The sequence below is a fragment of the Lactuca serriola genome, chromosome 3 (assembly GCF_051521515.1).
Source record: "Lactuca serriola cultivar US96UC23 chromosome 3, Lser_US96UC23_V15, whole genome shotgun sequence".
NCBI lineage: Eukaryota > Viridiplantae > Streptophyta > Magnoliopsida > Asterales > Asteraceae > Lactuca > Lactuca serriola.
In genome coordinates, this window is record NC_136410.1 from 64,738,363 (window position 1) to 64,882,541 (window position 144,179).

Consider the following 144,179-nt stretch of genomic DNA (forward strand, 5'->3'; position numbering starts at 1 on the left):
CACTCAATCTAGTAGAAATATTTTTGAGATATAGTCAAATACGTTTTCATTCCAAAAAAACATATGTTTTTATTCTAAAAAATAGGTTTTCCAATTGAAAGTTTTTGAGTTTTAGCACTAAGCATCAAATTGAATTACAAACACAATAATAAGTATAAGCATTCAATAGTCAAGAAGAATCAACAATCTCAAATCCTTTAAAAAAAAAAAACAATTCTTATAGCATTTACATCAAGTATAAATGAATTATTGAAAGAATACATTTTTATTTTTCAATATTTTTTTTAAAGAGACGCTAATATTTTTGAAAGAATGTAACGGGTCATATTGTCTAGATAAAGAAACAATAAAAAAATATATTCAATTTTAACCACTTTTTAAAATATACATCACTTTTCAAAAGAATGCACTCCATTCTTGAAAAATACATTGTCACTTTTGATTTTTTTTTTCATTGGAAGTAATTCTTGAGACGCTGCACGAAGAATCTTCATTCTTAATCACATAGAAAGTCACTCGCTTTGAAAGGGATAAACATATATGGAACTTAAATTTTTGACAAAACTTCATAATCGGTCCCTATTATTTGCAAAATATCTTAATTTGACGTCATGGAAAACATCACGTTATTAGTCCTGTAGTTTGTGAAATTTCATGAATGGTCCCCCTACCGTTAAACCTAACTTTTCAGTTGTTACAAATTTTATGAATAAAAGAGTATTCTGTCAAGAATAAAAACGTATTTGATTATATCTCAAAAATATTCTTACTAGATTGAGTGTTTCTTGCAATATATATATATATATATATATATATATATATATATATATATATATATATATATATATACACACTAGTGTACCCGCGCAAAGCCGCGGGGCACATAAGTTCTTTCGGTGATATGTTTACTTTACAAAAAATGTTATGTTCCAAAAGAAAGTACATGTAAAAGATCATTTATCCTTTGTTTTAGAAAGGAACACCAAACACTTTTTTTCTATTTATCACTATATGTGTAGTTGCTTAATTGTTTGTTTTAAACTTATTAATGCCTTCAAAATTATTTTTTCAGGCGTGGTTTGCATACTGTTGTAGCTGAAAACCATCATTCTCAGGGTGATGGCGATGCAGTTGTTAATACCTAAGTTTTCTTTAGTAGATGTGTTTTATTAGGCTGAAATTTTAATGGTGTTGTCTTTCCTTGGATTGTTTAAAATAAGTTTGATGTTTTATGGTATTGATTTTATGGAAATTTAATATGCTTTATGACGATTTTGCAAAAGTGGTTGGAATGAAATGAGTTAGTCAATAAGCTTAGTTAGTAAATATTTAACTAAAAAACCTAATGTAATGTTAATAAAGTATCTAAAAGAAACATCAAAGTGTGATGATGCCATATTGAACTTTACTGACACATGTTATTTTGTTGGTTAATTTAGCCACTCATATGTATTCAACTCAATAAAAAGGGATGGCTATCATAGCAAGAAATCGTATTCTAATTTCATTGCATATATTATTTACATTAAGCAAATTTACAATAATCAAAGTAAGATGCTATATTTGTTTACATTACTTGTAATGATGCCATATATTAGACAGTTAAAATTTGCTAAATGTAAACAAATATAGCATCTTACTTTGATTAAGAAATTCTACAGAAGACCGGGTTATGATAGGGTGAGTGGAGGCTGAGGTAACAGCTGGAGTGGCGGCAAGAGGCTCTAGCAAGGTAGTGGGTGACAGTGAGGGACTTGTGTATCGACGGAGAGGACGTAAGGTGTTGATCAGCTGTAGAAGAGTTCTTATTCGAACAAAGGGAGCACAATGGAGTTGGTTCCAAATTGTGGCTTTGAGGAGCTGGTAATGAAAATGATAGTGGAGTTACAATTCGTTCTTGAAAAACTGTGAACAGTAACTTTCCTTGATCAACATGTGGAAAAACTCCTTTAAACAGGAAGGTATTTTCATCGATTGGAGGCGGGATCCAAACAACGATAGTCCTTGTAACGGGGGCTAGATCCGATGAAAATACAAGAATTGTTGCGAGGAGCTAAGTTGTTAGCCGAATAGTTGCGTAAATATGGAAAAGCCCGACAACCAAAAACCCTTAAAACATCATAATTTGGTGGTGAGTGAAACATCTCGAATGGGGACTTGTGTGCAAGAATTTTTGATGGAAGACGGTTGATAATGTAAGCGGCGGAGGTGAAGGCGTCAGCCGGTGCACTGGCATTGAAGAGCATTGTAAGGCCGGTTTCGATAATATGATAATGTTTTCTTTCAGCTCGCCGTTTTGTTGCGGAGTATGGGGCAAGATAAATAGTGGTGTGTGCCATTTTCCATAAAAAGATTACAAACACGATTGTTTCTAAATTCGGTTCCACCATCACTTTGAAAAGATTTGATTTTGAAAGAAAATTGAGTTTGAACAAAACCAGTAAAAACTTTGAATATATTATAAAAGTCAAATATCAACCGTAAGGGATAAAACTACATGAAATAAGAAACGTCATCCACAAAATGTAGTAATATAAGTATCCTTCTTTGGAAGGAACATGTGTTTGGGCCCCATAAATCAAAATGAACTAGATCAAGCACATGCAATGATCGTTTGTCATTCGGTAATCATTTGCTTTTGGAAAGCTGGCATGAGGAACAAACACCATATTTGGGCGATAGTGAAGTAAACGACAAACAATCGAAATTATTTAATAAATAAACTATATCAAAATTAGCATGACCTAATCTAGTGTGCCATAACTCGTAAGAAGAACATAACTTTGAAGTTCTTAAATTTGTAAGAAAAACTTGATGACCATGCTTAAGGACATAGAGACCATTCTCACATCTTCCCCTTGCTACTATTTTCTTTGTTGCATGGTTCTGAAAGGCAAAAAACATATTAAAAAATAAGACATCCACCGGAGAATCCTATGTCAATTTACTAATTGAAAGAAGACTATTGGTGAGATTAGGAACCATAAGAACATCTGATAACTTAAGATCTTTGGAAATCGAAGAGTTGCCAATATGAGAGATGTGAGAAGTATTACCATTTCCGAAACCACATGCTCGGCCTGCATAAGTAGAAGTCAAATCAAGATTAGCAGTGGATGAGGCCATATGAGAGGAGGCACCAGAATCAACAAACCAGTCTGAGGAATCGTTTGAGACATGACAATGTACACGAAATTCATGTGCTAAGTTGGCATTCTGAGTATGATCTTGACGGGCAAAAGAGGCTAATTCAGGATAGGGGCCAACATAATTCTTATTTGTTCGACAGAGTTGGCAGTGGGGAGGGCAGAGACAAAATTAATTTGGTTGTTTGGGACAAAGTTTTTGCCCCTAAAGAAGAGGGTGGTCCTGGCATCCATCGGTTCTCTTAAAGCTCTTAATATAGCTTTTCTAATTCAATGGATTTGGAGATTAAAAAACAACAAACACTTCTCTTTGGAATATTGTCATTGCAAGTATACTTAATTTACGTAGGAAATCATCTTCGTACCTAGTAGAAAAATCTCTCAATGGTGTGTGGAACAACATCTCTAAAGTGTTGACAGATTTACATGGTGTAGGGCTGGATCTTAACTCATTATTTTCCATTCAAGTGGGCTCTAAAAAGAAAACTAGAAAGGGGTGGGGGTGTTTGAGCCTGATTTCCTCATTATTTGTTCTGGAAAAAGGAGAGTTCAATGATGCGGGCTTTTATGGGATGAGCTATAAGCAAAAACCCAGTAGTTTAATGGAAGTCATGGAACTGCAACAATTTAATCAAGTGAGCAGCAGTTATAGTCCCTCTTCTCATCGTGATTCCTAGATGGCTAATTCGATGTTGATGTTATTAGGTGTGTAATTGATTCAAAGTTGATTTCTGGTCCTGGCTTTACCGATATATTGGATTAATTATGTTCGTATAAAAGTCTTATGATTCATTTGGAGGGCGAATCCCCACAGGAGAGGCTCTTAAAAACAAGGGAGTTAATATTGGTTCTTCCTGTTTTCCTATGTGCAAAGTTGAAAGTAAGACTGATGATCACATCTTAGTATCTTGCCCGTTTGCTAAAGAGGTCTTGATATGGATCTTTAAATGGTGTGACATTCCCCTTCCTCCATTCTCCAAGGTAAAAAAGCCTATCAACTTCGCCTGCACTTTGCTTTGTAGGGAAATTGTCTGAGAAAAGGGAATTATGGATTATATGGAAGAAAAGGTACAAGATGTCTTCTTCCCCTACTAAAATTATAGATGATATAATTGAGTTGGTGTAAATGGTTTAAACATAGGTGGAAAATGGAAATTGTAATTGGGTGACTTGGTCATGCTCTCCTTTTTCTTGTTTGTGATGTTGTAAATTGTTGGCTTATTGTTTTTCTCCTGCCTAGTGGTTTTTTGGGGAGAAAAATCCTCAAATGACCAAAAGGAAGGGGGTGTTTATAGCAAATATCAAAGCAAAAAACAAGATCTAACCAAACACACAATGGTTATTATTGAGAAAAACTAAAGCACAAAAAACTCAATTGGTTCACGCTTGATATCACAGCTCGATAACTTAGCATGTATATATATATATATATATATATATATATATATAATACAAGACATAACAACCTTGCATCTATTTAGGATCCTAGCATCTATCCTTATCACTATCTAATTTGTCAACTCACAAAACTAGATAACTCCTATTATACCTCATCGTATATAGGATAATTCAGAAATTTCCAACAATCACCTCCGCAATTTCTGAATCTGCATAGCAAGATCTTCAACTCCCAGTAGCCTCCTCATTTCTTCAAATTTAACTCTCATCGGTGCCTTTGTTAAAATGTTAGCTTTCTATTCATTACCACACACATGCTTAACCCGGATCTCCCTTTCTTCTACCCTCTCACGAATATAGTGATATCTGGATTTGATATGTTTGCTCCATTTGTGAAATACTGGATCCTTAATTAACACAATAGCTGACATATTGTCAATCTTAAGATCCACCTCCTTCTCACTTTTCCCAAACACTTCTTCTATCAAATCTTTTAACCAAACAGCTTGACAACTTGCTACTAAAGCAGCCATATACTCGGCTTCACATGAAGACAATGCCACCGTATCCTGTTTCTGTGAACACCAAGGAATAGGTGACTTTCCAAGATAGAAGACATTCCCCGTAGTGCTTCTTCCATCATCTTCATCCGCATTATGTATGCTGTCACTATATCCCATTAACTTTCCATGATTCCCATGTGGATAGACAATACCATACCTGACAGTTCCCTTCACATACCGTAGTATTTGTTTAACCGCTGCCATATGTGATACTTTCGGTGTTTGCATGTAACGACTAACAATTCCAACCGAGAATGCAAGATTGGGTCTAGTTTGTAATAGATATCTCAGTCTTCCCACCAAACTTCTATACTCAGTAGCATCAACCTCTTTTTCATCTTGTGCTTTTGAGAATTTTTTATTACAATCCATAGGAATCAATGTAGGATTGCAATTACTCATCCCTGCATCTTTTAGAACTTTCTTTGCATACGGTTCTTGAGTAACAATACAATTACACCCCTCATGCTTTAGTATACTTCAATACCCAAGTAATACCTAAGTATACCAAGGTCTGACATCTTGAACTTGGTTGACATTGTAGCTTTAAACCGCTTAATGATATCTACACTTGAACCCGTTACAATCAAGTCATCCACATAAACACCTACGACAATCAAATCATTACCGATCCTATGTCGATACACAACCTGTTCTTGCAGACAACGTTTAAATTTCATACCTTTTAGAATATCATCTAACTTAATATTCCATGTTCGAGGAGCCTATCTTAACCCATATAACGCTTTATCTAACTTGTAAACCATTCTTTCACACCCAACTTTAACAAATCCCTCAGGTTGTTCAACGTAGACATCTTCTTGAAGCTCACCATGAAGGAATGCCAATTTTACATCAAGATGGTGAATCTCCCATCCTTTTGATGCTGCTAGAGCTAACATGATCCTCACCGTTTCAATGTGAGCCACCGGTGCAAAGACTTCATTAAAATCAACTCCCTCTTGTTAAAAGTATCCTTTTGCGACTATCCTAGCCTTATATTTGCTTATTGCCCCACTAGCATCACGTTTGATTTTAAACACCCATTTTAGTCCTATCACAATCACAACCGACAATCTTTTAACGAGCCTCCATGTCTTATTTTTCACAATGGAATCAATTTCCTCCTCCATTGCTTTTACCCACATAGGGTTTTTCACCGCTTCCAAGAAGCTAGCTGGTTCGTCTTTATTCATTGATAAGAAAAGAAAATGATCTTCAATAAATAGATTGACAACATAGTCATCAAACCTTCTTGGTCGCTGAATCTGCCTTAACGAACGCCTTAGTTGTTCCTTATTGACCTCATCGTCAACCTGCAGCTCGTTATTGACCTCATCGTCAACTTGTGGCTCGTGAACGATATTATCAGGCTCTCCATGATTAGTATACTCTTCATGCCGATTCTCGTTTTGGTTTAAATTACCCATAACAGGCCATGCTCCAGTGTCTACGATCGTTTCCCATTGGACCCAAAACATTACAGGCATCAACTTGTCTTCAAGCCCACTATTCCAAGTCCAAGTGGCCTTCTCATCAAAGACGACATCTCGAGATACGATTATTTTTCTGGTAGATGGATCAAATAGTTTGTACGCCTTGTACCCCGGCTCCGACCCAAAGTAGACTAATTTCTTTGATCTATCATCCAGTTTTTTTAAGTTTGGACCCAATACTTTAGCATATGCTATACAACCAAAAACCCGAAGGTGTTCAATGTTGGGTTTTCGTCCAAAATATCTTTCGTAGGGTGTTGTATCAGACAAGGCCTTTGTGGTAATCTTGTTGATAATATATGATGCATGTCTCACAGCTTCACCCCAACAATAATTCGGTACCTGTGTTGCCTTCATCAAACTTCGTGTCATCTCAAGAAGGGTGCGATTTCTTCTCTCAACCACCCAGTTCTGCTGCGGTGTATATGGTTCTGTAAGGTGCCTCATCATACCATGGCTATCACATAGATTATTAAAATCTTGAGACGTAAACTCACCTCCACGATCTGTCCTTAGCGTTTTTACCGAATTACTCGTTTCCTTCTCAACTTTAAGCACAAATGTTTTAAAGAAAGACAATGCATCACTTTTTCCTTTTAATAAATAACTCCACATAAACCTCGAGAAGTCATCTATTATGACGAAAATATATCTATTTCCACCCATTGTGGGAGATGTTATAGGCCCACACAAGTCACCATGAATTAGTTCTAACGTTCGTTTTGCCCGAAACTGCGAATTCTCCGAAAAAGAACTTCGAGGGTGTTTTCCTACTAAGCAAGATTCATATACCTTGTTTGACCCGCTGACTTTAGGTAGACCATTTACCGTCTTCTTTTTTTGCCATCGATGTTAGCGTTCCAAAGTTTACGTGGCCAAGCCTTGCATTCCAAAGCCACTCAACGTCATCCAACCTCCCATGCAAACATACAAGTTTCCCAATAGCAATATGAGTCTTATACAAACGATTAACTGACCTCTTCACCTTGAACAGTAATGTGTTTGTATTATCATACAAGCATAAGTATTCACCCTTCATGCTAACTTCACAGCCACACTCCGTTGGCTGTCCTAGGCTGATAATGTTTGTCTTTAAATCGGGAATAAAGTACACATCAGTTAAAAGATTTTGCCTACCTTCACGACTTTCGAACAATACCGAACCTTTTCCGCAAATCTCAACATGTGAGTTATCACTAAATCGAACCCTACCTCCTATTCGAGTATTTATCTCACTGAAGTAAGACCGATTACCACTCATGTGATTGCTTGCTCCATTATTAAGGTACCAAACGTCATTGGAACCCGTTTGTGAATATCTTGATGGAATTACTGCAGCCTCATTTAACAACACAGTTTCGAACATGGTTTCTGCCATGAATACCGCCGGATCTTGCTCATCAACTTCACCGAGATTAACCTCCTGTTGCTTGACCTTATGTTCTGGACAACGATTAGTGAAGTGTCCGAATTTATCACACCGATAACATTGGACTTTTTAGTGATCTTTCGCTTTACCTTTTACTTTTTCAGTTTCACCACAGGCTAAATTCAGTGACAGGTTTTGGTGGTGAATTTTCCCGTTATTATTCCTACTTCCACGACTCTGTCCACCGCCTTTACTCTTCCTAAGATTGGACTCATTGTTCCGCGATGACGACACAACTTTGTTGAGTAGGAGTTTGCCTTGATCAATGGTTTGAGAGTCATCACGGGTCCTCTCTTCGTATGCCTTTAGCCTTCCAACGACATCTTCAAACCCAACTGGCCCAAGGTCTAAGATTTGCTCTATAGAAGCAACTATGTGGATGAATCTTCTTGGTAAGCTTGTTAGAAATTTTTTAACCATCTTCTTTTCATCAATCGTTTCCCCAAGAGAAGATGATTTAGACGCTATAGCTGAGAGTTGGCTCGCATATTCATCAATTGTAGCCGACTCCTTCATTTTAAGATTGTCAAACTCGGTAATTAGAGTTTGCAATCTAGCCTACTTCACCCTGTCTGCACCCAGGTTACGGGTTTTTATGGCATCCCAAATTTCTTTTGTCGTATCCAGCATTCCAACTTGCAAAATAAGTTCTTCAAGTATCGCCTGGAAGATCACGGCAATAGCGACGTTGTTCTTCTTTGGATCAATTTCAGTAGCAACGTTATCCTTCTTTGGATCATTCACTCCCGGATCTATGACATCCCACACCTGATGAACATTCAATATCACTTTCATGCGAATTTCCCACACAGTATAATTTGTTGCATTCAACATTGGTACTTGAAACGAGAAAGACGTTCCTTTGTCGCTTCCCCCTGGACCAGAAGACGATGGAGTATCTCCCTCCACCATGTCTTCTTTTCAACCAGGATCTGATACCAAATCAAAGCAAGAAACAAGATCTAACCAAACACACAATGATTATTATTGAGAAAAACTAAAGCACAAAAAACTCAATTGGTTCACGCTTGATATCACAGCTTGATAACTTAGCATGTATATATATAGAATACACAACATAACAACCTTGCATCTATTTAGGATCCTAGCATCAATCCTTATCACTATCTAATTTGTCAAGTCACAAAACTAGATAACTCCTATTATACCTCATCGTATATAGGATAATTCAGAAATTTATGTGACCCATGTAGAATAGAAAACCATGTTGTTCCCTATTTATGTGAAACTGGTGAAAATGAAAGAGTCAAAAATACTACTTGGGGGTCGAATGGTATACCTAAAAAATATTTAAACATATACCCAATAGTTATATTAAAGTTATTATGATCATATCCAATGAGGTCTTGTATCTTGAAATATTTTCATAATTGTATCATTACTAATACTTTCTAAACATTTTTTTTTAATATATTACACCAAACTATAGTATCATTTAAATATAATTCTTGATTCAGGCAATAAAGGATACAACACACACTTGTCAATTTGGCTATCATATTATACTACGAACAAAACCGTAAACAAGGTTTTGGCATGTTTAAAAAAAATACAAATGTTTTTTTATATAAGAAAATCTAATGTTATTATATGTATGTAATATTTTTGTTTTAATATATGTAAATAAAGTATTTTTGTATCAATATTATACTTATGTGAATTTTGAAAAACTATTAATTTGTAAGATCAAATTAAACAATACATTTCGAAAATAAATATATTCAAATCCATGTTTACCCAGGTGTATCTCCTATTGTTTAAGACTTTGGAGATATAAATATTGATTCTCGAATGTCTCACTGCAAGAAATGTTGGCATTAGCAGCGACGACTTTAGTGGCGACGCGGGGCAATAGAGGCGACATGTAATTAATGTGTTACATGTCACCGCTATTGCCCTGCGCCGCTGCTAAAGGGGTCGCCGCAAATGCCAACAAATAGTGATCCGCGTCAAATGAGCCCCATCCGTCCGATATGTTTTCAATCGAAGAGTCGTTGAGGAACGTGAAAACGCGCTGACTTTTCCCTCCAAGGTGTCGCCGTTATTGCCCTAATGTCGCCGCTAATACCTGGGCGTTGTCGCTATTTCCCGTCGCCGCTAAAGCCTGTTACGGATAACCCCCTTTCAGCTTCCTTTTCTATGTCGTTGAGTCGTTCGTTTTTGTTTTCCTTTTCTCTCGTTTCTTTGTTCCTTTTCTTTCTCACTGTGACGATGAAGACGAAAGTAGAAACCGACGACCATTCTGTAGCCGCTCCTGCTGCCACAAGACCGCCACACCTCCCCCCTAATCCTCCATTATCGGCGACCTAGACACTTCATACCGGCGCCCTACAGCTCAATTCCGAAATTTTGACATTGAAGGTCGAATTCCTCCCTATTTTCTATTTTTTTTTTTTGTTTTGGTGCTAATTTGGATGATAAATTGTTAGTATTCTTCAATTTTGTTGAGTGATTATCTTTGTATTTTGAGATATGAAGTGTTTATGCATTTTGTGGGATTGTATATGTTTTTTCAGATTTGTGGGAAGTGTTTATGCCTTTTGCATTTGTTTTTCTGATTTATGTCTATACCACATTGGCTTAAAAATGAAATTTGGCATGAAATTGAAATTGGATGTATATATACATTTGTTTGATTTTGTACTTAGATGTATACATTTGTATGAAATTGAAATTGGATGTATGCATTTGTTTGAAATTGGATGTATACATTTGTTTGAAATTGTATGCTTAATTGTATGAAATTGGAATATGCAAGTTGTATTGTATGTCCAAAATGAAATGAAAATTGGAATTGAATGTATTGTATAGATGTATGATTATGTGATATTTATGATTAATAGTTTGGCTTAATTAGGTTATTAATAACAACTTACTTCTAGTAATGTATTGTATATGGTTTCAAAGTGCTTAATTTTGTTAGTAACTTAATGCTGGTCATTACAACTTTAGCTTAATTAGGTTATTAATAGCAACGTACTTCTAGTAACTTTAATTTAACTATATAATAAAATTAAATTAATTTTAAAAAAATCAATAAAAAATAATAAATTAATTGTAAAATAAAATTAAATTAATTTTAAAATCAAGTTAATATTAATATTAAAATAAAATAAAATTAGTTTAAAAAATTAAACTAATAACAAAAAAGAAAATATTAAATTAATTAGAAAATCAAATTAATTTACCTTTAGAATCAAATTAAGTTACTTTTATAAAATCAAATTAAATTAATTATAAAACCAAATTAATAGCAATATACTTCTAGTGACTTAATGTTGTCACTTTCTCTTTGCTCCTCGGGTATATATATATATATATATATATATATATATATATATATATATATATATATATATATATATATATATATATATGCTTTTTGAATACTCTATCCATTTCTGATTATCTGTTCATGTGTTCCCGTGTTGAGATACTTTTTGAATCATCGACTTTATGAATACCCTACTTTATTTTTGTTTTTCGTAGAGTAAACCTTAAACACTAAATTATGTTTCAATTGCATCATGTCTATTGATAAAAGTCGGACTACTAATCCACATTGTCAATCTCCCGAGTTCCAGCTAGGACTCGACTCTTTTGTCAAGAGATCCATGCTACACCTAGATTGTAAAGGTGAAACCAGATGTCCGTGTGAGAAATGTGATAATCGTTACTTCACGGATCCGAAAGCAATGAGACGTCATGTTCTTATATATGGTTTCAGTCAGTCATACGAAACGTGGATATATCACGGTGAACCTTTAATCCCTTTAGTTGTAAATGTCGTATCGCCAAGTAATGAGATAGCTGATGTTATTGACGATGTTATGTGGGTAGAGAGAAAATGATACAAACCTCGATGAAGGAACCTCGAATACAGGGTATAGCGGTGTCGATGATGATTTTGGACATTTGTTAGAGGCAGTCGAAACCAAGTTATATCCTGGTTGTATGTTTTCTTTCCTTGATTTTTTAGCAAAGCTGATGGATATCAAGATTAACAACAAATGGACTGATAGTTCATTTGATCAACTCCTTGAGTTGTTGCATTCAACATTTCCACCAGACAACAAGGTTCCCCGTTCATATTATTTAGCAAAAAAGAAACTAAAGAAGTTAGGTTTGGGGTACGAGTCAATACGTGTGTGCAAAAACGATTGTTTTCTCTTCTGGAAGGAACACGGGTCATTGCAAGTTTGTTCCGTTTGTAAAGAGAGTCGGTGGATTGATAAAAACATCAAGGGTAAGAAAGTGGCTCATAAGGTGTTACGGTACTTTCCAGTGACCCTTACACTACGTTGTTTGTATTGTTCACGGTACACTTCCAAAAATATGATATGACATAGTATCGGGAGATCAGAAGATGGTGTGATGCGTCATCCCGTTGATGGAGAATCTTGGCAAAATTTTGATGTAGATTACCTTGAATTCTCGAGTGAACCTCGCAACATACGCCTAGGGCTGGCATCTGATGGCTTTAATCCATTTAGTAACATGTGTAATCCGCATAGTATGTGGCCGGTTGTACTCACCACATACAATCTGCCACCATGGCTTTGTATGAAAGAGTCATCATTCATGTTGGCCTTGTTGATTCCCGGTCATAAAGTGCCTGGAAAGGACATAGATGTTTTCCTTAGACCGTTAGTAGAAGGGCTTAAGTTTTTATGGCAATCATGCGTACGTATTAAGGACGCAGTGACAAACACATTCTTCACGGTGAAATAAACGACTTTCCAGATCGTAGTAGTTTATCGGGCTGGAGCGGACAAGGGTATAGAGCATGCCCGACTTGCAATGAAGACACTCCCTCGTACCGTGCAGTAAATAAAGTCGTTTATACCCGACCTGTTCTGCAGCATTGGAAGAGTGGTTTCGCTCATTGCCGCCACCAAATAATCATGAAGGAAATGATAAGGACGAGTAGCTACTTTAGGATTTTATGAAATGTTTTGTAATTTGGAAGAATACTTTAGGATTTTATGAAATGTTTTGTAATTTGGAAGAATACTTTAGGTGGTGGTATGGATTAATATTTTGGATTGTGGATTAATATTAATATTTTGGATTGGTTGTGTATGAATTAATATTTCTATAAAAATTTATCAGATTTTATAAATGTTATATTGTTTTTTTTTATAAATTTAATGTTAAATAAACAAAAAAAACAAAATTATTTTTGCGGAGACATTACAATATTAGCGGCGACAGACCAATAGCATTACCGGCGACTAAATGTGCATTAACAACGAAGCATTACCGGCGATTCATTTTCAGTGATGAGTCGTACCTTTTGCGGCGACACACGTCGCCACTATTGCCCACTTTTCTTGTAGTGTATATTGGCAAGTAACTTATAGTTGAGTTAGGTTTTCCAATTTAAACAAATAAGGGGCCAGCCCATTTATGTGAATTGTGATGCATATAAACCTATAAAGCCTATATAACGTCCTCGCACCATTGTACAAATTTCTCTGTGTATCAAGCTGGACGAGCATTCGTAAATCATGGGATCTTAATTAATAAAGCCCTTTTTATTGATTGCAGTCTAATTCACTATTCGTCTTCTCCGTTGTGTGATTTTTTATACTCTGTTTGATTTTCTTGGCTCGTTAAATTTGTGAGGATAAATATCTATATGGGATATGTCTATATGTGAAAATAGAATACTAAATTAGTATTGGTAATTAGGATCTTTAGTTACAAATAGAAAAAAACAACGAAAAAGATGTTAAGTTTATTGTGTGGTTAACTTATGATTTTGCATGTTGTAGGTAACATCTTTAAGAAATATATAGACGTGTACAGAGTATGTAAACAAATCAGTTAACTAAGGTCGGGATCAAATCAGAGTAAAAATAAGACTTATATCGATTTTAAACAAAATTTGATCAACATGTATCACTAAAGTACAAGTTCTGGATGAGAAATATATATCCATTTTGAATTTAATATTAGTAATGTAATATAGTTTTCTGTCTACAACAAAATTCAACTAGTGTTGTATGGGTTAACCGATGTAAGAAAACTTATTGATTTTACTTATTTATATAACATCCTACTTTCATTTGTTCCCATTATAGCATTATACTATGACAAATATACCAATTCTAATTATGTCATTCATATAAAAGTTGTTTATTTTATTTGTACATAATACGTTTAAATTTGGTGATTTGTTTATTATAGCATCCTACTTTCAAGTACATTGCTATTTTTTTCTAGAGTTTAACTTGATCATATTATTTGAAAAATATATTTACCAAATGAAACTTATTTATTAAAAATATTTAGATAACAAAAGGGCTTACACAATATTAAAAAAAAAAAAGACGTTTTTGAACATAAATGCTTAATCAATGAACATAAATCTATTTTTGTCATTTTCTACAATGGGAATAGTATCAAACTTAATCATTGTCTTTTTTCTACCATCAATATTATACCAAATTCTTCATAACTCATAAATAGTTATAAATCTATTTTTGTCAATCTTACAAAAACAAAGCAAATATTGAAATAAAGAATAGAACATTGCACAAAGAGTGACTTGAAATGTGGATGTAAATCTTATATGCTATTGCTGTAAAGTACATTGTTGTATTCAATAATTTTTGTAAAGTATGTTGTTATTTCTGGAAATTTTGGTTGTGTATATTTCAATATTTATCCTTTTAACAAATATCAACCTCGTACTTATCTTTTTAACCGATTTTATCAACTTACTAATCTTTTTAATTAAAGCAAAATTTTTAATATTTATTAGATTTTAAGCCACCATAGAGCAAAAATCACATTTCACATGGTTGAAATGAGACATGTAGGATGTAAGGAAACAATTGTACATATCCAACAATCATAGAGTAGTTATAGAGAAGTCGGTAGCCTAAATGACACAAGGATGCAAAGGTAATCCGTAAAACATTTGGATTTTTCCCATTAAATCCCAATACTCCTATTCCTCACTGATTTTTAAAGGTTTTAAAACATCTTTTTTTTTCTCCTTAACGTTTCACATTTTTCAAGAATAATAAGAACACCTCTTGGTTTTGCTGTAACACCATAAATTTCCAAACAAATTTTTCATTTTAAAATCATATAAATTTCATAACACATTTCACAAAATCTCATTTGTTTAGTTTACAAAACACATCTCCATAATTGATTGATTAATATTAATCCAGGATCCTCAAAACATAACTCCTTCTCTGGTGTGTACAATCGAGTCGGTGCCTTCCCGCGATCCTAACAAAAACCTGAAACATATAACACATAACACGGTAAGCACCAAACTTAGTGAGTTCCCCGAAATACCACACACATCTCATTAGCCTCTCATGGCTATACTCAGATAAGACCCTCCGGTCAATGTGTCTCAGTGGGACCCTCCAGTCCCACGGTTCGTTGGACCCTCTGGTCCGGTCTGTAAAGCTCCGCATAGCATAAATCACAAAGACATAATGCATAGCATACAACAATAAGCAGGATAACATAACACTCAATGTAAGCACGTAAGACCCTCTGGTCACATATAAGTACCACTCTAGGTAAAGTATAGTGAGAAGACTCACCTCGGATGAAGACAGCCCCTAAAAACGCTGCTGCTGCACACCGACCTCTAACTCTGAGCCAAAACCCACAATTAACCCAAATAGGAACTATGTCCAGACTCTCACTCATTAGGTCTAAATGAAGACCACTAACTAGCCCATTAATAGCCTAAAACCCATTTGGCCCACCAAGGCCCAATAATAAATGGGCTCACCCAAGGCCCACCCTCGAAACTAATGGCAAGCCCAACTCAAGGGCCCAAGCATGAATATATACATTCCTCTGGTCCAATACCCTATTGTAAGAAGCCCAAACTCCAGGCCCAACACTCAAGGCCCCAAAATGAGACTTAGCTCAAAAGTCTACAGTGAGGTTACGCAGGTCGTACCTCCCTTAGTACGCTCAGCATACTCACAATCCATATTGGCCATCGGGTACACTGGTCAGTACGCGGGGGGTACTAGAATTACGCTCAGCGTATGTCCAGGATTTTTATCTCCACTCCCTTGGTCTTAATCTGTTAACACCATAACTATTCTCTTAGATCTAGTCTCCATAAAGGCTCATACACAATAAAGCTTGTGACTTTAAGCCTTTGCATGGCAGATCAAGTCCCAAACACAAAAACTCTTACTCTATACTCCGAAAATCCTCATATCTTATGCATGAGGTGGTTCTAACGTCCAAGGCCTCATTTTTATGAGTCCTCTCCACTAGAACACTTAAAGGGACATATATTAGGCTCTGGAGTTCAACAACTCATAAAGCTTCAAGCTTTGGGACCAAAACCCCTAAAATGGACCCAAAACAAAAACTAGCACAACAATAAGCAAGTTTAAAACTTGATACCTCTGGAAGATGCACCAACAAGAGAAGAACATAGATCCAAAAGCTAGATGCTCAAGTTATTCTCTTTCAAATCTCCTTCTTTTTCAAAATCCAAACATAACAAGTCATCACCCCACTATATCTGTAACATCCTAAAAATTTAAGACCGGGTTCTTAAATTAATATGGATAAATAAATAATAGGTGAATTATTTAAATAAATAATCAAGGGATAATCATATTATTATTCGATATGAAGCTTGCAAAGTTAAAGGTTGAGATGCTAACATTTCAAAGTTAAGGGACCCAAAGTGTCAATTTAGAAAAGTATGTTTGACCAAGAGTTGACTCACCAAGGTTAAATAGATGAGGAATGTTACGAATGGGATGTTCAAGGACTCATTATGTCAACCTTTTAAGCAAATGTGAAAATAAATGAAGAAATGGTAAATTTGCCAAAAGATGTAAACTAGAAGGACCAAATATGACAAATCCGAAAATAAGAATGCTTCCTCCTCATTTCAGCCAAACAAGAATGATAGGAGGAGATGAGAGGAGATTGGATGGTGATTCAAGCTCAATAGAAACCCTAGGGGTCGATGTTAATCCTTCTTGGTTCATTTGGAGCAAGTTGTGAAGAAATCAAGTGGTTCAAGGTATAATTTCTCTTCCTTTTCACCTAGAATTCGGATTTGTGAAGTGGGTTTGACCCCAATGTCGAATTTATCTTATTATAAGGGTTAGGGTTTTGGTTTCTAACCTCCTTTGAGTTGTTTTGATGATCCCAATCTTAATCCAATCATCCTATTGATGGATTTGAGGATTTAGATGAAAACACTCATGAACCCTCGAAATTCAAAATGATGATTTCATGTTTATATGTTAGATTGGAATGGATTCAATGATCTAGATGAGGTTTGATGGCAATGAATCCAATTAGAATGATCAAACACATTTATGATGGGAGAGTTTTGCATAAACATGGGTTTTAGATGGTTATGTGAGAAATTATGATGAAAACCATGAAATTCTTGGAATGTGAGCATTTGATGAGTATATGATACTCATAATCATGAGTTGATACTACAATATGATTTGAATGCAAGAATATGAAGGATTGAGTGATCTATAGTTGAATTTATGGAATAATTGGCCATAAGGGTATTTTGGGAAATCTATTGGTAATTACATAATGAATCTCCTATAAGAAGTGAATGATATTCATGAACATGAATTGACACTCAAGAGATGATACTGAAACACAAACACGAGGGGATGCTAGTAAGGTTCTAGCTCAAGTGATTGTTTGGGCAAAAAAGGCAATTTAGGAAACATGGAATGGAATTGAGGATTCCATAGTTGGATTAAGTATTTGCAATGAGATTAATGATGTTTTATCTACTTGACAACACCCAATGATGTATTAAATGATTTGGGAATAAGTCATATTGGCTAAAGAGTGTTTTTGAGCAAACTGAGCTATTAACCCTTTCATTTGAGTATTTGTAAGCACAATAAACTTAACATATTGATTGAGGACTTAATGAATTAAGTTGACTGGTTTGACATGATAAAACATCCTCTAGTTGTGCTTAAAGACCTTTATATGTTCCAAATGGTTACCTAAAAGACCAAAACCATCTAAGCAAGTTTAAGACTCAAAAAGTGAGTTTTTGAGGGTGTTTGGGCTGCTACGGGACGCGACCCGCGTGGTCAGGCACGCGGCCCGCGCACAGACAGCAGATTGCCCGGCTAGATGGAACTTTAGTATTTTCCTCATAACTTTTGCATACAGACACGGATTTACATGCGGTTTTCGCCTACATTCATATTTTTACATAAGGAATAGTATGAAACAATTAAATTTAGTAATGGAAACTTTGAGGGGTATTTTGGTCATTTTAATGACTTGTGTCCATGTTATATAGGTGTTGAATGAGAGTGTTTCTATAAGGAAAGGAACTAGAAGAAGCTAGCTAGCCTACGTGTGATTGAGGTGAGTATGTGCTGGCATTTTTCCCACTTTGGGGTACATGGTAAAATGATTTTATGAAAACGAAATGCAATGGTTTGATAAATGAAATATTTTGAAACGAAAGTGTCAAATGTTTTTGGAAAGAGTATTTTGAAAGACTGCCTTAAAGGAAAGAATGATTTTGAAAGAAAGGAACGTTTTGGAAGATCGAATGTTTTAAAAATATGGTTGAAATGTTTTGAAATATAGATGCTTTACTTTTGAAATGATTTTATGATATTAATTTATGAAATTTGTAAAGCATGGAAAGTAATGAAAAGAAATGTAAAGTAATGAAAAGGAATGGAAAGTAATGAAAGAAATCGGAAAGTAATGAAATGAAAACTGTCCGGACCATGATACCTCGTAAAAGGCGTTGGAGGAATCTATCGGGATGGCGCCTTCCCTTCGCGAGATAGATGTCCTAATGGAAATGATGCCTTGGTGGATTGATTTGTTCTTTTCACCGTGGTCTAGACTTGGGAGTGGTTCCTTTATTGGACGTACACCCTAAGTATAAAAATGGCAACGGTTCAATGCTAGAATTAGCCCTTAATGCTAAAAGAAAATGAAATATGGAAACATGGCTTTTGAAATGAAATGATAAGATATGAAATGATATTTATGAAATGAGTTTTCCTTGAAATGTTTTGTGGTCTAAAACTATTCTTTGCAAAGATGAAATGTTTGGTAAAAATGTGTTAAATGTTTTGGGTCACAAACCCACGTAGCTCACGAGACATTATTATCTTACGTATCTCTTTTTAATGCCATGTATCTCAGGTTACCTTTAAGGAGAAATGATGATAGATGGAAGTTAGAAGTCAAGTGATAGAGTATGGAGTTGGACTTGTTAAGTTCATTGTTAATTATATTTATGTAATTCTTATTGGCTTGCTATGGTTGTATTGATGCTTAATGGTAACACCCATTGTTTTAAATTTGCTAATGTTTTTCTGGGACCGGTTTTTGTTAAATGTGGGTTAAGATCCGAATGTTTTTAAAACCATAGCATGAAAAAGTTTTGAAAAAAATTTGGGGTGTTACAATATCCACATGAGAAAGCCACCAAGATTCAAACTTTATGCTTTCTGGAACTAGATCAACCTGATTAGGGCTTGGATCCATAAGCTCCAAGCCAAGCAATGCTTCCTCAAGGAACTCCTTTTTCCACAATATGCACCAAAAACTCTAAATCACCAAAATTCTCAAGAATCACTCAAATGGAGGCTTGGCGTCGATTTCTAGGGTTTATACGGATGGAGGCTGAAGATATTAGGGTTAGGTTATGATACAAGGAGCTTAAATAGGGTCCAAGACCCTAAAATAGGGTTCGGGTCTGATTACCGTACGCCCAACGTACTCCGAAGAACATTCGTGACCAGCCGACCACCCCTGGTCAGTACGCCCAGCGTACTCCAAAGTACGCCCAACGTACTTCTTTTTCACTAGTACGCCAAGCGTACGCTTTGTGTACGCCCAACGTACTCGGCTAAGCCTGAAACCACAATACTTCTGAAGGCCATAATTTCTTCGTTATAAATTCGTTTCCGACGATCCTTATATCCACAAAAAGGTAAGGAGAAGCCCTAAACTTCTATCAACTTTATTCCTCCTGAAGCCCACTCAAAATCAGATCCAAAATTCATGAAAAGTCAAAACCAACGCTTTTAACAATACATTTGGGCTCTAAAGCACAAACCGAACTCTTTTATCACACAACCTACCTTACCCGCATCCCAAAAGGGCCTAAACATTTCTCTTTCAAAGCCTAAAAACCTTATCATACTCGGATTAAGGCCTATGGGCCTTAAATCATAAAACTATCCAGAACAGGATATTACACTTGCATTCTTTAGTGTTCAAGCTGTAACATCTTGTTTCGAATTGTTCCTAATTTGAATTAGTGATCAGAGGGTTGGGTGTTATCAGGCTTCGGAACCTCAATGGTTTGAGTTTGGACCTAATTGGAGTTAGATAATGTATCTTGGTTGCTCGGGTATTCGGTTGGAGTTTTTGGACCAAAGGATATTTCGGTAATTTATCAGCTCGGACTTTTATGGAAAGTGGATTTTAGTTCGGGATGTTGTAGGGTAGGCATGAATTGATATTTGTGTTGAGCATCTCAATAACTTTCTATAGATATATAGATGGTTGGGATCAGGGTTGTATCTAGTGAGTTATGGTCTTCGGAAGAATTAGGGTTTTGGGAAAAGCCCTAGTACGCGGGGCGTACCAAGGTGGTACGCATGGCGTACCGAAGAGAAAGGAACTACGTGAGGTGTAGCTAGGAACACGTAGTGTATATGCGAGACTAGATCGAGGTGTACGTCCTCCTACGCGGGGCGTACGAGAAGGTACGCTGGGAGTACGAGGGTTAGACTGAAAAACCTAAAATTTGGACTTGACACCTATTTAAACATCCTTAAGTCATTGGGATTAAACCCTAATCAGCCTCTACAACCTCATTTCGCCCCTTTACCTCATTTTTCCTTTGGGAGTGTGATTTTTGTAACATCTCGAGACCAGGTATATCTCAATAGCCCTTAATTTATTGTAGTTGTCAAGTTTAGCCCTTAATTGATAAAAAGTGGTAGCTGAGTACGCAGGGCGTACATATGTGTACGCTCAGTGTACTCATGTACGTGATTTGGACGCCGAAGCCACCTAGTACGATGGGCGTATCATAGGGTATGTTGTGTGTACTTGGCCTAGAATGGACACCTTAATTTGTGGTGTGTCCCTATTTAAGGAACATGATGGCTCCATTTTTAGTCACCATTTCCAGTCTTCAACTCCCCTCAAAACCCTAATTTCCGCTTTCTTAGCTTGAGTGGCCATTTGAAGCTTTTTGAATGATCTTTTTGGGATTCTTTGTGTGAAGAAGGAGCTTTGAAGAGAGTAGAGTTGGTGTCCAAGCTTTGTATCTAAGTTTCCCTGTGGTTGGTGCATCATTTGGAGGTATCAAGCTCAAAGCTTTCTCATTGTTTTGATTTGTGTATATTGTGGTTCATTTTAGGGTTTATGTCCCAAAGCTTGAAGCTTTATGAGTTTGTTGAACTCCAGAGCATAATATTTGTCCTTTTAAGTGTCTTTAGTTGAGTGGACTCATAAAAATGGGATCTTGTACATCAAGATCCCCCCATGCATGATATATGAGAACTTTTGTGAGTAAGGAGTGAGAGTTTATGAGTTTTAGACTTGCTTAGCCATGCTAAGGCTTAATGTCACAATCTTTATGGAGTATTAGCCTTTAGTGAGTCCAGATCTGAGATTATAGTTATGGTCTTAACGGATTAAGACTAGGAGAGTGGAAAAGAGTAAGTATGGGACGGACGTTGAGCATACTCCCAGATACGCGCAATGTAGCATCGAAGTTTCCCGATGCATGCATGGTGAAGTAGTACGCCCAGCGTAAAGGGTTGTACCCCCAACGTACGCGCTTGCTGTTGACTTTTAGGGTTTGGTCAAACTGTGGACTTTGGAGGCCATGGAAGGGTAAAATGGTCTTTTATCCTTCTGCGATTTAGTAGAGGGTTTAGCCTAACATCTTTGGGGGTTGTTTATTAATTAGAGTTAATTACACGATATGTTAGGCGGAGGCTAAATCGGTGGTTCGAGTACGAGACATACATGCTTTACTTACGAGGTGAGTCTTCTCACTATACTTACCTGAGTGGTAATACTATGTGACTGAAGGGTCTTATTTGAGTTATCGACCAGAGGGTCCTAGGTGCTTATATTGAATTATGTGATATTATGCATTTTGTCGTTGTGATATATGCTATATTATTCTGTGCTTTACTGAGTTAGGACCGGAGGGTCCAAACCGAGTTGTGAGACCGGAGGGTCTTCACTGAGATACAAGAATGGAGGGTCCAACCCGAGCTGTAAGACCGGAGGGTCTTCACTGAGACACATGACCGGAGGGTCCACACCGAGCCATGAGACCGGAGGGTCCATTCCGAGCTATAGCCATGAGAGGCTTATTATTTGTGTATGTGGTATTTTGGGGAACTCACTAAGCTTTGTGATTACCGTGTTGTGTGATATGTGTTTCAGGTACTTCTCAGGATCGCGGGAAGGCGCTAGCTTGATTGTACACACATGTTCGAGATTTTGTTTGAGGATTCTTGGATATTATCAGTCATTTTGTTAAATTGTGTTTTGACAACTGATACATTGTGGTTTTGAGAAATGTGATATTGAGTTTCATGTGATTTAAAAATGAAAATTTTGTTTTAAAAATTTACAGTGTTATAATTTTGGAGCATAAAAGTGTGTTGGTGGCCATTTTTGAGCTTATTCAAGAAGAAGGAGTTAGTGAGCAAGCTTGGTGTGACATTGGGCTTCAAGAACCTGCATGTAGTACATCTTTAGGAACTTCTGGAGGTATAAATTTATAACCTTGTCATCTTATTCACTAGATTGAGTTAGGGTTTTTTATATTGTCCCATTTTGAGTTCATAAGTCACCTCTTGGGAGTTGAGCAACTCCAAAGCTTAGGAAGAGTAGATCTGAGGTCCTTTAGCTTGTTCTTACCATAAAAATACAAACGTGTTGGTTGTTTTGACCTCATGCATGAGTTAAGACCTTTGGAAAGGTCTTAATGGGTTGTTGGGAGCATATGGAGCATGCAAAGGCATAAAGTTGCCAACTTTATGCCTTAGGACTCATCAAACAACCTAGATCTAAGTTTGGGACATAAAGTCTTCAAGTATTAAGCACTTAATGGATTTTGTGCATTAGTTGTTTGTACGCTGGGCGTACAACCCTTTGCCCAGTACGCTAAGCGTATAGAAGAGGTACGCTTGGCGTACGCTCTCAGGAAGACTTGGGCCTTAGCGGACTTCAGACCTTTGGGCTCTAATGGTTTTGGGGCTGGATTTGCTGGTAGTTGGGCCTGAATGTATCTTTGGGCCAATATTGGAATAGTTGGGTCTACTAGGCCTTGTGGCCCAATATAGAAATCGACTTCGCATTTTTGGGCCTCGGTTTGGGCCATGTTTTGGACTAGGTTGTCGTGGGCCTTCGTGGGCCAATTGGGAACATAGTTATGGACTAAGGAAATTATTGGGCTTTAGTATTAGGTCCATGTGGGGGAGCCCATGGCAAGTAGTAAAGACCATGGGGGAGCCCATGGCATATAGGTATAAGACCCTGGGAGGAGCCCACGACATCCTTATAGATGTTGGATCGGTCTGTGATAGTATTTATTGAAGATATGCTGGTCTACACCAAGACCCAGGAGTAGCATGAGGAGCAATTGCGAGAGATATTACATACCCTAAGGAGGGAGAGGCTATATGCGAAGTTCTCCAAGTGCGAGTTCTCATTGTGCAAGGTGTAGTTTTCGGGGCACCTTGTCAACTAGAATGGTATTTTGGTCGATCCGGCCAAAGTAGAGGTCGTGATGAGATGGGAGGTTCCGAGGTCTCCATCCGAGATTCGGATTTTCCTTGGGTTAGCTGGATACTATCAGATATTTATTCAAGATTTCTCCAAGATAGCGGTACCCCTTACCCGATTGACGAAGAAGACTGCCATTTTCCACTGGGGGCTTGAGCAGCAGGCAGCGTTTGGGACTTTAAGGCAGAAGTTGTGCGAGGTGCCGATTTTGACCCTGCCAGAGGGTGTCGAGGATTTTGTAGTTTATTGTGACACGTCTATTGCGGGCTTAGTCGCGGTCTTGATGTTGGGCGTACATGCAGAGTACGTCGCGTGTGCGTATGCAGTGGACAAAAGTGATTTTTGGGCTCTAGGATGTTGGGCCTTGAATTGTTGGGCCTCAATCCCACCTGTGGATTAATACCTATGGGCCTAGGACTATGATTGATGATATTTGGGCCTTATTGGGCCTTAGAGTTTATTTGGTTGGGCTTGGACACTTTGGGTTGTTTTGAAATTGGGCCTTGGGAGGAATAGGCCCAATAAGGCAAGGATTAAGGAACCTTTTGCCTTAAGACATGAATTAGGGTTTGGATCTTGGAGTCATAATGTAATCTAATGGCTAGTTAGAAATTTTTGGTGTGCGATAAGGAGAGGACTTCACGAGTCATTCACTAAGTACGATTTGACACCCACTGTTTGAGGTGAGTTTCCCTTCGTAGAATTCGTGGGTCGAAGGCACCAAGGTCGGCCCACTAGTTATGATATATCATGATTGTTGTCTTTGTGATAATTATTGGTTGTGTATGTATTGTTTGATGATTCTGTGAACTATGTATGATATTATGTGGTAGTGGTAGGGGTGAAATAGACCCGGTATCCGATTGATATAAACCGAAGTGGCAGATCGAGCACCCATATATGCTCGACATTATCCGGTTGGAATAGACCGAAGGGGCAAGTCGAGCACCTAGATATACTCGGCAGTATCCGGTTGAAATAGACCGAAGGGGTAGGCCAGCACACAGATATGATTGGCAGTATGTTTGTTTCGTATGTGGTATGGTGGGGAACTCTCTAAGCTTTGTGCTTATAATTTTAGTTTGTGTTTAAGGTCGGCATGATCGGATCGCATCACATTTTGATTTTCCGCAGTAGAGATTTTGGGACTTATGCTCTGATAATACTTTTCTGTGTTTTGTTTTGATTACATACTATGATCATCATATGTTCACATTGTTTTTGAAATTGATGATATTTTGGGATATGGGTTTACTAACTTTAAAAATGAAATTTTTGGGTCGTATTTTTGGGATGTTACATCACCACAATAATCTTGATAAGATCAATGAACCGAACCCTAACAAGGATCCAAAATCTGTATGGATTCTCCAAAGTTAAAAACTTGGATGGCCTCAATTATAAGATAGTATGCATATTATACTATATATTAAAATTATTTGGCTTAGAAATAGTATACTTTTGTAGTTTCACACTTTTACAACAAAAGTTTCTTATTTTACATTTTGACCACAAATAAAAGGGTTTTTTCATATTTTGGCCACAGATGATTTTAACAATAAGTTTAGAATAATTTCACCTTTGGTCCTTCTTTATGTAGAGCATTCACTTTGGCCATAATACTTTCGTATGTTGGTAGGCTTGGTCTGTGTGTACAAAACAAATTACAAAAAAGTATCCATGTAATGTACAGAAAAAGTCTTTGCATAGATTTTTGTTATAGAAATGATCCTTGTGTTTAATACTTTCATATGTTGGAAGGTTTGGTCCCTGTGTAGAAAATAAATTACAAAATTGTCCCTATACTTTACAAAAAAATCCATGTTTAGATTTTATTTACAAAAACAATCCATATGTTTAAAAAAATACAAAAATGATCCCTACCAAATTGGAAATTTATGCGTCACTTGCAATGCAGACTTAAGTAGACTCCCGATCTGTCTCATTTGCAAAGCGGGGAAATGACAATTTCTAATTGATATAGATATAGATTATAGATTATAAATTTATATACAAAAGATAATGTTACATTGTTTTGTTTGGTTTAATCATATAAATAAATCATTATAGATGGTGATATAATACTAATCAAATTGAATATCAAAGTTGGATCATATGGAACGCTTTTTCTAAAATAGTATCTTGAAGTTTTTCTATAACACAAATATTATTGATCCCAAAATTGGACCGCCTGAAAAATAGTGTAACATATGGGTTGCAACTATGAATGATCAACGTTTGCAAGGTCCAAATTATAAACAGGTGCACATAACATGGATGTATCATCCCAAAATAAAATAGCAGGTTCGATGACACTAAGTTATTACAATATAATCTACAATGGGGTTATATATCTAAAAAGGTCTCACATAGATATCGTATAACATCTATACTCTTTAGATTGTCACGCATAATACAAAGCATAACTATGTGTGCATGATACATATTATGAAAATAATATGTATAATAAAATTGTTACGCGGGATACATAGGAGAGAAAGATGCAATCATCTTGATTTTTCATAATCACATATTTTTCTTTGAAATCAAACAATAAAGACTCAGACATCTTCATCTTAGGTTAACAAAAAATTAAGCAATTTATACATTTTTTTTTGTAAAATTAACTGATACTCGAAAGTTGTAACTTTTATTTATATTAAAATATTCGGAAAAATATTTGTTGTAAGCTTTTTAAAGATCCAAAATAACATAAAAGATCATACAAACCCTCCAAAAGTTGATTAAAGTAAATTTGGTTAGAGATTTTATTTATGATAAATATTAAAATTTATGCTACCAGAATTTTTTTTAATTTGATTTTTTTGGTAAAAATAAGAAACTAACTAAAAGATTCCAAAGGCTTGTTGCCTAAAAAGCAACTTTTTTTAGCCTAAAAATTTTCAAAGGATTATAAGCATTACTTTTTGTAAAAATAAAAAATTTCAGAACTTCATTATGTTTTCATAAAAATTTAATTTTTATATAACTTTGTTTTTTTTTTTTTGTAAAAAATTAGTCACCAAATTTTTTAATTTTTTTAATATTGACCATATGATCGATCAACCCAGTTACTCGCTAACATCGCATGTTGACATATTAGTCTTTTGTACCGTGACATACTAACATGACATTATTTAGTACTTTAACGGTGACGTGACATGATAATGTGTCAAATTGAAAAAAAATAACAAAATACACAAAGTTTTCACTTTTTTCAATTTTGACACTATATTTAAAATCATATTTTTATATAAATAAAGGTTTATATATTCAACCAATAATGTTATGCATATATATGTATTATTTTTATTATAACCGTATTTTCATTAAATAGACATTTTAATATAAAATATGTATTTTTACATATAAATATGTAATTTAATGTTAAAATATGGTTTCTAAAAAAATTAATACATGAAAAATACTAAATAAATGAAAATACGATTTAATGTACTAAAAGTAAATATTTATATCTAAAGTTATGTATTAATTTCAACATCTTATTTAAAAAAAAAATAGTAGGTCAAAATTGAAAATAAAAAGGAAAACTTATTGTCAAAATTGAAAACAAAAAACAAAGGGTAAATTACACGGATGGTCCATGTGGTTTGGGGTAACCTGCGCGCCTAGTCCCTGAGCAAGATTTTTAACTCGGGTGATCCCTAATGTTAAAATTCGTAACCCGCCTGGTCCCTCATTTAACATTCCGTCTAGTTGCTTCGTTAAAACACCCCACGTGCAAGGCACGCAGGGGCATTTTTGTCTTTTTAATATTATTGAGTTACCGCCATGTTGTATACGAAGAGGCGATCATTTTCTCAGTACTCCATCTTTCCGTTGAGAAAACCCAGACAAAAATTTCACAGTCAAGATAAGAAAACCCTAATCGTGATATCTTCGTCTCTGAAACACAATGGTGTTGTGGCGTATACGTGCAAGTATGGAGGAAATCGATGTTGGACATTGTTACTGTAAGTATTCTTTCACTCTCAATCTTCTATAAAATTGATTTTGTTGAAACCTAAGCTGAAGTGGGTTATTTCATGGGGGGGGGGCATCCGACAATCTTTTCCATTAGCTTGTACCATGGTGGAGAGTTCACCAAATTTCCTGGAAAAAAGTACATCAAAGGAAAACAAACGTATGTGGACTTACTCGACATGGATACTTTCTCAGTGCATGACATTGATGAAATGATGGAACAGTTAGGCTATGTTGATGAAGGTATACCTTTGTACTATCACTTTAAATGTCCTTTTTCAGATTTAGATTTCGGGTTATTTGATTTGGGTAGTGATCAGGATGTGAGACATCTGGGTACCTTCATTTCCAAACATAAGTTGATTGAAGGCTATATTGAGCATGGAAAAACCCAATTACATACGTACACAATGTCCCCAAATCAATCAAAAATTCAAATAAAGGAAATTATTGAACCTCCAACATGTTCTTGTAGGCTTTTCTTAGATTGGTATGATACTGGAGAAAAAAATGTTGTTGGGGATGCTTCTAAAGAGGCTAATGTAGTGGACCTCACTGGAAATGACAATATGGAGTTAACTGTTATTGATAATGGGGATAATAACAAGGAAGAAAATCCATGTGCTGATTTTGAAATTGGGGACAAAATTGAGCACACAAATGAAGTTGAATTTTAGGATGGTAACAAGGATGGAGAAGATCCATGGGCTGAATTTGAAAGTGGGAACAAATTTGAGGACATAAATGAAGATGAATTTGGAAGCGAGGACAAATTTGGGATGATAGTGGTTATGAATCCAGTGAGTCCGATGACATAGACTTTTATGTTGACAATGATAACATCTTAGATGATGTAGAAGTTGACATGAATGATTTCAATGATAACATTGATATGGATGCAGAATGGGTTGGAGGTAAGAATGGCAATGTGGTAGAAGAAGAGAATGAAGTTAGGGAGCTTAATGAAGTACTAAATAACGAGGTTCTTATGTCAGGCTCATCTTCGGATGAAGGACCAGTTGCTCAACAAAAGAAGACCATCAAAGCTATCCAAAGAGCTCACGAGAATGATGAAGCAAATGATGCTGAACCATTTTATATCCTTCAAACCTTTAATACAACCCAAGAGTTTAAAGAAAGAGTTAAACTCCATGCTATTAAGACAAGAAGGGAACTTGATTTTGAAAAAAATGACAAGAATAGGGTAAGAGTTGTGTGTAGGGGGACAATACTAAAACTGGGAAACTTAGACAATAGTGGGGAAGGTCAACAAGAAGTCAACAATGAAGATGAAGAAAAGTGCCCGTGGAGCCCCTATGCTAATAAATGGAAACGTGACATAAACTGGATGGTCAAATCTTACAACAAAGAACATCAGTGTCTTCAAATGCGGAATGTTAAAGCTTTTACTTATAAGTTTCTCGCCAAACAAATTGCAACTAAGGTGGAATCTAACCCAACTATTCCAATTCATGCTTTACAAGAACAACTACAACGTGATTACAAAGTGGGACTTTCCAAGATGAAGGTGTTTAGGGCTAGAACTAAAGCTCTTAATCAGGTGAGAGGGGATTATGTTGGCCAGTATGCTTTATTGAGAGATTATATTCTAGAACTTCAAAAACATAACCCAGACACGACTGTGAAGATTGATGTAGAGAGTGAACCAAATCCAAATGCAGAAACTAGAACTTTCAAGCGCATTTACATCTGTCTTGGTCCTTTAAAAAAGGAATTTGCTGCTGGAAGAAGAGACTTTCTTGGTCTCGATGGTGCTTTTATGAAGGGTCTATACCCAGGACAAATACTTTCAGCTGTGGTAACCTTTTTTCATATGAACTACATTTATATCCATTGAGTTATATTATAAAAAGTTGTATTTTAGGTTAATTGTGAAATATTTACTTATGTAGGGAATTGATGGTAACAATGGAACATATCCATTGGCTTATGCTGTTGTGGAATCTGAGAGTACCAACTCATGGACTTGGTTTCTAACTTGTCTAGGGGATGATTTGGGTTTAGGAACCAACTTTTACATTTATGACAGACAGGCAAAAGGTATTAATTCGAATATCAAATTAATACATTATATATGTTATACTTTTAATACATATTTTCCATGTATAGGGAGTGTTACCTGCTATAGCAAAGTTGTTTCCATGCGCTGAGCATCGTTATTGTCTTCGTCATATCCATGAAAACATGAAAGCTACTTGGAGGGGAAAGCAATTCAAAGACCTGCTATGGGATTGTGCAAAAGCATCTACTGTTCAACAGTTTCAACGATCAATGGAGGAAGTAAGAAAACTTAATAATGATGTGTATGAGTGACTTAAAAACATTCCTCCTCAACATTGGTCTCGTTCACACTTTACAGGTAGATTTTAATGTTAAATCATTAGTTTGTAACAAAGACTGATACATTATTATTGATTTATCAGGTAGAGCTCATACAGATGCTATGCTTAACAATATGTGTGAATCTCTTAATAGCAAGATTGTTGAAGGTCGTGATGTACCAATCATTACAGGTTTGGAGTACATTAGAGAGTACTTAATGAAGAAAATTGTAATTGTGCAAAAGGAAATTGATAAAGCTACAGGCCCCTTGACTCCTACAGCTACCATATGGGTTGGAAAATTGAAGAAAGAGGCTACACAATTAAGGTCTATTTTCTATGGTAATGGGAAATATCAAGTCAGTAAAAATCTTATGGAATAGTTTGTGGTAGATATGGGCCAACAGACATGTTCATGTAAAAGGTGGGAACTAATAGGGATACCATGTGCACATGCAATAGCAACTATGTGGGAGATGTTGAAGAACAAAGAAATTGATAAGATACCAGAACATTGGGTGAATCGAACATATTGGTTAGAAACATGGAAGAATATGTATTCTTTTACAATTCAGCCAGTCAATGGAAGGAATATGTAGGAGAAGTCTACATGCCCTACAACCTTACTCCCTCCAAAACACCATGTGCCCATTGGAAGACCAAAGAAAAAAAGAAGGAGATCTGCCATGGAGGTTGAGGATTTGGTGAAAGGTAACCAATTGTCAACAGCACAAAAGTCAGTGACATGTTCTAAGTGTAACAAAAGTGGTCATAATGCAAGGACTTGCAAGGGACAGAAGGCTGGTGGTGCTGGAAGTGCAAAAGTGAAGGCTAGTGGTGCTGGAAGTGCAAAAGTGAAGGCAGGTGTTAGCAAAAAAGGGAAAGGTGTCCCATAAATGTGGCTTTTAGGTGCTTATGTATTGTTTTGGTTGATGTTCACAAACATAGTCTTAATTTGAACTAGGTTATATGTTGTCATGGTTGTGTTGATTGCTTTTGAAAAACAATGTTGTAATTATAGTATCTAGTTTTAGCAATGTACTTTGCCTTTGACAAACAATGTAATCTTTTGATTGCTTTTGGCATTGCTTTTATTTTGGTCACCTGTTTTGCTCATTTTTTGACAAACAATGTAATCTTGTGATTGCTTTTAACATTGTAGTTTTACACGGATGGTCCCAGTATACCTCACAAATTGTAAAATACAATGAAGTTCAACAAAATATCATTTTCATTGATAAAAGGGTATACCAATAAGATTCATTACAATGCATTGATAAAAGGGTACCATTGATACAAATAACATTCATTACAAAGCATTGTAAACAACAACAACTACATCAATTGATCTTAAACCTAACACTACAACTTGTAAACAATTATCCCAAAAAACAAAACCCAACTGATTATTAACAATGTCTTCAGATTCCGATTTTGGACCTCAAGTTCTTGAATTCGGATTTCAAGCCCCTCATTTTTTATTTCCGCCTCATCACCATGTTTTTCATCATCTACCCACTTAATAAAGCCAGACCTTGGTCCATGTACTGTCAATGGCTTCGATTAGCACATACACATACTAGGGTATAAAAAGAAAATCCCACAAAACAATACAAGATCATACCTCTAACGGGCAAGCATAAAATGCCCTACCTGGGTTTCTTTTCGTAGTTTAAGTTCGTATAACGCCTATTGCACCACAATTGCATTTCACCATTTTTAATCGCCTGTAAGAAGAAAGGTAGGAGGAGAAGACTGCGATTGAGAAAGAAATGAGGGCGGAGGACGAATAAACCATGTTTAAAGGTTGGGTGATATGAAAAGACAAAAATACCCCCAACGTGCTTTTCACGTGAGGGGTTTCTAACCACAAAACAGACGGAATGCTAAATGAGGACCAGGCGGGTTACGAATTTTAACATTAGGGATCACCCGAGTTAAAAATCTTGCTCAGGGACTAGGCGCGCAGGTTACCCCAAACCACATGGACCATCCGTGTAATTTACCCCCCCCCCCCCCCCCCCCACAAAAAAAAAAAATTAGTGTCTTTTGTACCATTATTTTATTCGGGTTTGACAAATCATCATGTCACGATAGCACAACATAACCAAATAGTGTCATTTCAAAATGTCACGTTAACAAAAACTGATACGTGGTAACTGGGGTTACCGGTCAAATGATCAAAATCGAAAAAAATAATAATAAAAAAAAAAGAAATTTAATGACTAAATTATAAAGAAAACATAACACAACATCAAATATAATAGGAATTTTTATAAAAACATAATAACTTTATCTAGTTAGCCTTTTGTCAATGTTTTAAAAACCAGTTTGAACCGACCAATCGAACCGTTTGGACTGGGATCCGGAGAAATGAGCAGTTCAACTAGCATCAGTTTTATGTCTATTTCTGAACCGAAACGAACCAATCCGTTTTTTTACAAAAACTCGGTTGAAACGATTAAATTAAATAAAAACATATGAAAATGAACCATTTTGCATAACAAATTTTGGTGTTTTTGTTTACATCTATTTAAATTTCTTTGAGTAAAAACACATGATAAATGTTATGAAGTTTTTTAATGCATTTGTATTCATTTAAAACTTTATTTTGTTTCCATATTATACTTTATTTTTATTTTTTATGTACGTGGATTAGTATAAAACTTATGATTATATGTTTTTTAATATATTTAGACTGATCTACAACTTGTATTTATGTATATTTTTAATGTTAAACTTGTGGATTTTTATGATAATAGGAAAAAATATGAAAATTATAAAAACCAATAAAACCGATAGTCGAACCGGTTAAACCGAGAACCGATCAGCATATCGGTTTAACTAAAAACACAAACACGGTTTTTAAAACATTTTGTTTTGTTTTTGTTAGAATATTTGATAGAACATGAGTGAGCATATTATATTTGGCAGGTGACTTTCTTTATACAGGCGGGTGTCGCCTACGCTTCACGGCCGTACTACATCGGAGGCTTGGAAACCACCACAAATCGTATCGCCTTGTTGTGAAAATTTAACATTTTAAATTAGTTTTGATTCTTTTGGGCTATGCATCATTTAGCCGTTATATCAAGTTCAAAACTTTCTAACTGGGTTTCAAAGATCAAAGAGTTGTCGTTCAGTGGGAGATGGCAAGATGTATTGTCGTTATACAATGACATGAACAAAGCAGGTGTTCGATTGACAGAACCTTCATTGTTCCATCCGATTTTAAAGGCCTGTTCGGCAATATCTTTGGCACATGGGAAGTCCCTTCATGCATCTGTAATTAAGCTCGGAGTGGAATCAAGCACATCTATTGGAAACTCTATCATGGACTTCTATACAAAAGCTGGGGATGTGGGTTCCACAATTAGCCTCTTTGGCTGCATGAAGATCAGGGATTCTGTTTCATGGAATATTCTCATTTCTGGGCAGATTGATCATGGTGATTTGGATCAAGGAATACGTTCGTTTATTCAAGCTAGAGCAACAGGATTTGAACCCAATGTCTCCACCTTAGTCCTTGTAATCCAAACAATTCGAACACTCAAAGCCTTACACGAAGAACAGAAAATCCATGGGTATATGATTAAAACCGAGTTTCTAGCCATCTCTTCACTTCAAAACTCTCTCTTATCCATGTATGCAGATACGACAATGGAGTATGCACAGAAGCTGTTCGATGAAATGCCAAACAGAGATGTTATCACTTGGAGTGTCATGATTTCAGGCTATGTTAAAACCAACAAAAACCATCTTGCTTTACAGATTTTCAAGGAAATGTTATCACAATCCGGACCTGAACCAGATGAGCAAACAATCCTAAGCGCCCTCAAAGCCTGCACCAATTTAAAGAATCTTATTACAGGAAGAACATTACACGGATTCATCTTTCACAAAGGTTTTCATCATGATACATTTCTAGGAAACTCTTTGATCGATATGTATTCCAAATGCAATGATACAGATTCCGCATTACAATCCTTTACAGAAATCCCTCTTAAAAACATCATTTCATGGAACTCTATCATATCCGGATTAGTATACAACGAGAAGCATTCTGAAGCCATTCATCTTTTCGATACAATGCAAAATGCCAAAATTGACCCTGATGCAGTCACATTGGTGAACCTCCTACAAATATGCAAACATTTTACAGATCCTTTAATTTGCAAAAGCATACACACTGTGATAATCCGAAGAAACCACGAGCTAAATGACTTAGTAGTGAACACTCTAGTTGACACATATGCAAAATGCAATCTTATATTCATCGCACATAAACTCTTCAGTTTGATCAACATCCACGATGTTGTTTCTTGGAGCACAATGATTGCAGCTTTCACATACTGTGGATTCCCTCATGAAGCAATTAGGGTTTTCCATGAGATGATGATCGACTCACAACATAAACCAAATGCAATCACTATGTTGAATCTTATCGAAGCATGTTCATACGATTCTGATTTAAAATTACCAAAATCAGGTCAAGGGATTGCAATCAGATTAGGGTTTGCATCGGATGCGATTGTTGGGACTTCAATCTTGGATATGTACGCGAAATATGGCGATATAATGACATCAAAAAAGGTTTTTGAAATGATTTCGAATAAAAACGTTGTGTCATACAGTGCGATGATTGGGGCATACGGTATGAACGGTGTTCCTCACTCCGCTCTATCTTTACTCACCGAAATGGAATCACATGGTGTAAAGCCCAACTCCGTAACCATCCTCTCAGTGTTATCAGCATGTAGCCATGGAGGTTTAGTACATGAAGGGCTATCACTTTTCCGAAAGTTGACCGAAACCCTAGAAGTCAAACTTGGTGTAGAACATTACTCATGTTTAGTAGACTTATTAAGTCGAAGTGGGAATCTTGATCTTGCAATGAAAATGGTGGAAGGACATGAGAAAGGTGGTGTGAGTGCTTGGGGGGCCTTGTTGAGTGGTTGCAGGTTTAGCTTCAATGAAAGAATTGCAGAAAAGGTGGTGTCTTGTGTTCTTGAAATGGAACCCAATAATTCAAATGGTTACATGCTTGCATCAAACATGTATGCTAAATTGGGATCTTGGGAAGATGTTGCAAGGATTCGAGGGTTAATGAGAGATAAAGAAGTTAAGAGTGTGGCTGGATTTAGTATGATAAATGTGAATAATAAGAGTTGTAGGTTTGTTGCAGGAGATAGAAATCAAGTTTTGTTAGATGAAATACGTGATACGATTAAAGAATTGCATGAGTTTATGAAGATGGATCATTGATTATATAAATATATAGTAATATATACTACATAAGTACAGATTGTATATATATGTGTATAGATATACATAAATAAAACAGATAATAATACTCGTATTATATAATACAATACACCCATAATTTAGAGGCTTAATCTTAAATCTAAATCTGAAATTGGAAACGTGGAATGATGATCATTAGGTGGGGGTGAATTCAGATCGAACCTAAACGGTGTTGTTATTGGTGTATTATTAACGGCGTCGTCTTTCTCCCAGTGACATCGTTTGTGTCCACCGAGTGCCTGCCCGCTTGAAAAGATCTTTGAGCAAATGCTGCATCTGTGTTGCTGCCCGCTGCCCAAAACCATCACCATGTTCATGTTGTTATCTACACATTCAAATTCTCCATCTTCAACTTCATCGTTTCTTGTTATTGCAAAACAACCTTTCACGTTCTTGTGACTTGCCCGGTGCCCGCCTAACGCTTGGTGGGACCCAAATACCTTTTTGCAACTCGAGCACTCAAATCGGGTATCCGGATCCTGGTGGTGGTGGTGGTGACTGGTGGATGGATGGGCGGCGATGGTGGTGGTGGAGTTAGCGAGCATCAATAAGCATGCGGCCACGTATTCATCTTCTTCAGTTGTTACATTGGTGAAATCGTGATTATCCGTCGCCGGCGGGTGGTGGAGATTTGGTGGTGGGTTGATTCCCCGCCATGGTCGCTCAGGGTGGCAACGCATGTGGCCGAAGAGGGCTTTCCATGACCAGAACCGCTTCCCACATTCAGTACAGGGACGAGTGATTTTTGGAGCACTTGGGTCTGGTTTTTTCTTTGTGATGATGCCGGAATGGTTGCCGGAAGTTGAACTGCCGCCTGCAACACCAACAATGGCTTTGCTGTTGTGGAATCGGATCATCTTTGTGCGTTTCTTTCTGGGGTTTTGTTGGTGGGGGCGTATGGTGGTGATGGGTTGGATGTGGCCGACGGAGATGTCGGAGGTGTCAAGGGTTGGCCGGAAAATCTCTTGAGCATCAGGGGACGCAGGGCAGAGTTGTAAGTCCGATGAAGTAGTGGAGGTGGTGGCACCCATGATCGTGTGTGTGTTCATAATGTGGTTGCTAACAGAGATGAGATGGGAAAAAGTTGAAGAAGTGGCGGATGGGGTTACTTAAGGTGGTGGTGGTGGCGACGGTTACACACAGTAAGTGTGTGTGAGAGAGAGGGGTAGTTATTTTCAGTTATGTTTGATGTTTATCTTTTTGGAGCTATGGACTCCGGGAAGATGAGACTGGGCCTCGTTTTTCGGAGGTTGTTCTTTGTATTTACAGTCACCACCCTTCATCTCTCATTTAATACTGATTATCTATCAACCTTCGTTAATGGTTAATGGTTAATGTTTCTATTTCTCTTAAAAAAATACTACTTTATATAAATAAATGCAGTTCAATTTGATTAAATGTTTTTTTTTTCACAGTTTAATGTGCATTTACGCAATAACATTTGTTTTTCTGATCAACAAACAAAAAAAAAAGGTTTTTTACATCATGACATGGCACTCATTGGATATTTATTTATGCAATGATATTTTTACTTTTTATGAATTTGTATAAGAATTTATCAATTTGTGCCACAACATTTTGTTTTTTTTTTTTTTTACCAATTTTTACAATAGACACGAATGTGCAGCCATGATTTAACTAATTAAACATATTACCATTTACCAATAAAATGTTAATTGTATGTGCATGGCCTAAAATGAAACTGTCCTTTTACATTCCGTATAAATTAAAATATCATCTTGTTATATAAATTTAGAACAAAATAAAATGTTGTATACATGTAAATGTACTCTTTCATATTTAGATTAAAAACAGTACCCAAACCTTATCCTAACACGCTCAGTATATTATTTACAAATCAATACCATTACTTGGAAATATAAATTGTAAAAAAAAACAAAAATATAGCAATTATTAACAATTCCATCAAGGACTTCTAAGAAGAAAAAAATAAAGTATATGTATCAGTAGTAAGTTTTGCATGTCATTTCACTTGTTTGAGTCGGCTATCCATTGGGCATCAAAAATCTTTGCACGTTGGACCTCTTTTGCTGCAAATACACACAAAATGATGCAAACTTTAGACAAATTGTGTTCGTGTGTGTTAGGATTTATTATTGGTATTTAATTTCTTTGAAGTTTCCCAATATGAAGCTTGAAATGGTGTAATTCTATATCAAAGTGGGGAATGAAATCTCCAAATGTTCTTTTAGCCACACATGAATAGAGTTTTTCTTGTTTATGTATATTGACACCTTTTCCACCTTTGTTAACATAAAGGTTACAGATAAATATTACCTTCTTCCATTGAGAGTCGAATGGTTCTCCTTTCTAGTTCAACTGCAAGTCTACTAAGGTCAACTGAGGAGAGAGAGCGAAGCACTACCAAATAAGATTAACACTGTCACTGAGTGAGGGATCAAATTTTGCAAACATGAAAATGTAAAAATTACTAAATGCATTCAAGCACATACTCTGGAGATAATCATCTTGTGTTGATTGATCAACAGCCTTCAAAAAGTTTTGCAACAGAAGGTATCTCTCTTCCCAATTCTGAACACTCATTTTCTTTGTGTAATCCAATTGATGAGAATTGGAGGTGATATTGGTTACTGAAGGAAGTGCAGAAGAAGTCTCTGGAATATGTATTGGTGAATCCTTCATGGGTGATTGTTCTTTTTGCTCTTGTTCTTGTTCTTGTTCTTGTTGTTGATTGTTGTCATCCTGTTCAGATAGTGTAATTGGTAGATGTTTTGATTTGTTGTTACAGATGGTGTTTTTATGATGTTCTGATTCTGGTTTTCTGCGGACATAGACCAGATGCAGGCCATTATTTCTGATAGGGGTTTGTTGATGAGGAGAGTTCATTATTCATTAGGCACTCTGGCTAGGGCACAATGCTCCTTTTCTCATCTTTCAAATCTCAAAAAGCCTAACTTTGGAAACCCAGATTTTGAACTCCAATTTTCTGAAATTAAAATCAATTGTTTAACATAGAGTTACTTCATAAGATGTGATTTGAATTTTGAAGGTATATATGTTACAAATCCTTTTGAGAATCATACACAAAGACAACGTCCATTAGGAATCACCCAATCAAATAAATAATAAGCGTTAGCAGTTCACGAGATCTATCTATACGAATTGCCATCAAATTCCCAAAAGAAGTTTGAAAAGCATTTAAGAAATCGATAACAGAAGGGAGTAAAATTCATCGATTTTTAATATAATTCAGGAGATTTCGATGTTCCCTTACATCAACAGCTAACCTAACGGGAACAAATTCAAAGCCTATGAGGGTATGAATGAGTGCCCTTCTTAGGGAATGGAAGATTTAATGGAATTGAAAGAGAGAATCATACCTTGAGAGCAATGGAGGATTGGAAAGCAGAGAAATCGGGTCTGTAAAGTGGCAGAGAAGGAAGGTTTGGCGTGTGGATTGGAAAGGCGTTCGTTAATTTGCCGTTAAAACATGTGCGTTGACGGTAGTGATTTTAGTTCTTTATACAAGATCCATAAAAGGATTAACGCCACCGATGTTGGTATGTTTTCTATCGGTGTTGGCCACATTTAAAATGTATATCATTCTAATCATATTTTTTTGTGTTATAACTCAGTGAGTTATTGTTACTGTAACCCAACAAATTACGTATAATGGTTTAAATGGCCCCTCGTGACTATTTTTTGCATTTTAAAGGCATAAACTTTTTATTTACCGATTAGGAAAGTCATCTTACCCATTTTAGCAAGTTAACATGCCTCGTCACTTGCCATATATACATATGAGGTAACTCACCGAGTCAATACCGAGTTGACTCGATGACACAAAAGCTGACACACGCAAAGAGTAATTACCGTCTTTAATTTCCACCAACACCCCCAACAACCTTACACTGCCGATTCGATTGAGTCCCAGGCACAAGTCTCGAATTATAAGGGGACATATGCATGTGGGTAGGGCTGTCAAATCGGACAGTCGTGTCGTGTTTTTGTCTGACACGACACGACACGACAAGGTTTTGGATGACACGAACACGACACGACACGATGTCGTGTTTTTTTTCATCAACACGAAAACGAACCAATTAAAACACGACAACACGACACGACACGACAAAGATAATATTACATAACTATTAGTGTATTTCATTCATACTTAAAGATATATAACACGACAAAAACGAAAAACACAACAACCATATGCGTAATCGTGTCAATTTCGTGTCGATTTTGTGTCGATTTATGAACACGAACATGACACGACACGACATCGTGTTTTTTAATCTTGACACGAACATGACACGAACACGAATTCAAATTTTGATTTCGTCCCGATTTCGTTTCGTTTCGTGTATTTTTGTCGTGTCGTGTCATAAATTGACACCCCTACATGTGGGGTTTGAAGTAAAACAAATCTGAAACTTGTTTACCATATTCGGGCAAACAATCCTCTAGAAGAACCCTTAAAAAACAACAGTGTCGGCTCCACCACCTTCACCCGACTCTTTAAATTCTAGTGAAGACATCAACTACAACGTGCTCTACTCAATTTTCTATGATTGTAGTCCGAAGATTACAGAAAACCAAACTGAAATGAAAAGGTTGAAGGAGCAGCTTGGACAGGAGTATATCGTTTGCAGGATCGACCACATCAGTCTCCAGCACAAGCTGGATGACCATGATCAGAAGTTTAAAGTCATTGGTGTTGCTATGGGTGGCATGATGGTGGGGATGCTCTTGTTGTTGGTGGTTGTGCTCTATTTCCTTGTTAAGATTGGGTGATGGGTTGATCTGCAGCTAAGGTGGTTGATGGTTAAGAAAGTCATTAGTATGTAGTGTTTGTGTGTGTGTGTGTGTTTTTTGGTATTTGTGTTTTTTTTTCGAAATATGTAAAAGACCTCTCTAAATGACAAGCATTATGTAAGTGAAATCCAATGATTAATGAAAGACCTATCTAAATGATAGGCATTTTGTAAAGTTGGGTGATGTTCTTTGTTGATTGTTTTGATCTTAATTAGTTGTTAATTTTCATTGAATAATCCGTTGAAAGTGTAATAGAATTAAGAAGAAGGAAAAAGTGGGGATGTTAGGGACCCCGCTTTCCTTGCACAGTGGGGGTAATATAGTCTTTTACACATATTACCCTTTCATATATACCAAGTAGTTTCATTCTAGCACATTGTTTTCTTCTTCAAATACTCTCCACTTTGAAGGTACATAATGAAGAACATGGAATGTGGATGTGGAGCGGAGGCTATAATAAAAACATCTCGTACTACCAATAACCCATGAAGGCCCTTTTATGCATGCCCGAAAAAGGTAATTTACCATTTATTCAAATTCTGATGTTAACCCTGCTTTTTTAAGATGTATTAATTCAAGCAAATAGTTGGAATCAGGATGCTCGTTCACGTTTTATAGCTTAGGTTGATGAAATGTAGTGCAACAATAAAGGTGTGATCATAAATGGGTTGTTTAAGTCGAACAAAAAGCTTCAAGTTGAGGTCTTTAAGTTGAAGGTTTACCTAATATGTAGTTGGGTATTTTTTTTTCTGTTTAATCATGTACAAGTTGTAATGAAGGTCAATTGGACCACTTGTTATGTAACTTGTAATGCACTTTGATGTGTTTTGAAACTTGTAATGTACTTTATTTCGTTTAAGTTGTTATGTAACTTGTAATGTACTTTATCTCGTTTAACTTGTTATCTTTTAGTTTTAATGTGTTTTGTATGCACGAAATATGAACAAGCAAATTAAACAAAGTTAGTTACAACACAACCAACTTAAAACATAACAACTTGTCCAATTCCAAACTTAATAACCTACTACAACCCAATTCCAAACTTAACACTTAAATCCAACCAAACACAACCAAGTTAAAAGATAACAACTTAAACGAAATAAGATCCTAATCGTTAAGCTCCAATGGGTTTGCACTGGTATCTCTTTTCCCAACTTTTCCCTTCACCCTCTTAGCAGGTTTCATCTTTATGATTCTCTCTGATTTCTTTCTTTTACATCTCCTTCCAGCAGCAACACCTTCTGCTCCTTGACCCTTTTGCCCTTCATGCACTGATTTTGCTCCTTGACCATTTTGCCCTTCGTTGACACCTCCTGCTCATTCACCTTTTGCATTGACTCTTGTTTTCCTTTTTTTAACATTTAGTTTGGGCCTCCTACCAACTTCAGGTTTTTGCACTTGAGGTCATTCAACTTGAGGACATGTGACCTTGTTATGCCCCACATTTTTACACACACTGCATGATATTTTTTCCCTGCCTTCGACACAGTGTGCCTTGGTAGCTTCTCTGATGCATCTCTTCTTATGTTAACCTTTGGTCTACCTGGCAATCTTCTCTTCATTAGTGGAAGAGGTGGTATGAAGTCAGTAGGTGGCCACATATTGCTACCATTCATCCCCTGAATTAGATACTTATAGGTGTTCTTGTAGACTGCTCCATAGAACATTGTATCAACATAACCACCAACATCTCTATTGAGAAATGATATAGTTGCAACTGAATGCACACATCCATACCCATTAAGTTGCCACACTCTACAAGTGCAATTCTTCTTGTCCAAGTCAATAGCATAGGACTCAGCCATGTTTCTTGTTTCAAATTGGTTTATACCACTTGGTAAAACCTACCAATACCTAATTGTTGGAACCTGAAAGTGAACCTCTAGCAATCATTGATACTAATTCCGAAGTGTGTTTGGTTCCGAAGAGATAGGTGCTCCGGAAGCTGTCCGGAGCTGAAGATAAGAAGTAATGGAGAAAGGAGAGAAGAAACTCATTTCGGAGTATCTCTCATGTCCGGAATGCTTGCATATCCGAAGGATGCTATTTTTTCTTTTGTCATTTATTATATTTGTATTGATGTAACGTCTCATAGGACTTGGCTTTTTGTACTCATAGACAATCAGACAGAAATAGTTCTTTTGTCCAGTCCTATGTAAGTTACTTGGTTAATTCTATGTAGTACTCTCTCCTATATATAGGAGCATTCAATACAAGTCAATGACGGATCTTTTCTCTTACTTTTGGCATTTATCTTTATCACATCAAAAACATTCTAATTGTTCATTTATTGATTTTCCTTGATCATTATCTACTTATTCATACTTAATGTCTTGATCATTTGTTGAACTAATTATCTAAGACTTGACTGGTCTTTCTAGCCTTGACTTGAACATCCATTTGCAAGCAGACATTGATCTCAAGCATTCACTCAATGTTTGAGTTCTCAAACCTTGTCCCTGTGCAAAGATCTTGTTCTCTCAATTGGTATTAGAGCTTGAGTGGTTGTCCTTTGAATCTATAAGATCAAATTATAGTTGGTTTGAACTTACTTTGGTATTTCAACCATTTATGTGTTAAGGATAAAAGTTCTTATATATACCACTTAAGCTTGAAGATATCTTGACTTCAATGGCTGCTTCAAATCCTCAACAAATGATTTCAATGCAAATCGCAAATAGCGTGGGTGGCCCTACACGTGCCCCATTACTAGTTGTGGAAGAATATGATCATTGGAAAGTTAGAATGGAAAGGTTTTTACTAGCCACAGATAAAGGTGAAGAGATCTGGAGATCCGTGAAAGAAGGTCCACATGTTCCTGTTAGAACCGTTGTAAGAGATGCTACTGCTCAGCTTATGGGTCAAGATGAAGCTCGTCCAGCCTCTCTAACTGCATATGATGTTAAAAAGCTGCATGCTGATCAAGTTGCCTTCTCGGAAATGGTGTTTGGTGTTCCTCCATCACTCTTTGAGCACATCAAGCTATGCAAATCAGCCAAGAAATTTGGGACACTCTTTAGGATTTGATTGAAGGTTCCGAAAATATGAAGGACAAACGCCTCACCTCGGTTGTCAATGACTTTGACACTTTCACTACCACTCCAGGTGAATCTGTAGCCTCAGCCTCTAACCGATATCGAATCGTTGTCAACAACATGACTGCTCATGGGATTGTTCGAACTCCTCTCGAGTACAATCTCAAGTTCTTTAACAGTCTTGGTAAAGGATGGGGAAATGTAAAGTCTTGTCTTCAAAGTAATGGTTCCATAAAAAAAATTGAAACTCTATCAACTTTTTGGTGAGCTTCAGGGACATGAATCCAATGTTGCTCAAACCTTAAGAGAACTTTTCGGAGGACCACTCGCTCTAGTTAGTTCTTTTGAATCAACCATTCCAAACCCACCTGTTCCGGAACCTTACAAACCCGTTGTTCCTCTGACTCAGTCATCCTTAACCTCCTTATCCACACATATCTATCCCGACGATGATTCTGAAACTTCGGATTCAGAACTCCGTTTCCAACAAGAGTTTACCCTATTTTCAATGAAATACAAACGTCCTTTCAATCCCGCTTACAAACCATACCAAAACAGGTTCAGTGCTCCTCACCAAAACCATCCTCAATCATATTCTGCTCCGGAACCAAAACATACCTCCGAAAACCCTCCTGCATACAAGCCTAACCTCACTAAACCAAACTCAGCTCCAAAATCTTCTCAAAATTCCAAATCAGAAAAACCAAAGATTTTGTGTCACAAATGTGGTCATGCAAACCATTTTGCCAAAGATTGTCTAGCTGATGCTACACAAAAATCAAAAGTCAAAGACTCAGCTTATTATGTCCAAAAAGCGCAAGACCTGGCAGAAAGTGAGAAGGCATTTGTCACTACATTTTCAAGAGATATTGAAGGATACTGGTCATCCGGAGATGATGAAGATTTGGTGTCTGGAAGGAATATATGTTTGATGGAAAGACAAACAATTGAATGTGATGAAGGTTATTGGTCTTCTGGGTCCGAAGATGAAGATGATGTTGTTGAACCTCACTACTGCTACATCGCCACTAATGATCCACCAGGTCGAAGCATTGTTCAACAGGTAAAATCCATGATCTCTGATAATAATTTTGATTTGACTTTATGTAAACCTTATCTGACTCAGATCCAAACAAATATGAACATTATCTATAAAGCCTATGAGTCTGCCATAGAAGCCAGTGAGAAGAAAGACTGTGAACTAAGGCGTCTTAGATTACGTTTTGAGGATAAGAAATTGAAAATCAAGTCTCTAGAACATGAACTTGAAATGTCAAAAGATGAATGTATCATTTTGAAGGATAAATGTGAAATCACTTATTTTGAACAAAACATTTTGATTTCTGATAACAAACGTCTCAATGCCTAAATAGATGTTTTGCATAACTCTGTAGACATGCTTGAAGCTGACATTCGAATGACTCATAATTTTCTTCATCCATGGTCAAAAGCTCCTGGTCTCGGAAGCGAGTTTCCAAAACCAATTAATAGTCCCCTGAAGGAATTGCAAAATTTGTCATTCATGAGAGAAGTTCTGAACATCAAAATTCAGACACTCTTGTTTCCTCATTATCACCCCTTCAGGAAGATAAAAGATCTTTTGAGTCCCTAATTCCTGAGTTCCAACCAATAGTTGTCAAGTGTCCTAATTCCACGCCTCTTCTGCCTCTGATAAACCTGGACCTGAATCGGACCACAGAATATCATCATAGTCTTTCAAATTGTTTGGACCATGTTCCTATAAGCAATCACGTCAACAACTGTGTGATTGAGGAAATTATTCCGGAAACAACTAAAGTCAATGCCTCATAATTCATATGGGCATCTTTAGATGATAAAATTGAAGTCTCAAGCAATGTGTCCCCTGATTCATGTGAATCGGACTCTGTAGTTCTTTCAAAAACCAAATTGGTTCCCATCACTCCCAAATTTTCAGATCCATCCAAAGGACAATCCTCTGGATTCTCTCCTCATCCTAAAAGAAAACCAATGTTGAATAGAAATGATGTTGTAGATCCCAAGGTCGAAACGAGAAATGCTTTCAAAAAGGAAGTTAAAACTACACAAGATTCCATATTCCTTGCTAATTCTAAACCAAGTTCATTCCGGAATCCTCGTGTCTTCACTCATAGTCAAAACTCCTTTGTTCCTACAAGAATCCTGAAGAGACCTTCCGAACCTCCTGTTCGTTCATAACCAAAAGAAGTTTTTAGCTCCAAATTACCTCAAGCTCATGTTAATGTCAATGTCAAAACCATCCAAAATACCTCACCACCACCTCAAAATAGGGGTGTTGAACGGGTAAAATTTTCGGGTTTCGGGTAGAACGTGTATTTTCTTAGGAAAATAATACCCGATACCCAACCTATATTGTAATTCGGGTTTTTGGGTTTCGGGTATTCGAGTTTCAGGTCGGGTCGGATAATTATCGGGTATACCTGAAAATTTCTTAAATGACACTTATTGATAATTTTTATTTTTTTATTTTTTTATTTTTACATGTTGGTTGGATTAATAAAGAATTTGGTAGGAAAATACTTCATACAATTAACAATACAAATCATTATAATATGTTATGTACTTTTTTAATTCCATTCCGTGCGATAGTGAGAAACTGAGAATTGTGATGATGATTCAGGACTTCAGTTTCAGCGTCGTATTCCCTTTGCAAGTTTGCGTCGACTGTCGAGCCATTGTTCATAAGAAGGAAACGAAGGGTTTTGTTTTATTTGAAGTGTGCGTACGTGACTGCATTGTATATTTAGTATTATTTAAAAAACGAATTCGGGTATTCGGGTATACCCGAAAATATATATTCATACCTAAAACCCGACCTATATTATTATCGGGTTAACCTATTACCCGAATGTTCATACTCGTTACCCGTTCTACCCGACCCATTCTACCCGAATTCGGAATGGTTCGGGTGGGTAGAACGGGTTTCGGGTTTTTTCGACAAGCCTACCTCAAAATGTATCATCTGTTTTTATTGCAAAATCTGATGACACAATTTTTAAACCAAGAATTTCAAAGAACAATGTGTTACCAAATAAATTCACAAGTCCAAAAATCACTGTTTCAAAATCTTCAAACAAAAATCTTGTGTGGAAAATCAAAACAACCATTAACAAAGCAACTGTCTCGGAGATAACAAAATGTGTCCATCCTTTGGATACCAAAGTTCAGAAGAAGTCAGTTCCTAACCCACCAATAGTTGAATATGACTACTGGATAGATGAAAAGACTTTAGCATTCTGTCTTTTTCCAAAGCACTCAAGAAATCTCACCAAAAAACAAGTAGTTGTTCCAAAGTCACAATTAAAGTCCAAAGCCCATGCCTATGTCCCAAAATCTAACTCGGAGCCTAAAAGCTCCATTGTTCACTAAATTTGCAGGCACTTTGTGCTTGGGAGCAAGAAACAATATGGTATATTGATAGTGCTGGCTCCATGCACATGACGGGGCAGAAGGACTTTCTGCGCGATTTAAAGCTTTCTCCAAATGCTGGCTATGTGACATATGGCAACAACTCCAATTCTCAAATTCATGGTTACGGAACACTCACTAATGGAAACTTCTCTATTTCACATGTTGCTTATGTAGCTGACTTGAAACATAACTTGATAAGTTTTGCTCAGCTCACTGACTCAAACCGACGTGTGGAATTTTGCAAAAAATACAGCTATGTGATGACTGAAGAACGAAAGGAATGTTTGATAAAGTCTCTTCGCAATAAAAACATGTAACCTATTGCATCAACATGATTATTGGCAAACCTCAACTCTGCCTTCTCTCCAAAACTGTTCCTAACGTTAGTTGGTTATGGCACCAAAGGCTCACACATCTGAACTTTCGGTACGTGAATGATCTTGTATCAGGTGAAATGGTAAGAGGTTTACCTCTTCTCAAGTTCGAAAATGATCATTTATGTGTTGCATGTGAGTGTGGTAAGCAATCAAAGAAGGGTCATCCTGTCATTATCGAAAAATCTATTTCAGATCCATTGGAACTTCTACACATTGATCTTTGTGGACCATCCACTGTAGATAGAGTCTTCATCATAAGAAATACATTCTTGTGATTGTTGATGACTTTACAAGGTTCACGTGGGTCTTCTTCCTACGGCTGAAATCTGAAACAGCATCTGAGCTCATCCACCGTCGCCCTACCCTAGATTTCACTTCATTCTATGCTCATCAAACTCCCCGTCAGAAGAATCCGAAGTGATAATGGTTCGGAATTCGTTAACTCCACCATTGAGAAGTTTCTCACAGAAAAAGGGATCAATCACAACCTCTCAGCTCCCTATACTCCACAACAAAATGGTGTAGTTGAAAGATGCAATAGAACACTTGTTGAAGCCGCTCGATCAATGATAAACTATGCAAACCTGCCACTCTATCTTTGGGATGAAGCTGTATCACTGCCTGTTTCACTCAAAATCGAAGCATCATCAATCGACGTCTCAACATGACACCATATGAAGCAATGAATGGTCGAAAGCCAACTATCTCGTTCCTACATGTCTTCGGATGCATATGCTTCATCAAAAACAACTGTGATCAGCTTACAAAGTTCCAACCCAAAGCTGATGAAGCTATCTTTCTTGGGTACTCTTCAAAATTCAAGCCTTACAGAGTTCTCGACCGAAGAACTCGTGTTCTTGAAGAAAGCTTTGATGTTACCTTTGATGACAACTTCGTTCAGAATTCTAGCCCCTCTCCCATCACTACTCACATTATGGAGTCTGATGCTCCTCCGCCAGGATGTCCGAACCCTCAAACTATTCTCGAAGTTGATTTTGAAATCCTCTTTGGTCCTTCCAAAACCGCTCTTGATTTAGAATCTCAATCAAAAGCATCTCTTATTCAAATTCCTCCTTCGGAAGCCCCAGTTTCTCACAACCTATCCGGTCCTCTTCCGAGCCTGTTTCCATTTGATTCTGAACCATTTCAACCTTCTCAGGTTGAGGGGGAGAATAATGCTAATCCCTCTCATGAATCAAATGTGGATGGCTTCCAAGATACAGCTGTTGAATTCGATGACTCCAATCCAATCAACAATAACGACAACAAAAATTTCTTTGAGTTCCCTTCTGATGATGATGTAAATCTCTCTGGTTCAGAAGTTCAAAGGGAGCATAATCCTCAAATTCAAATCATTCAGGGGGAGCAACTAAATCCTATTGTTGATATTGAATCGACCGATACTCAAGAACTTCCCAAATTGCACGTCTGGACCAAGGATCATCCTCCAAACCAAGTGATTGGAAATCTCAATGCTGGTGTACAGACTCGCTCTGCTTCAAGTATCCAAAATGAATGTCATTTCTTAGCCTTCATTTCTATGATCGAACCAAAATCCATTAAGGAAGCATTGGATCATGTTGACTGGATCACAGCCATGCAAGAAGAACTGGCTAAATTTGGCCGAAACGAAGTATGGACTCTTGTTCCTCCTCCTCCAAACCACCCTATTGTCGGCACAAGATGGGTATTTCGCAACAAACTTGACGATGCAGGAGTTATCATCTGAAATAAGGCAAGATTGGTAGCTAAAGGTTTCACTTAACTTGAAGGTCTTGACTACGACGAAACATTTGCTCATGTTGCACGACTTGAAGCTATCAGAATCTTTCTTACATATACATCCCACAAAGGTTTCAAAGTTTATCAATTGGATGTTAAGAGTGCTTTTCTTAATTGTGAGCTTCAATCCGAAGTATATCTTCAACAACCTCCTGGTTTTATCAATCTCTCATTTCCGAACTATTGCTACAAGCTCCGAAAGACTGTTTACGGACTTAAGCAAGCCCTTCGGGCTTGGTACGAGACTCTCACTGATTTTCTCAAGCGCTCCGGTTTTCAAAGAGGAATACTTGATCCCACTTTATTTCGAAGATCAAATGGAAAACATCTCATGCTGGTACAAATTTATGTGGATGACATCATTTTTGGGTTTATGGACTCATCCATGGTTGAAGACTTTGCTAACTTAATGATCAAACGATTCCAGATGGGCATGAACAGATAATTAAGTTTCTTTCTAGGCCTTCAAGTTAAACAAACTAACAAAGGCATTTTCATCCACTAAAAGAAGTATATTTCTGAGCTTCTAAAAAAATACTCTATGGACACCTGTACCTCAGCAAAGGTACCTATGGGCTTCGGTCACAAAATCTTTGCCGACCCTTACTTTACCTCACTGCAAGTCGTCCAGACATAATATTCTCAACATGTATACGTGCAAGAATTCAAGTCAATCCAAAGATGTCTCATCTTTTGGCTGTGAAGCAAATTTTCCGGTACCTCAAAGGTACAAAGAACCTCGGAATCTGGTATCCAGCAAATGAAAGTTTCATTCTGCAAGCTTACTCTGATTCAAACTATGGTGGTCTTCAACTCGATAGGAAAAGTACATCAGGAGGATGTCAATTCCTAGGTGTTCGTTTAGTCTGTTGGTCATCCAAGAAACAGAACTGCATTGCTCTCTCTATAGCCGAAGCTGAATACATTGCTGCTGCCAGCTGTACCTCTCAAGTTCTCTGGATGAAATCTCAACTCTTGGATTATTGTAACATCCAAAAATTTCAAGCCAATTTAAACTATTCAAAAACAACCCAGTTTCGTTAAGTTATTACAAAAAGGTTTTCAATACAATTATTATCAGAGTCTCCCCAGAACCATATCATAAAACATAAACATGAGGAGCGGTACGATCACGCCTTTGCCTTGCCACGGTCTCCTGAAATACCTGAAACATTTAAACCACAACTGTAATCCCGAAAGCTTAGTGAGATACCCTAAAAATACCAACCACATATACCATACGCATAACCTACCATATCATAACAGAACACAGAACAGCTATGCACTTCGGGTCTACTGTGTGACTGGTCCGCCGCACCGGGCCTTCAGTCCACCTGGTCCACCCTCCGAGTCTAGCCATATACATCGAGTCTACAGTGTGATTGGTCCGCCCACACCGGACCTTCAATCCACCTAGTCCACTCTCCGAGTCTACAGTATGACTGGTCCGCCCGCACCGGGCCTTCAGTCAGCCTGGTCCACTCTCTGAGCCTCGGCACGTCTGGTCCGCCCTCGTGGGGCCTACAGCCTATCCGGACCACTCGCTGGGCCTTCGGAATATCCGGTCCGCCCTGTGTATGTTGGCCTACAACACAAAGTACGACCCGCCTCAACCCAACCCCGGTCAACCAACCATGTGCACATAAACATATAATCATATAACAATTAATCACCAATCAACCGATCTAGCAGATCACATAACATAACATCATCCTAACCAGAATACCGACCTAACCGGTCACTAGCATATACCATCCTAACTACCAGGATGCAAACATAGCAAAGCAATAACATAACAACGATACCCGGATTACAATCCGATAAAGGGCCGGGTCACCCCGCTGACTCGTCGAGTCCCTATGCTCCGAAACTCCCATAACACGACTCAACTCGCCGAGTTCCACAACTCTGAGTCTAATCGCACTCAACTCACTGAGTCATCCCTTGACTCATCGATTCACAGCTCAACCAGGAAAGGTTAGGACCTCACGACCAGACTCGCCGAGTCCAAGGCTGTCTTCAACCAACTCGCCGAGTTGTTCTTCCAGCTCGTCGAGTTTCTGCCTATCTTCATGCAACTCGCCGAGTGCACCCATGTGACTCGCCGAGTACCACTAGCTCTTAACCCATACAGAGGCTTTCTAAGCCATGCAGGGTCTCCAATCCATAGATCTACTCTTATACAAGCCATTCCTCACGTAAAGTTGCAAACTTTACGTGAATCCAAAGAGATCTAATCATAAAACACTCTTGAGCTAGGGCTTGGGACAAGAAGGCTTCACCAACAATTCAAAGACAGGAACTTTATGCTCTTTTGGATCATCACTACTCCAGATCTGAGGTAGCAACCTCAGATCCAACCTCCAAACTCAAGATAGCACTAGATATACTCCCAAAATCCCACAATTGATAGATCTAGATAGATAACAGCTCAAGCAACGAATCATTACCTCAAAAGAAGACTCCAACAGAAGAATAAGCCAAAACCTTGAAAAGCCCCTTGCTCCAAGCCTCTTAATCTTCAAAGATCTCCTCAACAAACACTCCTTCAAGATCCAAATGCTCTCTAATTCTCTCACAAACGAATATTAGGGTTTCTGGACTTCAAGGGAGAGCAAAGAGGCTGGGGAGAGGGTATTATGTTCTTTATATAGGGCTCAACCCCCGGGATTAGGGTTTTCTCCATACAGCACCAACTCGCCGAGTCTAGCCACCGACTCGCCAAGTTGGCCACTTAACACGCGACCAAAATCGCAACCCTACTCGCCGAGTCTACCCACGGACTCGCCGAGTTGACCATCCACATTTTCACTTTGAACCCTGAACTTTCACTCCTGAACTCGGGATGTTACAATTCTCCCCTACTTAAATTAGGCTTCGCCCTCGAAGCCTGCGACAACACAACTCCAGAAACTACTCTTGCAATGCACCACCTGGCATTAATTAAACTAGGTTCCTCAAAACACTACCACCGAAACCTGAAACCCAACTCTTCCCCTGCGGTGTCCTGACCACCGCCTCAATCCGGCCTCCGGCTTCATCCTCTGATAACCACACTCATCAACCGAGTACCACTCCATGATACTTCACTTGTTCCAGGTCACAACAATCACTTGAATCTTACGAGCTAGATATAACCCTGAACCATCGGGATCCCGACCCGGTACCACACTACTATCATTTTCCTCGTCAGACATATCTTTCACCAAATTCACTGTTGAGACTTAACATGCTCCCTTTTTGAGTCCAACTTTATCCCTTCCATGCTGACAGGATGACACATCCTTCAACTTCAGAGCAACTCCCATGAGTTCTCCTCCGCAATCACATACCCATGAGTTCTCCAAACATCCCCCAGGATAAATTACCACTACAAGCATAATTTCTTGTTCACACCAAACTGGGAACCCAAGGCTCCATCCTTGCATCCCTTCCGAGCCTCTTTGGCACTACACCCTCAGAACTCCTTCCGAGACCTCAGCAGACATCCAATCCGGATGTGTTTCCATATCACCGACGCAAACACACTGCTCAATAACCATAATTGGAACACCTCAATTATACCTCCGCGCTACTGCTTTCACTTCCGTGAACTTACACTCCCTCTCGGAGCTACATACCTTTCCCTTTCCTTATCCAAGGAAATCTACTTGGCCGCCTTGTCACTACAACAAGTGCCACAGTGCTCGCCCAACGCTACACCATTCCCTTATAACTGCTATCCCATGCACCACTCATGCTCTGAATCTGCTCGCAAGGACTCTTGAGTCCATGCACTACCTTCTACTAATCATGATCAATACCCGGGGCCAGACCTTCTGATGCTATCACATCGCAACATACTCATTCCATCTCCTCATATAGATCTATCAACACATGCAAAGTCTTCAGCATGACTGGACCGCCTTACCAGGCCTTCATCCAATCTGGACCACTCTCAGAACCTCCAGCATGTCTGGACCGCCCTCCAGCGCCTTCAGCCTGTCTGGACCGTCCTCCGAGCCTTCGGCCTGACTGGTACGCCCACCCGCCGTCAGTCTATCCAGACCGCTCAACTAGCATTCATTATCCCAAATTATCCCTCCTGGAAAACTCTCCCATGCATACTGTTCTAGCCCTCTAGGGGTTCCGAACTCTAACTCTATCCTACATACTCAATCCCGGCCTGATCCTAGGCCTTCCACAATCAATCGCCTTTTTTTTACAAAACCCTAGGTCTGTATCCCACCCCGTTTGCCTATCACTTGCTCATACCAGCCTATGCTCTTAGCTGACAGAACCGCTGTTGAATCCCAAACAGCTAATCAACCTCTCATGCTTGTCGATCTTCCGGAGAATTTTCCAATTCTCCCCACTTAGAGCACTGACTATCAACCACCGGTCGCCATAACCGACCTCCCTTAACAACCCTTCACAACACATTCCCTTACACGCGAACTGATTCCCACTAGAACGAGCAACCTTCACAAAATCACCTATCAACACTAATCATCTCGGACTCGAAAGAAGTCCGACCTTCAGCTAACCACTCCTCAGTCTGCATATGCTACCCGACATTTAGACCAAAAGCCTAATTTCCCACAAATAATCCCCATGGATGATAACCAATGAAAACTCCCAATACCAAAACTCTTAACCATACAATAACCCTCAAGGAATGAACGAATACAATACCAAAAAAATCACACAACGAGACTAGCAGATATACAACACTCCATAATAATCACAAGATAACAAAATACCAAGAAGGAAACATACCCGCAGCTGCATCCGGCACTTCCCTGACCTCCTCTACTGTAAGCTGAAAAGAACGAGCCGTAATCCTCAAAGTGGCCGGTGCTGGAGCCTGCACCGGTCCTGCAGCAAGTTGTGGACAGTTGACCCTCAAGTGTCCAACCTGATGGCAATGATAACAAATCCTCGTATCCCACGCTGGGGCTGACTGACGGCAATCCCTCGCATAGTTCCCTTCTCTCCTGTACTTGCGGCACGCACCACCAGACCTACAAACGCCGGTGTGACCCTTCCCACACTTCCCACAAGTGCGGCTGCTCTGATCTCCAACCCTAGAATCAACGGTCTTGGACCGTTTCGGCGCCGGCTGCGACTGCACCGGGGCCTGCCTCTGCTCTCGCAACTACAACTCAATCTCCAACTCACACCGCCGAGTGGCCTCCTGCAACTCCAGTAAGGTCTTGCACCTCTGCGTAGACACGAACTGTCTGATATCCCTCTTGAGCATACTCAGATATCGGGACATCTGAGCCTGCTCTGAAGCAAACTCAGGGCAAAACATCGCCCTCTCCGTGAACATCCTGGTGATCTCCGTCACTGACTCTGAATCTTGCTTCAGTTCCAAGAACTCCTGAGCCAACCTCTCACTCTCAACCCGTGGAACATAACGGGTGCTAAACATCTCCCGGAACTGATCCCAAGAAACCGCAGCCCTCTACGCATCCGAATATGACCCCGTGGTCAATCTCCACCAATCCTTCGCCCCGAGCCTCAACGGGTTCAGAGCACACCTCACTCTCTGATCACCAGGGCATGAACACGTGAAGAAACACCCATCCACGTCTGACAACCATCTCATAGGAACAATCGGGTCTTGAACTTCGTCGAAGGTAGGGGCTTCGTATTATCGAAGTCCCGATACTGAAAACCTCTACTGGATCCTCCCCTACCGCTGGTACAGCCGCCGTAGCCGCCGCGGCAGCCGTCTCTGTAAGAGATGCATAGCGCTCATCAAAATACTCGACCATGGCGGTCTTGATCGACCAAAACAGTTCCGGCAACTCGGCCCGGAACATAGCAGCAACCTCATCATGCAGGATCTCACGAATCCTAGCATCCAACTCGTCTGTGCTCATCTGACCAATAACCTCGGGCGGTACTGACCCACCCTGGCCGCCCTCTCCTGCTCCCGATCCTGACCCGAATCCTCTCCCAGCATGCCTCGTAACCACCATACTGAAATTACCACAAAACATCATACGCTTCTCACTATCCTAAGAACCGACTCTCAACCCAGCCCTAGGGGTTGTGACTTCCTTGATATGCATATGGGTCCTGTGCTTTCAGTAGTACGGGCCCATACTACCTTCCATACCTACCCATATTTATATCAAGTATCTACACAACACCCTAGTGAAGAACAGGCATAACAAGCACTCAACCCTCACTCCTAGAGGAACACTGGAAATCTCATACAGAAGAAACCCTAGGCTAGCAGGCATCATAAATCAGGCAACTCTATCATGTAATTCCTGAAGATCCCTAGCCTAGTACTAGCATGTTGTTCTATCATATCTCATAAACAAATAACTTGTGTGGTAATTTTGGGGAAACTTACTGGCTCCGGCTGATCGTACCTTCGCGTCCTCATTTACTCATTTTGAAAACCATTTTAAATTCTCTTTTGAAAACTCTCCTTGATTTGAGACTGGATTCACACGAATGTTCCTCCAATTCACTCAAACCAAGGCTCTGATACCAACTTGTAACATCCAAAAATTTCAAGCCAATTTAAACTATTCAAAAACAACCTAGTTTTGTTAAGTTATTACAAAAAGGTTTTCAATATAATTATTATCAGAGTCTCCCCAGAACCATATCATAAAACATAAACATGAGGAGCGGTACGATCACGCATTTGCCTTGCCACGGTCTCCTGAAACACCTGAAACATTTAAACCACAACTGTAATCCCGAAAGCTTAGTGAGATACCCCAAAAATACCAACCACATATACCATACGCATAACCTGCCATATCATAACAGAACACAGAACAGTTATGCACTTCGGGTCTACTGTGTGACTGGTCCGCCGCACCGGGCCTTCAGTCCACCTGGTCCACCCTCCGAGTCTAGCCATATACATCGAGTCTACAGTTTGATTGGTCCGCCCACACCGGGCCTTCAATCCACCTGGTCCACTCTCTGAGTCTGCAGTATGACTGGTCCGCCCGTACCGGGCCTTCAGTCGGCCTGGTCCACTCTCCGAGCCTCGGCACGTCTGGTCCGCCCTCGTGGGCCTACAGTCTATCCGGACCGCTCGCTGGGCCTTCAGAATATCCGGTTCGCCCTGGGTATGTTGGCCTACAGCACAAAGCAGGACCCGCCTCAACCCAACCCCAGTCAACCAACCATGTGCACATAAACAAATAATCATATAGCAATTAATCAACAATTAACCGATCTAGCAGATCACATAACATAACATCATCCTAACCAGGATACCGACCTAACCGGTCACTAGCATATACCATCCTAACTACCAGGATGCAAACATAGCAAAGCAATAACATAACAACGATACCCGGATTACGATCCGATAAAGGGCCAACCTTGGTGCCTTAGACCCTGTCGATATAGTGAGGATAACTCACCTTGAAACTGCCGACTAAAGGGATAAGATCTCGCTGCTCCAACCTCTGATACGAACTTCACCACTGATCAATAACCAAAACACTGAACTCAATAATACCAAAATACCCCTGGAAAACAACTGGTCAACACATACTATCTCTACTCGCCGAGTCACCCCGATGACTCGTCGAATCCCTATGCTCCGAAACTCCCATAACACGACTCAACTCGCCGAGTTCCACAACTCTGAGTCTAATCGCACTCAACTCACTGAGTCATCCCTTGACTCATCGATTCACAGCTCAACCAGGAAAGGTTAGGACCTCACGACTAGACTCGTCGAGTCCAAGAACAGACTCGCCGAGTCCAAGGCTGTCTTCAACCAACTCGCTGAGTTGTTCTTCCAGCTCGTCGAGTTTCTGCCTATCTTCATGCAACTCGCCGAGTGCACCCACGTGACTTGCCGATTACCACTAGCTCTTAACCCATACAGAGGCTTTCTAAGCCATGCAGGGTCTCCAATCCACAAATTTACTCTTATACAAGCCATTCCTCACGTAAAGTTGCAAACTTTACGTGAATCCAAAGAGATCTAAGCATAAAACACTCTTGAACTAGGGCTTGGGACAAGAAGGCTTCACCAACAATTCAAAGACAAGAACTTTATGCTCTTTTGGATCATCACTACTCTAGATCTGAGGTAGCAACCTCGGATCCAACCTCCAAACTCAAGATAGCACTAGATATACTCCCAAAATCCCACAATTGATAGATCTAGATGGATAACAGCTCAAGCAACGAATCATTACCTCAAAAGAAGACTCCAACAGAAGAATAAGCCAAAACCTTGAAAAACGCCTTGCTCCAAGCCTCTTAATCTTCAAAGATCTCCTCAACAAACACTCCTTCAAGATCCAAATGCTCTCTAATTCTCTCACAAACGAATATTAGGGTTTCTGGACTTCAAGGGAGAGCAAAGAGGCTGGGGAGAGAGTATTATGTTCTTTATATAGGGCTCAACCCCCGGGATTAGGGTTTTCTCCATACAGCACCAAATCGCCGAGTCTAGCCACCGACTCGCCGAGTTGGCCACTTAACACGCGACCAGAATCACGACCCTACTCGCCGAGTCTACCTACGGACTCGCCGAGTCTACCTATGGACTCGCCGAGTTGACCATCCACATTTTCACTTTGAACCCTGAACTTGCACTCCTGAACTCGGGATGTTACAATTACGGTTACCGATTTCAACGCATTCCTATCTACTGTGATTCTCAAAGTGCCATTGCCATCTCTCACAACCCAATTCAGCACTCCGTGACGAAGCACATTGACATCCGGTACCATTTTATTAAAAATCATGTTCTAAATGGCAATATTGAACTTATTTTTGTTCCATCTGACGATGAAATTGTTGATGTCTTTACCAAGGCATTAGATGAAACCAAATTTAATGGTTTTCTAAACAAAATGGGTATGATGATGCCTGATCGTCAATTCTTTCAGGAGACATGTTCTCTTTGAGAGAAGTATTCAGAAGAAGTATATGCTCCGAACTCATTTATTTTGCTTCGGAACAATTTTTCCTCTAAATACACGGGATCCTTTTACTTGTCTCTTTTACTAATTATCCCTTAAGTTTCTTAAGCTGAACAGTTACTTCTCTTTTTCACGACGATCTGGATCGACCATCATCAGAATAATCTTCTCCGAAATTTCAAAAATGCTCCGGAAATTTCAAATCTTATTCGGAATTTCAAAAATGCTCTTGAATTTTCAAATTTAGTCCGGAATTTTAAACTTACTCCGGAACTTGCATAATCCATTTCGGAATTTTAAATGTGTTCCGGAAATTCAAATTGCTCTGGAATTTTCAAAATGTGCTCCGGAATTTTAAATTGCTTCGGATTTTCAAAATAAATTTCAAATCCTCTCCGGAAAATTTCTCACTCCGGAACTGCCTCAAAAGAATAAATTCAGAACTCTCCCTTGTACCTATCGGATCTTAGTCATCCCTAATTTACTCATCCGAAATACCAAAAGGTTTTATGATGAACCGTCAGCAACGGTTACTTTTCTGAATCCTTATCCCTTTCCCCTTGCTCCTCGAGCCATGACTGTACCATCTCTAAAAGCAAACATCGTATCGCCGGTTGCTATGTGCATTTACAACTTCGAACCACTCAACCTTTTACGTTCCTGTCACCTCAACCCCCAAAAAGGCATAAAATCATTTAATGCGACCCGTTTAACCTCGAATCCTCATCATTACTTTTTCAACCCGATCCATCTTCCCTTACCTATAAATACCCTCTCATATCCTCACTTTACCTCTTTACGCTCAGTCAACTGCAAATCTCCTAAAAACCCTCACCGTTCTTCGTGTTCTTCAAGCACTCATCACTCTTCAACAATGGAGCCCTCACAAAACCCAACCAAAACCGCTTCCACTCCCAGGAAATCGATCGCAAGAAAGAAGTCATCCAAAGGTTCTAAAGGTTCATCCTCTTTTGCAGATCAAGAACCCTTCCTAAGGGATACAACCCAACTGTTCTCTCTAAAACCATTAGACTATAATGAATCGATCAGAGTAACGATCGAGTTCATCGCTAATCACCTCATCTCCATCCCATTTACCAAAATTCCTGATCCACCACTACCACTTCATCATCTTCATCGTGCATTCACAAGTATCAAGTTTCAAGATGGAGCTCTGGAAACCACCATCATTGGAGATCGCTCCATTCCCATCTACAAATCGACGTTTCTCAAGGCGATTAGTGTCAAACCTAATCCCAAAGGTTTCAAAATCGTTAAACCAACGCCTGAAGAGTTCCAAACATTTCTGCGATACATTGGCTACACTCAAGACTATCGGGCAAAAGACTTCAAGAAAAGTGCTGTCTCTGGGCTATGGACTGCTTTAATGCATCTCATCATCCATGGTCTATCTGGCAAGCATGGAGGAACAGACACCTTGAGTAAGGATTGGCTGAATGTCGTCTTCAGCATCTACTCCGAACATGATAATGTCGTTGATCTTCCTGAAGTGTTATGGCAAGACTTCTGCAAGTTTGCCATTAAAAGAAAACCAAATGAAATTTCGAGCCCTAGATTTTGAGCTCTGACGATCGAACAAATCTTCAAGGAACTCAATGTCCCCATTCCGGTGAACACCATTCCTCCGGAGGTATGTATTTCTTTTAAATTCATTAAGCCTTATAGAATTCCGAACCAATCTTCATTTGGTCCGGTCAGACGACTTCCGGACCACATGTTGGCTGCCATCCCTTCCGAATCTCCTTACTAGAAACAAGACTTAGAGACTTTGGTTGTGTTTAACCCAACACAACCTGCCCCGTCTCTGTTGAACCCACTTCGGAAGAGGCCAACCCTGACATGTCCGGACCCAAACCCAAAAAATCAGCCAAGAGAAAATCTTCTCCCAAAAAGCCTAAATCCAAAAAGAAAACCAAAGTCAGTGCCTCCTCTCCACAGGACGGCACCCATGACATTCCGGCTGATTCTGGCCGTCCGCACACCCCCCTGCCCACTCATCCGAGGTACCCCTCGATGTTTCAACATCACATGCACACACTCACGGGGAGTCTCCACATAATCCACTCTCACCCTCCCAAAAGGGTGATGCAGGTGTCGAAAAAAGTTCCTTACAGCCCCCTGGAACACACCCACGTGTCAAGATTGATATTCCCATCATTTCTTCCACACGCACACACTCCGGAACCATTGTTTCGGACCCCAAGCATCTGGAAGGAGGAGTAGTCCCTCCCACTTCCGATGCCTCAACTGGTCTGATACCTGGAAGGACTAAAGGACGACCAGGGGTAAATGATCCTGATTGGACAGATTATGTTAACAGGGCCACTTCAAGGCGTACGGATCTCACCCGAGCTCAAGTGGAGTCCACTCTTATTTCCATTAGAAATAGGGCCATTCAGAGCAACTTGCCCTATACTCCTCCTACTGACGCTGAAGCAGATGATGCACTTACTTCCACGCAACCTCCTATCACCACTCCTGAAAGTGCCTTCCACATTGATCCGGAAGAAGAAATTTCCAAAGAAGTATTGTTGGACGACGAAGCCAGGCACATTCCGGAATTCACCTTCAAAACCTCTACTCACTTCCAATCCAAACCATCCGGTTCTAAGTCTGCATACGACATCGGATCCTCATCCTCCACCTCTCTGGATGATAACTCTCCCCCAAACCATCAGGAAGACGATGAAACCACCAAACCAGGTCCTTTAACTCATCCTCACTCTCACAAGTCCTCTCTATAACACTCCGACTCTGATTCAGAATCATCTGTTGGTGATTATGTTGATCCTTTTTCTCTCCTGGAGATCCGAACTACTGTCTCTGACACTATGGCCAAAGTGTCATCCGTTGAAAACTTTGTCACTCAACTGAACAACAAACTGGATCAACAACTCTCCGGACTCGACGCAAAACTTGATGTTATTCTCCACTCTCTCTCCAAATCATCCGGACCATCTGTTGCAGAAAGAGAAGCCTAGTTGGACCAATCAATCTTTCTCCGCCTAAAGCACATTGTTGAGCAAGTTGATTCCAAATATGACACTCTTGTCGATAACTATCTCAACACCATCACCTCCATGCTCAAAGTCCATGATGACTTGGTGACTGCTACCAATGAACTCATCAAGCAAACTCACATTCGCCATGAAAAGCAAATTCAAAGAATGGAGAAAGAGATTAAGCAAAAGGATGAAATGAACATGGTTATTCAACAAGTCCTCATCAAACTTCTTCGTTCAAATAGGAACATCGTTGATGTTCTGAACTAGAAGTTTGATGAGATGATTTCTATCCTCAGCACCACCTTCAAGCACCTTTCTGAGCAAGCTCCCACTGCTGAAGCCTATGATACTTTATCTCTTTAACTTACTTCAGGTCTTCAGAAAGTCTTCTCAAAGTTTGATGATCTCAAGGACTCTCTGTTCCTTGCACCGATCCGTAGGTTTACTGATGCAAGAGGGGGAGAAGGACCCAGTCAATCATGGAAGCCTCCTACTCCGTTCTCTCTCCGAGATGAAGAAGAGTTTGACGACGAAGAACTTCAGATTCTCTCTGGATCTCCTCCCATAAGTGCCAAAGAGGAAGCAAGTGATGATGAAAGCGAATATGTCCCTGATGACGCTCCTAAGAGCATCCTCTCTCTTCAAGCTCCCAAGTTGTCTATTCTAAAGGTCATTTCCGAAGATCAAAAAAGGATATGGTCTGCAGTCTCTTGGCCATCCTCACTTCCGGAAGTTTTTGAGCAAGCTGTCAAAATGGCTAAGGCCAAACCCTTCTAACCGTCCAAGCTTTCCGGGCTACTCCTTCAGTACAAACTCCTATTCCGGAACCCAAAATTGCTCCAATTGATCAGGACTCTCCACGCTGGACCCCTGATGATATTCCGGAAGAACCACTCCCAAATCTTACTCCGGAATTTACAGTTGATGAGAATATGAAGATGGTTATCTCTGCCATTCAAAAAGACAAAGGTAAGAAACCAATGACAATTGAACAAACAGCTTCGCACTCCGCACCTCCTCTCAAACACAAACAGGGGTGGTCTCAGGAGGAAACTAATCAAGCCTTTGAAGAAAGCATCCGGATTCAGGCTCTGAAAGATAATCCTGACCCACTGCGTGGGATATCTCCTCTTTCTCGTGAAGGCATCCCCCAAGATCACCAAATCATCCCAGTCATGTCCTATGACATTCTCACAAGTGATCTTGAACAACTGGATCTTCCCCTCTCTTGTGACAACCCAAGTTGTCCCGTTACATTTCCCCGTTACCGTTAACGGAATATTCCACTATATAAAAGTTCCGTTAATTAGAGGGCATCAATTTAATAAACATTCCATTTGATTACCTTTAACATGTCGTTAAGTCATGATAAAAGGAAATAAAAACACAGGACACGCATTTCCATTTATTTGGAAAATGTCAAGTTTCATTATTACAACCGCTAAATCGGGTGCGACCAAAAGCCCCGTTTAACGGCAGTATCGGGTAAAATTCCACTGAGCCCCGACTGTGAAACCTATATAAGGGTGAGTGGAGTCCATTGGAGACTTTTTACACACTCTCTCTAAACTCTCTCTCTAGACCCGTTTTCGCCCCGAATTCGTAACCAAACGCTTCCAAATTGTAAGTCCGCTTACCCTAGCTTATTCTAAACATAGTGATCCATGTTTATAGCCCAAAAATCATCCAAGAAGGCATGGTATAAGGAGTTTACGGCCCAGGAACATTCTAGGGCCGTAAACCCCTAAAATGGTGCCAAACATGCCTTTAAACTTGTCCGTAAGCTTGGAAATAATTAGGGGATATAGCCTAGGGGTGTTTAAACACTAAAATGCATGGATTTGGGACTCAAACAAGAGTTTACGGCCCAAGAACAAGCTTAGGCCGTAAACTCCTCAAAATTTTGTCAAAATGTCCCAAAAACACTCCCAAACTCATCCTAGGGCTTATTACATAATTTAGGGACTTATCCTCTTGAGTTTAGACCCTTGAAACACTTCAAAATGAATTATCAAAGGGAGTTTACGGCCCAGACAATGGTCAAGGCCATAAACACCCTTAAACATGCCCAAATTAATTGTTTTGTCCCCCAAATGGCCTTATATACTTACCATAAAATACTAGGAGGGGATTTAAGGGCTTAAACTCAAGAAAATGAGGGATTTCTTGGAGTTTACGGCCCAAGCATTTATCTAGGCCGTAAACTCCCCAAAACCCCCTCAAATGTTGGTTTTAATCACCCAAAATAGCATCAAACATCATAGAAAAATTCTAGAAAGGCAATAGGGACTTTAAACTTCACAAAACACTAAGGGTGAGAGTTTACGGCCGTAAACTCCCTTGGGAGAGTTCCTAGGCCGTAAACTCCTATAAAGTGCCCTTAGGAGCCTTAAACCCACTCATGCCTTTTAGGAAAAGTGCTTGGAATAATTCTATGAACAAGCTAGAAGCATCAAACACCCAAGAATATGACCTTGGGATTTTACGGCTGTAAACTCCCTTAGTTTGGGCCGTAAACTCCTTGTTTGGTCCATGTTGATGCTTTAAATCCATTTACACACTTGATATTTGAGTTTAGCAAAGTTCCACAGCTGATAGGAGACCCTTAGCACCCTTAAACGCTACCCGGGACCCCAAACACTCAACCAAAAGTGTTTTCCGCTCCTTTGAGTGTGTATAATTGTTTAATTAGTATATAATATGCTAATTGTATGTGAACATATGTTATCATATGTTAAATAGGTCATAGTGTGTGTTCAAGTCCTTGCGTGACACCGAACGCCCAAACGGCACTTCCGTCGGACCTACTTACACCAGGTGAGTTCATACCCCTGAATGAACCTTTTAAATGCTTTTAAATGTTTTACAGGGGGGGATTACAAGTTAAACATGCCAGTTATCATATCAATCACATGTGATTGATAACCCGCATGCACTAGATTTTGCCACTGTACACTGTTTTTACTGAGTAGGACGTTATAACGCTTTTCAATTGTTTTAAAACTCTTACTTATACCTTTTAAACTAAATTCATTCTAAACTGGTTTGTGAAAGATTTTCAAACATATTTTACAAAAGAATACAATGTGTGAAATTTTCTATTCGTAAAGGCTTTTCATTAAGATTCCTTTTCACGTATATATTTACTTTAAGTTACTGCCACTTCGCTTATACTTATTTTATACTCCTACTCAGTAATGCTTTCACTTATGCCTGAAGTCACTTATACCTGATGACACTTATACTTATTCACACTCTTACTTAGTGATACGAGTCTACTTCACTTATACTTGATACGCTGTTACTTCACTTGTGGTCATCTCCACTTCGCGGTGCGCTTATACTTATTCGACACTTATACTTCACTTGCGACCGCTCTTACTTCACTTAGTGCCGTCTCTACTTCGCGATGCGCTTATACTTATTCGACACTTATACTTCACTTGTGACCACTCTTACTTCACTTGTTAGACACTCCTACTTCACGAGAATCACTTTTACTTGATACCCACTCGAGCATAGTTAGATGTATGTTTGTGCTTGTATAGACGCATATAAATAATGGTTGAAGGACTTAGGAAGGTTTGCCCGCCCTATTTCCTTATCTTCGTTGAGATGTGGTCTGGTGGGATCGGATATCCATCTGAAGGTCGTTTGATTCATTAGTTATATACTATGTATACAAGCTTAGACATACGGGTTACTTCAGCCAATTCAGTTAAGAGTCTCTACCTCTATTTTATACTTTCATTAGAAACCCACTATTAGGAAGTCTCTACCTCTAGTTCAACACTTTCATTAGAAACCCACTATTTGGGATGCATCTTCAGGACACGGCCTTCTCCGTCGTCTAGTTGGTAACCAGAGTCTCCTGTAGGGAGAGCGGACATTGTGTGTATAGATCTATACGGGATTGACACCCCTGCACCCTGACTGCTAGCTACAGTCCACGGCTCACCAAGCCAAGGGGTGACAAATTTCACATTATATAGACGCTTGTAGGGCGTCTGGTACTCTAGTGTCGGTTAGTATGGTTACGAGTATCCCGGGTTACCTTATAATTCATGGCTTTAAGGTAACGGTATTTTCGTCAGCAATTTACACTGTATGCTGATGTCGCTTTTCAGAGTCACACTGTTTTGACCTTGCTAGACGTATCTTTCATTTGATATTGTCTGGGGTCTGTAGTCTCTGTTTTGACCTTGCTAGACGTATCTTTCATTTGATACTGACTGGGGTATGTAGTCTTTGTTTTGACCTTGCGAGATGTACTTTTCATTTAGTATCGTCTTCGGTCTATATTCACTGTTTTAGACCTTACCAGCTGTACCTTTCATTTGGTACCTTCTGGGGTCTGTATCTCCCCTTTGTTAGACTGAACCAGGCGTGTCGTTAATTCGATACCCTCCTGGAGTCTATGATTCTTTGCCTTAGTCAGCAGTCCTCACTGCTGAGGCATATGTTATTCCCTGATGTCTCTTGCTTTCTTTAATAATCAAATTCAGTATTTTGATAATAATAGCAATTAAGGGAAAACTACCACTTACCACAATACACTGAAACAGTCTTGGTCGAAGGCTGCTTTATTTAAAGAAAATATAGGATTTTCTGGAAAGAACACTGATGCACTGAAAACACTTAAACTACTACTTATTAAAGTTATTTGACTAAATGACACTAAATACTTATGAACTCACCAGCATTTGTAAAAATGTTGATACTCGCTTTTCAAATAACTTGTAATCTCAGGTCAGCAATTAGACAGGTACATCCCCGGAGCTGCTGATGAAGATGGCTTAAGTACCTTGCTGCACTTTATATATGTTGCTTGTATTACTTTGATACTATGTAATGTAATCATGTAAAATTATTACTATTAATGCAATGTTTTGTTGTACTTTGATTACTATATGCATGTGTTGTGATACTTGACATGACGTCATCCACCCCAGAACGTTTCCGCCGTTCCGGTTTTGGGGTGTGACATCTCTCCCTACAGCAAATATTACACCAAGTGTGCTCCGCTCCATTCCACAGATCCTCCTGAAGTAATCATCCGAACAGAAAGAGAAAGACTTGATACGTTCTACTCTAAGAATGCCTTGCCATTCAAGGACGTATGGTCAAATAAGAGGATCACTCAGGTCTCGGGCTTCGGAAGAAAAATCCTGGTAAAGTTTGAACTGAACTGTCCATTGTTCCGGTTTCATATTTTCCGGAACAGACCTATTCCCTGGACTCTTACCGATGCGGATTTCCCTTCCATGAATCCGAACGATATTCTTACCTTAGCTGCATACTTCAGAGAAAATCAAAGGGATGACCTTAGTATGGGAGCCTATCATGCTGCTCTAAGCTTCTTAAAAGATTATGTTGCAGAGTTCAGCCGAAGAGACTTTGAAGTTTCTCACCTCTACGGAACAGAACAATTTGTTCCGAAAATTGACTTCATCCTTCCGGAAGCTGAACTCCTTGCTGATGGTCCCATTGAAGAGCATGTTCTGGCGTTTGTCTACACTACAAGAAAAACAAACAAGAAGGATTGCTTCCGAGTTCTAGACAAACACCTGATCCCTACCAAAGCTCTGAAAAAGTTTATTTCGCGTGCATCCAAGTCTAATGCTCCGGAACACATTAAGGAAAAGTTTGTGAGTCAGCTGACATGGTACGTTGAAGTCCGAGAATGGCTGTTTCGAGCCTACACCTTCATCAAGGAAGAAATGAACTAAACTTGATGGATTGCTAAGTTCACTTAGGGGGAGATTGTTGGAACCTGAAAGTGAACCTCTAGCAATCCTTGATAATAATTCTGAAGTGTATTTGGTTCTGAAGAGATAGGTGCTCCGGAAGCTGCCCGGAGTTGAAGATAAGAAGTAATGGAGAAAGGAGAGAAGAAACCCATTTTGGAGTATCTCTCACGTCCGGAATGCTTGCAGATTCAAAGGATGCTATTTTGTATTTTTTTTCATTTATTATATTTGTATTGATGTAATGTCTCATAGGACTTAGCTTTTTGTACTCATAGACAATTAGAATGTCAGAAATAGTTCTTTTGTCCAGTCCTATGTAAGTTACTTGGTTAATTCGCTGTAATACTCTCTCCTATATATAGGAGCATTCAATACAAGTCAATGACGGATATTTTCTCTCACTTTTGGCATTTATCTTTATCACATCAAAAACATTCTACTTGTTCATTTATTGATTTTTCCTTGATCATTATCTACTTATTCATACTTAATGTCTTGATCATTTGTTGAACTAATTATCTAAGACTTGACTGGTCTTTCCAGCCTTGACTTGAACATCCATTTGCAAGCAGACATTGATCTCAAACATTCACTCAAGGTTTGAGTTCTCAAACCTTGTCCCTACACAAAGATCTTGTTCTCTCACTAATGTAGACATAACATAAGTAATTACATACAATTATGACTTTAAAGATTAGAAAGTACCTTTGAGCTTTTTTTTAATTGATTCAGTAAGAGTGTAATTGATGGGCAAGGCTTGTAATCAGGTCATGAACTACCTTTAATCTTTAAATTGTATATTCTCTCCATAACATACAATCTAATATCCTCTAACATGGTGATGATTGGCTTTTTCCTAGCATCCCTTATCACACTATTGAAGCTCTCAGATAAGCCATTCTCCACTACATCACATATCTTTCCCTCTTGAAAAAATGCTCTATTCCAAGATTTGGGGTTTGTTTCCATAAGATAAGCAAAGGCTGTAGGGTTAAGCACTTCAATCTCCTTCATGACAGCATTGAATAAAGGCCTAGTGGATGCCTTGCTTGCCTTCCAAAACATGGTTTCATAATGCAGACCACTGAATCTTTTCCTAAAGTTGGCAACAATATGCCTTGCACACTACCTATGTTCAACAGTAGGCAGTATTTCCTTCACAGCCTCTAACAGCCCCTATGCAACAATGATAACATGTTATATAAAATGAGACTAGAATTTATTAAATTAGGAAGTAAAACAACTTACCTTATGCTGATCTGAAATGAATGTTATACCAAAACCATTATCCAGTTGAAGGTCATCTCTAAGGTTTTCCAAAAACCATTTCCAATTTTCTTTTTTCTCTACACAGACAACTTCCCATGCAATTGGAAATATGTGATTATTGGCATCTCTTCCTACAACACATATTATCTCTCCATTACATAATCCCTTTAAGAAACATCCATCTAAATTTATAACCTTTCTGCAACTCTCTCTCCACCCTTGCTTAAGCCCATCAAAACACAAGTAAAGTTTGCTAAAATAATTCTTACCATCTGGCATAGAATTGACATAAATTTTGACTGTTGATCCTGGATTTGATCTTCTAATCTCCTCACCATATGACCACAACTTTGCATAGTGCTCCACTAGTGTTCCTTCAATCAGTTCAATTGCATACTTCTTTGCTCTTCTACACTGTCCCATACTCACATCTATACCAACTTTCTCTTTAACCTCATCCCTAAGTAGCCTCACACTAACCTTTTATTTCTGTAAGAATTGTGTTGTGTGATGGGTACCTATCCATGAATAATTCACAACTGAACCTAACTTGAAGTTTCTTGCACAATTATGCTCATTTATGAGACTCTTTATCTGGAAAGACTTTTCCTCACTCGTCCAAGACGCCCACATCCTAAACTTGCGCTGCCCAGAACAACATTTCACTAATAGTCTCCTACTATCATTTTTTTTGTAACATAAATGTTAACCATTTGCTACAGCATAGTTACACATCATATGTTTCAGTTGTTTAGGACTCACAAATCTCATACCTAATACATGTTTTTGCTTTTTCCAATGAACTTTCTCATTGTAAATAGCCTGGTCAGTAGAAATTACATCATCTTCTTGTGGTGGATCATATGTATCTTCACGAGGTGGAATGTGGGGGGTGACTTGCTCCTTTGGGCACAACTTACTCAGAAACTCATCATCCTTTGTCTTGTTCATAGGAATGTGCTCATCAGGTTTACTGTCCACTTCCATGTGAATGACATCATCTTGCTCACCTTGCAAATCCTCGTTTGGACCTAGGATATCATCCATACCACCATGTAGATCTTGCATGTCGATTCCATCATCCATATCTATACGACTGTGAACTTCTTCATGATCTTCATTTGCACCAGATAATTGGTCTAAAGAACTGCCAACTTCTGCTTGCTCTTCAAGAATCTATTGATATACATTAACACCAAGATGGTCCATATATACATTGATTACACAATCAGAAGCATACCCTACTTCGAACAGTTCCATGTAATCCATGTCATTCGCGATTAACCTTAATCCATCAAGAAAAACAATATCGGGATGCAAAAGTACACATTCACACATATCTCACATGCGAATCTTTCAAGGAACTTGACAAATTCCTTCTTGTCCATTCCAGCAAAATCAACATCATCAAACCTTTGCTCTGCTCCATTTGCGTAAGTAATAGAGGGGTACCTGGTAAAATTCCAGCAAAATGTAGATAAATCTTCATGAAAACGGCCATAGCAACAACAAAGTTCCCCGATTTGAATGACTAACACTTGAAGAAAAGGATAGGACCGAAGAACATATCAACAAAAAATTTCGATGCGGGGAAGTTAAAGAAGAAATTTTTAGAAAGGGACAGTTGAGGGGTTTAAACGTACAGTGTCTCTCATTAACTCCTATGCACACGTGGCAATGACATGGACTAAATTAATCTATTTGGATATGTGGTGGAAATAAAAAATTGCTAGGTAGGATGGGTTCACCGGGTGGCCCATTCATTTTTCCAATAATGCCCTTTTAAAATAATAAATAACAAGTTTATGCACTTAAAATGCAAAAATTAGTCACGAGGGACCATTTAAACCATTATACGTAACTTTGTTAACACCCATTCTGTAAATGGTCAAATTACCAAATATGATAACACCCACTATTATTTATTTATTTATTTATTTTTATTTTTTTTGGTGTTTTTAATTCCTATCGTTCTAATTAGTTTTATTTTTTAATTTATGTCATAATATTTTTTAAAATACATATAAATTAAATTAAATACTTAATTAAACATATCATTTTAAAAATAAAAAAGATATTACGAAGGAAAAAAAACATTGACCGAAAACCAATGTTGTAAAAATCTCGATTAGGTCCCGATTAATCCCTAGGCGCTACTCGACCGATTAGAGAGCGCCTAACGATTAATCTATACATACAAAATGACTCAAACAGTAGAACCCGATGAAATTGTAACACTTAGAAGAAGATATATATCAATAGAAACTATTTGAGGTATGATTAGTGTTGTATCTATCATATTAACCTATTTTGTTATGATATTAGTGGTATCTATGAACTTTTATATGATATTAGTCCAATTTAATTTTTTAAAATCTAATAAATTAGCAATTAATGGTCCCCGATTAATCTCCGTCTAACCGATTAGTCCCTTAACCCTAGTCCACCGACTAGCTAACGTCGAGCGATTTTTACAACCTTACCGAAAACATATGATAGTCCTAATAATTTTAAAAATATAAAATCAATACAATATTATTCTCCTAAATACATCCGCTCGATCTTCGCCTTCATTTTTCGGAGCACCTCCGTCCGTCTCGGTGGCATATTTAGTTTGAAGAATTGTCAAATCTTTCGCAATGTGATCTTCCTTGGCTTCACAACGAAGGAACTCAAAATGCTCTCATTGCAACTCATATCTTTTATGCACGATTTCGTTGTGATCCTTAAATTTTTGTTTCATTTCTGCTTGCTCTCGACGTCTACTTTCTCCTTCCTCCGCATGTCATTGAGCCTGTCTCGCTTTGTCGCAACCTATCGGTCGTCAAGGTCAGGGAGATCTCTTCGATGTCGTTGAAGTCGTACGGTATCTCATACGTGTACACATTGAGGTCGATGTTTGTGTGTGCATCCGAAACGTCGACCGAACCCGATCCGCGAGATCTCTTCGATTGTTGTTTCGTAAATGTGTCTGTTTTATTCCATCTTGGGTCTTTCTTGACAATCTATCAAATCTTTTTGTGCTCGAAAACGTGACCCATCTCGACATGATATTGGTCCATCGCTGCTCTATAAACATCAAAATTGGTCGCATCATTTTGCTTGTGCGATGAAAGTTTGTTGTAGATGAAATTGAATTCGGTGCACTTCGTGCTTATTTGATTCCATTTGCTCCTCAACATATCGTGATTGCGATAATTTGCATCCTTCTTCAAAATGGTCCGGAATTTCTCGATCACAACTACCCAAAAAGCAACGTTCTCATATCGTTTCCTTAAGTGGGATTTTTTATATGTCCCACACCATGACACCGTTAACGCGTATTCTTCCTCTGCAATTTACCATGTTGGAGGTTCATCTTCCAATTGCTCCACCGTAACCGCTTTCCCTTTCTTTCATGTTCTCCCTTTGTTGGCCGTTTTTTCGGATCCCCCCCTCCCCCCCCCCCCCCGGCTTGTGTCTTGGGTACCGTTTCTTGCGTAGGTGGTGGTTGTGTGGTATTTTGTTGCATTATAGCGAATGTGTTAAAAAGGTTTTGTAGAAGGGTTGTAAGGAATTGTGGTAGGGGTGAGGCGGGATTGAAAAAGTTACCTTTAGTGTTGAGGATGTTCGTGTACAACTCGTATTGTGCAAAACCAAGAGGCATAGATGTATTTGTGTTTGGAGGAGGAGTGTTGGGGTTTTGATTCATAGTGATGGAATGAGAAATTGTTTGATGATTTAAAATAAGATGAGAGAAATAATTTGGATTGCACGTAAAAAATAAAGTTAGATATGTATATATAGGTGTAAAAATTAGAGTTAAAGTTGAAAAAATAAATTTGGTTTTTTTTTTTTACATTTTGACCGTTTTTAAACGGTTCAATATATTACCGTTGCGACATTCGATCGAAATTAACCTGTTTCCAATCATTACCATACAAACGCGAAGTAACGTAACGTCGGATAACGCCTGCCGAGGGCGGTGTAGCCGACGTTAGGGGTGTTCATAACTAGATATCCGAAAATTTGGATACCAAATCGGATATCCGAAAATTTGAAATTTTGTTAAAATCTGAAAAACATATGAAGTTTTTAAGTTAAAAATACATATTTTTAAATTAGAAAGGAATATGAAGTAATATAGGTATTTAATTAAGGGTATTATCAACATGTTTTAGTTACTAAAATTCATATCATAAGACATATGTGACTAAAATAACAAATAATGTATAAAATAAAATCAAAATTTTCGGATATCGGATATCCGAATTATCCGAAAAATCTGAAAAGCACTATCCAATTCCGATTCCGAAAAATTGGATATCCGAAATTTCGGATATCCGATTTTTCGGATAATTCAAATTCGGAATTTCGGATACAGATATTTTTGAACACCCCTAGCCGACGTTATACCGGTTTTTTTGAGTGCCACATCGTATTAACGGGAAATCTCATTACCCGCTCTCACTGGTCTGAACATTTATGTTATATATGTGGGGCTACTTGAGAGGTATTGTTAATCTCAGTATATAATCGTATCCAAATTCGGTCTTTATCCTTTTTGGTACCCAAGTTAAATAAATAATCATTAGGTTTGTGGGTCTTTTGGGTATAAGACAAACAGGGAACAAGCTGCGTTAGTAATACTTTTTGTATGGTAAAGTCAATTCTTTTGAAGATTACATTCGTAGATCTAGTAACATTATTATGTATGATTCATTGTACTCTATTAAGAAGTTTTACTAGACATATCTCGTGATAAAATCAATTCTTTTGAAGACTACAACCATATCGTGCATGGATTTGAACCCCAAGAGTTCGTTACAATGAACTCCATGCTCTCCAAAACAGATAACATGCCTTATGGCACACCAGACATATCTCGTCATCTAGAAATATTGGGATCATAAGTCAATATTTAAGGATAGTACATTACTCCACATGATACATATGTTGGCTAAGTCCATCTATAGGGATAACTAGAAGAAAATTTTGAGTATGTGGTGCACGTAAACACTGAAAAACTGCTTTCTGCCGAGCCATCATGTCAAAATGCACTTTCATGTCTTGAACAATTTAACTAAAAATGGCATTCGCCAATGTATTCTAAGATTTAGGGGGGTGTCCTTAGTAAAAATTGTTAAGGTCAATGTTCGGGAGCTTGTTACGAAGAGAAGCCAAGGCACAAACATAATCAGAATACATACCACATATGTCTCTATCTAGTAAGATGTGATCTTGCAACACCCAATATTGGGTCCTTAATGCAACAAAAGCATATGAGGTAGTCTCTAGTGCCGAGTACAAATTCAAACCACCAAACATAATGGGTATCGTGTATTTCATTTATGATTTTAATAGGTTAAAATTTGACCATAAATTTTTTTATTTCTTAAAACTTGATTATTATCCGAATAAAAAAAATCTATTTTTTAATCATTTCAATTCCAATAATATCAACAAGTTTAATTTCTAAGACCAACTTCAACCTTACCACTAAATATTTCACTATTTTTGTGTAAAACAAAAATTCATTTTAATTCCAACCACACACTAGAAAAATTACACTAAAACATATTTTAATACTATAAAATATAAAACAATAATTATAAAAACTAAAAAACAATTAAAATAACCATTTTAAAGGAAAAAATGGTTTTGTGTTATAAATAGTTGTCTCTATATATAGAGCCATATTTCTTCCCACAAAAATAAAATCTCTTTAGTGGTTGATCTTTATAACACAAAAATAAAGGTCAAAAATAAAGGTCTATTGAAGATGGTCTAACAAATATTACATAAATATAATCATCACCATACAGAAATTATGGCATCCGAATTTCATAATAAACTAATCAAGGTCGTAATGCAGTAATTAAAAACAATATCACTTATTTTCATTTTCATTTTAAAAAGTAAGCAGTAGTTACATAACAAACTTTCTATTTCTAATTTCACATACAATATTGTAAAATAATTATAAAATCATATATATTAATAATATAAATATAAATATTATACAATATAAATGGCTTGGGGACGGATAAATGAGATCGGGTAATCAGACGAATATAACTCTAATATCATAACAAATACTAAACCCACAAAAATTTTTTAGAAGAAATCTCATACTCGATCTCATAACGTCCAACAAATGTATTTTTGTCATCCCAAATGGTATATTTGTAGGTGAATGCACTAATATTGGATATTTTAGTTGAAGAACATCAATGTTTACCGATTAACTAAAAATGTGGGTTTCGTTTACTTTTAATTGCACATTATAACTCGTTTGTCTTTGGATTATGGAACCACGAATTTTAATTTATAATACTTTTTTTTATATGGGTTGGCTACCAACAATTGGCTGTAAAACTATAAGACCAACCATAATAATTAAAAAAAGTTGAACCAACAACTTGTAAATTTACAAGTTGGGTCGAAAAGGATTCGAGTAAAAAACTCCCACAACAGGGAAATGAACCTTTTTCAAATCATTTCAAAGATGAGTAAATCCATAAAGGAAAGGAAGATGATAAAAACAGCAATAAACTATGAAATATGTTTGTACATAAACATCAAAAGATTTGTTCAAGGGAGACCAATAATTTAAACTCCACCAACCATAATAATTCTTTCTAGTCTGTTCATTATTCACACTCCCACCACCCCAACCCCTCAAACCACAAAATCCAACATCCTTCCCTCCCTCCCTCCCTTTCTTTGTCCACAAAGAATACTTTAAAGAAAAAACCAACTAACATTACATGCCAACAGGTCATCCTTAAATAAAACAAAAAGAATGCCACATCATCACCATCATGGACCAAAGTTCCCCAAAAGTCTCTCAACAGCAGCATGAACATTGCCCGAAGTAGCACGTAAAGCCCTAATATTCTCTTGCACATCAAAGAACCCCATCTCCTGAAGTTGAGACAGTTGAGTTGCATAAAGTTGCTCTGGTGCCACTGCAAATCAAAAACAATCATCATCATCATCATCATCATATATAAAAAAAAGTTGAGGGGTAAAAACGTAAATTTACAAAAAGAACTTGACTTACCATCAGGGACATTTGGGACTCCCATGCCACCAGCTCCAAGTCCACCAAACATACTCATCAACATGTCTAATCCCATATTGTTTTGTGATCCTGCAGAATATAAACTTGAAATAATACTAAAATGGCATATGATTTATAAAAATTATTAACAATGGAGGTTTCTAGTTAGTACCAGGAGAAGCACCAGTCTGAGTAGGATTCCTGAAACAGAAAAATTAATGGATTCAGCACTTAAAATTGAAGAATATTGTGAAACTTGTTTTTTGAAATGGAAGGTTAAAATGGTCATTTAGAAAAAGAAACAGGCCTCATGTAATCAACAGTTTATCCAGACTGACAACATCAGTAACCCTTCAGCTACTTTACCAATTCATGACTGAATAATAGTTACATTCAAGTGATTCTTTTTTACTTGATACACAAATACCAACATAACTGGATCATTTTGGCACTTAAATCAAATCAGTAAAAAAAAAAAAATTGATTTCCACTTACAAAGTTGATTGTGGTTGATTAAGCTGAGGTAGAAGCTGCTGTAAAGACATCATTTGCTGTATAAAATAAATCATGTTATCATCAAACTCGAAATTCCATCAGTCAAAGACTCAAAGTCAACAAAAAACAAACCAAAATTACTCCACAATTTGTATACCTGCATCATTTGAGGTGAAGTTAACTGACGAAGCACCTCTGGATTCTGCATCATCTCCCTCAACTGAGGGTTAGAATCGAACATACTGCGAAGTTGAGGGTTTTGACTCACAATCTACAAATTCATATCACCAAATACCATTAAAAAAAATTTATAAAAAACTCCAACACCTCAACTATAGTGTATATCATGTTTAACATACCTGCTCCATATACTGGGGATTTGAAAGCAAGCTTTGCATCATCTGAGAAACAGCTGGATTCTGCAACAGCTGGCTCATGTCCGGCATGCCACCTGTCCTGTCTGCCCCTGGTAAACCAAGACCACCTAACCCAGATACATTCGGTGCCCTTGTTGGCTGAACACCACCTAATCATTTTCCATAAATTCATTACAAGATATAAGATAATAGTTTTAGAAAAGAAAAAGTCTTGAATGTGAAGTTTATAATGTCTTTTATACCAGCAGGGGCACCCCAAGGGTTAGGAAGTGGGTTAGAATTAGGAGCTGCAGAGCCTGGAGTTGTTTCAGGGTTGTTGTTGTTGTTGTTGTTAACATTAACAGCAGGACCCTGGTTCCCAAGTAAGGCTGCAAACGGGTTAGAACCAGGATCATTTGTGGTTCCACCAGTTGTTGTGGCATTCAAGAAAGGTTCTTGAACATTTTCATACATACGTCTAAGCATGTTGAAGCCTTCAGGAGATGATTCAATGTTACTCATGGCCCTATCAGTGTTACGCATCATCTCACGCATAAGTTCAGGGTTCCTTGCAGCTTCAAGTGTCTGTCTTAAAATTGCAGGGTCATTCAAGATATGAGCAAGCTCAGGGTTTCTGTCAATGATTTCACGCATCTGAGGATTGCTCATGATCATTCCACGCATGATTTCAGGGTTGTTTAAGATGTTTTGAACAGCTGGCATGTTCATCATGTCTCTCATCATGTTTGGGTTTTGGGTTAGTTGTTGCTGAACTTGTTCGAATTCAGGTAGTCCAGACCCAAAGGGTGCACCAGAGCCACCAAGTCCACCAAAACCAAGGCCAGGAAATAGGGGTGCACCTGAGCCAGGTCCTCCTAAGCCCAGCCCTTCATTGGGAACACCACCTTGAGAACCAAGTGATGGAGTATTAGGGTTTCCAATGGCAGGAGGAGCATCAGCTGGAGCAGGAGCAGAACCACGCACCATGTGAATTGTATGATCTGCCTGCAACCCTACAACACGAGATAGAAATATGGATGAAAACTTTGGTAGTAAACTAATATCATCAACAGTTTGTAGTATTAATCTTCTAGGGTTTGTTTTAGGAACATTAAATCCTTATCTTAGGGGAAGAAAACTGAAAAGTATTCACTTTGTCTTCAAGTGAAATTACAGCTTTTGTTTGGTCGTAAGGGACGAACGGAGTATTACATACAGAATAGTAAACATGTTAGATCAAGGTTACCGCTTTTGTTAGATTTGCAATGTATGAGTATATGAAGAACTATAGAACAGTTTCAGGCAGATAGCCTCTTTTTTTGCAACATCGACACTTAATCGCATAATCGTCAACAAATTATACCAGATAAATTCGATAACATCTTCGCAAATCGAATAACGGAATTGATTAAGAAAAGTGTTTACCGTAACTATCTAGGGTTTGATCATCCTTGAGGATTCTTCCTTTATAAATCAACCTCTGTTGATTGGCAGGGACATCGCAGTTTTGAGCCAACAGATCTTTGAAATCGACGACGGTTGATCCGAGGCTCGCTCGCACCGAGAACTTATTGCCGTTAGAGCATCGGATGTTGAGGGCGATTTCTGCATCGCCACCGTCAACGGTGGAGACACCCGTTTGAGTTGACTCTCCCTCGACACCCATTAAACAAAAACCCTAATACTAGAAACGGAATCCGCAATTCCACATAAACAAACCGCGATTGAAACGAAGTACTATAAAAGATTTGTGAATTGAGATGGAGAAGATATAGATGAGTTGCCAAATCGGTTGATTTATTATTAAATTAAAAGGGAAAAAGGGTCAAAATCGGTGAGCCCACATTCAAAAATTGGGACAACCCAAGAAAATTAATTTGCTACTTTTCCAAACATAACATAATAATAATAATAATTTGATGGATTTGAGTAATGATTCGAGCTTATTGTTGCTTATGTTTAAATCAAATAAAGCATTTGTTTGTAAAATGATTATATGTGATTAATGTTTTTAACATCATATGTATTTAATAAATTCGAGTGTGTGATTTCTCATTTTCTTAATTCATAATATATACTTAACGATTATCATTACGATTGCTCACCTAGCATCATTTGGTTCTTCGCGTCTCATCTTACCGTCTTAATATACCGAACTCACTTTCTCAAGCAACGTCTTGAGTCTTAGTGGACTAATACTATTTGTTCTCCGTATTTTTTATGCAATTTTATTGTTGTTATCATGTAAAAAGTTTATTTTAGATATGTATCGATTGATGTTTGAATAAAATATTGTGTATATTAGGTCATTAATACTAACCATTTTATTTCTATAATTGAAAAGAAAAAAAAACAAAATTTGAGTTTTATATTAAACTAACTATATTTATTTACTGAGAAAATGTTATTTCATATAAAATAGTAAAACCAACAAATCTATTAAATATTAAATTAGACATCACCTTGAGATGTACAATATCATTGAACTTCACTAGATCCTTGTGTCATGAAGCTTTGTGTTGAATAGCTTCAAATATTTATCGGATATTATATTTAGATGGTGGTCGATATTCGTCGATGGATCATTGTATCATGAAGTCTGGTCTAGAATAATTCTAAAAATTGCAAATATGAGTTCATTAGAATATGAGATACTTATGTAATTGGCTTTCATGTTGCAAGTACTTATGATTACATTGGGTGGTGTGCCATTAATATCTAGGGAAACATGTCGAGTGATTCGCACGCAAGTCGTATGAAGTGGGTCATGTATATTTGGAAACATGTTCCACCTTGGGAAGTGAATCATAAAGACTTGATCGAGAAGATAATTTCAAATCATCTTGAAAATGTCACGTCAAAGTAAAATATCTATGGTGTGCTATCGTATTCTTAACTAGGTTTAATACTTATGTATTGCACGAGTAAAATAAAAAAAAATTTTAAATATGAAAGGATTAAACATTAAGGATTTCTAAAGAAAAAAAAACTGTTTCAACTTCTCTAAATTGGAGACAGTTTGGATGGACGAGAAATTAGATTGTTAGGAACCAGGGTGTGATAATTTTCCCTAAAGTTACATATTTATTATAATCATATAGTGAAGTGTATTATTATAGGAGCATGTAATTTAAAGTCTCGTCCTCATATTCACATTATCCATCATTTGTATTACCATGTTGTTGAGTTGGCTGAAACTAGGTTTTTTGTTTTAGCTCCTTTAGTTTCAACTTTTTTTGTTATTGAGCTTTTTATTCTTTTGCATGTGTTCCTCCTTTCTCCCCCCTTTAATTCATCGTCAGCTTTAGGATCCAATAAATGTAGCATGTCATTAATTGAATCCATGTTGTATTTAAGGATTGTCATGTGTTTTGTAGTATATGTTGCTTTCTCTACTAAGAACTCAATACTTTAGTTATATGTACTAACTATTAACTCAGTCTTAACATCACTTTCAGCATTAAGAACTACAATTAAGTTTGGAGTTCTCGTTATAGATAACGCTCAGACATCAAAGCAAAACTTTCACTTGATTCTCCATCTTTAACTCATCACTCTCTTCAAATTTTGAACTCGGATTTGAAATTAAAGCTTTTGATGAACTAACACCAGCTGAACAGATGTTATTGAAGATTTCTTTAATCAAGTTGTTTTCCATTAACATTTTCTCCCTATGGTAGTTAATTTCTCTCTTCCATGCAACAAAAATAAATTTGTTTATTATGGTCGGCTTCTCTTTGAGCAAATACGCAAATTCTTAGAAGTTCCACAAGGAAATGATTTCCTAATTACCTTAGTCTATCTAAATTTGCACACTTGGAATCAACGCTTTGATATTTGTTTGTAGATTTTTTTCATGAAATTGGGAACCGCACTTGTTATATATTCGATGAACGCTTTAGTGCTTTTATAATATGCATAAAATGCATTTAAACTAAGAGCCTAAAGTCAATATTTAGCTGCTTAATGATTATTATACAACAACAAAGATCTTATCAACCTCTCAATGAGTGATTTTCTTGTCTTTCATTTTATCTTTTTCTTTCCAGATAGACCTAACAATATGAAGTTGAAAGTGACTTGCGTTAGAGAGAAGCTTGGTTTAGACTTTAAACCAACTGAGCTAGAGCCTGGGGACTATTAACTTATATTATAACTTTATTTAACTAGATATATTTACAAAAGAACCACGGCTTAGGTCCAAGAACTTTTAACTAAAGTTGAGTTCCTAAAGATTTAATATTGGTTAGATATGGTTATTATATCCAAAAATAAATAAATAAATAAATAAGTTCGATGTAACCTAATAGACCCAACCAATCACAACTCAGTTCTAGCTTATGTTTTATGGTACACATTAGGGTTTACTTTCTTAAATTGAAAAGTTTATTGAATGATCGCAGATAGAATCAAAAGAATACAAACTATTCTTGACACCAAAGGTCAAGATCTCTCCCAAGTGCCAAAATGATTTTTCACAAAATACGTTTCAAGATACCAATTTCCTGATATCGACCTCCTATTAATACTCGCACAAACAGACCCAATCTAATAGAATGACGAAAATGCCCCTGCCTTACTTTATTACATTTAGGCTTTTGAGATGCCTTCAACATCACGCACACTTGACTAATGAGTAAAGTATTCTACACGTAAAAATCAATGACAAACTTTTATAATCCTCTTAATTTTAAAATATATTTTTGGTTATTGGTATGTAGATTAATGAAAATAAATTTTATTTATCAAAATGACAACAAAAGCAAATGAATGAGATGTTAGCATTTCAATACTCATTAACCAACATTTTTTTTTCAAATTTTACCTTAAAATTTACTCGTTATATGATTGTTAAAAAAAACATAAGATTATCAAAACAAAAGTCAAACATCAGAAGTATACAACATGCAACTCCATCCCAAATATGTAAATCATGTTATATGTGCACAAATTTTGTTACATTTAACTCATATACTAAGAAGCAAAAATGTGAGACAAGAATATCATGATAACATGAAGCTGTTAATGTTACAAAGTTGAAGATACGGATTATCAAACTTCACATACCTAGACCAATAAGACCTGTACTTAGCAATCGCAAGATCTAACCATGGTTTATAGTTCCCATTGTAATGTACCACAGCCGCATTCTTAATTTCACTTTGGTTAAGAGCCGGATCATATCCAAGCCCCAACACATGCCAGCTCCTTTCCAATGGATGCGTCAGGTTATAAAATGTTATCAGTCCAGGTGGCAACGTCCCAAGCTTCCACAGAGTCCTTTCCTCATTCTACCAAAACATTAAAAACAAATATTTCTTAATTATCAACATCAGAAATCCACCATTAGGCAATGTTTTATTACATAGGAAGCTTTCTAGGGCTGTTTTCGATGATCAGGATGAGAAGGGCATTTACGTCTTTTTACATAGACAAGAGACTAAGAGCGAATCTTTTTTCCACCTTTTTAGGTGGGACAAAAAGTTACAATTTTCGTCTCATTGACATTAGTCTCAGTCCCAGTCCAATGCAACTTGTTGTCTGTCCCATCTTAAGTAACAAATGGGCCCATTTGTTATACAAGACATGACTGAACAAATGTATTGCATTGGACTAGGACCAAGACTAATGTCAATGAGACGAAAATTGTAACGTTTTGTCCCACCCAAAAAGGTGGAACAAAGATTCGCTCTCGGTCTCTTGTCTATATAAAAAGACATGAATGCCCTTCTCATCCTGATTATCGAAAATAGCCCTAGAAAGCTTGACTAGTAAAGTCATGTCCTGTATAACAAAACACAGACTTAAAGCACATACATAAAAGAGTTTATTGTCTTACCATATTTTGCCAGCCATGATAAATTCCAGTTATATCGCGTTTCTTCCACTCATTCAAATCAAACATATTCATCCCGAAAGCCCAACCACAAGCATACGGATCAAAATTATCCGAAATTTTAGGGTTAGAAAAATTCAAATACTTATCAAACCGATGAAAACTCTCCTTACACGTCTCCACAGCACCATTCACCATCCCTCCCAAATCAACACTCCATAAAGGTGTCAAATCCTTCTGAACCACAATATCATCATCCAAAAACAATATCTTCTCCATCTTTGGGTACACTTGAGGAAGATAAAATCTCAAATGATTCAACATCGACAAATACTTCGGGTTCCTATATTTCAAATTATCCGATCCAGCTGTCAAAGTCGATGTCTGGTGCGCCTTAAAATAATACTCCTTCATCCTAGAGGATTCAAGCTGACGAAGAACAGGGCAATAAGAAGCATTCAACCAAGTAAACTCATCCACATTTTGAACCTGGATCGTTGACTTTCCAGGAGGGTTGACCAAAAACCACATCTTCATTGCTGCAAAGTTTAACTTATCTGTCACAATATGAAAAACATGTTTTTCAGGCTCTTTTGCGTGTAAAACAGTCGAATTCACAACTACAGATGTTGCAAGGACATTATCGGAAAATATCGCATAGTGGTATAGATTTGGATCTTCAAGATTCTTGCTTTCTGGAAAGTTCTTTTCTTTTTCACTTAGCAAGAAATAATCTGTTGTGAGAACTAAAGGAAGGCAATGTAAGGGTTTAGGTACAGTTTTTGCAGCTAATTGTGTTAAAGATGCACTCTTTTTCTTCACTTCTTCAACGTTTGACTCTGTTGACTGAAGCATAACCCTTAATTTTCTTGCCATTAAAATACAATCATAAAATTGGTCTTTTGCCAAGGATAGAATATGTCCCATTTCTTTAGCCCGGTCAACTGCACTGGTCAACGCAACAAAACCCAAATAAGAAAAAAGGAGAAATTCGTTTGAAAGTTTTAATAAGGGTAAAATAGTAAATTGAGAAGTACCTTGGGTTAAGTTCGCTATCGTAAGTGGCTTCTCCGATTGCTTGTTGGCTTCTTTTGGAATGTTTAATTAGGGAATCATAGATTCCAGTTGCATTTTTGGCTTTTGCAATACTTGCATATGCTTTTGCCATTATGATTTGGTCACGCATGAGTTTAACAGTGGAATCGGAATTGGGGCTTTCATATTCTCGTCTCCAAATACTGTATTTAGCTTTGACATGTATGTCAAAGTTTTTAGCACGTTCAATGGCAGCTTCCTGCATTTGAATGTCCCTCTTTTCGCCTATTTGGATCAACTCTGCAGTTCGACGATCCCTTCTTTCCTGGCGTAAAGCCTACAATGGGATTGGTGATTACCGTCGGAAAGGGAATTGGTGATTACTATCGGAAAAGGAATTGGTGATTACCTGACGCCTGAGCTTTGTTGGATGCACTGGAAACGATGGTTTATGTGGCTGTTTGTTTACATCTGCAAAAAACTCGTTGCTGGCTTCAATTCTTGTGTCAGGCTGATCTTTTAGTGTATGTAACTTTGACTCCTCTTTGACCTGATTGTCATCAATGGGATTTTTCCAGACCCATGAAGGAGATAAATCTTTGGACTTGATGGTTTTAATACGTATGGCACCAGAAGTGTCTGTGTATGTCACTATTATGTCAATATCCTGCATTGGATTACAAAGACAGTGAAGTGACATCATCATTGATGAGCACCATTAAGATAACTAAAAGTGGTTGATTACCTTCTCCACTTGATGGTTTCCAGCTGTCACAGAGCTTGTGTTAGCTTGTTCCTGCATATCCAAGAACAAACTCATAACTTGCATGAGATAAAATTGATCTGTTTACTGTTCCTCAAGGTAAGATGAGACTGGTACCTTCTTATCTATACACTGAGGACAGTCAAACAAGGGTCGATGACCATTAATCTCTTTTTGACTGAAAGAACAGAAAATACAACATGATGAAGGTGTAAATATTCAGTAGAAGAATTTTAAACAAGTTTAGCAGCATTTATATGTATAACAGTTGGAAATTATAATGTAAACAACAAAGCAAAAAGATTGGCATCTTACATAGTTAAAGTGTCAAATGCATCTGCTCCTACTAAAGTAATGTGAAGTGGGACCTGTTTGTAGACATAAATATAAAAGGAATGTTTAATTAAAACTTAAGATTACAATATATCAAGAAAGGGAATGTTATACATGATTAAACAAGACAAAAGATCATAAGCAAATTAGACGTTAATATTTGCTCCCTATCACAAATGGTAAAGTGAAATAAGATAGCACTTATAGAAAGCAGAAGAAAGGTGAACATGCTCAACAATGGCAAAGTCAAAAATTTTTAAGGGGAACTGACATATAGCTTGAAAAGGCCTTCATCTATGACCCAAACTAGTTCAATTTATTATCATTCCTCGGTTCAAAGAAATATCATAGTCCAAGTACTAACGCATGATGCATAAAGTCAAATCTCCATCCCCTTTTTCATTTAATCATTCATTAATTTATACTCAGTCCATCAAAATGAAATTGAAGTTTTACAGTTTCCAGCAAGGCTTTAGGACAAACAATAACTCAAATCCTTAATCAGTCGAGGCTTTGAGCTTGGGCTACAATTTACAAATGAGAATTTCAAATTTGATGATGGATTACAAACCTATAATAAAGCAAGTTAATGACCACCATTACCATTCACACAAATCCTGTAGACAGAATATGTCGGTGCTCGGTTTGTCACATAAAAAGTAGTACTTTTGCATCTGACTAGTAATAGTTTGACAACAAAAATCAGGGTGAAAGCTACTTAAAGTAAGGCTAACGCAGTTAAGGATCCCGGTTACTTGAGATTCGTAAGTGTTAGAGATCCCATTTCAATCAAAAACCCTAATTGACAGAATGTGATGATTTAACTATATGTATACAAGAATAAGTTAATTCAAACCGAAAAATAATTACCAGGAAAATGAATAGAATAACACGAGATGAAGAATTTGTTAATCTTCTACATAGAGCTTTCATGGCCGTTTGCCGGTAGAGGTCAAAATGATTTCCGTTTTCGATCAGATCGAATGTTGCGTCCGCATCAGGGAGCGATCAGTATCTCCTATTCTGTAATCATATGTTGCCCGAAAAGGATACTCAGAAACGCGTTAAGGTGTGTAGTGTGTACCCGTGTAGCTTATTCAGATTTACATGAACGATGGATTTTGGTAATTATTTTAGACAGACAAAAACATTTACCATAACACCCATGGTTTGTCAAATAATGGAAAAGTTTCACATTTCTCGTAATATCAGAACCGGGAAAATGATAATTAGTTCATTTTATATATTTGATCATTTAACTTATTTAAACAAATATGAATAAAATAAAAATAAAAAATCCTAATAATTTTTTTTTTCTCCACTTTTAATAGCGATAAGTATCTCCTATTATGTAATCATATGTTGCCCCATTTTTCATATTTAATCAATTGATATGTTCTTGTTTTGTAAAATATTATATATATATATATATATATATATATATATATATATATATATATATATATTTGTTTTTAAGCATATACAATATTTTTAAAATAAATAGTATCTAACAATAAAATTAAATATATAATAATAAGTATGGAAGGTCTTTTAAAAAAGCTAAAAAAAAAATTATGCAACAAATAAGAAAACAAAAAAATCTATATAATGTAAACGTTTTAAAATTATTACAACTTTAATTATAATTTTACAAATTTTTAATTTTTTTAATACAACTTTTTAAACTATTATTTAACGTAAGTATTTTAAAATGTTATAAAAAAATATTAAATTGTCATACAAAATATGTGAAACATTTTTAAAATGTTGTAAAAGAAGGTTTAAAAATAGTTGTATGAAAGTTATAAAACTAATTGTATGAAAATGTAAATAAAAAAAATTAAAAACTTGTAAGAAAATTTTAAAACATTTATAAAATATTTGGTTTAAAAGCACTTGTATTAAAATTACATGAAAGTATTAAATTAAAAACTTGTAAGAAAAATTTTAAAACATTTATAAAATATTTGGTTTAAAAGCACTTGTATTAAAATTACATGAAAATATTATAAGCAAATTTTAAAACATTGTATTAGAAAATCTATAGGAAAAAATATCATAAAAATGTTGTAAAAAATTATAAAAAGTTTTAAGAAATTTCTAAAAAAAATATTCACATTTAGGAAAACTTTTTTTTTGTACACATTTAACCATTTAAACTTGTTAAATGATGTTAAATGATCAAATGTATACAAAAAAAATTGTCTAAATGTGAACAAGACAAAAATTTAATTATCTTGACAAGTCATTTTCCCTATTAGATAGGGTCAAAATATTTTTCATATAGACCTTAAGAAAATAAATTTGTTAATTTTATGTTATAATAGTAAAATAGATATAATAATAATAATTCTAACTCTAATTAATAGGAATATATAATGATTTTCATTTTTTTCTTTAGATTAATAATAAGGTTTATTTAAGAATCATTTTTAGCTTTCTTTATCATAAGTTTATTTATATAAATATAAAAATCAGGTTTTAAGCTATCGGATTCGATTAAATCTGAAGTGGTTTTTACGACATAACGATTTACGAGATCTAGTTAGCTTATGTGTAACTTGAAAACGAAAAAAATATCAAAAAAGCAACATCAAATAACGTATTCGAACAAAACTCATATCGGATTGCCCTATTTAATAGGAAATATGATAGTTTTCTTTATTGAAAGTTTATAAACATTAATAAAAAAAAATTAGTTTTACGCTATCAGATTTTGGTAAAATCCGAACATGTATGTATCGGATTTTTATATAATATATGGATTTACAGTATAACCAGTGACGAATTCTGATAATCAGGTTTTTTATCTGAATTTCATGTGACATATGACTTTTTTCCAAAAAAATAAATTTATTCCAACCAAAAAATAACGTTATAAGTCTTTATAAAATCAGAAAGAAAAAAATAAGAAAATAATTGATTTATTCGGAAACATAATCTAAATAATAAAAAGAAAGTGAAAAAAAAAATTGGTTCAACCAAAGAAATATTTGTTAAAATATTTATAAAAAACGGAAAAAATTAAAAATAATATAAACAATAAAAATAAAAAAATAAAACTTTAAATACAAAGTTAAAATTAAATAAGATAAATCTAAATAAATTAATTTAACAAAAAAATATTTATAAACTAATTTATAAAAACTAATAAAAAAAGACAAAATGATGGCAAGTTGAAAAGAAATAAAAAATACATTTTTAAAACATCTCTTTTTGAAATATTGCAAATAAATTAAAAATACATTTTTTTTATTTTATTTTTTTATTATTATTTTTTTGTACTAAGGGCGAAAGGAGTCATAACAAGTTGGAGGAGGAGTGGGATGGGTGGGATGACAACAAGAAAGGAAGAGAGGGGTTTTGCGGTCTAGAGAACCCGCTGGAGGTTGAAATCAAAGAAGGAATTTGAGAAGATGGGTTTTGTCGCATCTGAGTTAGGTTGGTTCGACTATGTCCATGGCGGTTTCGACGAGAGGAGAGCAACAACTCCTTCCTCCCTAACAAACAAAACTTATGCATATGGGAAAGAGCTTTTTTTTAGTCATCAAGGCTTTTTTTTTTGCATGTCTTATTTGTTCAGATCATTATTTTTTATTATTGTAGGTTTTGTTGTACGTATTGAGTAACTAATCCTTTTTTTCCATACTAGAGATTCTTTATGTGAATTGAAGATTTGATTTTGTAAAGCAATGTCACGACCAAAAGAGAGAGAGTAGAAAGCAATGGGAAAGAGTGAAGATTTTGATTACACAGTATTTAAGGGTATTTTAGCAATAAATTGTTTGTTTCATCTTGTTCCATGGTTTTGTATAGGACTAAGATTTAAAGATTTAATCTCATTTGACTTGTTCTTTGTCCCACTTTGTACTTGGTTCATCCGTGTCAAACACTGCCCTCAATAGTCTTGTTATGTTATGTCTTGTCCAGTTTTATATACCAAACTCTACCTTAACATAGTCATGTCTAATATAATCACTTATTGTAAGCGGTTATGAAAAAACCTCGTATGTTTGTTGTTGGAACGAAAGATATTAATGCTTTATAATTCATCCGTATATGGCAATGAAAACGAAACTTACTATGCAACCAATTCTTACACTGAAGTACTCAAACCAATCGATCAACTAAATCTTTTGTTGTTTTATCTTGCTTTATCATTACAAGACGCAAGTTCTTTTTTGGAAACACTATATACATGTAACTGATCGCAGATCTAAATAGTACACTATAACTTTTAAGAGAATACAAAATATTTCCTCAACTATATGTTTTGTAGAGAACATTAATCGACACTTTCACAAAAATACCTCATATACCAACTTATTACTTATATATGTACGTCAAATCCAAAATCAGTTATAACAACAACAACAATAATAATAATAACTAATATATATATATATATATATATATATATATATATATATATATATATATATATATATATATATCACAACCCTCTTGGTGAGCCCTGGCTCCCCCGACTTACATCTTGCTTGACATGAAGAGGTGATCGATGATGCAAAGGCTGTTGTCGATCATTTCTATAAGAATTATGTATTCGAGGCACTTTTGGCTTTTCACTAATACTATCAGCTTTTTCAAGTATTGCCACCACTTCTTGCATTGATGGCCTCCCTTTTTGTTCTTGTGCAAGGCACGTGAGGGCTAATTGGGCCACATTGGCAGCAGCTTTTGATGGGTATCTTCCTTCCAACCGTGAGTCCATTATATTTTTTAACTTCCTTCGGTTGGCTAAATAGGGCTTCACCCATTGCACTAGGTTTTGTTGGGCAGCCGGGCGGCTCTGGTCAAGTGCCCGCATGCCCGTTATCATCTCCACTAATACAACACCGAATCCGTACACATCACTCTTCACATACAAATGCCCTGAAAAATCATAATATATAATTATATATAACCTCAAAAATATTTTAAACACACCATTTATCTATACTAAGATTACCTGTGGTAACGTATTCAGGGGCAGCATAACCATATGTACCCATGACCCGTGTTGTGACATGCGATTGACTAGATGATGCCATTTTAGCAAGCCCAAAATCCGATAGTTTTGCATTATAAGACTGTTGAAAAAAAAAAAAAAAAAAAAAAAAAAACCCTCTTAGTGATTAGTGATTACCAATTTACCATATCACACTTGAAAAATAGATAATTTTGTTGTAATGAATTTACCGCATCAAGTAATATGTTTGATGCTTTGAAATCTCTATAGATAATTTTTATATCTGCACTATGCAAAAAAGCCAGACCCCGAGCCGCTCCTATCAAAATCTTGAGCCGTAAATCCCATGGAAGCGGTTGCACCATCGAGCCTCCTGTAAAAGTAAAATGCTATAAATAGAAAGAAATGAAACCCAAAGTACAATTCTATAATTGGAAAGATTTTTCAAAGTGCAACGCTGAAATGGAAAGAAATGAAAGTACATTGTTATTTCTTACTTCCGAAAAGATGATTCTCCAAGCTTCCTTTTTGCATGAACTCGTATACAAGAAGAAGCTCTTTGCCTTCGTAACAATATCCCAAAAGCTTCACAAGATTTGGATGTGAAAGCCTTCCGAGAAAGTTTACCTCAGCCTGTTTGAAAATTAACCATCATTAGCAAGGGTAGTTTTGTCTTTCTACATAATGCCAAATGCTCCGAACAGAAAAGATTCCATGTGGAGACAAAAGTAAACAATTTTCAAGTACAAGAATAACCAAATCACATTCTGTTTGCACTAATTTTGTATCCAACAACTTATATTATTAAGTGGGTGCTTTTCAATAACCATGTTTATTCCCTAAAACATTCACATGCATGATATGATGCACATGATGTAGATTCCCCAGGTGAACAGTGTAATTACCTGCCACTCTTCGATTCCTTGCATACTTTCGGAATTTAATTTCTTCACAGCGATTACAGAACCAGTTCCATGTTTTGAAATCGATTTCTCTTCGATCCAGCCTTTATGAACCTTTCCAAAACCACCTTCGCCTAAAACTGTATCGTTTCTGAAGTTCTTTGTAGCAGATTTGAGTTCAGCAAAGGTGTATATTTTAAGGTTAGGATGAGGCAAGATCTGGCCATCTGGTCCGAGATCATCGCCGCTGCTTGCCGACCAAAACTGGCTGTTCCGGGAGACATTGCTACCGCCCAGTGATGACGAGAATGATGAGCTTGTAGTATTGTTAGTAGTGACAGACTGTGAAATCCCTGCGATTGTATCACCATAGTCTCGATTAAACTAAAACCATTAATGGAAAAAAGAACAAGTAGTTCTGAAAATACTAATGGTCGATTCGATTGGATAAAATCATTAGATAACAGCAATTAATTGGTTTTTGAAGAAAAAAAAAAGTGAAACGGATTCATGCGAATTGGGGGAAATTCATAAAGTGAAGTAGTACTTTAGATGTACTTGAGCTGAGAATATATGCTGAGAAATTACCAAAATTGAGATGAAATCAGTACGAGTTTTACAGTAAGTCAACAGAATATACAGAAGAACCCACAAACGTGTGTACTAAGTTCAATAAGAAAAGGGGAAAACGATGGATCTTTTTCATGATAACGAAGAGATTAAGATGAAATGATGCAAGTTTAACAGTAAGTCAACGTTCGACACGAAACCCACGATGATTTCGCTATAAATCTGTGAGGAAAAGGTGAAGATTTCTCTTTGTACCTGAACTGGGATCGAGAATAGTGGTAAGAGCTTTATTATGTGAAGAACAGCAAATCCCCATGATTAAACCCCCTGATATTTCCTCGATTTCCCGTGGGGGAGAAATCAGAATGTACGAAGGAGAGAGGTGAAACCCAGGAAATGGAGTATTGGTGAGGATTTCAATTTTCAATATAGGAACATATGAAAGCTGTTTGCCTTTCACCTTTTTCTATTTTAAGATTTCCTTGACCATGGACTTCAATGCAGGATTATGTAAAATACGCCTACTTTAGTTTTGGAATTTTGTGGTGGGTGTGGGTGGAATCCGTGAAAAAATACAGAATTTATTTATGTAGGACATAGAGGCTGAATTTTCAGTAGGTGGTGGGGAAGAAGACCAAGTCAAAGGCCAAACGCCATGGATGATATATGCTTGGTTGACATTCTTTACTCACAATTTTCAAACATCACATTTGAGTAAGGACTAAACATTTATGTACAAACAAGTTGATTTCTTTAATCAAGATTGTCACTAGATTAGGTATTATTTTGTTATATTGGCTACGTAAAGTATGCGAGTTGAAACTCAATTAAAAAACATATAACTCACTGCATAAAGTCATAAACTAATTGAAACTCATTTAAAAACATGTAAATTTACATAAACAAATTATTAGCTATTGAATCCACTCACATTGATAATTAACAGGTATGTACTTTGGTTTATTTATGTATAGAACATCTGGTTTATGATTACTTTTATTATAATTTTTTAAATTTAAGTTTATTTATTAAAATGTCATACTTTATTTTACTTACTATAATATGATATTTTTTATCAGAAAATTATCCTTTCAAACAGACTATCCAATTATAACTAACTAGATTCGTGGAATACGATAATTAAAAGATAATAAAACAAAAAGTATAATTTTTTGCACTTAACCCTTACAACCCTTAACAGTACAAACCTAAAATATGAACGAACCAACATTAATTAACAACACTAACATCACATGCGAATTAACCTATAATTAACAACACTAGCATTACATGTGATAAACTTTAAAGGCAACCCAATTGATTAGTCACGCATTTTAGTGGCTAAAAATGATTTTGATGGTTTGACATCAATTGAGATAGTAATAACTAAAGAACTCAAATAAAGATTGTGTTTGACGTGTTTTTTAAACTTATTGCAACGTAGTTTTTGATGACACCGCTATTGATAAAATACAATCTAAACAACCTATAATCAATGTGGTCTTTGGTGGGATTGGCTGTCGGCCAAACAAGACCCATGTTGTCATGTTGATGGTGTTTGGCTCGGCTTGCTATTGCTAGAAGCCTAGAAAGCCAAGTGGATCTATTCAGATTTGGAATTGGACCCCATGTAACTTTGCATAGTTGCATTGCATTCTTATCAAAAAGACAAATTACTTCTAGAACATAAAAATGGTTACTTATATGTTTTCTAAACGTCACAAAAGGGCCTTTAAATATCAACAAGTTATGTCTTGCTCCTGAAAGTCATAATTGTTATTATTTCCCATTGCTTACACTTTAACTTTGTTGTATATCATATTTGAGCCCTCTATATACTCAAAGCTCTAAAAAAGTATGGTTTTAGGTCATGCCGAAATTCATTTTATTAAAAGAAAGTTCAAAATTTAGACCTATCATTTGTAGTGTGTTATGTTTTAAGTCCAACGGGAATACAGTCTTCTTTATTAATGAAAAAAGGTACAATTTATGCATGAAACAGTATATTCTACACTTTGGCCCTCAAAGTAGGAATTCAATCATATTGACCACCTATAGCAAAACCATTTTGAGGGTTATACATGCTTAATGTGCATTTATATGGATATACATATTTCGTTTGATTTACAAAAAAAGACAATGACTTATGTTGCACATAGAAAACTAGTAATAACTATAAAGTCTTAAATTTCTCAAAAAATGATATTTTTTTCACATTCAAGACGGTTCAATCCCCACAAACATCATAAATGCACATCTTTAACCATTTGGATTGAAGTCAAATGAAGAACATACTAAAAGCCATTGGGGCCGACCCCGAGATTTCAGAGGCTCTGTGCAATTTAACAAAAATTAGGCTCTAGAACTTGAAAGACCTAAAAATTTGTAACATCCAAAAATTTCAGACAAAAGTTTTATTTTTAATTCATTTCAAAACATTTCATAATTAATCATGTCAAAAACAGCCAAAAGTGTATCATAATAAAATAATATCATAGTACAAATCTCAAAATCACATAAGACGTAAAACATGGGTGGATGCAGTGCGATCGAGTTATATCTGGATCAAAACATTTCGAGTTGGAAGTAACTGAAAACCGTAAGATTAAAGCTTAGTGAGCTCCACCAAAATACCTCATACCATACACACATACAGTCAAAATATATCTGGATCTATTTCACCCCATTCGGTCTCTTTCAGCCGGTACTGGGTATATTTCAACCCCTTCGGTCACTTTCAACCGCTACTGGGTATATTTCAACCCCTTCGGTCTCTTTCAACCAGTATTGGGTGTATTTCAACCCCTTTGGTCTCTTTCAACTGGTATCGAGTCTATTTCACCCCTACAGCTAACATATAATCATAACAGTAAGAGTCACAGAGACAACAAACATATACAAGCAATACAGGAAATTGTCACACCCCCAAACCGGAACGGCGGAAACGTTTAGGGGCGGAGGACGTCATGCTTAGTATCACAACACATGCATCATAGTAATCAAAGTAACAGACAACCATTGCATTAATATTAAAGTGTTTACAAAGTATGTGATTCACAAAAGATTCACTCCAAAAGTAAATAACAAAACAAGACATGAAGCTATTATACTCCATCTTCTGAATCCCAGTGTGCGTACCTGTCTACTAGTTTCCTGAGAATACAAGTTATTTTGAAAGAGTAGATCAGGATTTAAGCTGGTGAGTTCATAAGTATTTTAGTTATGAAAAGTACACTATAAGTTCTTTTAGAACAGTTCGTCTGTTCCTCCAGAAAAGCCTATATTTTCTGATGTGATGAAAGATAAGTAAAAAAATGACTCTGCAATTCATTATATGAGTACTCAATGGATACAAGTTATATACAATCCAGAGTAAATAGACAATCGATTGTGTGAATCTGCCCTAAGACCACAACCAAACAAGGAACAGGAAATGAGGCGGAAGTCACACATCCCATTTTTTGTTAGATCTTCATTGTATATAACCCTGGCGTATTCATTAGGTGCTTACGGAGTTAACTGTAATGGTTCTTTTATATTTGAAGAAAACATTCCTTAAGGAAATCATATATTTCCTTTAGTAAAAATGGTAACCACAGTAGTTCCTTTTATAATCACTAAGTTTATACAAGCTATATATAATATAATATCGAACGGACAGTTAAATGTGTGAATCTGCCCTAAGCCCACAACCAAACAAGGAACATGAAGTAAGGCGGAAATCACACATTCCACTGTCTATTGGATATTAATTATATATAACCCTGATGTATAAACCAAGGAATTATAGAATTAACCATTTAAGGTCCTTTATGTTAAACAAGTTTAATAAAACGAATTAAACCTTTTATAGACAAGTTTCTAGTTTCACTAACTCTATTGTGAAATATTGATTTCAGTATTAAATACTATTATTTTCAGAAAGATCCATCGAAAACTGTTTACTTGAAAGAATGATGTTTACCATAGAAAATTATATATTTTCTATAAAACCGACTGGATGTTTGTATTGTTCTAAGTTTGAAAATCACAAGTATACTCCATATACTTACTACAATGATGTCTAGTTTTGTTGTTATGTTAAACTGAATAAAGACTTGGTTGTTCTGGATACCTAATACAACAATACTACCCTCCAATGATTACCTAATACATACGAGTTGTATATAACCAAGATCGAACAAACAGTTGAATGGGTGAATCTGCCCAAAGCCCACAACCAAACAAGGAACAAGAAGTAAGGCGGAAAGCACACATTCCACTATCTATCGGACTTCAGTTTTATCTAACCCTAAAGTATACATTGGTTAATCACATAGTTAATATCCTTTGAGATTTTTTCATGAAAAGTATATTATTACGTAAATATGTCATTGTTATCTATTGTGAGTTTTACGACCATACTAATTGGACCGGTTAACCACGGCGTATTGTAGACGTCGAAAAGAATATGACGTTTGTCACCCGCAGACCTGCCAGTCCGGCTGTAACTAACAGCGAGGTGCGGGATTTTCAATCCCGTATAGATCAATATACAAACTCACGCTCTCCCTCCAGGAGACTCTGGTCGTAAGGGTAGACTTCCACTGGTACTTATGTAAGTACTCAAAGACGTGTCTCACAAGCTAGGTTAACGACTTTACAAGTAATAATGCGGAAAACCTTTTTTATAATTAACAGATAAGTTTATAAAAAGATCCTTTTGTTCCTTAAGCTAAACTTATTAAAGTTTATAAGCTCATTATTATGTTCTAATCAAAGTTTCATGTTCTAAATAAAGTTTATTGGTACAAAGACATAATAAGCAATTTATAATTTATAACACAACATTTCTTGTGTTATACTTGTATTCTCCCCCTAAAACATTTAAAAAGTTGGAAAAAGACATGGGGGTATGAACTCACCTTATGTGGGTGATTCAATTGAAGATTCGAGTAAGGATGATAAGTTCCACGAATGAAGTCCTGAGGCACAAACGAGTCCTAAATGACATATAATGATACATATAGGCATGAAATTAGTGAATCTAACTACAAAGGCGATTGGGAAATAACCTAGGATGCAAGAATAACTCACCAAAGGAGTGCTAGAAGCAAGTTAGGAGGCTGAAAGGGTGGCAAATCGGTCCATCGTGTCGTGTTTTTGTCTGACACGACACGACACGACAATGTTTTATGTAACACGAACACAAAACGACACGATGTCGTGTTTTTTTAACTAACACAAAAACGAATTGATTAAAAAATGAAAAACACGAAAAGACATGAAAAAGATAACATAATAAAAAATTAGTTTATTTAATTAACATTTAATTATACATAACACGAAAACACGAAAAACACGTCAAATAAATGCTGAATCGTGTCAATTTCGTGTCCAATTTTAAACACGAACACGACATCATGTTTTTTACACTTAACACGAACACGACACGAACACGAATTCAAATTTCAGTTTTGTCCCAATTTTGTTTCGTGTCGTGTATTTTTGTCGTGTCGTGTCAACAATTACCACCCCTAGGCTTAAGGTATTCACGGCCCAATTTGATGAATGATTCACGGCCCAAATGAAGAACACTTGAAGATCTTGGTGTTTTGGCAAGTGTTTGAAGATCCTAGTAAGCTTCTATGGATTAGCAAGGAAAGAAAGGTGTTTAAGAGTGAAAGATGGTGTTCTTGAGGATGATACTTGAGAGACAATGGGTTGTTTGCGGTCAAGAGAAGAAGAAATGAAGATAAAATGCATCAAACACACACACACACACACACACATATATATATATATATATATATATATATATATATATATATATATACAGCGAAGAGATTGCGGCCGAGGAGTTCACGGGCGTGAAATGAGGGTTCACGGTCCGAGGTTCTTGGCTCCTTACACGGCTGCGAAGTTTTGGTGGTTAATGCGAAGGTTCTCGGTTCCTAAGGCTTTTCCCTTCCTACTATAACACACTTAATTACTAGGCTTCAACACTTGTAAACCAATAATCCATCAAATTCAAGATAATGGAAGGAAAAAGTTTGACCAAAGTTGACTTAATGAGAATAAAGTTTTCGGGTTGTGACATCATCCCCCCGTTAGATGGAATTTCGTCTCGAAATTAGCTTTCTCAGCAGTACTCTTGGGGTCGTGCTCCACTGAATGGCAAGATACCCTCTCGTAGACTTGGGCGACTCTGCCCTGCAGTTCATGATAGGATTCGTACCTGGTCCATCTATCATCACCTCGTGTATACAAGTCGTATATAATTAAGATTAGTAAGACGGTCGGATGTGCGACTCTGCCCCAGGTCCGCAACCAAACAAGGAACAAGAGATAGGGCGGAAACACACATACTAAATCCACATAATAATAATTATATACCACCCTCACTTATACACTTAATAGTGATAAGTGGGTTGTATTCTTCCTTAGCCTCTGTGCTTGAACTTGATCTGTTGGACGAGTGGTAGTTCAGGAAGGTTTGCTGAGCATATTTCTGAAGGGTTTTGGAGGGCAAGGTACTCCCCGCATGAGTACTTCGGGGTTAAGAACATGAGGGAGACGATTATGAGATTTGAGTCGGGTTATCGTTACGAATGACGAGGGTTTCGTTAATCGGTCGGTTAAGGTGATGGAACTCCGAAACACATGAACTTCGTATGGTGAGGACCACGCCAATCCATGACGAATGATGGCGATAGACTTTTTATAGAAACAAATGTTAGGCCGATTTGAAAGAAACGTTTGTTATACGATGGTGTATCCCTAGTGTGCTCGAAAATGTATTATGTGAAGACTTTCTAGTGCTTTTAGTTTTCTATTTGATATTACCACTGCCACGAATCGTACCGCGATAAGCGAGTACCAACAATGAAAGTGTTTTGATACCTAGTGTTGATACTTTATATTATGATCCTCCTTGGTACCTCTATGATCGCTTGGCATATACAAGTTATGTATAATTAAGATAAATAAGACGGTCGACTGAGTGACTCTGCCCTAAATCCACATGTAACATCCCAAATTTCGAGTCTAAAAATTTCGTTTTTAATTAAGTAGTTTATAAAATCGTTTACGGAAAACATTGTCGATATCATATCAATCCATAAACCATCATGAACATGTCTCAAAATCAAAACATCGAACAGTAATAAAATCATAGTACAATCCCATGAATCACATAGTGCAGAAATTTGATGTGCGTGTGATGTGCAGCTACCTCGCCGGCTCTTTTCCCTTCACTGAAGAGGTACCTGAAACAAAACTGAAAATTGTAAGCACGAAGCTTAGTGAGTTCCCCCATCATACCGCATACTATACAAATCACATACTACCAGGCATATCTGGGTGCCCGGCCTACCCTGTCAGGCATATATGGGTGCCCGACCTAGCCTTCGGTGTACTCTCCGGAGGTATCCCAGGAAGCTCCTCTGGGAATACATCCGCGTACTCTCGTACCACTGGCACATCACTCACCGTCGCCTGAACCCCCTCTCGGGTATCCAAAACATAGGCGACATACCATGCGCAACCCTGCTGAAGGTAGCGCCTAGCTTGCGCTGTTGAACATAATGTCGGTCCACACTGTGGCCTCTCGCCTTGGATCACCAGCTCTCCCCCACCTGGGGTCCTGACTCTCACTAATTGTTGCGCAGTCTGTCACTGCCCCATTGGGGTTCAGCCAATCCATGCCTATAATCACATTGTTCCCCCGCAACGGGATGGGAACCAAGTCTACCAAATAACGCTCCTCGAACAACCTCAAAACACAATCCATGAAAACCTATGAGGTGTTCAAGGATGGGCTTGAGGTGTTCACGGCCCATTTTCAGGTGTTCATGCCTATAATCACATTGTTCCCCTGCAACGGGAGTTTTAGAAGCAAGTTAGGAGGCTGAAAGGGTGTTCACGGCTGGGCTTGAGGTATTCACGACCCAATTTGATGAATGGTTCACGGCCCAAACTTGAATGGTTCATGGCCCAAATGAAGAGCAGGTGAAGATCTTGGTGTTTTGGCAAGTGTTTGAAGATCATAGTAAGCTTGTAAGGATTATCCAGGAAAGAAAGGTGTTTAAGAGTGAAAGATGGTGTTCTTGAGGATGATACTTGAGAGAGAATGGGTTGTTTGCGGTCAAGAGAAGAAGAAATGAAGATAAAATGCATCAAACACACATATATAGCGAAGAGATTGTGGCCGAGGAGTTCACGGCCGTGAACCGAGTGTTCACAGTCCGAGGTTCTTGGCTCCTTACACGGTTGCGAAGCTTTGGTGGTTAATGCGAAGGTTATCGGTTCCTAAGGCTTTTCCCTTCCTACTATAACACACTTAGTTAGTAGGCTTCAACACTTGTAAACCAATAATCCATCTAATTCAAGATAATGGAAGGAAAAAGTTTGACCAAAGTTGACTTAATGAGAATAAAAGTTTCAGGTTGTGACAGAAATTGTCACGAAGACAATTATTATCCTACCAACATAATCTAGTAGGCCAACATTTGTGTCTTCGATCAACAAATATAGTGAAGGAAACTCACCTCAGTCTGAAAGTAAACAAGTCACGCCCGAACTGCTGAATTGTGAAATCCTCTCACTAAATCATAAATAATAAAACCCAAATTAGCAAATAGGTCATTAACCCAACCCGAGAGTCCAAATCCTAAATCCCGACTTTAAGGCTAAAAGCATGTTTTACTCTTCCCTTAACGGGCCTTACTGTCACACCCACAAACCAGAACGACGGACACGTTCGGGGGAGGAAGACGTCATGTACATTATCATAACAACGCACAATAGTAAACAAGCAACAACATCATCCATTGCATTAATAATATAATTTAATACAAGTTTTTACGGGTGTAGTTTGAAAGACACCAAAATATGAATCAAAATAAAAGACGAGTCTCGAATGTGCTCCATCTTCTCAAAACCTGGCCATCGGTACCTGTCTACTGGTGACCTGAGAATACAAGTTATTTTGAAAGAGTAGATCAACATTTAAGCTGGTGAGTTCATAAGTATTTTAATTTCAATGTTTGTATAAGTTTGATGAGAGTGTATGTAAATGTTCGATGAAAAATGTTTGTAAGAGTTTGGTGTAAATGTTTGTATCTCCTAGAAAATCCTATATTTTCTACTTTATTATGAAATGTAGTCTTCTACCAAGACCCGACTGTTCTGTATGTTTGTTCCTTTTTGAAAGTGAGTGCTTTTCCCAAGTATGAGTATCATTATCAAAACATAGTTTACACTACCGTTTATGTGAGACGATCACAATGTGAATGTAATGGGAAAATAAAGATGTATTGTAGTATTGTATATAGTAACTAACATTGTACTAACTACCTTAAACCAATTGTTTAATGAAGATAAAATGTGATGAGATTATAACCATACTTGATTGACTAGTAAAACACGACGATAAAAGACGTCGAAATGATATGACATTCGTCACCCGTAGACCTGCAACTCCCACTGTAGCTAACAACAAGGTGTAGAATGGTTAATCCCATATAAATCTATACACAAACTCACGCTCTCCCTCCAGGAGACTCTGGTTATAAAATGTGACACAACAGTATATTGTTATGCCATGAAGTAGTGGCTCACATTAATGTTATAGTATTCTTGTATTTGTATTGTATGCTCTCCCTGTTCTAGTGTATAGTATGCTCTCTCTGTTTTAGTGTATAGTATGTTCCTCCATGTTTCTCATTATAGTATATTCTTTCTGTTTCTCGTTATAGTATGATTGAACTGACTCATGTCTGAACTGGCTCTTGTATGTTTCATTGTTCTAGAAATAGTGAGTAGTAATCCTCTAAACTATACCTATTATAGTTTACTAGTAATGTTGTTTGAATAACTGAGCATGTTTGTACACCTTTGCTATCCAAAGGTGTTAAACTGATGTAAGAACTTTTATATATATACACATATACATAATATATAACTAAGATTCAAACAACACTCGGACAAACAACCGATACCCTAAGTCCACAACCAAATAAGGAACAGGAAATAAAGCGAGTTATCCGTCCTAAGCCCTTTCAACCTTATTTATATAACTATATCTATATAGACACAGTTTTGACAATATATAAGTTTAAAAGAGTTTGATAAAGAGTTTAGCGTATATAAAAGAGTTTTAGCATATAAAAGATGTTTTAACCATTTGAATGGTTATAGATAACTTGATGTCAGTTTATAAAATGTATTGAAATAGCTTGTTTGATAACACAATTTTGAAGTATAAGAAATCCACTTGTTTGATAGTTATTAATCACATGTGATTGATACAATAACAACAATGTTTTCTACTTGTATTCCCCCCCCCCCTAAAAGCATTTAAAATCATTTAAAAGATAAGTTAGGGGTATGAACTCACCTGTAGTGAGTGATTCGAATGTAAGATCGATATTGGATGCTAAGTGTGCAAAGTGATGTCTCGAGCACAAACGGATCCTATTAAGCATATAATGACACATATATGTATATAATTAGTGTATATAACAACTAATCATGATAGGGAACAACCTTAGGGACTAGTAAACACTTGGAATGAAAGTGTTACAATCACAAATGATTGCACAAAATGTGTTTACGGCTACACCAAAGTGTGTTAACGGCCAAGATGGTGTTTAGGGCCATGACATGAAAGGTTTATAGCCATATGTAGGTTTTACGGTCATAAAATCTTGATGATCATGCTTAAATGGGTGTTTCTTGGATGCTAAACATATATTTCTAATGAATAACAAGTATATGGAAAGGATACTTACGATTTGGAAGCTAGAAAGGGTGTTTACGACCCCAAGAAACTAGTGTGTGTTCTTGGTGTTTTTGATGATACTTGAGAGAGAATTGAGTGTTTTTTATTTGGAAGTGTGAGAAGTGAAGAAAATTGAAAGAAAATCATACATATAGGACTAGTTCACGGCCAAACAAGAGCTTATGGCCGTAAGCTCTAGTTTACGGCCGTAAACTCCACATGATGGAGTTTTCCGGATTGAATGTTGCACCATGGACTCTAGCAGATACTTCCTAACACCCAATCCTTGAATGTACTAGGCTTAGAACACTCAAACAGACCCTTAACAATGCTAAAAGATAGCAGAAACAAGTCTGACTTATGATTGAATTGAATGGCTTTACAAGATAGAAATTTCGGGTTGTCACACTAACACATCAAGGCCCAAATCCAAACTAGCCCAAAGTCCAAAAAGGCATTTCAGGTCCAATATGGGCCCAAATCCATAAAGGCCCGGCTCAGAAAGACTTGTGGTCTAACAAGGACCCAAAACCCTAAAGCCCAAGATGACCCGAAACTAAAAGCTCAAAACCCTATGGTGAGTATGCTAATAGTATGCCCGACGTACTCGAATGCTTCACAAGATCGGGATCCCAGGCGCATACGCTCAGCGTACATCTGCGTACGCCCGATGTACGCCCTAGTTGGCCAAGTTTTCCTTTTAAGGTCTTAATAAGTTAATACCTAACGTCCAACTTCATATCTAACCTCCTAAAGATGTCCTAAATAATAACATTGGCAACTTTATTCCCTTTCATGCCTTAATAGGACTCAAGTCATAGATTTGGCACTCTACTTCCATTAAGTGGTCACTAACTCATGCATGGTTGATCTACAACCATCAAGATACAAGCTTTATGGATCGAGGATCTCAAAACATCAAACAGACACCTCATAACATCAAGAGTAGCATTTACTCATAAGAGTTCATCCATGGGACCAAAATATGCTAAATTTTTCCCAAACATGGATCTAGACATAGGTTGAACAAGTTTCAGACTTTATACCTCGAATAAGCTGAAATGGGTGAGAAATTTCTGGATTTACAGGTTCCCTCTAGTCCAAGGCTTCTCTTAAAAGTCATCTTCCTCTTCTATATGCACTACACACACTCAATGGTCAAACTCTTGGGATAGATTAGGGTTTAGAGGTTTAGCTTAAAAAGGCAATGAAGGCTGATAATGTGAGGGTTTGGGGGGCTTAATGTGTTTAAATAGGGTGTAAACTAAAAATTGGGGTTTTCCCCTGACTCACATACGCCCTGCATACGCAAGGGTACTCCCAACGTATCAGGGGAACACCCCGGATCATGAATGCATTGGAGTATGCTCAACATACCATATGTATGCCCGGCGTACTCGGGTCCAAGTCAAAGAAGTAAATAAGTTAGTTTTAGCTAAGATTTTACCAGAAAAATCGGCGTTATAGTTCTCCCCTACTTGAATCACACTTTGTCCTCGAAGTCTGCCTATGTAAACAATGTTGGGTAATGCTTTCTTATCTCCTCCTCGGGCTCCCATATCCATTTTGACTCCTTCCGATGTTGCCACTGCACCTTTACCAATTCCATAACCTTGTCTCAAAGATTCTTTGTCTTCCTGACGAGGATGGCCACTAGCCCTTCTATATAACTCAGATGATCGTCCAGCTAAATCTCCTCCAATGGTACCACAACGTAATCATCAACGAAACATTTCCGCAACCAAGAGACGTAGAAAGTGCTATGGATATGGTCGAGCTCCTCTGGTAGATCCAAGCAGTACACAAATCTGCCCACTCGAGCTATCACCCTAAATGTAACGACCGAAAAATTCCAACCAATTTAAACTTTTCAAAAACAACTCGATTTCATTAAATTATTATAAAAAGGTTTTCAATACAATTAAACTAAAGTATTCCCAGAATCTCATCACAACATAAACATGAGGAGCGGTACGATCACGCCTTCGCCTTGCCACGATCTCCTGAAGAACCTGAAAAACATAAAACCACAACTGTAAGCCCGAAAGCTTAGTGAGATATCCCCGAAATACCAACCACATATACCATACAAGCATAACATGTCATATCATATCCGATCACAGAACAGCCATGCACTTCGGGTCTACTGTGTGACTGGTCCGCCGCACCGGCCAATAGTCCACCTGGTCCACCCTCCGAGTCTATCCATATACATCGAGTCTGCAGTGTGATTGGTCCGCCCGCACCGGGCCTTCAATCCACCTGGTCCACTCTCTGAGTCTACAGTATGACTGGTCCGCCCGCACCGGGCCTTCAGTCCTGGTCCACTCTCCGAGCCTCGGCATGTCTGGTCCGCCCTCTTAGGGCCTACAGCCTATCCGGACCACTCGCTGGGCCTTCGGGACAACCGGTCCGCCCTGGGTATCTTGGCCTACAACACAAATCAGGACCCGCCTCAACCCAACTCCAGTCCAAACAACCATGTGCACGTAAACATACAATCATATAACAATTCACAATCAACAAACCGATCAAACAGATCACATAACATATCATCACCCTAACCAGGATACCGACCTAACCGGTCACTAGCATAGCATCACCCTACATCTCAGGATACCGACCTCAACCAGTTGTCTAACATATACCATCCTAGCTACCAGGATGCAACATATCAAAGCAATAACATAACAACAAATACCCGGATCTCAATCCGATAAAGGGCCAACCTTGGTGCCTTAGACCCTTTTGATATAGTGAGGATAACTCACCTCGAAATTGCCGACTGAACAGATAAACCCAAGCTACTCCAACCACTGATACGTTCTCCAACACTGGCCAACACCAAGACACCGAACTCAAAACAATATTCAACAATTACCAAAATGCCCCTAGAAAATAACTGGTCAACCCTTGGCCAAAGCCAACCCCTGACTGACTCTACTCGCCGAGTCCACATACACAGAATCTCCCCCATCCACGACTTAACTCGTCGAGTCACCCCAAGACTCGCCGAGTCCAGTAACTCTGAGTCCTTCCTCACTCGACTCACCGAGTCATCCCTTGATTCACCGAGTCACAGGTCAACCAAAAGAAACTTGGACCTCACGACCAGACTCGTCGAGTCCAAGAACAGACTCGCCGAGTCTAAGGCTATCTTCAACCTACTCGCCGATTTGTTCTTCCAACTCGCCGAGTTCCAAACCATCTTCAAGCAACTCGCCGAGTACACCTTTGTGACTCGCCGAGTGCCTCTAGATCTCATCCCAAATAGAACCTTCCAGGCCATACAATTGATCCAAAACGTAGATCTAGCCTCCTACAACCCATCCATCACGTAAAGTGGCAAACTTTACGTGAATCCAAAGAGATCTAGGCATTTTACACTTTAGGGCTAGGGTTTGGGACATGATGGCTTCACTAATCACTCAAGAACAGGGACTTTAATGCACTTAAGACCTCCTCCACTACAGATCTGAGGTAGCAACCTCAGATCTACTCTTCAACACAAGATACCACAAGCTAAGCCTCCCATACATTCCAAGAATCGTGAAACTAAAAGAATAACAGCCCAAGAACGAGATTATACCTCAAAAGGAAGCCCCAACAGCAATGAAAACCGAATCTAAGCAAAGCCCCTTGCTCCAAGCCTCCTAACTCTCCAATATCTTCCTCCAAATCACTTTTCCAAGGTTCAATTGCACTCCAATCCTTCACAATCACGTTTCTAGGGTTTTCTGGACTTAAGGGAAGGTAAGGAGGCTGGGGAGAGGGTATAATGTCCTTTATATAGGGCTCATCCTCCAAAATTAGGGTTTTCTCCACTCAGCACCTACTCGCCGAGTCCAGCCGCCGACTCGCCGAGTCGGCCACTTAACACGCGACCAAAATCGCGACCCTACTCGCCGAGTCCACTCGTGGACTTGCCGAGTTGCCCTTTCTAATTTACTCTTTTAACCCTTCAACTTTACTCTTGATATTCCGGGATGTTACAATTCTCCCCCACTTAAATTAGGCTTCGTCCTCGAAGCCTGCGGCAACTCAACTCCAGAAATACTCCCGTAACGCACCACCTGGCATTAACCAAACCAGGTTCCTCAAAGCACAACCATAGAAACCCGAAACTCACTTCCTCCTTTCTGGCAGTGTCCTGATCACCGTCTCAAGCCGGCCATCGGCTTTACTCTCTGATAACCACACCCATCAGGCTCCACACTTAACAACCGAGTACCACTCCATGGCACTTTTCTCGATCCTGATCACCACAATCACTTGACTCTTACGAGCTAGATATAACCTTGAACCATCGGGTTCCTGATCCAAGTCCAATTTTCTCCACACCCTGCTGACAGAATGACACATTCTTCAGCTTCAGAGCAACTCCCATGAGTTCTCCTCTTGCAATCGCATGCACATGCTGAACTAGCCCTAACACTCTCGGGTTGGGAAAACCCGTCACACTGACGACATCTCCAAACATCCCCCAGGATGAACCACTACTACATACACAATTCCTTGATCAGAACCACACTGGGAACCCAAGACTCCCTCCCTGCATCCCTTCCGAGCCTCTTGGCTCTACACCCGCGGAATTCCTTCCGCGACCTCAGCAGACATCCCAAACCGGATGTGATCCCATACCACTGCCGCAATCACGCCGCTCAATGACCGCAATTGGACCACTCCAAACATAACTCTGCGCTGCTGCTTTCACTTCCATGAATTTACACTCCCACTCGGAGTTACATTCCTCTCTCTTTCCCTTACCAAGGAAATCCACTTGGCCGCCTTGTCACTGCGACAAGTGCCACGGTGCTTGCCCAACGCTACACCACTCTTTTAAAGCATAATCGCTATCCATGCAACACACATGCTCTGAATCTGCTCGCAAGGACCCTTGAGTCCATGCACCATCTCCACTAATCAAGATCAATACCCGGGGCCAGACCTTCTAATGCGAACACATCGCAGCATACTCAATCCATTTCCTCGAACCGGTCTAACAATACCTGCAGAGTCTTCAGCATGACTGGACCGCCTTACCAGGCCTTCAGTCAATCTGGACCACTCTCAGAACTTTCAGCCAATGTGGACCGCCATCCAGTGCCTTCAGTCTGGCTGGACCGTTCTCCAAGCCTTCGGCCTGACTGGTACGCCTACCGGCCTTCAGTCTATCCGGACCGCTCAACTAAAATTCATCATTCCGAGTTATCTCTCCGGGAAATCCTCCCATGCATACTGTTCTAGCCCTCTAGGGGTTCCGAACTCTATCTCCATCATACATACTCAATCCCGGCCTGATCCCAAGCCCTCCACAATCAAATACCCTTGGTCTGCATCCCACCCCGCATGTCAGCCACTTACTCATACCAGCCTACGCTCTTGGCTGACAGAACACTGCTGAATCCCAAACAGCTAAACAACCTCACATGTTCATCGATCTTCAGGAGAATTTTCCAATTCTCCCCCACTTATAGCACTGATTATCAACCACCGGTCGCTATCACTGACCTCCCAAAACAACCCTACACAAAACCAACACTTACACGTGGACCGATTCCCACTAGCACTAACAACCTTCACAAAAATCACATTTCCACACTGATCATCCCGCTCAAAAGAAACTCAATCTGCAGCTAACCACTCCTCAGAAAGCAGATGCTACCCGGCATTCAGACCAACGTCAGATTTCCACTAATAACCCTCATGAATGATAACCAACAAAATTCCTATCACTAACCCATAACCATACCATAACTCTCAAAGAACAACGAATACCACACCGAAAACCACACAATGAGACTAGCAGATTAACAATACTCCACAATAATCACAAGATAATCAAGACATCAAGAAAGAAACATACCCGCGACTGCATCCGGCGCTGCTCTGACCTCCTCTACTGTAAGCTGAAAAACACGACCCTGAGCCCTTGGGGGCTCCGCTCCACCCTGACCTCCACCCGTGATCCTCAAAGTGGCTGGTGCTGGAGCTTGCACCGGTCCTGCAGCAAGCTATGGACAGTTGACCCTCAAGTGCCCAACCTGATGACAATGATAACAAATCCTCAAATCTCGAACCGGCGCTGACTACCGGCAATCCCTCGCATAGGCCCCTCCTTTCCGCACTTGCGGCATGCACCAGCGGACCTACAAACTCCGGTGTGACCCCTCCCACACTTCCCACAAGTGTGGCTGCTCAGATCTCCCACCCTATAATCAACGGTCTTGGACCGTTTCGGTGCTAGCTGTGACTGCACCGGAGCCTGCCTCAGCTCATGCAACTGCAACTCAATCTCTAACTCACGCCGCCTGGCAGCCTCCTACAACTCCAACAAGGTCTCGCATCTTTGCGTAGACACAAACTGTCTGATATCCCTCTTGAGCATGCTCAGATATCGAGACATCTGAGCCTACTCCGAAGCGAACTCAGGGCAGAACATCGCCCTCTCAGTGAACATCCTGGTGATCTCAGTCACCGACTCCGAATCCTGCTTCAGCTCAAGGAACTCCTGAACCAATCTCTCTTTCTCAACCTGCGGAACATAACGAGTGCTGAACATCTCTCTGAACTGATCCCATGAAACCGCAGCCCTCTGCGCATCCGAATATGACCCTGTGGTCAATCTCCACCAATACTTCGCCCCGAGCCTCAACAGGTTCAGAGCACACCTCACCCTCTGATCAGCAGGACATGAACACATGAAGAAACACCCCTCCACGTCCGATAACCATCTCATAGCAACAATCGGGTCCTGAACTCCATCAAAGGTGGGAGGCTTCGTATTATCGAAGTCCCGATACTGAAAACCCCGACCAGCTCCTCCCCCTGCCACTGCTACAGCCGCTATAGCCGCCGCGGCAGCCGTCTCTGTGAGAGCTGCATAGCGCTCATCAAAATACTCAACCATGACAGTCTTGATCGACCCAAACAGTTCTGACAACTCAGCCCGGAACAACGCAGCAACCTCATCATGCAGGATCTCACGAATCCTCGCATCCAACTCGCACGTGCTCATCTGACCAATAACCTCGGGCGACATAGACCCGCCCGGAACTCCCTCTCCTGCTCCCGATCCTGACCCGGATCCACTCCCAGCATGCCTCGGAATCTTCATACTGAAAAACACCACAAAATCTCAGACACTTCCCACTAACCCCGGAACCACCTCTCAACCCATCCCTAGAGGTCATGGTTTCCCTGATACGCGTATGGGTCCTGTGCTTTCAGTAGTACGGGCCCATACTACCTTCCACACCTACCCATATTTGTATGAAGTACTACCACAACACCCAAGTGAAAACATACAAAACAAGCGCTCAACCCTCACTATTAGAGGAACACTGGAAATCTCCCACAAGAAACCCTAGGCTAACAGGCATCATAAATCATGCAATATTATCATGAAATCCTGAAGATCCCTAGCCTAGCACTAGCATGCTATTCTATCAAAGCTCAAAAAGAAATATCATGTATGGTATTTTGGGGTTACTTACTGGCTCCGACTGATCGTACCTCCGCATCCTCCTTTTACTTATTTTGAAAACCATTTTAAATTCTCTTTTGAAAACCCTCCTCGATTTGAGACTGGAGTCACACGAGTGTTCCTCCAATTCACTCAAACCAAGGCTCTGATACCAACTTGTAACGACCGAAAAATTCCAACCAATTTAAACTTTTCAAAAACAACCCGATTTCATTAAATTATTACAAAAAGGTTTTCAATACAATTAAACTAAAGTATTCCCAGAATCTCATCACAACATAAACATGAGGAGCGGTACGATCACGCCTTCGCCTTGCCACGATCTCCTGAAGAACCTGAAAAACATAAAACCACAACTGTAAGCCCGAAAGCTTAGTGAGATATCCCCGAAATACCAACCACATATACCATACAAGCATAACATGTCATATCATATCCGATCACAGAACAGCCATGCACTTCGGGTCTACTGTGTGACTGGTCCGCCGCACCGGCCAACAGTCCACCTGGTCCACCCTCCGAGTCTATCCATATACATCGATTCTGCAGTGTGATTGGTCCGCCTGCACCGGGCCTTCAATCCACCTGGTCCACTCTCTGAGTCTACAGTATGACTGGTCCGCCCGCACCGGGCCTTCAGTCCTGGTCCACTCTCCGAGCCTCGACATGTCTGGTCCGCCCTCTTGGGGCCTACAGCCTATCCGGACCACTCGCTGGGCCTTCGGGACAACCGGTCCGCCCTGGGTATCTTGGCCTACAGCACAAAGCAGGACCCACCTCAACCCAACTCCAGTCCAAACAACCATGTGCATATAAACATACAATCATATAACAATTCACAATCAACAAACCGATCAAACAGATCACATAACATATCATCACCCTAACCAGGATACCGACCTAACCGGTCACTAGCATAGCATCACCCTACATCTCAGGATACCGACCTCAACCAGTTGTCTAACATATACCATCCTAGCTACCAGGATACAACATATCAAAGCAATAACATAACAACAAATACCCGGATCTCAATCCGATAAAGGGCCAACCTTGGTGCCTTAGACCCTTTTGATATAGTGAGGATAACTCACCTCGAAATTGCCGACTGAACAGATAAACCCAAGCTACTCCAACCACTGATACGTTCTCCAACACTGGCCAACACCAAGACACTGAACTCAAAACAATATTCAACAATTACCAAAATGCCCCTGGAAAATAACTGGTCAACCCTTGGCCAAAGCCAACCCCTGACTGACTCTACTCGCCGAGTCCACATACACAGAATCTCCCCCATCCACGACTTAACTCGTCGAGTCACCCCAAGACTCGCCGAGTCCAGTAACTCTGAGTCCTTCCTCACTCGACTCACCGAGTCATCCCTTGATTCACCGAGTCACAGGTCAACCAAAAGAAACTTGGACCTCACGACCAGACTCGCCGAGTCCAAGAACAGACTCGCCGAGTCTAAGGCTATCTTCAACCTACTCGCCGATTTGTTCTTCCAACTCGCCGAGTTCCAAACCATCTTCAAGCAACTCGCCGAGTACACCTTTGTGACTCGCCGAGTGCCTCTAGATCTCATCCCAAATAGAACCTTCCAGGCCATGCAATTGATCCAAAACGTAGATCTAGCCTCCTACAACCCATCCATCACGTAAAGTGGCAAACTTTACGTGAATCCAAAGAGATCTATGAATTTTACACTTTAGGGCTAGGGTTTGGGACATGATGGCTTCACTAATCACTCAAGAACAGGGACTTTAATGCACTTAAGACCTCCTCCACTACAGATCTGAGGTAGCAACCTCAGATCTACTCTTCAACACAAGATACCACAAGCTAAGCCTCCCATACATTCCAAGAATCATGAAACTAGAAGAATAATAGCCCAAGAACGAGATTATACCTCAAAAGGAAGCCCCAACAACAATGAAAACCGAATCTAAGCAAAGCCCCTTGCTCCAAGCCTCCTAACTCTCCAAGATCTTCCTCCAAATCTCTTTTCCAAGGTTCAATTGCACTCCAATCCTTCACAATCACGTTTCCAGGGTTTTCTGGACTTAAGGGGAGGTAAGGAGGCTGGGGAGAGGGTATAATGTCCTTTATATAGGGCTCATCCTCCGAAATTAGGGTTTTTTCCACTCAGCACCTACTCGTGGAGTCCAGCCGCCGACTCGCCGAGTCGGCCACTTAACACGCGACCAAAATCACGACCCTACTCGCCGAGTCCACTCGTGGACTCGCCGAGTTGCCCTTTCCAATTTACTCTTTTAACCCTTCAACTTTACTCTTGATATTCCAGAATGTTACACTAAATGGACCAATATATCGGATACCTAGCTTACCCAGATTCCTGAATCAGATGACACCTTTCCAAGGTGACACCTTCAGGAGCACCATGTTCCCAACCTGGAACTCCAAGTCCGACTGACGTCTATCTGAGTAACTCTTATGTCTGCTCTGAGCTGTATGAAATCTGGTGCGAACCTGATAAATCAATTTTTTCATCTTGAGTACCACCTCGGTACTCCCTATAACCCCTTGACCGACCTCACCCCAACATATTGGGGTCCTACACTAACTCCCGTTGAGCATCTCAAAAGGAGGTTGATCTATGTTGGTGTGATAATTGTTGTTATATGAAAATTCCACCAAAGGAAGATACGTATCCCAACTCCTGCCAAAATCCAGAACAAATGCCCGCAATATTTCCTCCAGTGTCTGGATAGTCCGCTCACTCTGACCATCCATATGCGGGTTGAAAGTGTGTTGAAATGCAGACGAGTATCCAACTCCTAGGATAATCTTTTCCATAACCTGGAAGTGAACTGAACATCCCTATCAAAGACCACAAAAACTAACACCCCATGTCGCGCCACAACCTCCCGAATGTATATAATTGCCAACTTTTTAGCAAAGGCACTCTCTTGAATCGGGAAAAAATGCGTGTTCTGGTCAATCAGTCGACAATGACTCATATCGAATCCACTCAATGATGGGTTTTAAGCATAACAGACAATTCTATGTGTGCATGCAACCCTAAATTATTTGATCTATGTTTTCTCTAATTGAACATACAACTTAAACAACAAAACATAAAACCCTACCATGCTACTTTGATTTCGAAATTCACAACTTAGGGTTAGAATAATCATACCTTGATCACTATATAGTAATAGCAATCGAAATCCTTGTGTGTGTTGAAGCCTTGAGAGCAAGTATCAGTTGATGTCACGCCTCTAACGGTTCACGCCCAACACTAGCAATGGAAGAAGATTGAGAAAGAGGAGAAAGACTAGAAATTTCGGCCAGGTCTTCCAAACAAACAGTTTGCCAAAATCCATAGGGTTACAACCTTATTTATAGTGCAGTCAGGAAACCCTTGATAAGCCTAAATCCAAGATTATCTTAAATCGGGTAATTAGCCACTTTCATGTTTATTCATCAGGGATTATTCTAGAAACCCTTAGGCTCCAAGAAACTGTCCCACCCTTATGGATGGTTCTATATTGCCTCTTGCTCAACTATTTAAATATTAATTAAATATTACTGTTTCAAATTAATATATTATTATCGTAATATATTAACAAATCATTTATTTCAATTTATTAATCAAATAATAAATTAACCTCTCTCCCTCTCTCTAAAAATCATCTGTCCAGTTTGCTAGTTTTGAGGGCAACCCAAAAGGACTGTGCTACTATCAATTCAAGTATATACCAATTATAGTTATGGGCTTAGACACATAATCTAACACTCTCCCACTTGGATAAGTCTGATAACTATAATTTCCAGTATAACTTCCAAAACTGATTAGCAATTTGTAGCTCTCAAAGCTGCCGTCGAACTCTAACCCAGTCAGTTATGTGTCCTAAGATAAGTGAGAAAATATTCCTCCATTCTACAAGATATCGTATGGACATGAGACATTTATTATAATCAATCTCTCTATCCAAGATTTGTTTCCTGATTTCTGATTTATGACAACTAATTCAAACTACCAATTGAACACATCAATTCAATCCTAGCTTGGTCAAGCGCTTTAGATGTCAAAATAGCACCATGATACAAAGACATATACAATTGCCTCATGTCACCAGATATCTATGTATTGTCTCTTATATAAAAAGTGATATAACATAAATCTATAAATGTGGGTGACAGTGAAATATGGCCACAGTCTTCGAGTGCCACTAATAATTGTCACATTTGGTATAATTAAATGTGGTTAAAGTTTTGATTATCTATACAATTGACACACAGACTAATATAAATTTATCTAAAATGAGTCTCTAAATTTTTTTAGTGGCCTTTTTAATAAAAAGTGTGACAGACTGTTTTTCGGAAAGTGTCACCGTAGGTCATTTTTGTACTAGTGATCTTGGCCAATGTCATGAATTTACAGCTTCACAAACTTATAAAATTCTTCTAATGAACAAATTACCCTTTTGGTCAATATTTGACTCAAAGTCAGATCTTTCTAAATTTTGAGTTCTTACAAAATTAAGCAAAAGGTAGGGATTAACATTAGATTTTTGTCTCTTTGATTGATAATTACTAGATATTTTGGTTAGAGGCATTAGACTACAGGGAATGGGTGTGGTAAGGGAGTGTGATTGTCACGGTGACTGTGGTGAACACCACCTTCACCCTGCAGTAAGGGAGTGTTGTTTCCTTCTCCTCACCAAAAATTTTCCGCACACTCTTTTTCTCTCTCCTTTTGTTTTCTCTATCCTTTTATTTTCTTTCTTTAGTTCTCTCTCTCTCTCTCTACCAAGGTTTCCACACCTAGTGTGTAAAGAACCACACTTTGTATAGTATAACTGACATGACATCTATGTTATAGAGAAGGAAATGCAGTTCCTATTACGCGACACCCTCCAACCTAACATGTTTGAATGGAAAAGGATCGTGATATGTAGGGATATAAGCATCAGTTATTTGCATATGTTGAGTACGGTGATTTGTTTGCTTTTTGTCTCCTTCAGGAGGTAATGTAAATGAATTTTGTCGTTTTGTTTGATTTAAATAAAATAATGAATTGAGTATTGCTATCCACAACAATCCGGCCCCGCCTAACAAGGCCTGCTTGGAAAAATATGTGGGCATTATATGATCCACCTTGAGCCCTTGACCAAAAACGACTAATGCTTTTGAGTTTATTTTAGTTGCTAAATTACGTACATAGTGTCTATAACATTTATAAAAAATATGATAATTACTAGTGTGCAAATCATTAGTTTCAGATATAAAGATTTCAGGATAACTATATGCTAATTGTTACTTACAAATATACAACATAAAATAAAAATCTATCTTTCAATATCATTAATTGTAGCAACTAGCAACATGTAAATCCATATCAATCATATATATATATATATATATATATATATATATATATATATATATATATATATATATATATATATATATAATATGTTTATTACTAGTGTGCAAATCATTAGTTTCAGATATAAAGATTTTATGATAACTATATGCTAATTGTTACTTACAAAGATAAAATATAAAATAAAATCCATCGTTCAACCTCATTGATTGTAGCAACTAGCAACATGTAAATCCAAATTAATCATATATATATATATATATATATATATATATATATATATATATATATATAATGAGTGGTTCAAATGATAACCCAAAAGATTAAGAACTATAAGAACCCCATTTATAGTTATTAAACATGTGAATGCTTAATAAACATATAAAAATCCTAATTTTTAGTGCCTTTTCTTAAGAAAATGGAAAATTCATAATTTTTACAATTTAGTATTTCATTCATAATTTATTACTATATATATAATACACATTATATAATTTAATAAAGTCTATTTACATTTTAATACACAAAATTCACAATTTAATACAATCTATTTTACAATAATTCAAAATTTCAAAGAAATTAAACATAAACTTTATCATCACCACCCACTACAATACACTGTCACCAATCACGTGTGTCACCATTCCAACCATTCTTCCTTCAAAATCATATCTATGTATATAAAGTCATGTATTCACCGATTAAATACTATTAATTCATTTATTTAGAGTTAATGTAAAACATTTATAAAACTACTACATTCTTACATATTTATACAACACAAAATTAATATATTTACAAGAAAATTAATACAAAATCCAAACATAAATAATACATATTTTAACACACAAAATTTATAAAAAAAATTCACAGCTTAATATAATTCATAGTTTCACACAGTTAGTTTACAACTTAATACGGTTAGTTTCCAACTTAATACAGTGAATTCACAATTTAATACAGTCAGTTCACAATTCAATACAGTGAATTTACAATTTAATATATGAAATTCATTGTTTAATATAATAAATTCACAATTTAAATTCTGTATTATACACAATTTAATATAGTAAATTCATAGTTTAATTATGTTTATTCACAATTTAATTTAGTCTATTTACATTTTTTTTTACGACCAACAACATCATAGAGGATAGAAGTAAAAACCTACAACATTATTTGGATATTTAATTCATTTTCGTACACAATTTAACATAAAAATTATATAAAAATCACAATTTAATATATAAAATTCATAGTTTAATTCAGACTATTTACATTTTAATTTACAAAAATTACAACTTAATGTAGTATATTCACATCTAATTCACTATATTCACAATTTAATACATGTTTCATCAAATATGAAGCTCTTACCATGCTATAATAATCATAGATATATTAAATAAAAAAATCATATATACTATTTTGTTTATAATTCACAATTTAAAAAATTAGTTCACACTAAATCATAACTTAAAAGATTATTTCAGATATGCATTCACAACTTAACATACTAGTTCAAATACTTATTCATAGTATTCACAACTTAAAACATAGATCTTTTCATTGAGACATTTCATCAAACACTTTGTGTGCATGTTGATTTTAGAAATTAGTTTTCAGAAATCAAAAAGAATAAGAGCAAAGAAGGGAGGCGACAACAGAAGATGAGTTCTTATTAAAAAAATATAATCAGATCTTACCATAAAACATCATAAGACGATAGAACCTCCATCAGCCACCAGAGAAGGCGAGTTCTTGTCATTTCTTGACAGATATGACCATAAAAACACTTTTTTGTCTTCAGATTTGCTTCGGTGTAGTAAGTTGCTGGATCTGAGCTTGTAATAGTATAAATGATCATTAGAGCAGATCTGAAGCAATGTGAAGGCGGTGTTTGGAGGAGAAAATGACGGCTGTGGTGAAGCATAAGAGGAAGGATGAGGAGTTGACGGCTGGTGGAACAATCTGATACGTGGAGGTGTTGCTGGTGGTGTTTGTGGCGGAGCAGATGCGAGAGGAGTAAAATGAGGTCATGAAAATCATAGATCTAGAATATCTGAAGCAACGATGGTCGGAAAATCGCAGATCTGGAATATCTAATGCAACGGAGATCATAGATCTGTACCAGAGCTCTTGGATCTGAACATCAGCGGTGGCAGAAATCATAGATCTTAACCGAAGATTACAGATTTGGAGGACGGAATGTCAGATCTAAACGGTGGAATGTCGGATCTGGTGGTTGACGATGAGCAACGCCGATTGTGTAATGTTCTAGAGGCGATGATCGGAGGTTGTTTGTAAGGGTGCTACTGTTCAGTCGAAGAAGTCATCAGAAAGAGAAGACGACGACGGTGGTAAGTAGCGGATGACGTCTAGCTTCAGATCTGAGAGCTTGGAGGTGGTGGTGGTGAGTTTGGTCGGCGATCTGAGGTGGTGGTAGAGCGGCAACATTTGAGGGAGGTGACGGTTCTATTTGGTTGCGGTGATATGTGGCGGAGGTAGATGATAGCAGTCGGTGGTAGAGGTGGTGTTGGAGTTTATGAGTTCTTGAAGATTCATGAGAGAATTTTGAAAAAGTTTGAGAGAGTTTGAAAGTTTTTTTGAAGTTTGAGTGTATTAGATCTAGTGTTTAATGGGTGTAATGTTATGAATGTATGTTGACAAAAATAACCTTAATAAAATTGTTCTTAACATTTAGTGGTTCTCATTTGAAATTTACACACACACACACACACACACACATATATATATATATATATATATATATATATATAATATGTTAATTACTAGTGTGCAAATCATTAGTTTTAGATATAAAGATTTCATGATAACTATATGCTAATTGTTGCTTACAAAGATAAAACATAAAATAAAATCCATCATTCAACCTCATTGATTATAGCAACTAGCAACATGAAAATTTAGATTAATCAAATATATAGAATAAGATAAAACATAAAATATCTAAATTTGAACCCCCTTTGCAAATCATGGGTAACACCCAACCCAGACCCTAAAACCCTTTCTTAAGCTTGGTCTGAAACTTAAAAAAGGCTCGAAAAAACTGCAATTTTATCTGAACTGGGCTTGGAAAAAAAGCCCGAGAATATCTTAGCACGATCCATTCAGGTCAGGTACGAGTCCAACCGTGCCATATGTCGAGTCCTTTTGTGTAGCTCTATTTGAAGGTATTGGACGGGTGACAATTGTGTGGTAACCAAACATCCTCTCTAATAAATGGATTTTTTTTGCCACTTGTCACACTCTCATTCAATTTGTCAAATGTCATTTTGTGGTTAATTTGAATTTTTTTTTCCAATGACATTTTATGAGTTTTTCTATTTTATTAAATTTCACATAATATTTTAATGTGATAATTGCAATAAATATAGTAATAAATGGATATTAATTTCACCAATAAACTTACTTTTTAATTTCAAAATTACCAAAATTAAAACTCATTAGTTTCTTTTCTATATTTAATTTTTTTTAATTTACAAGATAAAAAAAACATTTCCATTATAATAAATCATTATTTTTCTTATTTACTTATAAATTTAAAGTTCATATTTAACCTTTATATTTAACATTTTTTTTTAAAATTAACTCATATAATATATGAGTCTCACAACTAGTCAACAATATACTAACAAAATTTATAGTAATAATGGTATGACTTTTATAAAATAATCGTAGTAACTATAATATTTATATACAGGGCCGTTCCAAGTTATAACAAATCAATAATTAAAAGAAAATTATTTGTACTATCTTCTAAATATAAGAATTTCCATAAAAAATTTAGGCCCTTTAAAATATGGGCCCTGAACGGTCGCCCTTATCGCCCACCCTCTAGGACGGGCCTGTTTATATAGAATGTCTTTTTAATGGTTGAGTTCACTGAAATGTTGAGGACCATCACAATAATATGTTTTCCAAATATAATGAATGGCCCATTATTTTGTAAAATGACCTTTTGTTGCACTACAGAAATGCCTTATTTTTGTGAAACTACCTAACTTCATCTCGAAATGTATTTACTTTTGTAAAATGTCATTCATTTTTTATAAAATAATATCAACATTTTTTATATTAAAAAACAGAAACACGTGTCCTCATCATGTATGGATGTTATATAAATGTTTGAGTAAATTATACAAATGGTCTGTTTGTTTCTCTCAAAATCAAAGGTAACATTTAAAAAGTTGACAGATCCCATCTCATAACCTTTTAAAACGACTAATTTTGAAGCTAACTAATCTAATTCTAAAACAAAAGGGCATAAAAATCACCTTAAGTTCACAACACTTTTATGAACTATGAGCAAACACAAATCAAAAGTAATAACTTGAAATATATGAATATATCTTATATCAATATGTAAATTGGTTGCAAGTAATTCCAAAAATCCATAGATGAAAAATGCACAAAAAATCACATTAGCATATGAACAAGCACTCTACATGAAAGAAAGTGATGAATATGGATTGGAGGGTTATTTGCTATGAATACATTAAAAATTAATTTGAACACAGATTACAAAAATCACAAACCCAAATCTTTGAATTTTAAATCGAAGCAAAGAAAACATACTAAAAATCAATAATTGAACATGGTACATCGATCTAAAAGGTATACTACGAACAGGGTACAGGAAGCAAAGTCAATAACTGAAAGATCGTCTCCCTCAACCTCAACCTCGCCCCATAATTCCTCCATTGTTGGATTCGTTGTAATTGTTGGTGATTTATGTCACCACTATCATCTAAGTGTAATGGGATGAACCAATCACTGCTTTGAGAACTTGTTGTCGTAGCTCTGCAAGATACGATTTGTTCACTAATCATCACCATTCCCCTGTTCATACAAAAATAATAGCCCTAAAATCTTCTGGATATACATACGAATACGATCCACCATTGATAAAATAAGAAAGGGGGTAAAAACTGTAAAATTACCTTTCTAGATCCAAACTGGATCAATGTAATGTCCCAAAATCGTTGGTTTTTTTTCTTGAATTTTAACAAGATCAAAGCAGATTTGCAGAGGGTTGAAAGGGGACAGGTGTTTGTGAATGACAAAGTTTCAATTATGTCATCACACAAACTTTGTGGTTAGTTTTTTGATTATATATATATATATATATATATATATATATATATATATATATATATATGGGAAAAGTGAGTGTGAGGCTGTAATACATGTAACCTTAGGTGTGGAACCATATAATACGATGCCGTTCTAGACGAAAATAAGGTTACGTGCATTTGATGAAAATAAAGTCAATTGCATTCACTTATTTTAAGCATTTACAATTTTATATGTTATTTTTTCCTTTATTGTCGGCTTCCATGAAATCCTACTCATATTAAAATTCTTCTCCATTTACCCATAATTCCTTCTTAACTTCGATTGCCAGAATCCTTAATTCTTTTATAAAAGTAACCTACCTAGTGCTCTATTTTATAATTCATGGTCATCAATTGCATCATTTAATCCAAACGACAAGGTATGAACAAAGTTAATCTTTTTTTGTTTTGTCGTTCCTTATCAATTTTACCTGCGTTTCCTTCTCAACTTCGAATTTCGTAATCACAAATATTTTTTTTCTTTAGATTAAGCAACGTAGAACCCTGTTTTATCATTCATCCTCATCAATTTCGTGGATTATCAAAATTACCAGGTACCAACATTCTGTTAAAGTAGCTATTAACTTTCTTTATTATCAGATTGACCTATTCGGTGCATTATTTTAGGTTGAATTTCATCCAGTAACATCAAAAAGATAAGAATTAAGATCATGAATTCAGAAAACCTAGTAGGGAATCAGTCGTTTGCAACACACACAACCGACAGTGTTGATGCAAATGTTTTTTCAGAATCAACATTTGAATCTGAAGGAGTAAATGAGGACACTATGAATGTTGCATGTGATGAATATGATATTATGGGGAAGGTTTTCAATACACCTAAGGATGCATATACATTTTATAACCAATATGCCTTTCTTCATGGATTCGGTATACGTGTTCATTGGAGCTTTAAAAATAAGACCACAAATGAGCCTTATCGAAAGACCTATGTGTGTAATAAACAAGGCTTTAAAAGTTTGAAGGGCAATAGTTTATGTGGGGTGGCTAAGAAACGTCGTAGAAATTTGAGGACCGGATGCAAAGCAATGCTCCGAATATCAAAAGGAAAAGATGGGCAATGGTTTGTGGATGTGTTTAATGACACACACAATCACAGTTTGAGTACAACTCCTACCAAAGTAATGAAACATCGTTCTCATGGGAAGATCCACCGCTCAATGGCTTGTAAGTCTCTTATGGTGGAACTAGGTCAATCGGGGTTGAGGCCTTGTCAAATTAAAAAGGCTGTAAATGCAATGAAAACTTCATATGATGTCGATGTTACCTCAAAGCAATGTGCCGATGTTTTATCTGAGCAACGTAAACAATATAAAGGTAAAGAGTTTTATGGGCTGATCAAACATTTCCAAGATAAAGCATTAGTTGATAGTAACCAGTATTTTACCGTGGATTTGTTTGAAGATGGGTCTCCTAAAAATGTTTTTTGGGCTGATGGAAGATCACGAGAGGCATATACTAAATTTGGGGACGTCGTTGTGTTTGACGTCACATACATGACAAATAAGTTTAAGATGCCATTTGCTCCGTTTGTTGGTGTGAATCATCATGGACAATCTATATTGTTTGGTGGTGCATTGCTAGAAAATGAAAAAGAAGAAACTTTTCGATGGATATTTGAGCATTTTTTAAATTGTATGTTTAGAAAGTATCCAGTGGCAATGATAACAGACCAGGATAAAGCTATGGGTAATGCAATCAAGAAAGTTTTTCCAAACACTCGCCATCGTTTCTGTGCATGGCACATTAAGAAGCATGAATTGGAACATCTGCGACCACTTGTAGCCCGTTATAGTGATTTTAAAGAGGCTTATATACAATGGGTAAAGAGTGATACAATTGAAGAATTTGAAACCAATTGGGAAGTTATTCGCGGTAAGTATAACATCGAAAGTAACAGTTGGATAAACGATATGTATAACCAACGAATACATTGGGCCAAAGCTTTCTTGAAAGATGTTTTCTTTGCTGGCATGACTACAAGTGGAAGAAGCGAGAGCATTCATTCATTTTTTGATGGATTTGTTAATTCCAAGACCATGTTGAATGAATTTGTACTCCAATATGATAAAGCAGTTGACTCTCGAAGGGCTGCCGAAGAAGATGAAGACTTTAAGACCATGAACTCCAGTCCAATCCTTTCTTCTGTTCACCCGATAGAAGCAAAAGCAGGTCACTTTTATACGAGAAAAATGTTTGAGGTTTTCAAAAAAGAATGGATAAAAGCTAATTGTAACTTAACTCATGAGACTTTAAGTAAAACCACAAAAGAAATCAAATATAGGGTTGGCCAGCTTAATATTGATAAAAGACATTGGAGAATTGTTATCTTTCGTTTTATGGATCATGTGAATGTCACGTGTTCATGTGCTAAGTATGAAACATATGGGATATTATGCAAGCATAGCCTTTACGTGATGAAGAAAAGACATGTTGAAAACCTTCCTGATCACTATATTTTACCAAGGTGGACACTTAGTGTTAGGTATAAGGTGGGTAATGGCAACATTGGACTAGAAGAAATGAATTGTGAAAATGGAGTTAGTGCCTTAACTTTATGGTGTGTTCGTTCAAACTGCGATAAAGCAATTGAACAAGCAAGCGACTCACCTACAGAGATAGAAAAATTCAACAATTTCGTGATAAACTTTTTAGAAGATCAAAATATTCGGAAAAATCCTAAAGCATTAGAGAATGTTTCTCAAAGTCCTTACAAGGGAATTTCTCAAGTAGACATGACACCTCAGTTATCTGTATCTGTCCGTGATCCTATTGCTCCGACAAATACGAAAGGGCGTCCAAAAAATGCAACTAGAATTAAGTCTTCTTTAGAGAACGTGAAGAAAAAGAGAACTTGCTCTTACTGTCAAACACCAGGTCATTATGCCACTGGATGTCCTAAAAGAAAGGTAACTGTAATATTTATTGATTCTTCATGATTTTTTCACAGCATACTTATATTCATTATTATTAGGTGGACGAATCTGTAGCAGAAAAACAGCGATGAAAATGTGTAATCAGGTGGATGGGTTCTTTTTGTTGTCTACATGTGTTGCTCGTTGATGCTGTGAGGATGTGTGCTTTGTGCATATTGTGTTTGGTTTCTGCTTGGTATCAATTTACCTCATAAACCACTATTTTTTTTTTCCTTAAAGAGAGCTTACAACACATTTTTGGTTAATTTATGCAACTTTAAGATATATATACATATTAATCCGTCGAATGCTTTTAGAAACATGGAATATTAATGAATGAATGCACCTGAGATTTTGTTTAATGGTTTTTATCTCTTGATGTAAATATAGATTAAATTATTAGTTAGTGTGTATTATTGTTTATTATATGTTGGTCTTTTTTGACTTTGTAAATGGTTACAAAAGGTACGTTCAAAGTAACCATATGCCATTTGAATTAGATGTGTATTTATTTGTGACTTTAATCATATTTAAGGATTCAATTTGCAGGGATATGTAGCTACTTTCAGTAAAAAAATGTAAGCAGGTTACTTTGAAATTGGAAATTTTGAATATATATCAAAATTCGTTCAAGTAATAATGTTATAACATTTAACATAGAAAATATTATGGTCTTTGTTATCATAACTAAATACAATATTCTGAGTCTGATTTCTAAAAAAATATACAATATTCTAAGTTTATAATTTATACAATTCAAACACTCAAGGAAATTGACAAGATAATAAGCACCAATAAGAATTGTTTTATACAATTCCCCAAATGAAAAGAACTCACCTTAGAAAATGACCAACTAAAAAAACTGAATTTAGAAAAAAATTTGAAGTACAAAAAATCCAAGCTAACAAATAAGAATCTGCCAACTAAAAAACTAGAAGTAGCTAAAATTTGGGTTGCTGCGAGTTTCAACTCTGATCAATTGTTGCTTTCAGTTGTTTTTTCATGTCCCTCGTTCTTCAAGTTGGCCATTTGTCAAACATCCTAGATTCTTGCACGATCTTCCCTCAAGAAGCATCCTTGACTGTCATGGAAATTGGAAAACTTTTAAATAACATATACACACAACGAACATATTGAAATATCCATTGCATACTATAAACTTCATACTTTCGTAGCTTATTTCTTTTAAAAGATGGATAATTTCAACTACACCACTTTACTTAGATAATAAACTGCTACATTATGTATTTTTAGTGGCTTATTTCATTTAGACATTACATCAAACACCTACTATGCATTCCAATAAACAAGAACTATAAGATATATAATGTCAGTTACCTTCTGCTAGTGTACAAGCCATTCAATCTAATACAACTTTCACATAAATTAAAAAGAATTTTGACATGTTACTGTAACTTTTTGCAAACTATTCAAACCACTACTAAGTTAAACCACAATAACATGCTACCCACTGGAACATGAAAAACAAAAGTCAAAATCAAATGACAAAGAAATGGATTGGGGACCCACGTCTTGTCTTTCAACATTTTAAATCCTACAATCAGAACAGGGAAAGGAAGAAAGATATAATGTAAACGTTCAATTTCATGGGAAACTTACTAGGACGAAATAAGGGAAAAGGTTGTATAAAATGAGGATTGAGGAGCAATACGACGGCCATGGAAGAAGCTGAACTTGTAACCCATTATCGCAAACCCATATCGTTGTCAAGGACGAATAGTAAGATTTAGAATCGTGTGATAACTACTGCAGCCACAACAAAATCGATGGAAAAGAGCATAAGATTGAAAAATTGGGGCTTGAGAAAAAAACCAAGGAAATCAGACTGTGGATTTATAATTTAAAGAAAACGACGTAGTATATATGGAAGCCGACAATAAAGGAAAAAATAACATATAAAATTGTAAATGCTTAAAATAAGTGAATGCAATTGACTTTATTTTCATCAAATGCACGTAACCTTATTTTCGTCTAGAACGGCATCGTATTATATGGTTCCACACCTAAGGTTACATGTATTACAGCCTCACACTCACTTTTCCATATATATATATATATATATATATATATATATATATATATATATATATATATATATATATATATATATATATATATATATATATATATATATATATATATATATATATATATATATATATATATATATATATATATCATGATACTCGTCTTTAATACAATTACAACAAGGTTTCCAAAAAGATTTCTACGAATGAACGATTTGTTTTTATATTACAGTCGTTTGACCTTCAAACATTTTTTTATTTACAAAAGTAATCGTAAAATATGATGACAATATACAGAAAATATATTTTATTACAATCATAATGTTTATTTTTTTTTTCTATATAAACAATTGAGTAAGTCCAACGTATTATCCTTAATGTTTATAATGTTTATTTTTTTTTTTATATATAAACAATTGAGTAAGTCCAACGTATTATCCTTAATGTTTATAATATTATTATGTTATTTTATATACGTTAAACAATTTCTTTTATTTTGGTTAAATAAATATTTTGCTACCAATAATCCAAGAAAACATGATGCATAGCCTACATGAAAGTGATTACATAATTTATTATAATAATTTGATTTCAATAAAGTTTATAACTGATATCGTAGAAAATTGTTATCATTTTGCTACAAACTATAACACCATCAATTTTCAGAAACTATAAGCTATATAATTTGAATTAATTTTCAGAAACTATAACCTTATTAAAGTTCTACATAAGTTATGCAACCGATTTTCTTAGGTAATCTGCTTGTAAAACTTTAATTTGCCAAAATCGAATAATATAATAAATTAAATAGTACAATAATAACATAATATTTTTTTTAGCATCGGTGTTTTTTTTTTTTGGTAGTTCTAGAGTTTGAATATAGTAAAAGTATATTTTAAGTCATTTTTTTCTTTGACCTATATTTCCAGTTAAAATGTTTTATTTGACTTAGGTAAATTAAATATTCCAAAACAATTTATCAATAGGTAGATTAATTAAAATTGTTGATTATGATGTTATATTTTTTGGTTATCTCAATATAAGCTGAATATATTGATTTCTAATAAAAAGTTCTAAGAAGTCGATTTTAGATTTTCGATTGATATTGAAATTAAACGTGAGTACTAAATTACATGTAATTTTTATTAACGATTAGATGAAAGACTCATGTATTACATGAGTTTATTTAAAAGAAATATTAAATATGAAATTCTAAACATTTGAAGTTTAAATTTATAAAAAAAAAATGAGAAGAATATTGAATTATTAAAATTAAAGTGTTTTTTTTTCTCTTTTAAATTTAAACAAACAATTTAGATAAACAAATAAAAGAAATTAACGAGGCTTTAATCTAGTAATTTTAAAATTAGAAAAAAATCCATTAATGAAATTACTATGCATTTATTATTACATTTAAATATTATGTAAAAAAAAATTTTAAAAAAAGGAAAAACCATAAAATAACATGTGGAAAAAATGAAAAAAAAACATGTGTTATAATGCATTAGAAAATGATAATTGATAAAATCATTTTCATTTATTATAAAAGATTTTATATGTATAATATATACATACATATGATTACTAATTACTGTATAACATATACATCATGATGTTTTATGGATGACAAAGAAATGGCGACTTGGCATTGTATTCTTCGTCATTCACAAACACGCCGAACTTCAACGTACTTTGAAGGTATCTTGTGGTTGAAGGGAGCCTTATGATCTTGAAGATTTGGGATATAAAGGTATCTTGTGGTTGAAGGGAGCCTTATGATCTTGAAGATTTGGGATATAAAGGTATCTTGTGGTTGAAGGGAGCCTTATGAATTATGATACATGTTTTATATATTTATGTTTTTATATTAAATTTATATTTTATTATGCATTTTAATATTATTGTGTAATTTTTGATTGATTTAATTCGTAGGTTAAGAGTTTGTTTGGCAAACTCTGAATAATTCATATATGAATTATTCAGATGTCTGAATAATTCATCTTTGAATGTTGAATAATTGTGAAAAATGATAAAAATGACAAGTTTAACATTTTGAACTATTTTAATGAAATGTTTGTGGAATAATTATAAAAAATCAAAACACCATAGATTGATTTATTAACATTTTGAAAACAAGTCCCTCGATTAAAGAGAGTGAATTAAAAGCAATTATAAAGTATACATGAATTAATAAATCAACTAATGAACTTTTAGAAAGTTAGAACAAACCTCTAAATGCAATTCATTTCAATGTCATAGAATCAAACATTTTTTAAAAACCAACATTCTTATGATTTTAGATTAGAAAACTAGAAAAGTGAGGCAGAAGTCAAGAATTTCATATTTTGAAATAGCAATTTATTAGGTTTGTGTAAGATATCAACTTAAAATATTAAGAAAGTAATAAAACCTTCAACACACCATAGTGTTATTATCATTCAATATCATATAGTAACTTGTTATGGATAAAATTATCCAATATCATAATCACTTCCAAACACCATTTATAAGCCCACTCAATAGAAGTTATTGATTCTGATTATATGATGTCCTTTGGGAAGACAACATTGGTTTAGATTCTTGTGTTAATGAAAATTGTCAAAATACATAAAATGTAACATCATATTTCGAGAAATTTTTTATTTCAGAATTATGGACAATAAAGGATCAAGTAAAGTCATTGGGCTTCAAGGGAATAAAGTTTAGACCCTATTGGATGTTAATAATATTGGTTACGCAATCTAAGCCCTTGGTTTGTGTTAGAGTCAAAGGGTAAAACAAGAAAAGTGATGTTTCAGACTTCTTGCATGAAATATGGATTTTTGTTTAGGAGGTTTTTAGTCTAAGATGTCTAGAAATATTATGGGGCTCCTCAATACCTTTCCGTGGACATAAAGATCGTCAAAAACGGTGTTGGAACGAAGAAGTTATGACCTTTGAAGTTAGGAAGGTTTTGGGCTTAGTCTAGTATGTTGGGGGTACTGGGCATCCCTAGAACATTGGGCGTACATGGAGTACGTTGGGCGTACCTGGGAGTATGCTTGGCGTACTGGACTCGAATCACATACATTGGGTATACGTAGCCAGTCTTGGGCTTTGACTTTCATTGACTTCTGTTGACCGTTGACTTTTTGAACAAGTTAGACTTTGGGTCAAACTTGAGGATTTTGGACTATTGATTAAGATTTTATCCAGTTCTGGTGTTAGTGGATTCGCGGGTGTAATCAGTGCGGAAAAAAGGATCGTATCGCAGTGTTTCAAAGCTCTTCGATTTAGGTGAGTTTTCCTCATTCTACTTGTGGGTCGAAGGTACTTTTGTTTCCAAAAGGAAGAGCCCGGGATGATTGCAGAGCACACACACCACTCGACTCCACATTTTTTATTCAGTCTGATTATTATGATGTATTGATAAAACTCGATTACCTTGGTTTTATGACAACGATACGGTTTACTGTTTTATAAACTTAAAAAGGAAAATTTTAAGGTCTTATTTTTGGGACGTTACAAGTTGGTATCAGAGCCTTGGTTTGAGGGATTCAGGCATACTCTCGGGTGTGTCTAAACTTAAACTGAGGGTTTGGTAAAGTTTTTTTCAATAGAAATGTTTTCTTTAACATAAAGCAGTTTTCTAATACAAAAAGGGATGTGGTGCATGCAATCGACCGAGCTCAAGTAATTTTTTCGCGAAATACCCATACATGTTATCTAATATGATTTGATGTATGAATCTGTGAATCACATGCCAGTTAGGGCTAAGGATCTGCTCAATGTTGGTATGATAGAATGCTAGGAGAGATGTTTTGTATGCCTATTGTATGAGCTTGTAGACTTACATGCTAGTACTGATCAATCGGTGCTAGGATAGCCTGATTAGGTGATGCTTGGTTCAGAGTATTTGATGCTCGAATGCGGCTTGCTTTTTTCTTTCTAGGAGTTTTCTTTAGCTTCATCTAACTAGTAAGCGAATATGCTAAGTTACATATTATGGGAACTAAATAATTTTAGAAGATTAGGTTTTAACTCTATTGCAGAGCTCTTGTCTGAGTCCAATCATTGTAGTGTGATACCTTTCATTCGAAGAATTATCTGGTTTTTGTGATATGTAATTGTATTCGTGAGCTAGTTAGAGGAAGTTAGTGGGAGTTCCTTCTACAGTTGATGACGGACAGTAGTGTAGATTTTGCCTTAGGAAAACCTAGGGAGAGATTTAGTGCTGGGAGCCTTGTCTTGAGGAAATATTGTGTAGGTAAAGAGTGACTTGGAAGAATCAGAGCGATACTTGAGGAAAGTATGGATAGATGTGGAAGGTAGTATGGGCCCATACTACTGGAAGTAGAGGATCCGTACTCAAGTCAAGGAAAGCTGCGATGAACCTGAGAAGCTTGTGATTTTGTGATGACAATTTTGTCTTGATGTTCAGGATGTTGATGTCTGGAAGGGAAGCGAAGTCCTCCAAGTTAGGTGCAGACAACGAAGGACTTCGTGACTGGATTTCCGCTAAGGTTTCACATATCTTACGGGAGGAGTTGCTCGGTATCATTGGTCGGATCACTGACAGATTGATTGTCAAATTCGAGGAGCGGGTTGCAATCTCGTGTGCTGCAAGAGAAGCTGGTGAGGCTGCTAGTGAAGGAAATCTGGGTATGGAGGGACGGTTAGGAAAAAGAAGGTATATATATCTCGGGACGATTGGAAGAAGGTGGAGAGTTTGACACAGCTGATTTGGTTGTTGGCAGTCAGGAGATCCAGGAGGTGTGTAGCAAGTATGGGGGGACTCACGGGTTTGCTTGTCATAATTTTAGGTGTTTCAAGTGTGGGGAAAGAGGGCATGTGCATTGATATTGTAAGAAGGACTAGATATTCTTTCATTGTCATCGATCAGGTCATTTCAAGTCCAGCTGTCCTGTTTTGATGGCAGAGGGAGCTCAGGTACCAACACTCATCGTTCCTCAGGAGGTCAAGATTGAGCCGCAAGAAATCTCTAGTATGTATTTTGAGCCCCAGTTCTGTAATGATATTATTATGAAATGTTCTTGGCCTGTTTTGTATCGTCAGATCATAAACCTTTTAAATGATAGGTTGTTAGTGTTGGATATAGTGTCTAAGTCCATAACTATATTTGGTATGTACTTGACCCGACCCGGCATGGTCCATTTGGGTTGCACTTCACCCGAACAATTTATGGATAATCTTTGGAGAATAGTATAAGTTATGATTTATTAATATATTATAAGTTCTAATATATTAATATAAGATCATATTATTTAATTAGTATTGGTCTATAATTAATCTATGATTAATTTAGAGATCAAAAGTATTACTAATTAAATATGGACTCCTGTATTTATATAGTGTAGGCTAATGCTTATTTGGAATGGGCTAGGCTTACATGGAAAGTCCATGGATACTCCATGGAGCTTTAACCCATGGATCTCATGGAAATGAAGAGACATGGGTATTAGGGTTTACATGGATGTAACCCTAATCCACCACACTATATAAAGGAGGCTTTGGTTCTTGAAATCACACTAGTTGATGTGAGTAAAGCAAGAGGGCCGATTTCAAGATAGTTGTGACTATTCTCTCAAAGTTCCAAAGTTTGTGGTGATTTGTGATTCCATTTGAGGCATTCACACTATTGGTGCTAGGCTCTAAATCTCCAAGCAATCAACTACAACTACAAGGTAAGTAATTCTTCTAGCTTTATTTGATTCAAGTTCCCCATGCCATGCTAGATAGGATAAGAACCTTGGAAAAATAATTATTTGCATGTATCTTAGTCAAACATAGATCCAAGGTTTATTAGGGTTGCATGTACACTTAGGAAGTGTTAGAATGTTCAAAACCCATCAGTTAGCACCATTGCGTACATTTTGCATTTCATCAATTTAGAGTTTCACCAAATTTTGTTGCGGATATGTTATCTTTTGCTTCCTTCATGCTTATTATCAGTAATTATTTTGCTTTGGAATCTTGTTGGGTATGGGTAAGCATCATCTATGGTTTAGTTCTTTGTTTTTGCCTGGGTTATGTCGTCAAGAATTGTTATATACCATTTTTTCATGCCAAAAGTCATTAGTGGGTCGTATTTTGCTGAGCGGGATTTCGTTATTTGGGAGATTGTTCCGGTTCTTTGGTTGTTTCAATTCAAAGGTTTTGATTGAGAGATCTTTAGTCGAGTAAGCAGGATAAGTTCTCAGGTAAGTTGGAGTGCGGGCACGATAGCATTGTTCAGGCAGGATTGGCAGTCGTCTTCGGTAGGACCTTTGGAACCAATGACTATCGTTGCTAGGGAAGCAACGGTAGCAAGTAGATGTATATGGAAGCCGCATGAGTCCATTCTGGATTTCAAGAGTTAGGCGATCATCGATGTTGGCTACTAATGGAACGCTAGTAATTGTAAGCGCAGGTTATCATCGGTTCATTTTATATGAAGGTAAGATGGGTTGGGAATCCATCAAATTTTGTGGGACGGGAGAGCTTTGACGAATTTAAGTGGGGGAGAATCGTTCAGATTTCTGGGAACTACATCAGGTGTGTAACTAAGGTGAGTTGCGCATCCTAGTTGGGAGAGAAGACGACCCAAGTGGTCGTATGATTAAAGTTGCGTAAGTAGGGAATTCAAGAAACTTCTAATAGTTGGTTGGCGTCTTCTTTGTGTTGGATAGCACGCATGTGGATGGATCCAGGATGTGGGTTATGTTAGAACCTCGCTTCCTGTTCTTGTAAGATGAAGGCTTTGGGGTTCGAAGCATGACCCGAACACCTGATTGGAATTCAGTCATGTGTGGGTTCGATGCAGGATGATTGGGGTTGAGATGGTTTAGGTGAGGTAAGACCATGGATGGTAACCATGGCTGGCTAGAAGTGTTGTAAGACTACGATGGGATCATAACATTCACCAGTTTGAGGTATATTATCATTGATGTGGTCATGAGTATAAAGGAGGACCATTTCGTGCTTTGGGCAAGATGGACAAGATTTTCAGAGAGCATTTCTTTGTTTTAGGAGGAGAACCATTAGGGTTCGAGGCGGGGTTGGGCTTGTGTAGCTCTAGATGGGTGGGACCCATATAGGCGAGGCCTGTGTGATTATGGAAACGCAGGTGGGACCTGGTAGAGACCATTGTATCGAGATATTAGATCTTGGTTCGTAGAATTTATTATGTGGTCAGTGAGTTGCGCAAAGTGATGCTTAGGCTAGGGTAGCCTTGTCATTTGGACTCTTAGGAACCTGGTGGCTGGACTAGGTGCGAGACTGGTAGTCTCTACGATGGTTGGGGAATCTTTATATCGCGGTTTAGTGAAGGGTTGCCGTGAATCAGAAGATTTCAGGTGAAATGCAAGTATAGATCCTTGGATCTCGGGTTATGAGTTATGTACAGAGTCAACTTTTGGTTGAGACTTGCGTTGGGAATCGTTAGTGTATATGTGTGAAGTTTAATTTCAACAAGTTATGAATTAAGGAATCTGTATGCCAAGGACATCAGTTGAAGGGTTAAGGGTTAAAGGATGTTTTCAATTTTGATGGTAGATCAAACTCTTGTGATTGTGATTTGGTTTGGTTCCAACTGGGTGGGGGTCAAGCAAGTTTTGAGACTTCAGAGTTATAGCAAAAGCGCATCGGTTCAATAGTTAAGGAAGCAATGTCTTGTTCAGTGCTAGAAGGTTTATCTCCCAGATTGTCTCTCGTTGTTCATTATATTCATGGAATTGTTAACATCGGGATGAGCCTTTTCTTGAAGAAATATCTAATCTCTTTGGTCAAGTGAAAAGTTTCAAGCATCAACATTTGGTCTTGAATTTGTTTTCTAGTGGGATCCTCAGGTAATCAGAAGTTGAGTAGTCAGTTTAGGAGACAAGTGGAATGGAATTAGCAGTGGTTCGGTATGGACTGTCTGTCGGGGAGTGAGACCATTTCGATATTTCAGATTTCGGGTTAAGTAAAAGTGGTCATTCTGTAAGGGATTGTTTTAGGTTGAGAATGGATTCGTTCTTCATCGAGTTTGGAGAGCCCTGCTAAAGTTGGCTTCGGTTGCCTTTGGGAAGGCTATTGTATGCTTGGGGTTGTGGAAGTGTTGCTCAGGAAATTTTGCATGCCTGGAATGGTAAGGAAGGATTTCGAGGACAAAATCTAACTTAAGTTGGGGAGAGTTGTAATGTCCTATTCCGAATCATTTCCTAATGCAGGGTGATGAACGAATAAACATGTATCATCAGGCCTAGGGCCTTAGAGGAAGATAGATTTAGACCCATTTGTGTGGGTAATGTGATCTAGATGATCTGGGAGTTCGGTTGATGTTTTAAAGCCAAAGGGGTATTTCGGTAACGTGTCAGTTCGGGCTTTTTATGGAAATTTTATTTTTTCGGGAAGTTTTAAGGTAATTATGAGTTTATAAAAGTGTAGAGCTTCTCGTTATCTGTTCGTGGATATAAGGATCGTCGAAATCGGACTTATAACAAAGAAGTTATGGCCTTCTAAAGTTTGGTGATTTTAGGGTTTTAGTCGAGTACGCGGGGCGTACACATGTGTCTACGCTTAGCGTACTAGTGCAGGAGTGGATCGTACATTTGGACCTCGTATGCGGGATCTACGCATTTGTACGCGAGGCGTATGAGGGGTTTAGTGAAACCCTAGTTTTAGGGTGTCCTACCCTATATAAGTTCCTTAGGTCGCTAGGGCTAACCTCTTTACCAGTCTCCATATCTTCTAAACCCTAAGTTTCGACCCTTAGCCATCATTTTTGTGTCTTTGAGCTCTTGAGAAGAAGTTGGTGCTTATTTGCTCATTTTTAAGGGATAGAAGAAGGTTGAAGGTGCATTGCTTAGTGTGAAGCTTAGAGATCCATAATCATCACTCCTTTTTCAAGTCTTTTGAGGTATAAAGTTCATACCTTGTCTACTCTTTGCTTAGATCTCTTCATGTTATGGTTTTATGATTCTTTGTCCCTTTTTGGTTGGTCTTGATAGGTTAAGGATGTTTTAGAAGCTAAAATTTGTAAATCTGGGCATTTGGAGGGTTCCTTATGCTTAAAGGTGCAAACTTTATGGTGTTTATGGTCTCATGCATGCATTAAGTCATTTATTAAGCTCTTTTGATCTTTAAGAGCCTCATTAAGCCATGCATGCATGTAAAGTTGGCAAGTTTATGTGATAAACCATCTTAAGGAAGTCATATATGAGTTTAGATGGAGGTCTTAATTGATTAAGAGCTGAAAAAATGGAAGTTGGCCCATATAGGGGAGTACGATGGGCGTACAAGTAGGTACGCTTAACGTGCTAACCCTAAAGCGAGTACGCTACGCGTATATGCTGAGTATGCTCCGCGTACTCAGTAGGTTGGGATTCGGATGCTTGGGCTTCGGTTTGGGCCATTTTTGGACTTAGATGGTTAGGGTCTTGTTGGGTCATTATGTTTTTGGGCTAATGCTTTTTTTGGGTTTGCTTGGAAAAGGCCCATGAAAGAGATTTGGGCCCAATTTGGACAATTGGGCCATAATTGGGCTTGGAATGATTATTTTGGAATTTTGGGCTTTTGGAAAATTTGGTTTAGGAGTGGGCCTTAGGCCAAGCATAGGGAAGGGTAAAAAGGTCTTTTACCCTAGTTTAGACTCTTTGTGTGAGTTGGGATCAAATTATTGATTGGATGATTATTTTATGATTGATAGCATGGGGATTTTAGTGGGCCAGCAGCCAGAGATTTTTTCTGTGATATTCGAGAGTGGGAGGTGAGTTTCCTCACTGGGTTTAGCGGGTCAAAGGCACCAATGCTAGCCCATGATTTTGTTATGATGCTAGATGTCTACGTGACTCTTGCATGTGTTATGTACTATTATGCGTACCGGGCGGGGCCCGATGACCAGTCTGTATGTTATGTATCTTTGTGATTATTGCATGTGTTATGTACGTATATGTTTATATGTCTTATATGTTTATTGGGAGGGGCGTGATGACTAACAAATATGTATACCAAGCGGGGCTCGATACAGGGCGGGGTCAAATGATTGACATATCTTTATACTGAGCGGGTCTTGATGCCGGGTGGGGCCCATTATGTGTTTATTTATGTATCTGTGGTATGTGGTATTTTGGGAACTCACTAAGCTTTACGCTTACGGTTTTCAGTTTATGTTTCAGGTACTTTTGTTTCTAAAGGGAAGAGCATCGGATGATTGTATAGCACACACACCACTCGACTCCGCATTTGTGATTCACTTTGATTATTATGATGTATTGATAAAACTCGATTACCTTGATTTTATGACAACGATATGGTTTACTATTTTATAAACTTAAAAATGAAAATTTTAGGATCTTATTTTGGGGACATTACATATTTACTTTGAACTATAAGTTTGTAACTTATAGTTCAGTACAAACTTTAACATCGGTATGATCAACCACATCATACCTCGATGATGTACATATTTACTTTGAGCTATAAGTTTGTAACTTATAGTCCAATACAAACTTTAACATCAGTATGATCTGCCACATCATACCTCGATGATATACATATTTACTTCGAACTATAAGTTTGTAACTTAGAGTTCGCTACAAACTTTGGAATAAGGGAGTCAATATCATGATTGCGTGTCAATTATGAAGGTAAAACATAACTCCCTAACTGGTATCAGACTTACCATCAACATATGTCTAATCAACATATGTCTAATCAACATATGTTCAACCTAAATTATAAGTTCATAACTTATCACTTAGGAGGTGATACCACAAGGATAGAGTCTAAGTCCTCATAATAAAAAAATTACTTCAAATCTAATGACTAAATGATATGCGGAAATTGAAGCAGATTAAGGAAAATCAAGGAAAGAGAAGACATGTGCTTTAAGTATAATCTTTGAGTAGTCACATAGCTTAGCCAACACAGGCATACAAATATCCACATAACATTACAAAAATAAGAGTGAAAATAAGAAGAAAAAATGCATGAACATAAACATGTTAGACACTACTAGAAGCACCATCAGGATTCGAAGTGGGATCCAAAGTGCCCAAATTCTCCTTCAAAAGACGAATGTCCACCGCATCTCCTTTTAAAAGGTCGATCAAGGAACACTTATGGGTTACCATGCTTGCAAACCGGTCTGGCACCTGATGTTGCGCATCATGATATGAATAAATGACATTCTTCCCTTCCAAAGAATCAGTATATTTTTCCTTATCTCCACACATGCCAGATAAAGATCGAGATGAATAGCAGTTGTCTGCATTGCATCGTTGACATCCCTAAATTCCGCAGAGTTATATAAATCACGAACGAAGGAGGGAATTCCCTCCTGCACCAACCATCGAAGCTCGGAGGCTCTGATTTCGGTTGTCGAGGTCAAACGAGATTCATTTTGAAGAAAGGAGGTTTGGTTCTGATTCAATTGAAGAATCTGAGCATCCCTATAAGCAAGAAGCCCCTTCTGGATAACAAGTTCTTCCTATAGCGTCTAAATATGCACATATTTGTCAGAGCAGGAGATCTCCAACTAAGATAGTTTCTTAGTAAATCAAAGCTTTAGGGACTCGAACTGGTGAGTCTTCTCCTCCAACTCCTTGGCGAGCACCGAACGACGACCAATGACATCATCTGCTTTGATCTAAAGATCCCCATTCAAGTTCTTCAACTCATTTTAGCAGCGAATACTTTCATTCAGGTCGCTTACAAGAAGAACATTCCTTTAAGAAAGCCCCCTCACCCTTTCTCAGAGTTCTTTTGCTTCATGTTCGATTCGTTCATGAATCTAGCCAAGATCTTTTAACTTTCGAAGAAACTAATCAAACTTAACATGACGTTGGGCAAGAAGCTCCGTTCGGACCTTGGTACGAGCAGATACCTCATAAAGGAGATACATATCCTTCATTAGATGAGAACGGACTTTATCAAGGGTATCTTCATCAGAAGCACTCGCCAACTTAGGACTTATAGGAACGACAGTGGAAATGAAAGGACGTTGAAACTGAGGAAGTGAAGCGGCAAGACTGACCAAGGTAGGAATCGAAGCTTCCCCACCAGAAGATGGGATCATTGTAATTAACAAACAGAGAAGAAAAAGGAATAGGATCTGATAAGTCAACCTACAAGTGATGGGTTTTGAGCAACACAACAATCCTATGGTGCACATGCAAAACCCTAAAGCTTTGGATCTAGGTTTCTCTATTGTACATGCAAAATTATCCAAAGCTTATAAACCTTAATTCTAGCATATCAAAATCGAAATCAATAACTAAATAAATTTAGATGATTACCTTTAGATTATTGCAAGAATCTTCAAGCTTTCAGAGCCTAGTATCACAAATGTAATAACTCTAATCGATCATAAAAACCAAGGCAAAAAGAATGATCTTGAAGAGAGAGGATGGTGGCTCAAAATCGGCTCTAAGGACTCTAGGGTTCTTCTGGTAGCCGATTTTGGATGCCCTAGGGGTCCTTCAATAGCTGACCTGGTAGGGTTTCAATCAAAACCCTAATTGGATATCTTAGGCCCTAAGCAGCCCCAAGAACCTTCTAGAATAAGGCCCTTGGACGCTTTCAAGGTGGGCTTCCACCCTAATTTCGTCCACCCCTATAATCCATAAGATCCACAACCCAAATTCAATTATCTTATAATTGCAATTCCAGTCCCCTAAGTTCAATTAATATCTTTTGATCACAAAATTAATTTCTTAATTAATTCTTGACTAATATTAATTAAGTAATATGATTTCTCATTTAATATATTATTCTTATAATATATTAAAAAACAATAATAACCTATTTCTCCATAAATCATCCAGTCAAGTTGCTTTGGTGAAGGCAACCCAAAAGGACCATGCTACAACCGAGTCAAGTACATACCAAATATAGTTATGGACTTAGACACTAATCCAACAGTCTCCCACTTGGATAAGTGTAATAACTATAAATGCAAGTATGACTTTAGGATCTAATTAGCAATCGTAGCTCTCAAAAGCCGTTGTCAAACTCTGACTCATCCTTTAGATAAGGGATTATATAGTCCCCAGTTCTCAAGATATCGTGTAGACAAATACATGGAATGTAGTCATACTTATTGTCCAACAGTTTGTTTCTTGATCTCTGATTTGTCTGACATAGAACTTAATTGAACACATCAACTTAGTCCTGACCGGGCCCGGCACATAAGTCAAACCAAATTATCGAGGGGCCCAGATATCGCTTTTACCCTCTTAGGATAAAAGGAACAGATAAACTTCGACTTATATGCATTTACTATTCACTTATCAAATCATAGACACCAATGCGTTTTATAACATCAAGTTACTGATGCGTTAACGCATTATCAATGCATAACCAACTTGCAAACAATAAATCATATATCTAGGTTTAAAGACTATATGATATTATCGTCTCACAATCACTCGTGATTAATTCCATGAAGTGATTCAAGTGAGCACGAGTTTATTCCAATACTCAAATCTTATTTCATAAGCACTCATGAACATTGCAGAAAACTTTTGCTATGTCTGATACACTTTAGACAATCGACAAGCAAATTCATGACAGTCTTCTTTCATACCTACTTCCAAAGTATGAGCGATTGAGGAAAGTTCGAATAATCTTATCATTCAAGAAGCCAAAACATGCAAAGTGAAACAATAGGTAAATAATTAACATAAGACAGTAACTTTACTTATAACTAATACTCCTTTATTTAATCATCAAATATTAATTACAATTTATCTATTACATGTTTCAAAACTATCTAATCACTAAAACTTATATCTTCCTTCAGCCCAATGCTCCTAGCATGTTGCAAGTGCTTAACCCTACTCAATCCCTTCATAAGGGGATCTGCTGGGTTATCCTCTGACGATACCCTCTTCACTAGGAGGAGTCCCTCTTCTACCCGATGTCTAATAAAGTGATATTTCATGTCGATATGTCGAGATCTGCCAAGATCTCTTGGTTCCTTGGTCCAGGCAACCGCTCCTTCATTATCACAGAAAATCTCCATAGGCTCCTTTATGGCTGGCACAACTCCAATGTCTCTGCTGAAGTTCTTCAACCATATCGCCTCCTTCGACGCTTCCCTTGCCGTTATGTACTCTGATTCGCACGTTGAATCAGCTACGGTCTCTTGCTTGGAACTTTTCCAAGTCACTACTCCCCCATTCAGGGTAAAGACCTAGACCGACTGAGAGTGGTAGTTGTCCCGTTCGGTATGAAAACTGACGTCACTATACCCTCGCACCCTTAAGTCATCACTCCCACCGAGGACAAGAAACCATTCCTTTGTCCTCTGAAGGTACTTAAGAATATTCTTGACTGCGGTCCAATGTGCTCTGCCAGGGTTCCCTTGATATCTGCTGGCCATGATCAAAGAGAAGGCCAACTACGGAAGCGTAATGTACTCGGCTCGTCTCTGCTATCTCAACTTTGGTACTCGGGCTTTGAGTCTTACTCAACCTGGCGTTGCTTTGTATCGGTAACTCCCCTTTCTTGGAATTCTCCATACTAAAACGTTATAGTACCTTTTCCAAGTAAGTATTCTGACTAAGTCTTATTAGTCTTTTACTCCTGTTTCTCACTATCCGTATTCCCAGAATATAGGCAGCCTCTCCGAGGTCCTTCATAGCGAAGCACTTCCCAAGCCAGGTGTAACATCCATAAATTCTACGCCAAATTTAAACTTTTTCAATCATAAATAAAAATCAAATAGCATTGTTTACAAAAATGTTTTCAAATCATTATCCATCAGAGTGTCCCAAAATCATAACATAAGGATGAGGAGCGGTACGATCACGCCTTCGCCTTGCCATGATCTCCTGAAGTACCTGAAACAATAAACTGAAAACTGTAAGCCCGAGGGCTTAGTGAGCTACCCCCACAATACCAATACCACACTAATAATACCATATTAGTAATAATCAATCAATCAAAATGCATACTGGGCCATCGACCTGACTGGACCGCCCTACAAGGCCTACAGTCTATCTGAATCTATCCCGAGCCTTCGGCATGACTGGTTCGCCACGTGGGCCTACAGTCTCCCCAGACCGCTCAAAGGGTATGTTGGCCTTCAGCACAAAGCAGGACCGCCTCAACCCAACCAATCAAGCAAATAACCATGTGCGCATAACTATCATATACTGGCATATACAAATGCCAAACATGTCTATCTCACTGATCATCAGTCATAGAATTCTCTAGTAACTAGAGCACCAACTAGCAGGTCACTAACATACAAATCCCTACGGATCATAAGAGCATAACATACTGTCTACCCTGATTCCGATCTAACAGATCATAACCACATGTAGCATACCATAACAATAACAACTAAAGGGCCGGCCTTGGTACTATAGACCCTATCGATATAGTGAGGATAACTCACCTCGTAGATGTCAACTCGGAAGGTAAACTCCAACTCTCGGATCACTTGACATAGGCTCCACCACCTATTATCATAGTACAATATACTCATAAGTCCTTAACCTTATGAGGTACTCCATAACCCAATAGTCAACCCCTGATCAAATTCAAAGTCCTCAGTCAAGGTCAACAGTCCATGTTGACCTCGACTCGCCGAGTACCCTCGACTACTCGCCGAGTTCCTTGAAGCACATTCCAACTCGCCGAGTCATCGGGGTAACTTGTCGAGTTCCTTCGATTCTCGATCAAACTTTAAGGCCACCCGTCGAGTTTCCTCCTTGCAACTCGACGGATACACCCGCATACATATCCTGGAGAAAACCCATCCGACTCGCCGAGTTGTTCTTCAACTCGTCGAGTCTATGGCAATCATCATCGGACTCGCCGAGCTGTTCCTCCAACTCGTTGAGTTCACAACCATGTTCATGTGACTCGCCGATTCCATTCAGTCCTTTTTCCCTACAGACCTATTTTGAGCCATGTAGCGGCTCCAAATTACAAATCCAAGCTTCTAGGGCATGATTTTCACGTAAAGTTGCAAACTTCACGTGCATGACCTATTTTGAGCCATCAACCCCGAAATCGCTACTCCGGCTGAAATCACCGCTTTTGAAACTCATGAGCGAGATGCAACGAAGGTACATTGCATCATGATTGCCACCATGAACTCCGAATTCCAAAAGTCCTACGAGGACATGTACCCGTACGAAATGCATCAAGACTTATTGGAGAGATACCACCAAAACGCGAGACAAGAGCGTTATGAGATTTTCACCAACATGATTTCCGCTAAGATGGGTCATGGAGAATCTCTTACCGTGCACCTGCAAAAGATGCAAAGGTATGTCGACCGCCTTCGCAAGTTAAATGTTGACTTTGGGGAAGACTTGGTGATCGATATGGTGCTTCACTCTTTGCCTCCGATGTACAACCAATTTAGGATGACCTGCTACATGAACAAAGAAGAGGTCACCCTAAGCAAACTCCAAGGTCTCTTGAGGGTTGCTGAGAGCAACTTCAAAGACAAGTCTGTTGCACCAACTCCCAATCCGCTTGCTGCTCCTGTCTTGGCTATTGGTCAAGGAAAGGGAAAGAAGAGGAAAGCTTCATCGAAGAACTATCGCAAGGTTAAAGCCCGAGATGGTGCCCCTTCTAGTGGGACCAAAGTTGATCCCGCTAAGCCCTGCCCTAACCCAAAGGAGGCAGAGTGCCACCACTGCCATAAGATAGGACATTGGAAGAGAAGCTGCCCAAAGTACCTACAAGCCATCAAGGAATGAAAGATCAAGCCATCTTTCGCAGGTATATACACAATTAAATCTAACGATTCTAATCATGCTATTTCTTGGGTTCTTGATACCGGTTGTGGTTACCACATTTGTTCTAATGTCCAGGGACTAAGAAGAAGTAGGGATGTGGAGCAAGGAAGAATCAATCTAATCATGGGGAACAGAAGATCGTCGCCTGTGACCAAGATTGGAGTGTATTCTTTAGTGCTTAGGAATAATTTGTGTTTAGATTTGAACAATTGTTGCTATTCGCCAGAAATGGCTAGAAACATCATTTCATTTCATGGTTTATATAGACAAGGTTTTAGATTTTATTTTAATAATGAGAATGGTTCTATTTTAGCTTATCTGAATGGTGTCTTTTACTTTGAAGCTATACCATGTAATGGAATTTATGAAATTGTTATGATTGTTGATAACTTAGGAAATGATGTTTTGAACATAGATTCTTCCACTAGTATGGATAAAGCATCCTTGTGGCATTGTCGTCTTGGACATGTCAACAAGAAACGCATAGCCCAACTCCAAAAGGATGGAGTGTTGGAGTCATTCGACCTTAGGGAAGATGACACGTGCGAGTCTTGTTTACTTGGAAAGATGACTAAGTCACCCTTTGTAACGCTCGCAGATCCGGGCTAGTCAATTTAGAGGCAATAGAGGTCGAAAACAACTTTTCGACAAAAAGATTATTTAGAGTAAATAATCTTAACCAAGTTGTAGAATATGTCACAAGGTTTCCGTACATATAAAGAACGCCGAAATCCGAGTTATAACGAAGAAGTTATGACCCGTCGAAGTTTCGCGTCGGAACCGGCACGGCACCGGGAAGCATAAATAGTAAATTTATGATAGAGCGAGATTTAGCCTTAGCGCTCTAAACGAAAGTCGTAGAATATGTTAAACTAAGAACATCGATAAAAAGAACACCCAAATCTGACTTCGTATGAAGAAGTTATGATTTTTCGAAGTTTCGGATTAGCGGTGTACAACCCGAAATTCGAATTTTAGATCGATTGATTTTTAGCCGACACAACCTAAACGAGAATCGAAGATCTCGTTATTAGTAGCGTAACGATAAAAAGACAGACGAAAATGGACATCGGATAAAGAAGTTATGAGATTTTAATGGACCAATCCTGTCCCGGCCTGTTAAAAATATAACTTTAAAAATAAAGTCAAAATTAGCCGACGGAGTCTAAACGAAAGTTGTAGAGTACGTCTCCACCTACGCGTGGATATAAAGAATGTCAAAAACGGAGTTCGTATGAACGAGTTACAAATTATAATAGCATATTTACGTATTAAAATAAAGTATAAATCATGTATACGTACACATATATATACATATGATATATCATTAGAAAGGTATCGACGATGCGGTCATTATAAGACTAATGTTGAGTTCTTTCGACGTTAGTTTACTACAAATATCATTAAATCCATTTAAAATAGTATTATAGAGGGGTATTTAGTTGTTTATATAACTAAAAGGTCATTAAGTAATTATGGAGGGTAGTTTTTGAAAATTCAATTAGTATAAATAAGAGCCTTGGGCTCTCATATTTCTTGCACCATTCTCTTGATTCAAGAGTCTTTCTCTCCTTATCCCCCGAGCATTTCGGTCCCTCGTGATTCGACTTCTCTTTCTGTAGTTTTAGTATAGTAAGGTGAGCGTTGAAGCGCTGCACGAATCTTTCTTAGAAAGATTCAGCGACGAAGTTCTGCCCCTACAGAGCCCGACTCCTAGCTAAAATCCCCTTGTAAGTAAGTTATGCTTACCATATTTTAAATATAGTTTATATTTAAAATTAGTATTGTTATTATAAATTTATAATAAATATTTGAGCTATTATTATGACTTATATAAGTGTCGTTATAATATCTTTTTAACTACTCGCGGTACGGGGAATCTGGTTTAAAGGGCCGCATAGGGTTGTTGGATTTCAGAAGTGCTATATGCCAAAATGGTCCTGCCCTCCGGTGTTTTATGTCTGGCCCCTGTCTGTACATAGTGGTTGGAAAGTATTGTTTAAACGCTTATATAATAATAATAATAAGACTAATAATTAGTCACGGTAAATATTAGACTAAAATCTAGTGGTAATAATACTAGGTTTCGTCGAAGGAAATTATTTTAAAGTAAACGAAGCGCTGTCCGAGTACCGAGTCACCACCTTCTCAAGTGAGTGCATAGTTACTTTCATCTTACACATAGATATGAAGTATTTTATATAAACTACGTGCTATATGTGCACATTATCTGAATACTTGCTGTCTATGTTGGTTGAACGTTTTATACATGTTTTAAAGGACTTAAACTGTATATGTATTTTATATATACGAAAATGTTGGGTATGAGATGGGTAGATGAATGATGAGAGATAGAAGATGACGTGAGTATACATTGGCAGCTACAGACTTAGTGCCTATGGGACAAACACCGGTAGCTATGGACTTAGTACCTTTTAGACGTTGGTAGCTATGGATTTAGTACCTGTAGGAATTGGTAGCTATGGACTTAGTACCTGTTGAACATTGGTAGCTATGGACTTAGTACCTATTAGATAAAGACTGGTAGCTATGGATTTAGTACCCGATGAATAGACTATAGCAGCTATGGAATTAGTGCTTTATGAACGAACATTGGCAGCTATGGATTTAGTGCCAGTCCCATAACCCTGGAAGTAAGGGACTTCGGAATAAACGAATGCAGGATAGATGACTCTTAAGTTAAATCCTTAAAGAGTAAAGAAGATAATGGGGATGGGTAATTGGGTTGATTGTTTGATTGAACATAATAATTATATTATTGTGGGTTGAAAACCCTATGTACTCACCAGGTTTCCCAACCTGACCCACTCAGTTTATGTATATCACAGGTGACGAAGTGAAGTGACATTACACTGAGAGATTTAAAAGAGATGTAGATCACTAGTGTAAATCATTGTAAGTTCTGTTTATGCTTATGTTTCGGTATTAACGATGACATCCCAAACATTTTAAAATGAAATAAATACGTTTCTTCGAAAATGTTTTAATAACGTATTTACCATGTTTTTCTGGGAACAAATTCCGCAACCTTTTTATAAAATGAAGTACTCTGATTTTTATAAAGCATAAACAAAATCGGTCTTTTCTGGCCGTGATTTTGGGGATGTCACACCCTTCACGAGTACATGTGAAAGGGGTGAGGGTCTATTGGACCTAATACATACCGATGTATGTGGACCGTTTAGATCAACCACGAAGGATGGGAACCGCTTCTACGTGACTTTCACCGATGATTATATTAGATATGGGTATATCTATTTAATCAAGCAAAAGTCAGAAACCTTTGAAAAGTTCAAAGAGTTTAAGAATGAAGTGGAGAATCAATTAGGCAGGAAAATCAAGATGCTTCGATCCGATCGAGGAGGAGAGTACCTAAGTCTTGAATTCCACGATTATCTCAAGGAGTGTGGAATAGTTTTGCAATTGACGCCTCCTAGGACACCACAGTTGAATGGTGTGGCAGAAAGGCGTAATCGAACCTTATTGGATATGGTTCGCTCTATGATGAGTCGTGCTTCACTACCTATCTCTTTCTAGGGG

The 144,179-nt window shown here is 37.4% G+C and overlaps 9 protein-coding genes and 1 long non-coding RNA gene across 10 annotated transcripts; 4 read left to right on the top strand and 6 right to left on the bottom strand.

Moving 5' to 3' along the window:
• Positions 1 to 7,414: 7,414 nt before the first annotated feature.
• LOC145095334 (uncharacterized) lies at positions 7,415 to 8,548 on the bottom strand. The gene is made up of 2 exons (XM_079033234.1): positions 8,122 to 8,548; positions 7,415 to 8,046 (listed from the first exon to the last, which is right to left on the bottom strand). Exons 1-2 carry the CDS (start codon positions 8,546 to 8,548, stop codon positions 7,415 to 7,417), a joined length of 1,059 nt encoding a protein of 352 aa, XP_078889360.1.
• Positions 8,549 to 16,978: 8,430 nt separating this feature from the next.
• On the top strand, positions 16,979 to 19,399 carry LOC145094486 (uncharacterized). Its single transcript, XR_013703378.1, has 3 exons — positions 16,979 to 17,090; positions 18,363 to 18,430; positions 19,232 to 19,399. It is a non-coding gene; the product is annotated as an uncharacterized LOC145094486 (long non-coding RNA).
• A 13,709-nt stretch (positions 19,400 to 33,108) lies between these two features.
• On the top strand, positions 33,109 to 35,557 carry LOC145092485 (Tetratricopeptide repeat (TPR)-like superfamily protein). Its single transcript, XM_079030426.1, has one exon. It carries the CDS (start codon positions 33,253 to 33,255, stop codon positions 35,446 to 35,448), a length of 2,196 nt encoding a protein of 731 aa, XP_078886552.1. The 5' UTR covers positions 33,109 to 33,252; the 3' UTR covers positions 35,449 to 35,557.
• Positions 35,558 to 35,567: 10 nt separating this feature from the next.
• LOC145092486 (zinc finger protein ZAT2-like) lies at positions 35,568 to 36,549 on the bottom strand. The gene has a single exon (XM_079030427.1). The coding sequence runs from the start codon at positions 36,534 to 36,536 to the stop codon at positions 35,568 to 35,570; it is 969 nt and encodes a 322-aa protein (XP_078886553.1). The 5' UTR covers positions 36,537 to 36,549.
• Positions 36,550 to 37,209: 660 nt separating this feature from the next.
• Positions 37,210 to 39,001, bottom strand: LOC145092487 (uncharacterized). Its single transcript, XM_079030428.1, has 4 exons — positions 38,850 to 39,001; positions 37,962 to 38,455; positions 37,786 to 37,869; positions 37,210 to 37,538 (listed from the first exon to the last, which is right to left on the bottom strand). The coding sequence occupies exons 2-4, from the start codon at positions 38,353 to 38,355 to the stop codon at positions 37,477 to 37,479; spliced, it is 540 nt and encodes a 179-aa protein (XP_078886554.1). The 5' UTR covers positions 38,356 to 38,455; positions 38,850 to 39,001; the 3' UTR covers positions 37,210 to 37,476.
• Positions 39,002 to 47,795: 8,794 nt separating this feature from the next.
• On the top strand, positions 47,796 to 48,860 carry LOC145095335 (uncharacterized). The gene has a single exon (XM_079033235.1). It carries the CDS (start codon positions 47,796 to 47,798, stop codon positions 48,858 to 48,860), a length of 1,065 nt encoding a protein of 354 aa, XP_078889361.1.
• A 25,522-nt stretch (positions 48,861 to 74,382) lies between these two features.
• On the bottom strand, positions 74,383 to 77,539 carry LOC145092489 (ubiquitin domain-containing protein DSK2a-like). The gene is made up of 8 exons (XM_079030429.1): positions 77,189 to 77,539; positions 76,027 to 76,776; positions 75,767 to 75,933; positions 75,565 to 75,678; positions 75,408 to 75,463; positions 75,085 to 75,113; positions 74,913 to 75,002; positions 74,383 to 74,817 (listed from the first exon to the last, which is right to left on the bottom strand). The coding sequence occupies exons 1-8, from the start codon at positions 77,427 to 77,429 to the stop codon at positions 74,669 to 74,671; spliced, it is 1,596 nt and encodes a 531-aa protein (XP_078886555.1). The 5' UTR covers positions 77,430 to 77,539; the 3' UTR covers positions 74,383 to 74,668.
• Positions 77,540 to 80,660: 3,121 nt separating this feature from the next.
• On the bottom strand, positions 80,661 to 84,841 carry GAUT3 (galacturonosyltransferase 3). Its single transcript, XM_079030430.1, has 8 exons — positions 84,601 to 84,841; positions 83,713 to 83,765; positions 83,515 to 83,575; positions 83,380 to 83,430; positions 83,044 to 83,301; positions 82,637 to 82,971; positions 81,603 to 82,548; positions 80,661 to 81,054 (listed from the first exon to the last, which is right to left on the bottom strand). The coding sequence occupies exons 1-8, from the start codon at positions 84,661 to 84,663 to the stop codon at positions 80,767 to 80,769; spliced, it is 2,055 nt and encodes a 684-aa protein (XP_078886556.1). The 5' UTR covers positions 84,664 to 84,841; the 3' UTR covers positions 80,661 to 80,766.
• A 3,010-nt stretch (positions 84,842 to 87,851) lies between these two features.
• Positions 87,852 to 90,665, bottom strand: KIN3 (Protein kinase superfamily protein). The gene is made up of 6 exons (XM_079030431.1): positions 90,427 to 90,665; positions 89,605 to 89,954; positions 89,197 to 89,332; positions 88,930 to 89,072; positions 88,700 to 88,820; positions 87,852 to 88,623 (listed from the first exon to the last, which is right to left on the bottom strand). The coding sequence occupies exons 1-6, from the start codon at positions 90,485 to 90,487 to the stop codon at positions 88,184 to 88,186; spliced, it is 1,251 nt and encodes a 416-aa protein (XP_078886557.1). The 5' UTR covers positions 90,488 to 90,665; the 3' UTR covers positions 87,852 to 88,183.
• Positions 90,666 to 119,725: 29,060 nt separating this feature from the next.
• LOC145095336 (protein FAR1-RELATED SEQUENCE 5-like) lies at positions 119,726 to 121,941 on the top strand. Its single transcript, XM_079033236.1, has 2 exons — positions 119,726 to 121,843; positions 121,909 to 121,941. Exons 1-2 carry the CDS (start codon positions 119,732 to 119,734, stop codon positions 121,939 to 121,941), a joined length of 2,145 nt encoding a protein of 714 aa, XP_078889362.1. The 5' UTR covers positions 119,726 to 119,731.
• The last annotated feature ends 22,238 nt before the right edge of the window (positions 121,942 to 144,179 follow it).

Coding starts and splice junctions, on each gene's coding strand:
- LOC145095335 (XM_079033235.1), top strand. CDS start 47,796: ATGACACCATATGAAGCAATGAATGGTCGAAAGCCAACTATCTCGTTC.
- LOC145095334 (XM_079033234.1), bottom strand. CDS start 8,548: ATGAAGGAGTCGGCTACAATTGATGAATATGCGAGCCAACTCTCAGCT. Junction 8,047..8,121: donor TGAAACTGAAAAAGTAAAAG/GTAAAGCGAAAG, acceptor ATCGTTGTCCAG/AACATAAGGTCAAGCAACAG.
- LOC145095336 (XM_079033236.1), top strand. CDS start 119,732: ATGGGGAAGGTTTTCAATACACCTAAGGATGCATATACATTTTATAAC. Junction 121,844..121,908: donor CTGGATGTCCTAAAAGAAAG/GTAACTGTAATA, acceptor CATTATTATTAG/GTGGACGAATCTGTAGCAGA.
- LOC145092487 (XM_079030428.1), bottom strand. CDS start 38,355: ATGAACTCTCCTCATCAACAAACCCCTATCAGAAATAATGGCCTGCAT. Junction 37,870..37,961: donor ACAAGATGATTATCTCCAGA/GTATGTGCTTGA, acceptor CTTATTTGGTAG/TGCTTCGCTCTCTCTCCTCA. Junction 37,539..37,785: donor TCGACTCTCAATGGAAGAAG/GTAATATTTATC, acceptor GTGTATTTGCAG/CAAAAGAGGTCCAACGTGCA.
- GAUT3 (XM_079030430.1), bottom strand. CDS start 84,663: ATGAAAGCTCTATGTAGAAGATTAACAAATTCTTCATCTCGTGTTATT. Junction 83,431..83,514: donor CTCAGTGTATAGATAAGAAG/GTACCAGTCTCA, acceptor TTGGATATGCAG/GAACAAGCTAACACAAGCTC. Junction 81,055..81,602: donor ATCATGGCTGGCAAAATATG/GTAAGACAATAA, acceptor ATGTTTTGGTAG/AATGAGGAAAGGACTCTGTG.
- LOC145092489 (XM_079030429.1), bottom strand. CDS start 77,429: ATGGGTGTCGAGGGAGAGTCAACTCAAACGGGTGTCTCCACCGTTGAC. Junction 75,464..75,564: donor CTTCACCTCAAATGATGCAG/GTATACAAATTG, acceptor TATTTTATACAG/CAAATGATGTCTTTACAGCA. Junction 74,818..74,912: donor AGTCCCAAATGTCCCTGATG/GTAAGTCAAGTT, acceptor TTTGATTTGCAG/TGGCACCAGAGCAACTTTAT.
- LOC145092486 (XM_079030427.1), bottom strand. CDS start 36,536: ATGAACACACACACGATCATGGGTGCCACCACCTCCACTACTTCATCG.
- LOC145092485 (XM_079030426.1), top strand. CDS start 33,253: ATGCATCATTTAGCCGTTATATCAAGTTCAAAACTTTCTAACTGGGTT.
- KIN3 (XM_079030431.1), bottom strand. CDS start 90,487: ATGGGGATTTGCTGTTCTTCACATAATAAAGCTCTTACCACTATTCTC. Junction 89,955..90,426: donor TATTCTCGATCCCAGTTCAG/GTACAAAGAGAA, acceptor ATACAATCGCAG/GGATTTCACAGTCTGTCACT. Junction 89,073..89,196: donor GGAGAATCATCTTTTCGGAA/GTAAGAAATAAC, acceptor TTACTTTTACAG/GAGGCTCGATGGTGCAACCG.